General features: G+C 47.8%; 5 protein-coding genes across 7 annotated transcripts; 3 read left to right on the forward strand and 2 right to left on the reverse strand.

The window, feature by feature from the left end:
* The first annotated feature begins 15348 nt into the window (after window positions 1-15348).
* On the forward strand, window positions 15349-48799 carry FRMPD1 (FERM and PDZ domain containing 1). Its single transcript, XM_077816509.1, has 15 exons — window positions 15349-15449; window positions 21513-21670; window positions 23781-23883; window positions 25057-25102; window positions 28225-28332; window positions 30522-30617; window positions 31606-31731; window positions 33781-33900; window positions 34691-34827; window positions 35803-35929; window positions 36538-36633; window positions 40204-40386; window positions 41825-41972; window positions 43513-44322; window positions 46251-48799. Exons 1-15 carry the CDS (start codon window positions 15349-15351, stop codon window positions 48698-48700), a joined length of 4809 nt encoding a protein of 1602 aa, XP_077672635.1. The 3' UTR covers window positions 48701-48799.
* Window positions 48800-50863: 2064 nt separating this feature from the next.
* TRMT10B (tRNA methyltransferase 10B) lies at window positions 50864-66151 on the reverse strand. 3 transcript variants are annotated; one of them, XM_077817823.1, is made up of 10 exons: window positions 66051-66151; window positions 65389-65456; window positions 64107-64339; window positions 62970-63078; window positions 60389-60513; window positions 58364-58516; window positions 56628-56706; window positions 55503-55570; window positions 53429-53552; window positions 50864-51819 (listed from the first exon to the last, which is right to left on the reverse strand). In XM_077817823.1, the coding sequence occupies exons 2-10, from the start codon at window positions 65402-65404 to the stop codon at window positions 51713-51715; spliced, it is 1014 nt and encodes a 337-aa protein (XP_077673949.1). In that variant the 5' UTR covers window positions 65405-65456; window positions 66051-66151; the 3' UTR covers window positions 50864-51712. The 3 variants fall into 3 exon arrangements, with proteins under 3 accessions (XP_077673949.1, XP_077673950.1, XP_077673951.1); XM_077817824.1 differs by lacking the exon at window positions 65389-65456 and having other exon boundaries at window positions 66051-66149; XM_077817825.1 differs by lacking the exons at window positions 62970-63078; window positions 65389-65456; window positions 66051-66151 and having other exon boundaries at window positions 64107-64243.
* Window positions 66152-68804: 2653 nt separating this feature from the next.
* LOC144265412 (uncharacterized) lies at window positions 68805-88074 on the forward strand. The gene is made up of 6 exons (XM_077818053.1): window positions 68805-68890; window positions 70496-70670; window positions 77710-77886; window positions 79642-79741; window positions 82433-82563; window positions 85668-88074. The coding sequence occupies exons 1-6, from the start codon at window positions 68805-68807 to the stop codon at window positions 85944-85946; spliced, it is 948 nt and encodes a 315-aa protein (XP_077674179.1). The 3' UTR covers window positions 85947-88074.
* Window positions 88075-88759: 685 nt separating this feature from the next.
* Window positions 88760-114770, forward strand: DCAF10 (DDB1 and CUL4 associated factor 10). Its single transcript, XM_077817826.1, has 7 exons — window positions 88760-89112; window positions 94971-95084; window positions 101466-101663; window positions 102164-102366; window positions 103828-103938; window positions 107701-107846; window positions 111816-114770. Exons 1-7 carry the CDS (start codon window positions 88775-88777, stop codon window positions 112182-112184), a joined length of 1479 nt encoding a protein of 492 aa, XP_077673952.1. The 5' UTR covers window positions 88760-88774; the 3' UTR covers window positions 112185-114770.
* A 4880-nt stretch (window positions 114771-119650) lies between these two features.
* Window positions 119651-131601, reverse strand: SLC25A51 (solute carrier family 25 member 51). The gene is made up of 2 exons (XM_077817827.1): window positions 131487-131601; window positions 119651-122691 (listed from the first exon to the last, which is right to left on the reverse strand). Exon 2 carries the CDS (start codon window positions 122652-122654, stop codon window positions 121776-121778), a length of 879 nt encoding a protein of 292 aa, XP_077673953.1. The 5' UTR covers window positions 122655-122691; window positions 131487-131601; the 3' UTR covers window positions 119651-121775.
* Window positions 131602-142142: the final 10541 nt, after the last annotated feature.

Consider the following 142142-nt stretch of genomic DNA (forward strand, 5'->3'; position numbering starts at 1 on the left):
GGGAGCTAGCTCTAAGATGCGGCAGAATTGTTTGACAACCCTGATCTTTCGCCCTTGCGAGAGCAAGGGGACTGAGGAGAAGAGTCCTCCTCTCATGCTGTTTCTGTAGCAAGCATGGGGAGAGCTGCTGTGATTCTTGTGGCATCTTGCTATCGGATGAGACAGCAGAGGCTGCAGCAGTTATGGTCCCCCTCTGGTTCCTGAGCTTCAGTTGGACCACGTGAGGCAGAGAAGGTCCCTGTAGCATCTGTCCCAGGTTCTACACAGGTCACTGCATGTGGGGATAGAACAATCCAGAGGAAGACGGTTTGCTGAAAGTCACGGTGCCATCTATAACTCTATACACCTTGCCTTCTATACCTCAAGCCCACCCACCCACCAGGAGAGAACACACATAATAGGATTTGATTTATGCCACAGCACACAGGTCCCCTGTCGTGAAACTTGCACCACATTATGTACGTTAAAACGTTACTGCTAATTACTGAATGAGAGAGACAAGTCACAACATGCACCCTGAACTTCCGCTCGCTGCTGTTAGGTCGGAGATTGATAATCATGTATGAAAGCCCCGGAAGGGCAGATTAGAATCATAGAATATCAGGGTTGGAAGGGACCCCTGAAGGTCATCTAGTCCAACCCCCTGCTCGAAGCAGGACCAATTCCCAGTTAAATCATCCCAGCCAGGGCTTTGTCAAGCCTGACCTTAAAAACTTCCAAGGAAGGAGATTCCACCACCTCCCTAGGTAACGCATTCCAGTGTTTCACCACCCTCTTAGTGAAAAAGTTTTTCCTAATATCCAATCTAAACCTCCCCCACTGCAACTTGAGACCATTACTCCTCGTTCTGTCATCTGCTACCATTGAGAACAGTCTAGAGCCATCCTCTTTGGAACCCCCTTTCAGGTAGTTGAAAGCAGCTATCAAATCCCCCCTCATTCTTCTCTTCTGCAGACTAAACAATCCCAGCTCCCTCAGCCTCTCCTCATAAGTCATGTGTTCTAGACCCCTAATCATTTTTGTTGCCCTTCGCTGGACTCTCTCCAATTTATCCACATCCTTCTTGTAGTGTGGGGCCCAAAACTGGACACAGTACTCCAGATGAGGCCTCACCAATGTCGAATAGAGGGGGACGATCACGTCCCTCGATCTGCTCGCTATGCCCCTACTTATACATCCCAAAATGCCATTGGCCTTCTTGGCAACAAGGGCACACTGCTGACTCATATCCAGCTTCTCGTCCACTGTCACCCCAGGTCCTTTTCCGCAGAACTGCTGCCTAGCCATTCGGTCCCTAGTCTGTAGCGGTGCATTGGATTCTTCCGTCCTAAGTGCAGGACCCTGCACTTATCCTTATTGAACCTCATCAGATTTCTTTTGGCCCAATCCTCCAATTTGTCTAGGTCCTTCTGTATCCTATCCCTCCCCTCCAGCGTATTAAAAACTGGTCTCACGTTTGCATGAGCCCATCTCCAGTATGATGCTTGCTTTTAAGATGAGGTTGCTGTGATGACGTTTCAGTGTGTGGAAAATTTCCATTGAAGTGTGGTGATTCTCAAGGTTTTGCACAACCTCTGCTCTGGTGTTGCTCCCATCACAGGTGACTCCACACCCTGTAGGAGCTTGGTTCAGTTTTCTGGCCAGCAGCTGCGGATACGGGGTGCAATCAATAACTCTGTTAACCTTTATTTTGTTAATAGAGTCCCCAACTGTCCGTTATACGCCATGGGGGCTTTTTGCCTCTTAAATCTAAAAGTTTTCCCTATAATCTGGGATCTAACACGAGCCAGCTATTAAACTGCTGCAGTTCTCATTTCCAGGAAGGTGAATCTGGGTAAAGAGGGGGTTAATTTTGTGCTAATTTTAACCATTCAGAAGTTACCAAAAAGCTGCCATGGTCCCAGTTCTTCGTTCACTTCGCTGAACAAACGTAATCCAAGTAATAGAATGAGAACCCCAAGGAGTGACTATGTTAATTACACTGCTGCTCTTGAAAGGTTCCTAAGGCCCCCTCCCCCACTCTCACCTGCAACAAGGTTGGGGGGGTTAAATTGTTTTTAATTATTTGTCAAGGGTTTGTTATTTATAGGAAGGCAGGGAGAGCATAGTAGGAAGTGGCAGTAATAACAGCAGAAGGAAAACAGCCCAATATCGGTTGACCACATGGGCCTGTGACATTCTTTTGGGGACCAGGAAACCACAGTTCAGGCTTCAGCTAAGCAGGATTTCAGGCTGTGGCTAAACACAAGGAGTTTGGACACTACCCCTTGTGCACAGACAAGGAGTCCTGGGTAGGCAGGGGCAGAAATTAACAGCTATTATTTTATATGCCGAGGAAGTTATGCTGGACGATCTCCCATTAGAAGGTATCAGAGCAGGCTAGTCCTTCAAAAACAACATCCTAACAATCCCTCGCTCTCTTATAGCACTTTACATCAGTAGCTCTCAAAGAGCTTTACGAAGGAGGTCAGTATCATTATCCCCATTATACAGATGGGGGAAACTGAGGCACGGGACATGGCTTGCCCAAGGTCACCCAGCAGGCCAGTGGCAGCGTGAGGAGTAGAATCCAGGTTTCCCGAGTCCCAGGCCAGTGATCTATCCACTAGACCCCACTACCTCTGAAGAATGAGGAGGACAAACTTGGAGCTGGCTCCTCTTTCCATTGAAGTCAATGGCAAAAGCCTGTTGACTTCAGCGAGAACTGGACCAGCCCCTCAGCACTCTCTCCAAGAGAATGCAGGAAGCTGAATAGCCTCAAGAGCGTCTGTAAACTAAAGTAAAGAACATGAAGCCTACAGGATGGAAATGGAAAAATTCAAAGTTGCCTTGGGTGTGAACAAATTCTGCTGTGGGGAAAGAGAGCTTGGAATTCTAGGTGGTGGTCTGACAGCTCATTATGGGATGTAGACACAATTCCCTTATGTATGTCCAAATCCCCTAGTCAGCTTTGAACATCTTAGTGCTAGAAAATAAATCCAACTCCAAGGACTCCTAAAAGGGAATGGAAAGTTTGTATTCATTCAGCTTCAAACACTTCTAATAATCCTACGTCTATGCTAGCACCTTTCCTCAGCACCTGTCAAAATGCCTCACGAAGGAGGTTGGTGTCATTATCCCCATTTTACTGATGGGGAAACTGTGGCACATGGAAGTGACTTGCTGGAGGCCAGTAGCAGAGCCAGGATCGGAGGCCAGCTCTCTGGAGTGGCAGTCGAGCTCTATCCACTAGGCCATCTCCCTCCTTTAGCAACTATTGGCTTGATCCTGTAACAATGGGCCAGATAGGGTCCTAATCGAGAACCAACTGCTGATCTTAAATTTATACTTTGCAAAGTGTTTCAAGTAATAATACACAGCCCAAAATACTCCCCAGACTTATTCAAAACCCTTGTCTCCTGCGCACGTGGAAAGAATCTCACTTCACTGCAGCCATACATGACAACAAAATCTCACCCTGCAGTTCCATCTGACACAAGCTAGATGTGACTAAGGAATCTTCAGAGTCACAAGCTGCACGACATCTCCCAGAACCCTCCTGTATTTCATTCCTTCCTCCCATTCTCCAGAATATATGTTGCTGGAGTGTCGGGCGTCATTCTGCCTCTGCATGTCATTTCAAGTCATTAGGTACAAAAATATGTGGCGCTGAGCCTGCAAATACACACGTACTTTACTTTACCCATGTGTGTTAAGCTAGGCGTGTGCATATATTTTAATGCCTGGAGTCTATAGGAGCAACAGGAAGCCTGCAATTAACTTGGACTTATTTAAATACTTAGTATTTGTATATCCTATTGCAAAGGAGCCCCAGTCGTGGAGCAGGACCCCATTGTGGGAGCACTGTACAAACACAGATCAAAGACAGGTGACAAACTCTCAAAAGAGAGGTTTCAGAGTAGCAGCTGTGTTAGTCTGTATCCGCAAAACGAAAAGGAGGACTTGTGGCACTTTAGAGACTAACACATTTATTTGAGCATAAGCTTTCGTGGGCTACAGCTCACTTCATCGGATGCATGTAGTGGAAAATACAGTGGGGAGATTTTATATACACAGAGAACATGAAACAACGGGTGTTACCGTACACACTGTAACGAGAGTGATCAGGTAAGGTGAGCTATTACCAGCAGAAGGGGGGAAACCTTTTGTAGTGATAATCAAGGTGGGCCATTTCCAGCAGTTAACAAGAACATGTGAGGAACGGGGCGGGGGGAATAAACATGGGGATATAGTTTCTTTGTGTAATGACCCATCCACTCCCAGTCTTTATTCAAGCCTAAGTTAATTGTATCCAGTTTGCAAATTAATTCCAATTCAGCAGTCTCTCATTGGAGTCTGTTTCTGAAGTTTTTTGTTGAAGAATTGCCACTTTTAGGTCTGTAATCGAGTGACCAGAGAGATTGAAGTGTTCTCTGACTCGTTTTTGAATGTTATAATTCTTGATGTCTGATTTGTGTCCATTTATCTTTTATGTAGAGACTGTCCTGTTTGGCCAATGTACAGGGCAGAGGGGCATTGCTGGCACATGATGGCATATATCACATTGGTAGATGCGCAGGTGAACGAGCCTCTGATAGTGTGGCTGATGTGATTAGGCCCTATGATGGTGTCCCCTGAATAGATATGTGGACACAGTTGGCAACGGGCTTTGTTGCAAGGATAGGTTCCTGGGTTAGTGTGTGTGTTTGTGTGGTGGCTGGTGAGTATTTGCTTCAGGTTGGGGGGCTGTCTGTAAGCAAGGACTGGCCTGTCTCCCAAGATCTGTGAGAGTGATGGGTTGTCCTTCAGGATAGGTTGTAGATCCAGACAATCCTGCTGTCAGGGTGCCAATGCCTGAGATGAAGGGGCGTCCAGGATTTCCAGGTTTATGGATCTTGGGTATCAGATAGAATACCTCGTCTGGGTTTTAGGGGTGTGTCTGTGCAGATTTGTTCTTGTAGTTTTTTTGTTTGTTTGTTTGGCATGGTGACAGCAGGATTGTCTGGCTATGTAGACTCCCTCCTCAGGCCCTACGCTACCAGCCTCCCAGCTATCTTAGAGACACCACTGACTTCCTGAGGAAACTACAATCCATCGGTGATCTTCCTGAAAACACCATCCTAGCCACTATGGATGTAGAAGCCCTCTACACCAACATTCCACACAAAGATGGACTACAAGCCGTCAGGAACAGTATCCCCGATAATGTCACAGAAAACCTGGTGGCTGAACTTTGACTTTGTCCTCACCCATAACTCTTTCACATTTCGCATCCACTTCCTGGACACTACAGTGCTAATAAGCGATGGTCACATAAACCCCACCCTATACTGGAAACCTACTGACCGCTATTCCTACCTACGTGCCTCCAGCTTTCATCCAGACCACACCACACGATCCATCGTCTACAGCCAAGCTCTACGATACAACCGTATTTGCTCCAACCCCTCAGACAGAGACAAACACCTACAAGATCTCTATCAAGCGTTCTTACAACTACAATACCCACCTGCTGAAGTGAAGAAACAGATTGACAGAGCCAGAAGAGTACCCAGAAGTTACCTACTACAGGACAGGCCCAACAAAGAAAGTAACAGAACGCCACTAGCCATCACCTTCAGCCCCCAACTAAAACCTCTCCAACGCATCATCAAGGATCTACGACCTATCCTGAAGGACGAGCCATCACTCTCACAGATCTTGGGAGACAGGCCAGTCCTTGCTTACAGACAGCCCCCCAACCTGAAGCAAATACTCACCAGCAACCACACACCGCACAACAAAAACACTAACCCAGGAACTAACTTGGTTTCCCCTCCCCCCCCCGCTCTCCTGCTGGTAATAGCTCACCTTACCTGATCACTCTTGTTACGGTCTGTATGGTAACACCCATTGTTTCATGTTCTCTGTGTACATAAAATCTCCCCACAGTATTTTCCACTGAATGCATCTGATGAAGTGAGCTGCAGCCCATGAAAGCGTATGCTCAAATAAATTGGTTAGTCTCTAAGGTGCCACAAGTCCTCCTTTTCTCAAAAGAGAGCGGTTCTATTTTCTAGTTCTCAGGAATATTGAAAATGAATCAAAGAATTCCATCATGCAGTAGAAAATACACTGTAAGCCAGGGTTTGGAAATTCCACTCCCTCACTTGCCACTGGCAAGCAAAGACTGGTGCAGAATCCAAGCTCTTTTAAAAACTGCATCTAGCCCTTGTGGTTGTGCACAAAGCTGGCTGAAACACAGAATTTCCATCCGGTCGGAAATTCTGACATTTCAAAATGTATTTTCCCAATTGGAGCAAAAACAAAACAAAATCAACATTTCCCAGCAAATCAAATCTTCAGAAGAAGTCAGAATGGATACAAAATGTTTTGATATTACCAAAACATCAAATAAATGTTATCAACATGTTCCTTTAACCCTCTGAGGGGAAAAATGTTTGATCTGAAAAATTTTGGACCAGTTCCAGTTGTGAATATTCAGCTGTGCAGCGTTGTCTGAGTCTGCAGAAAGCACCAGTGCCTTTGCAGCTGCCCATAGCTTTCTCCACTTGCGGTGCAGGCACATGCTGACACTATTCAGTGGGGAGGAGAAAAAGGACTCAAAGCTGAAGTGAGGGAGACTCCCCCATTGAAGGAGCTGCTTGTGCTAGTGGTAGAGTATTTGAAACCTCCTTCGCCATCACAGCAACCAAGTGGCTGGAGTGGGTAGAATATTGAACATTTTTCTGATCCCCACCAGCAGCCAGAGAGGGGGATAGGATGCTCCTCATTGCCAATAGCCAGAAGGGGTCGGAGCACTTCAAACCTATCAGAGACCTGCCAGCCAGAAGCTGATAAAAACGTTCCACCCTGGCGGGCATCCTAGCGTTCTCCACTCCTGCACCACCATTTTGGAGGTTGAGGGCAATAGGGCTTCTCTCCAGGAAGTGCCTCTGGCCTGCAGATACCTGGCATTGTTTGATACAGCTCTCTGGCTGGCATTGCTCAAGCGCTGCTAGCTGATTCAACAGCAGCATTGCTTCGAAAGAGAATGAAGTCTCAGGGTTTCCCATGAGACATCTGTCACTTCTTACATTGGCTCTGTGTAGCCGCCCAGACACAGACACACCACGAGAGGTCAGGGTCCGTCCTCTTCACGGAGTTTAAGCCCCTCTTGAGTATTTGGCTCCTGGGAGAGCCACGGTTCCTTGGTGATGTGCTGGGCTATAAAATTAGATGCAACGGAGTAAATTCTGCTCCCAGTTACACCAGTGTGATGGGGTTGTGCTGGGGTAAGTGGGGCCCAAATCTGAAAACCTACTTTAGTCCAAGAAGAATGCAGGGCCAAGAGCTCTCGGGCTCCCTGGGCACCCCCCAGCAGCGTTTCGAGGCAGAAAGCCCGCTCTATCGTGTGCACTAGCTGTGTGTGTACTCTGGGAAGGAATACCTGCAGGCACGGCTAGACCGTGGCGTTCTGGCTGGGCTTGCGTATCTGCACAGGGCCCAGGTGCCTATTACACTCCCGCTGCAGCCAGCCCGTTCTGCAGCCTGGTGTGGAGGAGGATTTGGGCTATGACCCAGACTCCTTTGCGGTTGGTAGCAGTGCTGCCTAGGACCAGTCCTGGTGAGTCACTGTGTGGCTGGCCCCTGTGCTGGGGTCTCTCCTCGCCTTTTGGGCACCCCCTTAAGAGGCAGGACGCAATAAGAACATAAGAACGGCCGTACTGGGCCAAACCAATGGTCCATCTAGCCCAGTGTCTTGTCTTCCGCCAGTGGCCAGTGCCAAATGCTTAAAGGGGAAGAAACAGAACAGTCAATTATCGAGTGCGATCCATCTCTTGTCGTCCACTCCCGGGTTCTGGCAATCAGAGGCAATCTGGCCCTACCTTCCTATCTACCCTGCAACTTCAAGCCTTAAGCAGGGGAGACCAGCTCAAACTGCCCATCGCGGCCACGCCTGGTGTTACTGGGAGTTCAGCCACCGAGATCGGTGCCTCTGTGCAAACCCCAGTGTCAATGTGACTGTCACCCATGTGTCTGACCCTCGTTAACGCCCCGGAGAAGCTGCAGCAGTGCACATCGTGCTGCACTGATGCACACCACATCTGCCCTAGGGGCTAGCCCTGGCGCAATCAAGGGAAAGCGGGGGTGCAGACAGTGAGCTGTCCCCACTAGTCTGAGCTGGGCACATGGCCCCCTGTGCCTGGGGAGTGAGTAGAGCTCAGAGGTGAGCCTGGCATACAGGGATACTCTCCAGCCTCCTCTCCGCCTGCTTTGATCCCTTCACCCCGCTAGATCTGCCTCACAATTCCCCTGAGGGCCCTACTGGCCTGGGTATCTGTCTGTCTCCCACTGTCCCCCAGTCAAGTCTCTTTCAGTGTCAGGGATGGAATTATACAAGCCTTCAGAATCTGAGCTGACAGCTGGGTGCTCCAACCAGGAGGAAGTCCATTCTCCCTACCTCCTCCCTACCCATCTCTTGGGGGGGCTCCGTCCTTCGAACCTGGGCACCTACTTGCCAAGGATGGACGTGAAACCCCTCCCCGTCCCCTCTGGCTGCAGCATGCTCGTCAGTTCTCCGCGCCCCCCAGACCTCCCTGGCTGCTGCAGAGCAGGGGGGTGCGGTGGGGTGGGGCTCACTCTTCCAGGTCGGGGCCCCCTTAGAGCGCAGTGGTATGAGCAGTTCTGTGGCACATGCTAGCCCATGTGCCTGCTGGGAGGCGGGCAGCAATTTGGTTTGTAAGTATCACAGAGTCCTGTGTTGTGTGTTCTCTGTCCGTGACACCATGAGAGTCCACACCTCAGGCTGCTGTCTCCATCTGGGGGAGGGTCTTCTGCACCCTGTTTCTTGGTGGTGTAAGGTAACTTTCCTAATTAAGGAAGGAGAAACCTAGGATTTGCTCAAGTAGCCTCCTCGGAGAGGGCACGCGGGAATCCTGCAGCCCCATGTTATTGGACTAGAGGCAGGAATCCCTACACTACTGCCACTCTCTCAACTCGTGATTTTTGAACACCATCTTAAAATGCATGAGATTTCTTAAGTGTTTTTTTTATTTGCCGTTGGGTTCATGTGGTCAAGCTTTTCTGACTGCTGTAAAATGGGTTGTGCATCCATCAGGAGTGGAATTTAGGAACAGAACCTTGTTCCCATTAGCTGAACTATTGCATCAGTAGACAGGTTTCAAAAAGGCTGTTTTCTCTGCTGCTTCTATTACAGTATGGACCTGTGTGTCCCAGGAAAGCTAGAAATGGGGCTGTCGGAGCTAAACATGCATTTGCAGAACTTACCATATTATTATCCTTGTTTGTTTGTTTGTTTGCAATAGCACCCAGGAGACTCCGCCCTAAATCAGGGCCCCATTGTGCTAGGCGCTGTACAGACACGGAACACAGACAGCCCCTGCCCCAAAGAGCTGACCGTCTAAGACAAGAGACCACTGATGGATACAGACAGATGGGGCAGCATAAGGAAATATCGAGCCACTACTGGTCAGCCTGTTCTCAGCACGCCAGCAGCCTAACTGTTGTCGAGTGTTGTGAGGCATTGTGGCAGAGGGCTTTAAGGAGAGGTGTGAAAGGGACAATGAGGTGGCTTTGGAGGGGCTCACAGAAGATCCTCCCTAGTGTAAGGATCAGCATGAGAGAAAGTGCAAAGGTGTTTGTTGGGACATGTAACAAGCAGGCGATGGACCAGACGTCGTGGGCTGGGCAGCAGCAGGAGTTGACATCTCGGCAGTGCGTGAGAGATGATCCGTGGGGCGGGGACAGGCTAAGAAGGCAAGAAGTTTGCGTGGGACGTGATGGACAGAGAAGGGCAATGTGGTCAAAGCGACATGCTGGGAAAGCGGCTCTCGCAGTAGCAGGTCTATCTCACAAGGTATCTTGTGCAGGAAGTTTGTGGGCTGGGAGTGGGCCGACAGGAAGCGTAAAGTATTCACGTTGAAAGGGAATTAACTCTTCATATGCAGGGAACTGACGCACCATGTGCCGTAATCAACAGCACTGCTTCCTTGTTTTGAACTGCTCCCTAGGCATGTGGTTTTCTTAAATACCCACCTGCAGGGCACTGTAAGCATCCATTAACCTGCTCTGGCATAGCGCTGCAACCTTGTTTTCTTTTCAAGTTCCTGTTTGAGCTGAAATTTCTCCTCTTTCCTTTTGGAAAGTTCATAAGCGTCCATCCCATCAGTCCTAGTTTGTTTTCCAGGTGTCTGCATCATAAAGGTGGCTGCATTAGGAATGCCCTGTTCCTCTAGAGGATTCTTGGCCATCTTTCGGAGACAGATGCAACAACAACATGACTGGAGGAACTGCAGGATCTGGAATTTTATCAGACAGTCAGGCAGGCCTAGAGGCTTCACTGAGGTAGGGTGACCATACATCCCGTTTTGGCCGGGACAGTCCCTTTTTTAACCCTTGTCTCAGCCGTGCAGCCTCTTCTGGCAAAAGTGGGTGTTTGTCCCATTTGCTCTCGCCAACTGATCAAGTTGGAAAGAGCAAATGGGGCAAATGCCCATTTTGTCAAAGAGGAGGGTGAGCGGCGATGCCCGCCGCATGCAGGGCGGGAGGCACGGCTCAGGCGAAGGGCAGACAGGGCTCGAGCGAGCAGTGATGCCAACTCCAGCCTTGCATCTGGGAGGCAAGCAGGGCTTGGGAGGGCAGCCCGTGCGGGGAACGGGGGCAGGGCTTGGGCAGAGGGCTTTGGCCAGCCCCGTGTTGGGCAGGGGGGAGCCCTCAGGCTAGGCCCATGTAGTGTCCCATTTTCCCTTTGGGAAATATGGTCACCCTACACCAAGGATCTCCTGGGGAATGGATTCTACGCCTTTCCTTCTGTCCACCCCGAATGGAGCAGGAAGTGAAATAAATTACACAGCTGCTCCCTGAGGGCTGAAGAGAAGCTAAAGCAGATCACTGGGCCTCGCCCCTCTCCCCCAGAAGAAAACTTGAGCTAAAAGTGGTGGGGAGAGCTTTGGTCTGGTGCGGGGGAGGGGTTCTGTGGGGAGGGGTCCTGGGTCAGCCCCAGATTCACTAAACCTCCATGGATTTCATGTTTGGGTCTAAAAACCAGCTGAATTTGCATGGTTCCAGCACAGAAGTTTCATACATCTCTTCTGTAGCTGGAGTGATGCTAAATATTATTTATTATTTGTATTGCATAGCCCCTAGGTGCCCCAGTCACGGAGCCGGACCCTATTGCGCTAGGAGCTGTACAGACAGAACAAAAAGATGGCCCCACCCCACAAGGGCTTACAATCCGAGTATAAAATGAGACACAACAGGTGGATGCAACAGCTATATTCTGGTTCTTTCTATAGCTTAATACCAGTCTTCGGCTTTTTAGATTAAAATATTTTTACGGTGTCCCCTTTTATTTTTGTGTATTGTGGATTCAGTGGTAGCGTACAACTTTTTCTGATCTTCTAGTGTGTGAAAAGTGACTCTAAACATGGCATAGTGGTATGCTGGATTTCTCTTCGAAAAATGCATTTTTACCTGTAAATTAACTGACTATGGACGTTATGGTAACTGTAGACTTGTAAGTTCAACTTGGGATCTGAAAGTCAAGCTGAGCCCTTTCTGTCTCATCACTAGACAGAGATTTTGTAGCTGAAGTTCTGGCTAATAAAAGTAATTTACAGAATTCATCTAGCTCCTGCTCTCATAGCTAATTAGATCTGCAGGGCTAACTGGACTAAAAAAAAAATCTTATTTCTGCCTGTAAAAATCAGCCCCTGTAACTCTGAATAGACAAGAAAATGGATCTGTTAAGAAAGTAGCCATTTTGATGTAATCATATCTGACCAGAACCTTCAAAGGACATAAATGAAATTACAGTAAATGGAGCTGAAAAAGCATCTGTGGTATGTAGTCCTACTCTAGAGATGGGGACCGAAGCTCTTGGAAGGAATTATAATAATGTATATAAATATTGCTTAAATAACTGACAAATAAGAACGATCTGTGTGCAGGCAGCTTTCTGGAAGTCTTGTTTTTCTACACCAAAATCTCTACATCATCAAAAAGAAAACTCCAGAGAACTGATTTGGTAAGAATTGGAGCACAGTCCCCCTGACCCTTTCTAGGGCCATAGCAAAATCAATCTTCAAGGCACCAGTTCTTCAAACAAAAATATACATGTATGGATTATTCTTTTATTGCTTGAAATTGCTAATGCAGTCTGGCTGTTGATGCAATTTATTGTAGTTGTACGGTAAAATGATACAGCTGCATGGCTAGGTTGTATCATGGGCTCTCATGGCCATTTTTCAATACTGCCATAAACTATTAAGATCATAAAAGATCTTAATGTGAAGTGTTTGCCCAGAGACACAGGGTAATGAAATCCAGAGGGTTAGCATTGTCTTTAGAGGTTAGTCGTTCTTGTTCGAAAGCTTCTGCACCCAGAATACCAATGTTCAGTGATTTGACTCGAATGTTTTGGAGGAGAGTAAGAGTGTGTGGCTGTCCCTCCCTGTCAATCTTGGAGGGAGGCCACACCCCCTCGCTGTCTTGTTCCACAAAAGGCAGTCTGGAAAAGGGGGTGGGGATTAGCTATCTTTGGCGCCCAGGCCCTCTGAGCTGGGTTGGGCAATAAGCAGTCTCTGGGGCACAAGCCCTCAGGCACGATAGAGCCCCAAACAGTCTAGAGGTCTCTGGCTCTCAAGCAGGGAGGGCAGTAAACAGTCTAGGAGCTCAGGCCCTCAGGCAAGGCAGAGCACCCAATAGGCTAGGGGGCTCTGGCCTTCAGGCAGGGCAGAGCAGTGAATAGTCTAGGGCCCAGATCCTAGACCCTAGGCATGGCGGGGGCACCAAGCTCCAGCCCTCAGGCAGGGCAGCGCTGTACAGGATCTAGTGTCCTAGCTCTGGTGGACGGTAGATTAACACAGGCCTCCTGACCGAAGGTGGGGGAGGCTGCCACCCCGGGGATGGAGTGGTAGGGGGACCTGGGCCCATGCTGCTCCTCCACGTGCCAGCCCAGAGCCCTATCGGTGGCGGAGCATTCTGCCACTGGGTCAGCAGGGATCCAGCCGCAACGCGGCCAGACTACAGTCGGCTGTCCCTGGGCCACTTCCTCCCCTCCCCTCGGGAGGTGCCTGGATCCAGGGGTCATCCTCCATCTCCCCGGGGTACACCACCAATGGTAGTCCCAGCAGCTCCTCCGTGTCTGGAATGGCGGGACTCTCTGGAAGCTCAGGCAAGTCCTCGGAGGTCCTCCTCGGCGTCCCACTCCGGCCGCAGTGGAGAACTGTCTGTCTCCCTCAGCAGCTCCAGCAAAACTGAGCTGCCAGGCCTGCCTTTTGTACTTCCTATTCCTGTCCCGCCCCTCTGCTTCTGGCAGGGTGAGTGTGGCCTTCCTGGTTCTGCCCACCAGGCGGCGGGCGGTGGTCCCTCCCTGTGAGTCTCAAAGGGAAGCCACGCCCCTTCACTACAATGAGGTTCTACTTTAGTCGTTAAGAGAGATTAATCTAACCAAACACAGTTCTGTAGTCCAAGAATTAGCAACCTTGGTACAATTAATTATTAGTATAGCATTTAGTTTTCAGCCACTAGTTTTAACACAATTCCTCCCTGTGTGAATGAGCTTGCCAGTCCAGTTCCTTGTTTAGCTGTTAATCTCCATAGAATTTCTGTGGCTACCCAGCCGGTATACATATTTAAAATGAGACACAATTCTGTCAGACAGGGCATGGAACTGCTCTCTGCAGTGGACATTCCTCTCCCCAAGATATCTGGAACCTCCTCTTCCAGCCAGAAACATTCCTCCAGCCTGAAGAATGACTCCGTTCTCCTTAGCACTAGCTGAAGTCGATGGGGGTAATGACCAGCACAATCAGGTGGTCAAAGGCAAAAGCCCAGCCAACGATGAAGAATAACCAGAAGGGTGTTCCCCTGCACCTCTTGGCCAGGTGGGCTCATCCTCCCCAGTGTTGCTGCCTATGTATCAGGATTTCTTTGAACATCAACTGTTAAAACTGTCAGGTTGGACCTACATATTTCTGCAACTCACAGGAGCGCTGGCTGAACTTAACATTTAGAATGTGGATTTGCAGGTACCTCAGATGGTAATAATGTGGAGTCATTGCTACAGAGATGGGGGAGCGCTCTTCCAGAACTAGGCCATAGAGTTGCTTCAGTGCTCTGAAATAAGGATGCTCTTTTGCGCATCATGATTGTCTAAATCTTCTCTGGAATCAGCAGTGACTAGCCAGAATCAGTTTCTGTAACGAGGCACTTGTGCCGCAGGTGGCATCCAATAACTGTACTAATAACATTCACGCAAGGTGCAGGGGATAGAATGGTAGGGAGTTCTAGATGTATTAACTCTTTCTGTTGGTAACACTGTATGTTTTATCTGGCAGTTTTCAACCTGTGGCCAATGGACCCCCAGGGGTCCATAGACTATGCTTAAGATTTCCCAAGGGGTCCACACCTCCATTTGAAATTTTTTAGGGATCTGCAAATGAAAAAAGGGTTGAAAACCACTGGTCTACGGCACCAATTTGTGGGTTTATACAGAGTAATTGATCTCTTTCTACGTGTCCCGACATTATAAAGTAGATCACATTTTGAGCATAGACTGCATAATACCTCTGTTTAAAAATACATGAGCAGTATTATCAACCCCAAGCATTTGGAAAGTGAGTTGGGATCTCCCAAAATCATGAGCTTTAAAAAAATAATAATGAAGGCTGGGTCCTTTTTATTGTTACCTTCTGGTATTGCAGGCACTGGGGCTTTGTGTTTTCTAGTTTTTCTTTGCAACGAGGGCTAGAAACTTAATTTAAAACAAAATAAAAGTTGAGAGTCTCATGTATTCACACGAATCCAGGGGAGATGAGATTTGTGATTAAAACCATGGGATAGCGACTGCCTCAGGCCAAATCCTGCCTCCCAGAATACGTGACTCAAGAATGGTTGCACATGAGATGCGCTAGGCTAAGCTTCCTGCATTCAGACAGACCCTTGTGCAAATTGTTCCTGCTAGTAGCACACACTGTGCACAGGGTGACTTGGTCAGTGCCGAATATGGCCAAACATGCAGCCCCTGCCCCTGATTCTCATGCTGCTGGCTGGAACACCCCACCCCAGGTCCTGTGCAACTGTTCCCAGGTTCTGGCCCATTCAATGGAAATGCCTTGACAAGAAACTTCCCTACATTTTAGAAGGGATGTCGACACCCATGCTTCAGGGCTCCCCTAGCAGCCTGGGCCTAGGAATACACCTCCCTGTATGGGCAGGTAATCCCCTAACTGTCTACTGCAAGTTTGTTGCCCCTTGCATCTGGTACTGGCTTCTGTCTGAGACAGGCCCTGGACCCCTGGTCTGATCCAGTCTGATGATTCCCATGTCCCTAAGTTTGTAATAACCTCTGTCTTCTTCAGGTAAATGGAAGATCTGGAGACTAACTTATTCCAAGCACGCAAAGCCTGTAGAATAGAACAAATGGTAGCAAGATGGCTCCGTCGATCTCGGGATAGCATATCCAGGTAAATACATTTTCATGAACAGGATCTCTACTAGTTGGCTGCTGAACAAACTGGTTTCCAACAAGCTAGGGAAAGTCTGAGATCTCGGGTCTGACTCCTCCCTTCGTTCGTTTCAGGGAACATGAATTCCATATGTTCTAGAACGTAACATGCATTACATTTTTAAGCAGCCCAAAGCTATTTACTGTGGGCCAGATGCTGCTACATTTAAATGGTAGGCAGCGCCTTGCTACACAATCCATCTCACTGTAATCAGTAGGATTATGTGTGGAATAATGAGCTACCCAGCCTGGAATGAGGGTGGCCAGGTTTGGCCCTGTATCAACTGGTTTCTATTTCTCTTTGCCATGTGCCATTTCTGTGTCTATTTTAGGGTCCGATTATGGCACTCTTACTGGAGTAGCATTGTATGCAGTGAGCAGCCTGGCCTATAGCGTCTTTGATCTCACCTGAGTTTTCTTATACGTTCCCTAGCTGCTAACATGATGTGTCATATCTAACATGAGATTATTAATAGTGATGGGCCAATAATGGAATTTTTTGGTTCACTGAAAAATTGGGGGAGGTGGGGGAGGGAGAATTGTTTTGCATCAAACTGAAAATGAAAATGTTGCTCAGGGATTTTTGGTGACTCAAAAAGTTGAAAAACAAAGGAATTTAGGGGTCAAACTAAATGTTTGATTTGCTCTGAAACAAAATGCTTCATTTTGAAGTTTGAGCATTTTCAAATGTTTTTAATAAAATTGATGGAAATTTGAAAACCAAGTTATTTCAAACCAAACTGTTTTGATTTTTCAGAATTTGGGGGGCAGAGAGGATTTGACACAAACATTGGTGAAACAGACACATGTTCGCAAAACATTTCTGTGTCGATCCGTATTTTTCTCCAAAAAAAGTTTCCAGCAGAAAAATGTGCCCAGCTCTTTGGGTCTGGGGCCCTGTCTCTCCTTCTCTGTCTGTAAAGCGCCTGGCACATATGTTGAGTGCTATAAAATTCCAATAACGACGGATGTATTCTGCCTTTAAAGGAAGTTGTTTTCTAGATTAGTCATGCCATAATGTGTAACATACCCAGCATTTGACATAAGAGGTCATTCTGATGTGGGGTATACCCTATCAGACTGAATCCCAAAAACTTTACCATCAAGATAAGAAGAAATCTCTCAATCCCTTAGCAATACAGAACTGCTCCTTGCAGTACATTTTTTCCAGCTCTTTGGCCTGTCTAGTTTTAAATGCCGTAAACCTGAGGGGAGGAATCTTATCTTAAAATTTCCCACTTACCGTACTAATACAGCATGAAAACATAACAGAATTTGTTCTGTCTCCATATTCCCAAGCCTCATGGAATGTGCAGCAATGGACCAGTAAACCATGTGATGTCACTTAACACTATTATAGCTTGTCCATTAAGTATTATTTGTCAGTATCAGTATTAAGTATTATTATAAGTATCAGTGTGTCCTTTCTGTCTGGAAAATCTGCTCTAGCTCGCTGGGTTTCACTCTCTCCGCTGCTCCCACAACACTAGAAAGGGAGCCATCAGCAAAACTCTACCCGTTTGGTAGAGAACGAGGTTATCAGGAGGAGCATGCAGGTGAGAAGATGGCGTATTCTGGATCTCTCGGCTGTGCTGGGACGCAGCACTGCATGGGCTGTCCATTCACGCTGCGCAGAATGACTTCTGGAAGCTCTCCCCAGCGTGTATCCCTGCCACAGTTATGCCTGCGTGGGGATGCATTAGGGAATGTAGTAGAGTATTTAACTGAAGCTAACCTTCCAGACCATTTTGGCTAAGACCCCCTCTTCAGCCTGTGTTCAGGAGGCAGAACAGGACGGCTGCAGGGCCTGGGGCTGGGACCTCAAGTGTCTGTCTTCTAGGTCACTGCTTCCAGTCTGATCCACGTCACGAGTGGCCACGAGTAGTTTCCATCCAACAGCTGTTCAGCAGGTGGCCTGAACCTAGTGCCCCTTTGTTAATCTCATTCCCTCATCTGCCCCCAAGTCCCTCTTGAGTGTGGGTCCCCTTATTGCCTCCTCCCTTTCCCCACCACTGGGTGGATGGAGGGGATGTTCTGTGTCCGCTCTGGGGAAGGGGACTCTTTCACTCACTGGCCTAGAGCTGAGCCAACCACAGAGCGAACAGCTACAGCGGAGCGGGCCGGACTCTTCGTCCTCTAAGTTCCAGGCTATGAGGGTCTGGAGCTGGGGCAGAGCTGAGGCCCCCCTTAGCATGTCTGGTTCCTTCTGCCCCTGGCATGGAGCAGGATGTGAGTGGCTAGAGGCACTGGTCTGAAATGGCTCCCATTCGCCAGAGCTTTCTTTGGCTGGCCAGGCAGGGCCGAGCTAGGGCCTCTGCTCGCCAGGAGGCCCTTGCTCCCTGGATGGGATTCTCCTGCTAGGGGAGGAGGAGGAGAACCAGGAAAAGGGAGTGACTGAGATGCAGCTCCTGGACATAGATGACTGAGAAGGTTCCTCCCAAGCTTTCCCTTCCATCTGTATTGGTCGCTGCCACCCTCCAGACAAAGTATGCGCTCTCATGTGCATAGCAAACCTCTTTAGGACGTACCTCTTGTGATGCGTTGTCATCCCCGGGGTGCAGTCTGGGAGCCGTGAGAACTGCTTTGCCCCCTAACCATACAGCTGGGTTGGTCTGCCTCACACTGCTCTGCTGGTGATTCAGCCAGCCTCTCCAGGCCCTGTTTTCACCCCGCAGGACAGCAAGTGGCACCATACACTCAACTGAGCTACCTGAGTACTTTACCTTAGCCACTCAAGGACAGACGGAAGACAACAACCAATTTCCCAGCTCCCCAGCCTTGCTGAAGTATAAACCCAGTATTATACCGTCTTGCACTGCACAGGGATTTGTACAATGCAAGCTCATTAATACAGTTCACTTTTCCCTTGATGTGGGGAAGATCTGCAACAGCCTTTTGTTTTCAGAGCTGAGATTTTCCCAGACACTTCACTCAAAACACACTGGTTAATATAAAACATAAAACAAGTTTATTAACTACAGAAAGATAGATTTTAAGTGATAGAAAACAGATCAAAGCAGATTACCTCGCAAATAAACAAAAACGCAAACTAAGACTAACATACTAGATAGCGTTTGAATTAGCAATTTCTCACCCTAACTGATGATACAAGCAGCTCACCAGGTTTTCATACACAGGCTAGAAATCCCTTTAGCCTGGGACCAGCACTTCCCCCAATTCAGTCTTTGTGTATATATAAAGTCTGCTGCAGTTTCCACGGTATGCATCCGATGAAGTGAGCTGTAGCTCACGAAAGCTCATGCTCAAATAAATTGGTTAGTCTCTAAGGTGCCACAAGTACTCCTTTTCTTTTTGCGAATACAGACTATCACGGCTGTTACTCTGAAACCTGTTCCTCAAGTGTTTCCAGGAGTCGTCTTGTGTGGGGAGTGAGGCCAAGAGATGATGTCACTCCCCACCTTATATAGCTTTTCCATAGGGCGGGACCCCTTTGTTCCAAGCTCAGTTCCCAGTCCAGTTTGTGGGAAAAATACAGGTATCAAAATGGAGTTCAGTGTCATGTGGTCTGGTCACATGCCCTTGCATGCCTTGCTGAGTCATAGCAGTCATTACCCATAGGCTGGCTGAAACATTCACAGGAAGACAAATCTGTTCCATGGTCCATTGTCTTTGCTGATAGATAGGGCCCTACCAAATTCATGGTCCATTTGGGTCAGTTTCACAGCCATAGGATTTTAAAAATCGTAAATTTCATGATTTCAGATATTTAAATCTGAAATTTCACAGTGTTGTAATTGTGGGGGTCCTGACCCAACAAGGGGGGGGGCATGAGGTTATTGTAGGGGGGGATGCAGTTACGGCTACCCTTATTTCTACACTGCTGTCTGCAGAGCTGGGCCCTCAAGTCACCACTGTCCGGCTGCCCAGGTCGGAAGGCCACACCGCAGAAATAAGGGTGGTATGGTCTGGTATTGCCACCCTTGCTTCTGCGCTGCTGCTTGCAGGGCGCTGCCTTCAGACCTGGGCACCCGGCCAACAGCCACTGCTCTCCAGCCACCCAGCTCTGAAGGCAGCACAGAAGTAAGGGTGTCAATACCATGACCCCCCTAAAATAACCTGGTGACCCCCCTGCAACTCCCTTTTGGGTCAGGCCCCCCAGTTAGAAAAATACTGGTCTCCTCCATTAAATCTGTATAGCGTAGGGTAAAAGCAGACAAAAGACCAGATTTCACGGTAGAAGACCAGATTTCATGGTCTGTGACGTGTTTTTCATGGCTGTGAATTTGATAGGACCCTACTGATGGGCCATCAGCACGGTTCAGCTTCTTCATTGTTGTACTGGATAGGCTAGTTTTGGGTGTTACCTAGAGTAGGCACATTTGAAATACAGATACATAGACAATATTCATAACTTCAGATACCAAAATGATACATGCATACAAATAGGATAATCATATTCAGCAAATCATAACTTTTCCAGTGACACCTCACATGACACATCTTGTACAAAATGCATCATAATTATGTCATAATCGTACCACTATGATGAATATGGGGTGTAGTGTCAGACCTCTGATCTCCTGGCAATGGATGAAGAGCAGCTTTCCCAACAGACTGTCTGAGATCCATCAGTGCCTTCCAGGCATGAAGCTTCACTAGCACATCTGCAGTGCCAGCAGGGCTAGGAGGAGTCAGTCTTGAGTAGCCCCATTCCAATTTTGCAAGAGGTTCCAGAAGGTCGTTGGTTTGTCTTGAGGGCTCACTCCTCAACTCCATGCTCTGCATGTGCCTGTGGGTGCTAGGAAGGCTGGCGAGGTGATAGGAGCTGTGGTTTGATCGGTATGCTGATGTCAGCCCGTTCACTGTCTCCATCTCATCAGAGCCAGCTAGCGTGTAGAAACACCCTCGCCAGTGACGGAGCTGGGGGCTGGCCGGCTGGCCAGGGCTCATCCCAGATCAGACCAGCAACACTGGCAAAGTGGGCAAAGCTACCCCAGGAGAGGTCAGAGCACCTGTGGCATGTGACTCAGCTTTGCCCTTAACTCTGTGCTAGGTCCCTACTTACTCCTGGGTGCTTGGGTGGAGGCTGTGGCCAAGGCCGCATTGTTGTTTCCGTCTCTCCTTGGTGAGGAGTGTGCACCCTTTGGGTTTGGACGTGGACTTTGCTACCCGTATGCACACCTTGGTCACCCACAGACCAGGCTTTGGTGGTGCATCCTGCATGGGGCACCCCTCCAAGCCTTTTTAAGGTTGGGGCTTTGTCTACACAAGAGAGAGTTTGCCAGTGGAGCTGTACTCCCTAGCGGAGAAGCAGCTTATGCCAGCAAAGGTGTTCTTTTGCCAGTCTAGTTTATACCAGTTCCCTGAACAAAATAAGCTGTACCAGCAGGAGGACTCTCTTTATAACGGTGTGTACCCTGGGGCTCCTGCCAGCATAGCTCTGTCGGGCAGGCATCACACCAGACGCAGGTATGCTGGAGAAGTTTGTAGTGTTGACCTGGCCTAACACATCTTCGGAATGTGAATCCACTTAGTGTAAGCGATGCTTTGTGGCGAGAGCATGTCACACCAGCACTCAGTCTACACTGGCTCCAGCTGGATTCGGGGTGGTGGAGTTTCAGATGTTGTCTTTGTCCTGTATAGCCCTACGTGGTTTGAGACATGGTTGCCTCCCCTCTCTCTGTAGGACACTGCTGTGTGATCAGCCACAAAGCCTGATCTGACAGGGAGATGGATCTAGCAAGGGGTAGGATGGGCTACTGGGCAAGTCTGTTTTCTTGGGTTTTCCTTGGAGGAGAGATGTGAGCCAGTCTGAGACAGGGCTGCTTCTGCTTTGGTGGGGGGCCATTATTCTCAGTCTGGTTGATGATGTGTGGACAGAGCAACGCAGACTTTTATTTTCAATTCGTCTTGTACCGGTTCAATATTTGTGAAAGCCCCACCGCCCTTTAAAAAAGCTGCGGTAACCGCATGGACAGGGTTCCATGTCCTCATAGAAATCATCACTGCGTCAATGTCTGCTAATCCTCAGCCTTTTCTTTCCCCCTATCCAAATGCTCAGGGGCAGATCTTCAGTAGTGGACGTCCCATCTGACGGCCTTAATCAGCCAGTAACACGGGTGAAGCTCACAGTCACCGTACACAAGGATTTGCTTCTCGGTCACTATGGCTTTGAGATTTCACCAAACCCACCTCTTGCTATCACATCAGTTGCAGCAGGTAGGAATCGTCCTCTCCCCTTCCCCTCCTGGCCCCCCTGCATAAGTGCCTGGGGGAAGCTGCCTGGGGGCCATGAACAGCTGGCAGGATTCCACGCTGACGCACCCCCAAGTAAGGCTGATCGGGTTATGTCCATTTCTAGCAAGGAACCGGCCTGAGATGAGAAGCTTGGATCTGGATTGAATTTTTCCAGGACTTAGCGGGCTTTGGCTCGAGCCTTTCTCTCTTTATAATGGCGGTAGAAGCGGTGTTCCCAGGAGAGCTCCGGAATGTGTAGCCCCATGCTTCCTAGAGTCAGAGAGTTTAAGGCCAGGAGGGACAACCAGATTATCCAGTCTGACCCGTCTCTGAGACACCACTAATGCTACCCAGCACCCGCACACCAAACCCTCTGCCCCTTGGCAGAGCTTAGTGCGGAATGGTCTGCTGCTGTGAAGAGAGGCCTCTCCCCGCTTCAAACCAGCGACTCAGGAGCATGTTCTGCTAATCCGCTGCTTGGACTGGCTGAATTAGCAATTTCTCACCTTAAACCATCAGCACTTTAAAGCAGATTCATTGACAGGGTACTATAATTATCCTAAACCACAGGCATAATGAATTCAGAGTTAAAGGAAAACTTAAAAGAAATCTGTGCTTGTTAAGGGATGGAAGTACACAGTTGCGGCACCCCCATAGCTTTAATTTTGCCCTGGAGGGCCATCCTGAGGGGGAAACAAACAGTGTCTTTAAAACTGTTTCATCTAATATGGGCCCACAAACACACAAATGCTGTAGTCGTAATTCTGTGGCCCTTGTGTGGTGTCATCAGAGGGCAGAGTTAAGGTTATTTGGTGCACTGCAGACTTTAGCAAGCTTGGAGTTCTCCTAAGTTTAACTGTGAATCATGTACAATCGTAAGAAATACCTCTTAAAACTAAACAGACTGGGTCCTGCTGGGTTTGCTTTGAGGGTGAATCAGTGGAATGTCCCTCTTTGTCCTTTCTTTCACCTCTCCCACCTTTCCTGCTCTGGTCCGGTGTTCATGGGGAAGGGCCTTGTCGCGGCAACACCGCTTTTCACTAACGCTTCCCTCCGCCGTTTTCCCCAGCCCAGCCCTGCTCCTTCTCCTGCTGGCATTCATCCCAGGCACGGTCTCCCAGGGCTGGAAGGACCCATGGGTGCTGGATCAGCCTTTGTCAGGGGCTGGGTAGCTTGTCCAACTGAGCAAAGTCGGGTGTTGGAGTCACTGTCACCTTGAGTCCCCCTTCTCCAGAGGCCTCGGCCAGGAGCAGCCAAGGCTGGGAAGGGTGAGTGAGCCCCTACCCTTAGCATCCCCCCTGAAGCCAGAGGACGCCACACAGGGACATAGTCCCAGCTTTCATGGAGCCTGGTGTCCAACCGCCCTGGGCACAGAGCTGAGCTGGGTTTGGCACCAGTGGTACCAGGCTGGGTTTGTTCTAATAGCATTCGTTCCTTTCCACCTCGTTGATCATGCCCCAGGCTGTGTCGCTCCATGACACTTACCCCGCCTCATCTCCTCCCCCCTCCATCTGCATTCCCCTCCTCTGCCTGTGCCCCATCTCTGCCTCCCTGCCTTGCCCTCACAAATCCATGCCACACCTCCAATCCCTTCTTTGCCACCCATTTCCTTGGGTGACCTCTCTCCTGCCCCACCCACCCTTCCCTGCCAACAGCACCAACCCACGTTAGCTCCCTTCCCCTGGTTCCTGTACAATGCACACGCACGTTCTGGGCCTGAGCCAAAGCCCCCGGAAGTCACTGGGAGCTGTGCTGCTGACCTCAGTGGGCCTTGGATTCTGCCCTTTGATTTCAGCGACCAGTCATAGACTCTGAGACCAGAAGGGACCATTGTGAATTGTTTACTAGGGTTATTAACTCTGGCTGTTAACTGTAGTTGGGGCTACTGACTGGGTTGAGTGCCACTCAACCCAGTCAGGAGCATAAGTCTTCAGCTGTGGGAGGGATGGAGAGAGAGTTTGTTCTCACCATCTGGGGCTGGAAAACCAAATATAGATGTTTCACTGAGTAGCAGTGCCTACAGCTGTGATCTGCAAAAGCCATAGGGAAGCTGTTTTGAGCAAGTAGCTGACCTGCTGCTGATCTCCGCTAGGAAGCACAGCCGATGGGAAGCTGCTGCCCGGCGATCATATCCTCATGATAAACAACAAAGCTGTGGAGGACATTTCTATTGAGCAGGCAGCTGACCTGTTGAGGTAGGATCGTGTGGATGGTACTGGCCACTCCTGGAAACTAAAAGGGGGGATAAAGATTTAAGGGCAAAGTTCTAGAATTCCAATCCCGGGGCTGCCTGGCAATTGCAGTTGCAATCCTGGCTTTTCACAGTGGAAATTCCACTGGTTGTTTCATAGCGAGTGCATCAGACCCAAGTGTGGGCTGTTTTCTCTGAGAGTCTGAACACAGATGTGCAAGAGAAACTCTCTTGTTTCCTGCGAATCTCTCTCTCATGTTATGTGGGTTATGATAGTGCTGAGTGCCCCACCCGGTTACGTTAGCCAAGGCTGTAAAACAGGCTCATCAACCTTTCCCTGTGGCCCAGCCGCCACGAAGGGGGACAGGGCTCCACACTGAGCGGGCGTGGGTTACACGCTTGATTTTAAAAACCCCGTTAATGGTAAAAGTCCCTGGTATGCCAGCTAATGTTAACACAAACTCCTCAACAGAGCTGGTCGGAAAACAGAATTTCCATTCCCTGAGAAATCGACATTTGTGGGGAGGGGTGAAAAATAGTTCCAAATTGAAACAAAGAGCTGACCTTTCCCATGGAACAAAAATTCCCCAAAACATTGATTCCGGACCATAGAAATGTTTCATTTTGATAATGTCCAAACTTTATAATATGTAAAATATTAAATATAATTTACTATACTGAATGCATATGTGATAGATTCGATTTAATATAAATCAAAGTTCAAATGAAATTGATCAAAACAAAGTCGAGATGAAATGTTCTTACCTTCCTGAAACGGAATGTTTCTGAATTGTCACAAGGAAATGAGAAAGTTACAGGTTTGTCAAAGTTGACGCATTCCCAGGATTGCAAAGTTGATGCATTTCAGTTTTGGCGAAATTCCATCTTCTGATCCGACGGAAAAGTCTTCCACCCAACATTTGTCAACCAGCTCTACTCCTAGCAGCGAAAACATCTTTCTATTTAAGGTAGCTTGTGCTCGGTGGAACAGAGTGGAAACCCCATCAGCCTTCTCTGTGACCATTGCCAAGCCAGTGCTCCCCCCAAGAGCTGGTAAAACAGAAGCACCCCGGGGGGGGGGGGCAGCGTATGCTATACATTACTGGAATTGGTTCTTAGTCAGAAGGCAACATTGTGTTTACTGCTACGCTCGGCTAATTGTATTTGTCTGTTACAGGGAACCCGAAGACTCGCTCCTCCTTACTGTTCTGCGATGCACTTCGGTAAATTGCATTTCTCTAACCCTTTCGCTAGAACTGCTCCTTTGCAACAGGACATTAACCCTAGGATGGGTAACAGGGCTGGGCCCACAAGTGGGAGACTGTGCAGGGGCCCCTCGAGAATGACTGGCCCGTTTCAGAGCACAGCAAGGCTGGGTGTGTAATGTTGAGTGGTACATCAGAAGCTGTAAAGGAGCTGTTACTCATTCCAATGCACACAGTTGTACACGCATCTCTCTGGGGCCTGGCGCTGCCCTTGGTGAATTTTTCCAGCAGCATTGCCTCACAATTCTTCTGTTTGGAGGCAGTGTCGGGGGATCCTCCCCCATCCCTGAGGCCCCGCAGTCCGACTTCCTGGCTCCTTGGCAACGGGGCTGTGACGTCATGGGCTCTCTGCCTAGAGACTGCCCCAGAGCTCCCACGCAGGTGACGGGGGTCCCAGGGCAACGTTAACATGCACTGGGGAGTCGCATGGATTTGTGGGGGTGGGATGCTGCAGGCCTCCAAGAGCCACGGAGACGTGTGTTGGAGAGAGTTGGTGCAGGGGACGCGGGCGTGCCTTAGAACTGATGCTCCACGTGCTTGTCCTGGAGTTAGGAGCTGGGGCCGTGTTTGTTGTCTTGAATAGCAGGCCAGCACTTGTGCACTCACAATAATGTTCCTGAACCAGCAAAGGCTGCCGAGATCTCGAGATCTCCCTGCATCCAACGGGCAGAGAAAAACCTCTGTCTGAAGATCCTGGCACTTCTGAGAAGAGCCTGATTATTATTATTTTTTTTTTTTTAACACCTGGGATAAGCCTAAACTCAGATCTCCCTGGGACTTGATCGCTTCTTCTTGCTATGTCCCAGTCCCTGGTAGCCAGGGGAGGTCCTGCTGTCCTCTACAGCGAGTGCTCAGCTGTGCAATTAGGGAGCTCCATAGGGGGACCCTGTGGCCGGGTCACCGAATGCTACTTTAAAGCTCTTGCGGTGGTCAAGCTGCTTTTTTGAACCTATTGGTTCAATTTAAGGGTTCGTCCTTGCTGTCTGGGCTCTGTGTGATCGTCCATCGCCACCTAAGGAGACGTCTCCTTGGAAAGGTGAATTCCAGAAGTGTATGTTGCCGTTGGTTGTCTGGCCAATCTCAGATCTCGCTGCTTTCAGCTGCTAAACCTCCTGCCTTGTTTTCCCCTCCCACTGGGTGGTTCTGTGACTCACTCCTCCCCCCCGAATCAGGAAGTTAGCTCTCATTCACTGTGTCCTCCTTCCATTAAGGTTGAAGCTGTGTATGTACCGAGGCCTTAGGAAGAGACCTGAAGTGTTCTGTTAAAACCTTAGTGCTTTTTGCTGATTCGTTTATGATGAGGAAATCTGGAAAGGCCGGAATGCCTCCCAGGATGTGTTTATCCGAACGGATTGACAGGTGTGCTAAAGCAGAGCTGCAAAGCAAGGACAAAATTGGGATTGTGCCTTCTATGGCTTCCTGTGATGTATGAAGACTGCCTGAAGCGTTGGGGGAGGCGGGAGTTACGTTTTTAAAAAAAATCTTAGGAGTATAAAGAATGTCAGGTCTCCTTTTCCCCGGATTTGCTGGAGGAGTCACGAGAGTGCTCGGACTCAGAATGGGAGGTTTCTCAGGCCTCTCCTGAAGATGTGACGGGGACGGAGTCTTTTAACAGACTTTTTTCTCCCAAGTGTTTCTCAGGTGGTTGAATTACACAGGCATTAACACAGCTTTAAGCAGGTTGAGTACACAGTCACTCCCCTCTCCGTTAATCTGGCTTCCCCTGTGTGGGGTGTTAAAATCCTTCCAGGGCTTTGACTGGCCGTGACATCTTGCAAGAAAAGTGAGGCAGACAAGACCTTAGCGCTTAACTTGTGAAACCAAGCAAAGAGGAAAAAATGCCTTTTGAATGAGAGAGGTGCGGAGAAAGGGACAGGAAAGTCGCGCAGGCCTTCATGCATCATAAAGGCGCAACTCAGGCACAAACCTGTTTTTGTTTTTTCCTTTGTAGGTCACTTTAAGGACTCCTGCAAATACCCAAGATCAGCCTTGGCTAGTTGGGGCAGGCAGTTGCCCCTAAAAGCCCTGCCGCCTACTGAGCGGAGAGGTACTGCCCCCCATCACCAGCTACGTAACAGCTCTGCTGGGGCCTCGTCTTTCGCCTGCTCTAGGCATGCTAGAAGTGATGGCTCAGTGATGGGGCTCCACAAATGCACCCTGCAGTGTGTCTGTTCTCGTTCCCTGGCAGGGCGCTATAATTCTCTATCCCAATGGGACCTGTACTGTGTTCGCTTGGAGAAGAGACTTTTCTCCCCTAACTGTGAATAGCTTTTCTCCAATAAACAAGATCATTCTGTAAAGCGCTTCCATGTAGTGGGAGTCTCGCAGGAACACAGCAGCACCCTGAGAGAGTGCTGTGCCAGATCAGATCGGTTAGGGGGATGCTAACAGCCCCCCCCTGCCCTTCTACACACCCCAGTCTTCTTAGGAATTGTTACCATGTGAAAGCAAATAAGGTCAGTACTGGTGATTCAGCCTGCAAGTTAATTGTTTATCAGAGATCATATATGGCACCTAACAAGCTCTCTAGGCTTTCCATAAGCATAAACAATCGCCTCGCCCTGGGGTATCTTGAACATGGAAACGTAGGCACTGCTGGGGGCGTGTTCCTAAATGTATGCAAATATGTAAACACCCATGTAAATCTACAGTCTGCTGATTGGCTGTTGTCGAGTAACAGGACACCTTTGTGGTCATGTGACACCTTTGACAAAACCTTTCTAGATCAGTGGTGGCCAGTCACCTCTAAGTGTGCCAGTAACACTAGGCTTATAAAACCTCTCTTCCAGGCACCAGGGCTTTAAGGATGAGCCTCAGTGGGAGACACTGGATGCCCCGCAGGGTGAGCCTGGATTATGGGGCAGCCCAAAGTCAATTGCAGGGTGCAGCATGCCTAGTGACATGGGAGTCGGCGGGCAGTGGCTGGCACCCCTGGGTCTTTCCGCTGGTTAGTCTGGCCCGGGTTCCCCAAAGGACTGCGAACCGCCATTTCAGGTCATGGAGACCTCCCGCACATGTGTCTTGTTCTCCCGTTCAGCAGCGGCAGGTCACATTACAAATGCAGTGCTGGTGTTTTTCAGGGTGGCCCTAAATCGTCATTTCTTACGGCCGAGAAAAGGGCGCGGCTGAAAACCAACCCCGTCAAAGTGCGGTTTGCCGAGGAGGTGCTGGTGAATGGACACACTCAGGTCAGTGCGGTGCTGTATGAAATCGTTCACAAGAGCCTGCTCAGTGGCAATGCTGAACTATATTGAGCTAAATGAGCAATACCATTAAACGCAGTTAGGATGGCGCAGATGCTGCTGAATTACAGAATAGAGTGAGCTCGTTGGACCTGGCACTCCCTTTGTTGTGTTTGGTCGTTTGTCTACACAGCGAGTGGCCAAGGAAAGGCCCAGGATTCACGTGGCTATATGTTGCTACCTTGAATGCGCTGGAAACGGGTGCTTAGTCCTGTAGTTCTTCCATGCTGAGGAGGTAACCACGGTACCTCCTCCGGTTCCCATGGCAATCAAGTTTAATGAGTTGTGTTGTCTATTGAACTTGGCATCATATGTTTCCTTAAAGGTGTGTTAAGTGACCTGATGTAACTGAATTGTGCTTTGGTTCTCTGCTGTAACTTGCCTCAGGGCATGTTTATGTTTAGACTGCTACAGCAGCCTAGGGCTTCAGTGTCGATGCTACCTTCGCCTATAGGAGAGGGTCTCCCATTGACCTACGTGATCCACATCTCCCAGAGGCGGTAGGTCGGTCAGTGGAAGAATTCTTCCATCCACCTAGGGCTGTCTACACTGGGGTTAGGGCAGTATAGCTACATCTCTCAGGGGGGTGGATTTTTCACACCCCCCGAGGCACGTGTAGCTATGCTGAAGTAAGTTCCCAGTGTGGACCAGTCCTAAGATGTCTGCAGGACTCCGACGTCTGCCTTCCTGATCTCTCATTTACAGAAGTATCCAGTCGTCCTATCCTGGCTTGCAATATGAAATGCACTTGGGTAGCTCAGTCGTACAACGTACAGTAACTGTACAATTTCAGGCAACTTGATACATACAGAGTGTGCAGCATGTCTGTATCTCCGTCTGTCTGCAGCTCAGGCCAGGGAAATGTGGCAGAAAAGGATACCAAGCTGCAACACTTGGGGAGCCGTTCCTGGCTGTTAAAGGGAAATCATGTCATGTTTCCAAAAGCTGCTACCCCTTTCAGATAGAAACTGGGCTGAAAGAGCATAGCATCCATAATGGTTAGTGTAATTCCAACAACTGCATAGCCTTCTGCTTCAGGAACAGTACCGTTGTCCTCTTAATGGAACGTTGCTAACTGAGCTAAACCTCATTTGGAAATAGCCCAAACGCTCCCTCATGCCGCTGAAATCTGAAACTCCAGTTCTAGAGCAGGAATTATTGATGAGACCAAAAGCTTTCAAGCCTTCATTTTCCAGGGTAGATCTGGGTTATATCCTCAGAGCAGAGCTCTGTGTGGGGGACAGGTCATGCCAGGCTGAACATCATTAGATGTTTTAGATATACTTGGAAGCTGTAGACCAATCCTAATTTGCCGTGAATCGGTGTCGTGCCGTTGTAGTCAATGGAGCAATGTTTACGCCAACTGAGGAGCTGGGCCTACATTTTTAGAATTAATTTTTAAATAGTCTACAAGATCCTGCCAAGAAAGAGCAAAATTGTCAACTTGGCTGAACTAGCAGAAAGACAGCCTACAATAATTGTCGACTGGAACATAATCATTACCTATGTTGAATGTAGCATCAGCAACAATGTGTGGTTTTTAATTTGTCCCTAAGCTCTGTATAGAGATTCCAAGATGACTTTTGAGCTGATGTTACAAAACAACAGCAACATCTTATTTATGCCAGTAGCCTCACCGGACACATTGGGTTAGATCCTCATCTGGTATAAACTGGCATCGTTTCACTGAAATCAACGGAGAAATGTAACCCAGTGGGTCCGATTTACCCAGCTAAGGGTCTGGTCTCTTGAGGCTACTAATGTGAGACCAACAGAACTTGGCTCGATTACAACAGCATAAATGTGTTACCTTTCTCTGTAATAAATAATCATTCTTGGGTCCTCCAATAGGAACTGGACCAAATTCATTTTTGGTGGGACCTGCTGAGTTGAGTGGGATTTTTATCAGGGGTGAATTTGTCACTTGATGCCTCTTCTTTGTCCTCTGTCTCATAGCAGGACATAATGCTAATATGTCATGAATGGGGCTTTGTTTAAAGGCGGAGAAAGTTTTGCATTTAAATCTGTATGTGTTGCATTACTAAAGATGAGCCCTTGAGTCAGTCCCAGAATACCAAAAACCCTTGCCTTGCTGTGCTGTGACACTTGAGCTCCCAGCTTGTTTTGTTGTGCAGGGGAATGCTCTTCTGTGCGTGCCGAATGTTCTCAAGGTATACTTGGAAAATGGACAGACGAAGGCTTTCAAATTTGACACCACCACGACAGTGAAGGTATTGTGGCTTGTGTGGTTACCTTTATTCCGCCATTTAATCTCTGCTACTTCACAAAAGGTAGAAATATACCAGGAATTGATTGTCCGAGACGATCTAGTGAATGTGGACCCCAGATGGGTAGATACAAAGCTCACCGGATTTGGGGGGCAGGGAGTGGAGAACGGCAATAGGCTCTGGGCTTTTACAGCCCTCTATTTTTTTGGAGCAGCTCAACACCCAGATTGACATGGAGCTGCAGGTGCTCCACCGTTGGCAAATGAAGCCGTTACCTTTTAAAATTGCTTATGATAAGGTCTAGTGGTGCAGCGGGTATGGAAGATCTGCAGGCCTGGGAACACCCTGGGACTTCGCCTTCAGCGGGGCAATGGAGCGATAAGCAGGGGAGACCAACTGCAGTTCATCCCGTCCTCCACTGAGCAGCAGGGGTATTGCTCGCTCCCCTCAGCCGAAGGCGGGTTGGTGAACTCGGCCTGACTGGAAGGGCAGAGTCGAAGGGGTCTGGGAGGTATAGAGGGGTCAGGAAACGAGAAGTCCAGAAGGAACTAATGAGGAATCTTGGAGTGAGAGAAGAGACAGGGTTAATGGCCTGGATCGGGTACCACGAGAACTTAGACTTGAAGAGCTGGCGAAGATGCCAGGATCCCGAAGAGCCTGTCAAAGGAAGTATCCAAACAGTGGTAGTAAAATGAGCCTGTTGCCCCATCTTCTCTATAATGGGTTGTGGGAAAACCGTCACCACTGTGCCCAGGAAGGGGGAGGGAGTGTGCGGGAAGAGTGAGGGAGCTCCTGGGAAGAGTGTCTCTCTGATATCAAATGCAGCCCTTCCAGCTGAAAAGTCCATGATTACCTTGCAGAACTGTCGTTAGCATGCTGGAACCTAGAGCCTCTTTGTTAACATCCAATCTCGTTAAGCATCCTAGTGATGCCCGACCATTGTGTTCAAAACTCCTGAAATCAGATTGTCCCTTGTGTCTTTCATTGGCAGGACATAATCCTCACCTTGAAAGAGAAGCTCTCCATCCAGAGCATTGAGCACTTCGCCCTGGCCTTGGAAGAACAGTACAACATTTCTAAGCTCTACCTGCTGCATGAGGACGAGCTCATTGAGCAGGTCAGTGCTGCCTGCAGAGCTCCTGCCATGCCTGTCTGAGCAAGGCAGCGTTTGTCATGCAACCCGCTTAGAAAAGAGCCCTTGCCCAGCTGCTGGCGTTTTCCTGGGCGCATCTCCATGGACACCCAGAATAAAGGGGGATTGAGGAGGGAGTAAAGTGCAGAGTAAACGGGGATGTGCAGTGCAGTGCAGACTAAACAGGGATGGAGGAGGAAGTGTTGGGTGGCAGGATGGGGACTTGGTGGGAAGGGGGAGCTCAGTAGCTGAGTGCGAGACCCGATCACGAGCTCCCGCGTCAAAGGGGGGATTCTGAGCGGCGCTGCCTCCCCAGAGACGCCGCCGTCCTAGCTCTGCCTGTCCCACGTACACTGGCTAGTGACGGCACTGCAGCCTGGCCTTCCTGCTCTGGGACGGAACCGAGAGCATAAACGTTCGTAGCGCCTCGCTCCCTTCCTGCAGACGGTAGCGCTCGTGGCCGGCTTGTTTTGCCGACGCTTCTTCCTGCTGTCCTCGTTTCATAGCAATGAGGCCATCTAATCTGAACCCCTGCATATCACAGGCTGTTAAGTGTCACCAAGATCCCCCTAAATTGAGCCCAAAAGCTTCAGTTAGACTAAAGCATTTCAGGCTCCAGGTGACTAAACCATCACGTGCCCCAGGCAGAGAAGAGAAGAGGCCAAGCGCTAGCAATGGCAGGGAATGCATTGTGTGTGGCATGCCCAGCTGATCCCAGCAAGTGGCCCATGGTGCTTGCTGCAGAGGGAGGTGAAAAGCCCCCAAGGTCCCTGCTAATCTGACCTGGGGGAAAATTCCTCCTCGACCCCAGGCCCAGTGATCATCTTGACCCTGGGCATGTGAGCAAGACCCACCAGCTGGGCATCTAGAAAGAGGATTCCCTTGACCACCTCTGAGCGCTGGCCTGCCCTGTCCAGTGTCTCCTCTACAGCTGTGGCCAATTCCTGCTCCTTAAATGGTCCTCCAGAAAAGGGCACCTCTGATCTGGGACTATATAAAAAGAAATCAAGGCTGGGGTTTTCCAAAGCAGTCGGCGAGGGGCGGCCTGGCTGGGCTCCCCTTTGAAGTCCATGGGAGTTTTGCCTCAGCAGAGTTAGGCCAACCCTGAGTGCTATTTGCAAATCCCACCCCTAACATTTCTCATTCTTGTCTTTATTTCCTGGGTACTTTTATGTTCCTAACTTTGAGCTAAGACTCTGAGCAGCCCTTCCTCACTCCCTGACATCTCACCAGTCAGTGAGACAGGTGCAAGATGTTGAGGCTCACTCGTTAAAGTCCCATTATTAAATACCAGGCATGTGTCTCTTTGGGAACTTCTCTTTCCATCCAGTTGATGAGCCAGTTCTGGATTTATCCAAAATAAAATATGCTAGTATAATCCAGCGACTTTCAGAAGGTTTAACTGACATTTCGGTAGGACAAACAGCACTTCAATCTTCTGTCTTTTTTTTTTTTTTTTAAATGCTTTCCTCTGTTGCCCTAGTAGGGCCATGTGATCAGTCTCTGGTGTAGGGTTTGTAGCATTACGTATTCACAAAAGATTTATATTTATGACATTGAGACCGGGGTGCAGGTCCTTTGCCCCAACTTGTTGTTGTCATCCCAGCTAAAACAGTGTGACTGGATTTGGACTAGTTGTTGTACCCCTGTTGTACCTGGATCCCAATTACACTATAACCTCGATGGGGCAGAGCCTATCTCTGTGCAGCACCAGGCCCAATAGGGCCTCTGGGCATAGCCCAGTACAAATCAATCATCTTCCTGGCTTTTCTGGGAGATTGTGGAGTCTTTAATGAAGTTCTGCAAAGGAAGTAGCGTCCACTTCATCTGACTTTAATTCTCACATTGCTTCCCTCTCAAAGAGTCACTCATGCCTCCTTGTCACTAGAGAAAGTGGCCCACTTGCCCCCAAACCAGACGCCGCGTGATTTTTGTTCTGCAGGGTGTGAAGGGCTGCCCTGTGCAAATTCATTGCACCTGCTGGAATTCACAGAGCTTCTATTGTTTGACACTATTTTATTTTGTTCGTTCCAGGTGGTCCAAAGGAAAGATTCCCATGATTACCGGTGTCTCTTCAGAATCTGCTTTATCCCGAAGGATCCATTGGACCTCCTACAAGAAGATCCAGTTACCTTTGAATACCTTTATTTGCAGGTGAAAACAGAACATCTGATACTGTATTGATAACTCTTTCCGTCCTAAGGCCTTGCCTCCCATTTAGGATTAAAGTGTGATATTTAAATCAGTGTTGTTAAACTGGGGCCAAAAGCTGAGTGGATATTATCTGGCTCTGAGTGGCTTAGTGATTCCTAATCTGAGCCTTGATTTGTTAATTACTTATGCCCTTCATAGGTGCCGACTCCATGGGTGCTCCAGGGCTGGAGCACCCATGGGGAAAAATTTAGTGGGTGCTCTGCACCCACTGGCATCCAAGCTCCCCTCCCCCCCACTCCTCTTTTCCCCCCAACCCGAGCGCGCCATGTCCCCGCTCCTCCGCCTACCTTCCAGTGGTTCCCCCCCCCCAGCCGCTGCCAAACAGCTGTTTGGCAGCGCGCTGGGAGGGAGCAGGAGGAGCGGGAACCTGGCACGCTCAGGGGAGGAGGCGGGGCCGGGGCGGGGATTTGGGGAAGGAGTTGGAATAGGGGGCAGGGAGAGGGTGGCGTTGGGGCAGGGACTTTGGGGCAGGAGTGGGAAGGGGTGGAGTGGGGACGGGGCAGAGGGGGCATTGAGCACCCAGGGGAAAGCGGGGAAGTCGGCACCTGTGGCGCCTTTCACATATGGATCAAAAATGGTTGAGCCAGGCAAAAGGGGGTGCCCAAGCAAAGTCATTCCTTTGGCACGTGGCCCGTGCTGCTGAAGGTACTATAACAAATAGCAGGTCATTTGGGCTTCTTCCTCTCTGCCGTGCTGCCTGCATGTGTTAACCTGGCTGTGTCCCTTCCAGAGCTGCAGCGATGTGCTCCAGGAGCGATTTGCTGTCGAAATGAAGTGCAGCGTGGCCCTGCGCCTGGCCGCACTGCATATACAAGAGCGGATCTATGCTTGCGCCCAGCCGCAGAAAGTGTCTTTCAAATATATAGAGTAAGTGGAAAGTCCTCTGCCGTTCTAGCTGACCCAAGTCCCATATATCTTTTGTGCTGTGGCTGTGATAGGCACCAGAGAAATGGAAGATGGCTCGGTCAGGGCGGTGGTAGTAGATTGGATCGTGCTCTGTCCTTATCCATTAATGCTGAGTCTATATATTAGTTACGCGAATCCTTTTAGAGAGAGAGGAGCAGCAGGTTGAGACGGCTGCACAAAACCAGCCCTCTCCTATCTCCCTTCTAAACCGCCCGCATGGCATACTGGCTCGAAATGTCAGCCGGAGGCTGGGCTGAGCTCTGTCTCTACAGCAGCACCTGTAATGTGTTAGGTAGTTATTGTTGCACCGGGCAGGATTTTATTTAAATCAAGGCTGCCTGTTGCAGGCGTGTTTGTTGGGAGTTCTGAGTGCAGTGGCCGAAGGCCGTATCCTTTACAACTGCCCAGGAATGGCCCCAACAAATCTATAGCGCGCATCTCCCCTTCCTAGGCAGACACGCTGTGCGGCACTTTATTGCATGGGTTGTTCGGACGTTTGTAGCCTAATACCTGCAGCCCCAGCTGGGCTATGTGTTCACCTCTGCCACTGAATTAGTCTTTATAGTCAGATACGCCATGCCCCAACGAATAAAGGAATAGACAGACACGTCAACAGAAAGCTCCATGATGGGCTTAATTAGCAAGTAATACTTATTACATTGGAAAAATTCTCCATGGGAACAACTGGCCTATAATCTTAGACTGGCAGGAACCATTAACCCAAAAGTCACCAAAATATTATCCTCTTTTAAGCAAAGCCAAGCGCACTTTACAAACGGAATCCTCAGTCCATAGGTTGCGGCCAGAAGGGACCATTATAATCACCTAGTCTGACCTCCTGTATGACACAGGCCAGAGAAAACTCACCCAGGAATTTGTGCAACAAACCCGTAATTTCTCTTGGAGCTATACCCATCTGCTCTGTCTTCATGGCAGGAAGGACTGGGGAATAGAAAACTTTATATCTCCAACTTTACTCCGAAACATGAAAGGCAAAGACATCAAGAAAGCCATCAGCTTTCACATGAAGAGGAACCAAATCTTACTGGACCCAAGACAAAAGGTAGAACCTATGCATGTGTGTGAGATCGCTCAATGAAAGCCAGCCGGCTCGGCCACTGAGCCCAGCTCAGTGGGACTGAGCCGAGATGGTTTTAGCACCATGTTCTACACCAGCCTTCTCCAGCTGGGGTCCTCACAGCCTTGCTACTGCATTTTATTTTGTTTTCATGGGGGCTGCATTGCACCTCTCTTTACTCTTCTCTCTGTCCCCTCTCCTTTGGTACAGCTATTTCTCCCAGCATTAGCATTGCTTGTGCGCTGCTTCTGCAGGTATAGACAAGCCCTTGTCAAGAGGGCAGTCAGAGATGGGAGCCAGAAGTCACAAAGTTGGGTCGCCTCCTAAGCAGACTATTCCCAGTGACCCCCTGGGCTGCCACCTTTGCCTTAGTGGGCCCTGGAACTTACTTCTTGCCTGCTGTGTATAGGAGGAGGGCAGTCATCTAGTTAGAGGCGTGTGTTTGTGCGTGTGATCCATCCAGTCCTGTGAATTGTACACGGCTGCTTTCATCCAAATGAAAAATTTAGAAACCCCTTTACCCACACGCCCGACTTTTCCCAGTGGTTGGTTTGTAACTTTCTCAGAAATATTTCTTTTCTTTAAAATCCAAGCACGTCCTCTCGGCCACACAGGTGCGTCTGAGCTACCTGCAGATACTTGGAGACCTGAAAATGTACAGCGGGAAAATCTTTAATGCCACCCTAATGGTATGTGCATTTGTTTGTCTGTGATTTTAGCAAATCTTTGTGTTTTCTCTGGCCATCCTTTCTGTGTGTGTTGTGTTACCATGCTGTGGGAAACAAACGCGTGCAATGGGGGTCATTTTTAGCACTACGCTGAAACTGACCACGCCGTGCCTTGATTAAAGCGCACTTTCTGTGAAGCAGGATGTCTTTTTTTTTTTATTAACAGCTGAGAATCAAAAACAACCTGTTAACCTGCTGCTGGGGCATCTTCCCCCAGATTTGTTCTGCCAGCAACACCAGCTTCATCACCCATTAGTCGTAGTTGCCCTCAACCACCTTCACGCTTTCTCCCAGTTCTGCCTCAGATCAGCTCCCTGGAAAAATCCGAAAAGCTTTCCCATGTCTTCCTTCACATCCCTCCCCTACCCTCCCCTCTGCCATGCTGCCTACGGGACGCTCACCATCGGGTGTGTTGGCATTGCTGCGTCAGCTAAACGGGCACATATCTCTTGGCCCTTTCCAGCAGTCGCATTCTAAATCCTTAGCCAGTGCAAACCAGCATAGCTCCTTTGAAGTCAAGACCATAAAACCAGGTTTTGAGGATCCTTTTATTTATGTGTTGTTAAGAAGCGCAGGTGTGGCATTCAGTGTTGGTCTTGTGGATCTTCAGATGTGATTGGTCCATTGTTCCATGGGCAGGTTCTAATGCCCTTCAAAGATCTGAGAATATTTTAAATGCCATTAAAAAAATACCCTGACATTGATTTGGGTCAAGAGCCATCCATTTTCAGGGGAGGTTAAGTCAGCAGTGTGCCCTTGTTGCCAAGAAGGCTAACGGCATTTTGGGCTGCATTAGTAGGAGCATTGCCAGCAGATTGAGGGACGTGATTATTTCCCTCTATTCGGCACTGGTGAGGCCACACCTGGAGTATTGTGTCCAGTTTTGGGGCCCCCCCACTACAGAAAAGATGTGGACAAATTGGAGAGAGTCCAGCGGAGGGCAACAAAAATGATTAGGGGCTGGGGCACATTACTTATGAGGAGAGGCTGAGGGAACTGGGGTTATTTAGTCTGCAGAAGAGAAGAATGAGGGGGGATTTGATAGCAGTCTTCAATTGCCTGAAAGAGGGTTCCAAAGAGGATGGAGCTCAGCTGTTCTCAGTGGTGGCAGATGACAGAACGAGAAGCAATAGTCTCAAGTTGCATTGGGAGAGGTCTAGGTTGGATATTAGGAAAAACTCTTTCACTAGGAGGGTGGCGAAGCCCTGGAATGGGTTATCTAGGGAGGTGGTAGAATCTCCATCGTTAGAGGTTTTTAAGGCCCAACTTGACAAAGCCCTGGCTGGGATGATTTAGTTGGGGTTGGCCCTGCTTTGAGCAGGGGGTTGGACTAGATGACCTCCTAAGGTCTCTTCCAACCCTAATCTTCTATGATTCTATGATGTTTTCCCTTTGAAAGAAGGTCTCCTGACATAAGGCATGACACAATCTTGGCTGACACATAGGATTGAACCAAGGACCTCTGCAGCTAACAGCAGGAACTGTCACAGTTTATGCTAGAGAGTCAGGTTCTAGAGCTGGCAGCTGAGACGTTCACGTCCTCTGAGGACCAGGCAGAGACGGGGGCCTGGAATGCACACTCACCAGCAGGGCCATCCCTAGGGGTTTTGGTGACCCAGGACATAGGTGCCAAGTTTCTAATCTGCTCCTCCTCACCCCGCCTGCCCAACTGCTGCTTGCCTCCCTGTTCGCCTCCTCACCCGGCTTGCCCACCCACCTCACCTCCCCGCCTGCCTCTTGCAGGGCCCCCCAAAGCGCAGGGCCTGGGGCGGCTGCCCTGATCTGCTGTACCCAAGGGACAGCTCTGCTCACCAGTGGATTACTATTGCCTTAGCCTTATTCACACTGAGTAGTACTAGTTGAAAATTTTCCATCTCTAGGCTGTCAGGGGAAAATTGGGTTTTTGATTAAATTAATTTTTTTAAGAACAGTGTCTGTTTTCTGAGGGAAAGGTCAATATTTCATAATATATAGATATATTTTCCTGGGCAGTAGTGGGGCTAAAATGTTTCAGAGCACAGAACTCCTGTTCCCCTACCCCCCACGATGCCAGCCGAGGGAGAGCGGCGGGTGTGGCGATGTGCCTGGGCACTGATCACCCCAGCGTGTGCATCTGCCATGAGATTGACGGGGCAGCCACGCTGGGCGGAAGGGGGCTACGTCCTGGCTCTCGAGCAGTGGAATGTCTTACAAATGGATCATTTAGAATCTGGGGAGGTCACTTAAAAGGATGTAAATGCAGCCCCATCAGGGGGCACCCAGATGCCCATGGGAGGGAGATCCCATTAATCGTCTCTCCTCGGTGTGCCACCCTGGGGCCGGTGAGCCCTGGGTTCACAGCGCTGAGTGCCCATCCAGAGCAGCCCATCTGACAGCTAGGCTAGTGCAATTCACAGATACGGTAAATGAAGGACCTGCAGAAAGATGACCAGCATTTTAGACCCACGAGGGACAGGGGTAAATTAAAAGATGGGGACAGGAGCAGGCCAAGGAAGCAAGGGTGTTAAACACATGATCTTGCAACAACCCCTAACATCCCACCAACCCAATCAATATAATGAAAGAACCCCACACCTGCCAAAGCGTGGGCAGTGGGGCTGGAGCTCCATGTGACAGGCAGGTGTCCCTTCCTGGGAGACCAACAACTCTCCTTCAGCTCAATGGAGGCCCTGGCAACCCCGAGCCTTGGCCATCCCCCACCAGCTCCGTGTCTCTCTCAACCGCAGGGGGGCAGGCCTGGCACTGGCAGAGGGAGGGGCAGAAAAGGGGACATTCCCCCCCTTGCCCCCAAAACGATCTTTGGGAGGTCCCGAATTATTGTCAGGAAGGCCAAACTATGTGCAAAGGTGTCCAGAGTTAGCCGGTGGAACAGCAGCTTGGAGAGTCTTCGTCCGTTCTAGAAATTCTAAATCTCCACAAAATACTGACCCACCCGCCACATCTTACTGGTTTAAACTCTTAAAATCCCAGATTTTCCAGGAGTCGAACGAGCCTTCGGCCTCCTGGAAGGTGGCTTGTTGTTTGCAAAGCAACTGCCAGGAGCATGCAAACACCTACTCCCCTGGAACCTGAGAACCGGCCTGGCAGCTGGGAGGAGCCTCCCAGCACGGGTCGGCAGCCAGCGCACTAGAAATAGCAGCGTGGCCAGCTGCCCAGGTACAATGCTGCCTGATCCTGTGGGTACGTGCGTGGGCAGCTAGCCTGAGCCACCACAGCCACGCTGCCCTTTCTAGCACGCTAGCTCGCCTCTGTCCAGCTGTGCAGGGAAGCACCCTCCCAGCGACCGTGTAGATGTACCCGGTGAGGCAGGCAGCCTCCATCTCACTTTAATCTCTGCACTGCTGTCGCTGAAGTCCCCAAACTGGAGCTACCCACTATTCACATTTGGGGGCCAGTAGAAGTTGACTGCTTCCCCTAATTGAAACGTGCCAAGCCGTAATGCACAACTCTGGATTCTGCGTCCCGCTTTGTCACGAGGTTCCTGTTTAGATTTCTACGAAGGCTGGATTCTAACCCACCTTTCTCCGGTAGCTACAGGACAGGGAATCGTATGTCGCCTTGCTGGTCGGAGCGAAGTATGGGATCAGCCAGATTATCAATAACAAGCTCAACATCATAACACCCCTGGCGGAGTTTGCAAACATCAGCAGGCTAGAGCTTACCGAAGAGTCTGAGAAAGTGAGCATGGTAAAGATCTACCTTCAGGATGTGAAGGTAACTGCAGCTTCAGATGGTGCATGTGTTGGGAGAGTTGTTCCTCGATCTTCTCAGTGATCTAATCGTCTAATTGAATTCCTAATGCTAGTAAAGACAGCGATGTGTTTGTTTTGCTGTTTCTGTTATTTTAATAAATGCAGTGGTGGGACCTTTTTTCCTAGTTACTTTGTAGTATATCGCTGGCTATCATGACCAATGTGCATTAACACTGTGCTCAAAAGGCAGCATGTCTCCCTAGTGCCTAACCATTCGACACACTAGCAGACTGTATTTATCAGAGTTTCTATCACTTGACAATTCTTTTAAAGGAAAATATTTTGCATTGGATAAAATAGACTAAATTAGCTGTTACCACTCAAGGAAAAGATCTTGGAGTCATTGTGGATAGTTCTCTGAAAACATCCACTCAATGTGCAGTGGCGGTCAAAAAAACGAACAGAATGCTGGGAATCATTAAGAAAGGGATAGATAATAGGGGAGTAAATATCATGTTGCCTCTCTATAAATCCATAGTACGCCTGCACCTTGAATACTGCGTGCAGATGTGGTCGCCGCGTCTCAAAAAAGATATATTGGAATTGGAAAAGGTTCAGAAAAGGGCAACAAAAATTATTAGGGGGATGGAACGGCTTCCGTATGAGGAGAGATTAATAAGACTGAGACTTTTCAGCTTGGAAAAGAGACAGCTAAGGGGAGATATGATTGAGGTCTATAAAATCATGACTGATGTAGAGAAAGTAGATAAGGAAGTGTCATTTACTCCTTTTCGTAACAGGAGAACTATGGGTCACCAAATGAAATTAATAGGTAGCACATTTAAAACAAACAAAAGGAAGTATTTTTCACACAATGCACAATCAACCTGTGGAACTCCTTGCCAGAGGATGTTGTGAAGGCCAAGACTATAACAGGGTTCAAAAAAGAACTAGATAAATTCATGGAGGCTAGTTCCATCAATGGCTATTAGCCAGAATAGGCAGGAATAGTGTCCCTAGCCTCTGTTTGCCAGAAGCTGGGAATGGGTGATGGGATGGATCACTTGATGATTACCTGTTCTGTTCATTCCCTCTGGGGCACCTGGCACTGGCCACTGTCGGAAGACAGGACACTGGGCTAGATGGAGCCTTGATCTGACCCAGTAGGGCCATTCTTCTGTTATGTTAATGCAAAGACAGGAGAACCATTAGAAGAGATGCAACGCGGTCAAGGAAAATGAGATTCCTTTAAAAAATATTTGGCTGTCCTTCATCAGTAGGACACTGGGCATCAAAGAAAAATCTGTTTCCCTTTCCTCCTTGTGGCCCACTCTGTAATACGCCTCTCCATACCTGGGACAGGATGGGAGATCGGGAATGTCCTTTTATTAAGTGCACATCTCTTCCGGTCACTTCGGGGGCCAAGTGTGAATAGAGTAATGCATTTTTTTTCGTTACAGTTGCTGACGCTGATGCTAGAATCAAACAGTGCCAAAGATCTCGCCTGCCTCATTGCCGGTTACTACAGGCTGTGTGTAGACTCGGGCGTCTCCATATTCATCTGGGGTGAGACTAAGCAGCAGGCCCACCGCATCTCCATGGAAGAAGGTAAGAACTAGTCGCCTTTTTCAACAAAGGGTGGCGAGTGACGAACCACCTTGACTAATCACTTAGGAGCATCTGTTACCGCAGACGCATGTCAGGTGCAGAGTTTTCTGCTAGGAAGTTAGTGCCCTCTTGAGCCCCAGCTCATGGCTCACAACTCCTTGAAGCTATTGGAAAGACTGTTCTCTTTCCACTTACACTGGAAGCTACTTGGGGCAGGGGCTGTCCCTTTGTTTGGTGTCTGTACAGCACCTGGCATAGTGGGACCTGGTCCATGATGGGGGCTCAAGGAGGGCTCTTACCCGAGGCACTACTGCAATACAAAGAAATAATAGTAACTTTTATAATAATAACAACAATAATAATAATAAGCCACACACAGGAGAGGGTTCAAAGAATAGCCACGAGAATCATAGAATCATAGAAGATAAGGTTGGAAGGGACCTCAGGAGGTCATCTAGTCCAACCCCCTGCTCAAAGCAGGACCAACCCCAACTAAATCATCCAAGCCAGAGCTTTGTCAAGCCGGGCCTTAAAAACCTCTAAGGAAGGAGATTTCACCACCTCCCTAGATAACCCATTCCAGTGTTTCACCACCCTCCTAGTGAAAAGGTTTTTCCTAATATCCAATCTAAACCTCCCCCACTGCAACTTGAGACCATTGCTCCTTGTTCTGTCATCTGCCACCACTGAGAACAGCCTAGATCCATCCTCTTTGGAGTCCTCCTTCAGGTAGTTGAAGGCTACTATCAAATCCCACCTCGTTCTTCTCTTCTGCAGACTAAATAACCCTAGTTCCCTCAGCCTCTCCTCATAAGTCATGTTCCCCAGCCCCCTAATCATTTTTGTTGCCCTCCGCTGGACGCTTTCCAATTTTTCTAGAATGATTAAAGGATTAGAAGACCTGCCTTATAGTGATAGACTCAAGGAGCTCAATTTATTTAGCTTAACAAAGAGGTTAAGTTAGGGTGACCTGATCAGTCAATAGTACCTACCTGGAGAACTAATATTTCAGAATGGGCTCTTCGATCTAGCAGAGAAAGGTCTAACACGACCCAAAGGCAGGAAGTTGAAGCCAGACAAATTCAGACTGGAAATAGAGTGTAACGTTTTAACAGTGAGAGTAATTAACCACTGGACCAACTCGCCGAGAGTGGTCCGTGATGGGGAATCCACCACAACTTGTAAATCAAGGCCAGAATTCCTGTCGGAAAGCTCTGTGTTACCAGGCAGGTCAGACTAGGTGGGCCCCGTGGGCCCTTCGGCCTGGGAATCTAGACATTAGACTGTATTAGTGACCAGCTCCAGCACTGGCTTCTGCTTTCAGCCGCAGGGTAGGACCTGGCACTAGCTTGCAGGTCGTGGCCCTGTGGGACAGACTGTGTGCCGTGCTCGTTTGTTCAGAATCCGAGCAGCAGTCACAGGAGTGGGTCTCTCTCTAAGAGTGCAAGGGGACTGAATTGCTGCTTGTTCTGGGCTTACTGGGCTGCTGTACCCAGCTGTTTGCATTGGCCTGTGCTCACCCGGTGTCTTTACATTGCAGGGTACGAGTCGAGAACCTGCAGCGACTCCGAAGACTCTTGGGAACTGGATTCCTCTGTGGAGCGCTTTTCGGACCCCCCCTGGCTGAACCCCGGCAGCGTCCAACCTCTGTGTGAGGAGGAGGCAGGGCACGAGGAGCTGCCTGAGCTGGAGCCAGAGAGCAGAAACCCTGGAGGGAGGAGCGACGGGACGGACAGTGCGTCCGAAGCCTCTGACTTGGCCAATACCGAGAGCAGAGACTGCAAGACCAGTGGCTCGAGTGACTCAATGGACGCTCTGGAGGAGGACGACTTGGAGGCCTGCTCCTCCAGCAGGCCAGAGTTCCTCCAGTTTTTCACACCCACTGTTCAGGAACTCAGCTGCCAAGACAAGAGCGTCTTCGCTCTGGCCAGCAAGGAGGGGAGCGGTGGGGCAGAGTCTGAAGATTTCCTTTGTTTCTTGCAGTTCTCTCAAGGAAGCCACCCTGGGCCTGAGCAGACAAGCCTCAAGCAAAGAGGGGAGAATGAGGCGGATGCTTCGGCTCTCAAGACCAAGCTGTCGGAGGAGAACGTGATGGAGTATTACAGTCTCTGCTCCAGCATATCCCCAGCCAGCAATGGAGAGAGAAGCGTCCTCAATCATAGCCCAGGGAACGGCTCTGTGAAGGACCTGCCGGCCGAGTCGGGCCAGCAGGAGGGACTCTACAAGGTCAATCCAACAGCGGAGGAGAATGACCTCATCCTGCACCCGCCTCCGGGCTACGGGGACACCAGCTCCGAGGATGAATTCTACGATGCTGCAGACAGGCTGACCCCAACAGACGTCCTGACAGGTGTGCTCAGAGAAGAGGTTATGTAGTAAATCAGCTCAGTAGGGCAGGGACGCTCTCTTACCCAGCACACTTAGTATGGCAGGACCTAATCATTCCTGGGGTGCTCTGGTGGTACGGCTGGACGAGTGATGAATAATGAACCTAGGGGTGGTCATGTGTCAGATCCACAATGCTGAGAACATGTCCCCCTTGTTCAATTTCCCAAGGTTTTCCTGAAGCTCTTTTGACTCGCAAACAAGCTTTGTACACAAACTTTAAACGTCCCTTCTCCAAGAATGAATCCCTCGCAGGCAGAAATGCTGTGCAGAGAGCACATCGAATATCGTAGCTATAGGGTTGGGTGGGATTTTTCGGTAGCACCCAGGTGAGTTCAGAGCAGCAGTCCCAGTGAAAGTCATGGGATCTGTGCCCCTCAGACCATTCAGCATTCTCGAAACCCCACCTGCTATCACAAGCACAGTAGAGTACGGACATATATGGAACATGCATGTTATTTAAAGGTCTTTAAGCCTCAGTAGTACCCATGTGAGTTTGTTGTGTTCGCTGCGTACATGATGCACTTTGCGAAGTGTGTGTGGTCCTCACAAATGCCGTGGGGGGTGCAGCTGGCCCAGAGGCTGACCGCTGTGCTCGGGGGTGGCATGGGCTGGCAGGAATCCTGGGGGGTGTAGATACAGGAGCAGGCCAGAAGAAAAGGAAGCGGGAAAGCTGTGTAGGGACTAAGTGGTTCAGTCCAGAGAATGGGAGGGAGGGAGGGGACGCTGTGTAATGGTGGGAGGCTGCTAGGAAGGAGATAGGGACCCATTCCTGCCAGGCTTGCCTGACCCCTGACACCGAGCGATGATTCTTAGCCATTCTTAAAACCTAAAGAAATCCCCAGACTAAAAGTTGAAAAACTCTTATCACTTAAACTGAGCCCCAAAGCCCCAGGAGAGCACACTGCAGCTTCCTCTCTCTTCCCCTCGGACAGATCACAAATTACCATTCCATTTTACAACCCACCAGCCCAAGTCTGGACAATACAGAAATGCATAGCTAGGGGCACGCTATCCATCCATCAGCCCTGCCAATTAAGGCCTAGAGTAAGTCAAGAAGAAGAAAAGTTTTCAAAAGAAAAATGATTCGTTACGCAAACAGGCATGCAATTAGCACTTACGCTGCGCTGCGATTATACTCACGCTCAGAGATGAAATGGTGTAAGTCACTGGACCACAGAGTGAGCTACAGCCTTACAATCCTGGAACCTGACCCTACGCTCTTCATGCTCATTTAGAAAATCAGCTCCTTTTATAATTAACATGAAACTGCCCTTTCCCAGGATTCTAGTTCTACCACCGCCTTATGGGCTCTTTACATTACACACTATTTAAGTTAACAGCTGTCCCTCCCACGCTATCAATGTAGAGCGCATTTTAACAACCCATTCTCAAAAACACTCGCTTAAAAACCCTGCAAAAACCAGTTACCACGACCAGCAGCTTGTAACGAAGCTAAACTAGCCCCTGGTCAGCAGTTAGTGTAACTTAACCCTGGGTCGCGTCCTTGCTAATTCTTTCTTTCCCATAACGCTCTCTGTCTCCTGTACTCTTGTATGCTGAGGCCCCAAACCTAACTTCTGCTCGGTTCTTAACCTAAACCATCCTATAAGCTGCACCCTCTGTGCTGAGCCACGTAGGACACAGGTTTGTCACAGCCCCCCATTTACAGAGCTTTAGCTCAAGCTAGAGCAGCTCATGCTTTTAGTGCTCAAGGTTCCCCAGTTCAATCCCTGGTATCTCAGCCAAGATGGCAGACGTTCCCGATGCATGGTTATCATCAGTCCAGGAGACCCCGTGAACAACCCATGGCTCTCTGTGTGTAGCCAGTTATGCACACGTGTGGGGAACACTACCATCTCCTTACCCTTGTATTCTCTTCTTTCCTGGCAGGCTCTAAGGCACTGTCCCATGAGGGGAAGGGCGATTCCTGCTTCCTGAAGAAGTCGAGGTGCTACAACCTGGGGGAAAGCTGCATGTCGAGACAAGCTACCAGGGAGAAGTACAGAAAGGAGAAGGAGCTGAAGCATGCGAAGAGCCTGAGAAAGAGGAGATCTTTCCTACAGACGGATTACACGTCGCAGGTTACCTTCCCGGTGGCTCCATCCCCCTCCCTGGAGAGCACTGATCCTGCATGCTGCTATGAACAGGAGTCCCAGCTGCCCTCCGTCTCTCTCACTCACATGACATCCTCCTTGGACAACACTACCGGGGAACCCGCGCTGCTGGAAGCCAGGACCTTTGCCCAGCTAGAGCCTCAGAGCGAAGCCAAGAGTAAAAACCCTTCATCTAGCTTCATGGAAATAGAGCCGGACGCCACAGAAACCAACTCAGTAACCGCCTCAGTCATCCCTTCCATTTCAGCCAGTCAGCTCCAGGGTGACCAGGAAGGGAAAGAAAATTCGGACCTAACCCCGTTGCCCAGCTGCGCGGAGAACAGCCTGGGGCCTCTTGATTCTGCATGCACATGTGACAGTGGCTGCATAAGTCCTTCTGAAATATCTTCCCATGTGGGAGACATCAAAGACCCAGAACAAGCAGGAGGCGCCTGGAACAGCCCCGGTGGCTGTGGTCGCCCGTTTTCTGAAACCGAGGATGGATGTATAACCCGCACGGTGCCGCAAGAGCAGCCAATGCCACAGAGTGCCGCGGAGGCTCTGGAAGGCCGCCGTGAACTCAATACGGCTGCACATCAGGGCAAAGGAGGGATCCCTGCTTGTGCTGAGCCCGGGCCTTCTCCATTGGGGTGCTACAGAGGCCAGCCGTTGCCCCAGGCTGCAGCTTCAGACCTGGATTCTCCGTCCACTGCTGATAAAGGAGAAGCACGTGAACAGCTTGTGCCATCATCTCCCTTTGCAAGGGGAACAGCTGATCCCACTAGCTGGGCAGTGAAGCAAGATGCTGAAGTGGTATCTGGAGAGAGACCCAGCAAGAACCTGAATGGAGAACCCTTAAGAAGAGTGGAAGATAAAAACCATTTGGGTTTCTCTAATGCCACGGAGCTGCTTTCAGGCTTTAACAGAGCATCGGGAATAATCACTCGCCTCTCCTGGCTTTCGTTTGGAACCAGGACAGACCAAGCAATGCCCTGCCAGCAGGGGGGCGTGGAGGATGCCCCCCCAGCAGAGACTGTGCAAGCTGTTGGCCCAAGTCCCTGGACAGCAGGGCATTCCAACTCAGGTGCCCTCGGGAAGGAAATGCGTTTTTCCTCCGCTTCTCCAAAATTGCACCCTCCTCCGCAGCTGCTTAGTGGCCAGCGCCCAGAGGAGAGAGAACCCAGAGAAGATGCACTAAATGCGGATGGTCGCCACGAACAGCCCCAGCCCGCTCTGACTCCTCTCCTCACAGAGGAGACCTCGGAGCAAAGAAAGGGCTGCCACATAATCACATCACCGGGGCTATGTTCTCCTTCCCCCAAAGATAGTGATGGCGTCTCAGCCCACAGAGAGGGAAACTCTGGTGCAGATCAGTCGCTGCTTTGTGTGACCCATGAAAAAGATGCCCCAGTGTCTACGAGCTACAACACAACGCGTCCTTTGGGTTTGACTAGTGTTAAGGGGACCCTCTTCCTCAAAGCTGGCATGGACAAGTGCAGCTGTCACTTGCCTTATGCCAGCTGCTTCCGCGGGCTAGACAATGACCTAGATCATGAGTGTGTTGATTCTGCACATAGCACTTCCTCCAGGCCTTTAACAACCCCACCGGCTGCTGGGAGCTTGTCGTTCCTAGGCCAGCCCCCTCCCAGGACCACGGACGAGAGTAACTGTGTGGCTGCTGAGCCTAGTGGGAGTGAAAACGGCCCATGGCCAGAATCTCACCCAGAAGCTCTGGGTCAGTTGCAAGAGAGAGCAGGGAAGTCACCGGCTGACTTCTCTCAGTTCCTGGCGAATGTGGCAGAGCTCCAGGCCCTTGTGAGGCAGTTCTCGGGAAACCGAACGAAACACCCTCGAGACACGTGCACAGAACATTACTCTGAACACAAGCACGTGCTCTGCGCGGAGTCCCGCAAGCTGATGGCCAGCTGCCAGAAGGTCCTACAACCAGACAGGCCTTCTGAAGAGCTGCCAGGTGCATTGCAGGAGACCTTCCGGGACCTCATGCGACTGACGGCGCTGTGTTTCCAGTTCACAGCCTGTGGGCTGTGCGGGAGACGTCACAAGGAGCTCACAGTCAATCTGAAGGACGTGGTTTGCACCTACCATGAGTTTGTCCGCGCTGCTCTCCAGACCGAGGGGAAGGGCGGTCACAATCTAAGTGCGACGCTGCTCGCACGCCAGGGCACGGCCCTCACGGCAGCAGTGTTCTGTCTAACCCAGCAGTTCAGGGCAGCGCCGGCGGTGTGAAGACGGCCGCTCCGCTGGACAGACTCTCATACTCGTGTACCGCTGACAGGAAAGTACCCAACAAATGTTTACTGTATAACCCATTAACCCAATAAAATATCTCCCACAGAAAAGCGACGTGAGTCATTCAGCAGTCTGGCCGCACACCTCAAGGCATGATCATAATGAAGCTAGACTAGCCCCCGTTCAGCAGTGAGTGTAACGCAGCGGCTGCCTTGAACCCCCTGAAGGCAGCAACTTACTAAGTAGAAGGCAGGACATTTTCCAGAAAATCCCCTCCCCTTCTCCCTGTAGCCATGCCTCCTGGGGCTAGGCGGGGGTGGAATGGGAGTGTGACCACAGGGCATTCGGCACTGCGTCATATGGACCAGCTCAGCGTAGGGTTAGACAACATTTAACACGGCTGTGGCCTCTGCTTGAAAGGCTGCCCGCCGTTAGATGACTCAGGCCCTTAAACATTGCAGCAAAAGCCTCTAACAGCAACCCCACCGTCCAGATTCCACACAGCAGTGACACCTCCAGCGGGGCTGGAAGCTAAGCCACGAGACCACTTCAAAAAGCAAAGCCTCCCCCTGGATTAATAATCTACCTACAAACCACCCCAAGGGTGCAGGGGCCCAGGAGCGTGTCCTGGGGGAATTCTGCACCAAAAAATTTAAAAATTCTGCACACAGTACTTTAAAAATCTGCAAAATTCTGCATATTTTATTTGTCAAAATAACACACACACACACCAGTTTCAATTATTTTGGTAATTTATTTCAAAATACTTGTCAGGGAGAATGTCCGTAACAATACGGACAATAAAAAAGATTCAGGAAATGTTTTTTGACAAATAGGTGCCTTACTAGGCATATAAATACAGAACTCTGAGTAAAAATTCATTTAAACTGCAATACAGAACCATATTCCCACCCTCCCCCCGCCCCCGCTTCCAGAAACAGTGCAAAGGCTTGGGGGCGTTAGGGGTAACAGAGGAGCTGAGGGAAGTAATTGCCAGGAAAGAGCCTGAGTGGGAACTTGGAGGGTTGTTGGATGTGGGGGGGGAATGTATGGAACATGTTTTTTTTTTTTTTAGAGGGGTGGGGATTGTTAGGAAGCCTCCCCCATGCAGACCCTGGCTGATCCCTAGCTGCTCCCATTCAATCAGGCACATCTGTCTGTCCCTATATGGCCATGCACCCCCCATTCCCATGTGTCCTTCCACCCTCTCTCAGACACCTCCATGTCTCCCTGCACCCCCATTCCCATGTCTCTGTGTCCCCACTCAGCTAACCCCTTCCCCCATGTGTCCCTACCCCCCTCCCTCATTCCCATGTGTCCCTATGCACCCACTCAGCCACACACACACCCTGCTTCCCCCATGTGTCTCTGCCCCCTCTCCCGTGTCCCCACAGGGCCCTGCACCTCCATTCCCATTCAGCCCCTGCCCCAGTCTGTCCTCCCTCAGTATCCCTTATGAACCTGTCTGTGACACCCCCCAGCAGACCCCTATGTCCCACACTGTCTGTCCCTCCGTATCCCCTGTCTCCAGACCTGGCCCCACCGGCAGGGTGCTGCCTTCTCTGCCCTAGCAGCAGCTGGGGCTGGAGCAGCTGTCCTATTCTAGTGCCACAGTGGCCCCTGGTGGGCAAAAGGCATAACTTCAGCAACTTTCCCGCAGAAGTTATTTTCTGCAGGGAAAAAGAAAATTCTTCTTGGCCCATAAATGCAGCGTCTGTGCAGAATTCCCCGGGGCGTAAACATTGCAGCCCAGCCACAGCACCTGCAGCAGGTCCGTACTGTTTGTTAGCTAGGTCTCCAAACACGTTGGGCCCAACTCTCAGGTACATTAAGGCCCCATCCACAACTCTGGCTGCATAAAGGAGTCCTAGGGTGTGGCTGCAGAGCAGCTGTGGGTGCCATTTGCCATACCTGCACTTCAGAAAAATAGCAGCGAGAGGATGCCACAGGGTGGGTTTCAGAAGCATGCCAGCCTGTCCACCCCCCTGCCCAGGTCTACACACACACGGGGCCTGCCCAGCCGCTCATGCTGGAGCATCCTCACTTTTCATTTTAGGAGCTAGGTCGAGTACAGCTCATGCTGGTACATTGCCACAAGCTGCAAACCACGCCACCAGCTGCAGCACGCACAGCCCCCCCCCCCCCCCAATGAGACTCAAGCCTTCGAAATCCAGTTTGGGTGGGTTTTTTTCCCCCATTTAAATGGGGGGAAAAGTGTGTTCAACAAAGGTAGGTGGCAACAGCACTGGGTGAGCTAATGAACTTCCCTTGATGCGCACTTTATACTTAGAAACATTTATGCTTTGTTCCTGGAATATATCCTGGCAGTATAGGGGGAATAGGTAACGTGGGGTGACAGTATCAGTTTGGGGTATCTTCCCTGCAAGAACTGTTTTCATCCTGTTGCTTGTTTCAAGAGGGCAGACATCAGGGGTTAGTGGTGGGGTGGGGGAAATCAAGAGTAAATATTCTATTATAACATTAATTAGATACTAAGTAGCAGAAATATGGGTACAGCATTACAAGAGAAACTTTACTAGATAAGAGCGGTGTGTTTTACCTGTGAAAAGACTGTTAGCAGTTAACTGCTACACTGGTGTAATTAACTACTATAAACCCACATTGCTTACTTGTAATTAACATGACAGTAAAAACCTTAAAGAGATTTTTGTACATCTTCTCCCCCGCCCCAAAGAGGAACTGGTAGTACAGGGGTGCAGACATTTCCAAAACACTAACAAAAACATCAGCAAGAAGTGACAAATTCCAGTTGGTCTGTATTTGAATCCCAGGGATGACCCTTGTTTTCCAGCAATACACCAATGAGGTAGAATGTATGAAACCGATGAGCTCATTATGCCACTTGAGCCACATTTCACTGTACACAAGCTACGCTGATGCCTCTGCTTGAAATAATGAGGGAGGAGTTTGCTTCCTTTGGCCGTACAGCCCATTAACATCACAGAATAAAGAGTCTTCTTGCGTGTTGCTAAGCAGATGCATTTTCCATCATATAGCTGTTTCCTGGAGAACGTAGCCTTTTCCAGGAGGAACTCCAGCTTTCAACGCTTCTGGCCAGCTCTGGGTCTCATAGTAAGTTGATAAGGCATCAAAGACTGTCAAGAAGAGTGATCAAGATCAGTATAAATACAGCGATCACTGGAAATCTGGGCTCATTAGAACAACACAGTCTGGAAGATTTGACAGCTGACATCAGCCAGGCATCGTTGCTGTTGGTTACAATCTGATGGGCAGGCAACCTAGGAAACTCGTTTGTGACCAGAGGTTATGTATTGGTAGCTAAAGATCAATGGCATGAGGAAATTCTGCCTTCTAGCTGACAGCCATGTTGACCTCTTGACAAGCCACCGTGGAACAACTACAGCTTCCCGGAAAAGCAGAACATACCCAGGGCCTCTCCACTAAGAACAGCTTCTCCAGTCACACTTCTGTGTTTCCTAACGCTGCTCTTCATGTTTTGTAACTTTAAGGTGAACACTTTCACGTTTATTAAACTTGGGCCAACTTTTCACACAGGGGTGCCTCAAGATAGCTGCGTACTCCAGAGCATTAGGAAAAACAATCAGGCCCCCTTCAGCAGGTGCCTACAGTGGGCGTAGCTTCTGGCACTCATGTTTGAGAACCTTGGCATTCCCATTTAAGGCAAGCTGATCTGAGTACTACTTCCCGTTCCTGGGTCTACTCCTCACTGCTTAGAGCAGCTTAGACTTGATTCTTCTGATACATGAAAGTGGCTAGAGTCTGCATGTATTTGCTGAATGTAACTACTCCCTGCCACACACACACCTATCCTAGGCAGTATTTTGAATGCTCCTCTTCATTATCCTTTCCTCCTCACACCACACCTTCATTAAGACCTCTATGGACAGCACCAGCAGGGTTCCCCAATACAGCAGCCCTACTGCGATGCGCAAGGCAGCTCTGAACCCACCCGCTCATCTGAACAGTAGCAATTCATGTGTTTTGGTAAGATGGGGAGTGGAGTTTCAGTCGCAAGGGATAATGATAACTCATTTTCCCACCCCGCTGCAATTACTGTCCTCAGTCCTTAAGAGGATGTTCATGAGTCAGGGAGCAGTTCTCCAGCCAGAATACTGCATGGATTGGCAGCAACCAGTGTGTAGACACAAGCTGGCCCAGGTCTAACAGAGCTTGTCCTCGGACTAGTTCTTAGCAAACAGGCGGTTGCTTTGCCGAGCTATGGCACCTCCACAATCGGTGGCTCCTCTGCTGGCAATGTTAACGTGAATGGGCATCGCCTACTGAGCTAGCCTTCCAGCAGAGTGAGGGGCCACGTGCCCATGTTAAGGCAGAGGTTCGGGAAAGCGTCATAGATTACCAGGGTTGGAAGGGACCTCAGGAGGTCATCTAGTCCAACCCCCTGCTCAAAGCAGGATCAACCCCCAATTTTTGCCCCAGATCCCTAAACAACGCCCTCGAGGATTGAACTCACAACCCTGGGTTTAGCAGGCCAATGCTCAAACCACTGAGCTATCCCTCCCCCCCGCTATACATGTGCGGAAGACAAACTGGTATCTAGGCCCTACCACACACGCTGCCATATCCCCCCTTCTTTTGGTGTTCTAGTCCAATTAACTCTGGTGCCTGAACTTTCCTCCCCAGCCCCTGGCCCATGATTGATACCAAGGTGTAGAGCTCTGGCCTGTAGCTGCATTCTGGCAACAACCAGCCTGGGAGCCATACCTTGATTGATTGCTAACGTCTCTGAATGATAGTTCTTCACGTTGGTGTTCCTCACCATGTACTCTGCAATGGGCAGACGAGCTGTCTGCAAGGAGTGCTCCTGTGCCTTCTGCAAGGTCAGTTTCTGTAAGTCAAAGTAAGAGATTATGCACGCACATGCCAGCACCCTGACCTTTTCCAGTCTGATGACCTTGTAACACACACACACACACACACCCCTTTGCTTAGGAGGGGCTAGGAGTGTGGGAGACAGACCCACGCCCTCCATGGCTGGGTAAAGCCAATTAAGACAGACTGGAGCTGTCCCTGTCCCTGTCCCTGTCCCTCCATTCCCCATTGAAACTGCCACCCCAGAACAGACCGGGGCACCAGCTGCCTGCAGCAGGTAGTTCTGGAAAAACATGCCCCCCGGGGAAGTTCCTTCCCAGACCCCAAGGGGCAGAGGTTAGCTCATCCCTGAAGCATGAACACTGATCTCCCTCCCAGAATGTTGTGAGGAAGCTGCCAGCCACACTTAGTAACAAGCAATGGGCAGGCTGCTGCCCAGAAGGCCATTCGAGACATAGTCTCCTGCCAGTTCCCAGCCCGTTTCTACCCTCCCTTCCGCACCTGGCAGAAGGTGAATGAGTGGAAACAGATGGACACTGGAGTCCAGACTTCTTTGATCTGTTTCCAGCTGAGGCTAGACCTGGGTTTGGCGTGGGGGGGACAAGTTCCGTTGCCTTGTTTGTGGTACCTACTGGGAATGGATTGAGTGGCTCTCAGTTTGGCTCCTTCCTCTCAGGGAAATCCCCTCAGCCAGTTCATTCCCTCCCTGAGGGCCAGCCATGCACGGCCTCGGGCAGGGTCCCAACCTGCCAGCCCTCCTGCTCAAGGCCTGTACGAAGCCAGGAGTGCAGCCCGAGTCAGTCTGCGCAGCCACGTGCTGGGGGATTCACCTCGGTCCCCCTGGAATCGGCAGCCTCCTGGCACTCCCAGTGCCTCGCAGACAGGAAAGGAAGGCAGTCGGCCAGAAGCGCTGCTTGTCGGCAGCGGAGGAATGGACAGCGCGGACGTCTGCACCAGCTAGTGAGGGTGTATTTTCCACTGACACATGAGCCGAGGGGATCCCTCGTTGCTCCTGGATTCCCAGACAGCAGCAGTAGCTGGCAGTTCCTGTCTCCATCTACCACAGGCCAGGAGCCTGTAGACGTTCCTCCCAAGCCTGGCTCCTGCATCTGCGTGTTTGTCGCCTCCAGGCTAGACCACTGCATGCACTCCACACAGGGCTTGGCCCTCAAAAATAGTTAAGTCCCTAATGCCCACAGCCTTCAATGGGAGTTAGGTGCCTCCATACTCTGAGGGCATGGGCCTCACTGACGATCTTTAAATTGTGACTTGTCTGGGCCGTGCTTAGTCAAGAGCTTGCCCGTCGCCTACACCCCGAGTATCTGTCACCCAGACCCTGGCCCAAGGGTGGCCCAAGGGTGCCCCTCAGCTGGGGGACTCATGCTGTCAGAACCTGGGGTTAGCGCCTCCAGGTCAGCAGCAATGCTTTCCCTGCCTATGGCCTCCACGCCCCTTGGAAGGTGCCGCGTCTAACAATCTCCAGGGCACAAGGTGAGACATCTATTCGGGTCTGGTGCCAGATGCTATGGAGCTTACAGCATCACACACTTGAAACGCTTTGATTAACACTGCGAGCCAACGGCTTTCTAAGACACTGACTTAACTGCCCTCTGGTAATTTGCGTCTCCAAACATGTCCGACGGCGGGCCGTGTGTGGCCCCAAACCCACAGAGGGATGGCGCCGTTCCCCACTGGGACTCTTTGCAGTGCAGGGGTCCATGCTAGAGCATCCGACTCAGGAGGGGGGCCTCAGCGATCAGGAGAGATGGCAGGGTTGGAAGTCACCAAACTTATATTCACGACATAGTTTTGTGACCATCCAATAGGAATAGTTTGCAATAACCTGATCGCACTGCTAGCGAAGAGGAGAAAACTGCACGACGGCCGGCATCATTTCCTGCCGGGGGCTCCGCTCGTGCTGGCTGAAGGGGCCGTGTGTTTGGTGCAGCTTCCACCGAGCGCTCACCTTCTGAATGCTTTCATCCACGAGCCCGCCGAGGACATACACTCTGTGGGGGTCGATGTCCTGCAGAGCTAGAAAGGAAACAGAGCGCACACGTGGCCACGCTGGTGCCATGGTTAAACAGAACACTAGGCCGCTTAGCAGTAGCCGATCTGCTGCAGAGGAGGGGTTGGCTCAAACTGTTCTCTCTGCCCAAGCCGGGCCCCGTGTGCTCCAGGAAGCTGGGGCCATGCAGTGTGCTGCAGAAGCCACCCCGTGCCCCAGAATTGTGCTGCATACCCTAAGTTTGTATTGGAGGACGGGGTCTAACCCTAATGGTTACAAAGGAAACCGTCAAAACTTGAACATCTGCCTGAGCCTGCAGAGAGCCTGAAACAACCGCTCCGAGGTGGGCCGAAAACTGCGGAATCGGAAGATGCAAACTGCAATGGCAACACGTGTTAACTCTTTCACTGCTGATCATTTTGACATGCGGCTTGTGTGCTTACCCTACAACCCCAGAGAGCCAGGCCTCCCCACATGCCAAAGGCTCCAACTGTATCTACAAAGCTTGCCGCGCACACCTCTGAACAGCTTCCATAGGCCCGCTGCACCTTTCCACTACGAAATTCTGCAGCAGACTGTCACTTCAAAATAGAGGAGCAGCATACAATACATTCACTAGCAAGCCACAAGAGGGACCATTTTATTTTCATGTTTACTTCAGTAAAAACCTCTTTTTTTAAGATAGATCTGAAACAGCCACTGAATTTCCAGCCTGCTGCCCTGGAGTACTGCAACGTGCAGGGTTCTAACCACACAGCACCTGGGTCAAGACATTCAAAGGCACTGAAATGCCAAATTCCCATTGATATTAATGGGAGTTAGGCATCTAAATACCTTCAAGGATCTGGGGCTAAACCTTCATTCGTTGCTGGGACATCTTGAGCATTGATTAGTGTAGATCAGATCCAGATAGAGATCCCAGCTACACCAGTTCGGAACTGATCTGTCTGAAGTAGTTTTAAACACGGTTTAAGAAAGGCTTTCAAACCAATCTTGGATCAATTGTTTTTTAAAATAAATTCTAGATTTTAACAACATGAGTTCTCTCCCGCCACAGCTCCCCCAAACAAGCAAAGGGCTCACCATTCTCTGAGTCAGGAGTGAGGTAGACAATTGTCTCTAAAGGAAATAGGTCAAGATAACTTTCTGGAGTGGTATCCATCTGAAAAATGCAAAGGGAACACGCATGTGAAGTAGACAAGAAGTGTCTTCAGCTAGAGTCCATCTGCCGGAGTGGAATACCCTTGTCAGACATGAAGCATATCAGAATTGGTAAGGTTGCTGGGTCATTCAGACCCACAAGGGCATGATATTTTTCAGAAGAAACTAACACACATTCGGTATCTATAAAGGCCACTGGTAATTTTCAAGTTTTGTTAAATTATTTCCTGAGCAAAATTAGGAGATATATTGAGGGAAAGAGATTAGCAATAATCCTAACTAATTTCACTGCCTCTGTTGAGAATTAGAATGTTCTCCATGATTAGTTATCACAAAGTCATGCATTTTCCCCCTTTAACTGCCCAGCTCGTGAAGTTTATTGGAGGGAATAGAGCTCAATAGTATCCAGGGGTCAGGACTCCATGGTGCCAGGTGCTGTACAACGCACAAGACAAAAAGATGGGCGCTTCCCCAAAGAGCTTAGTGGGCTTGATTCATTCCTCGGTTGCTCTGTTTTTTTCCCATGGAGATGCTGGCTGGGGGAATCTGAGTTTTATTCCCACAGATTGGCTGTGCGACCACTTGTAGGGCAAGCCATGTGGGCCAAAATTTCTCATCAACTGCTCCTCTGCAATTTCACTGATAGCAACAGAGTTTCCCCGGTGCCACTGAAGACAGCGTTACACAGGTTTAGCTTAGGTCATAGTTTGGCCTACAAAGCCTTAACTATGGCTGACCCATGGGCGCGGAGGAAAAAACCCAGCTTGACTCAGCCATTCTAGGCTGAGGTTGCAGGGCTGGCGGTTAGGAAAAGCATCTTTTTAATTTGTAAACTGGACAAGTCTGATGTGAAGTCCGAGATCCAACAATCACGGAACACCCCTCCTCCCGGAGCCAAACCTCAGTTAGCAATGAAAACGGAACATGTGAATTGACGCAGTGGGTCAGACCCAGGGTCCATCTCACTCAGTATCTTGTCTCTACTAGTGGCCAGCACTAGATGCATCAAATCCCACACATCTGCCCAAAAAACAGTGTCCCTCCACTGCACCAGGGGCTGTTTTTTTGTTCTGTGTTTACACAGCATCAAGCACAATAGGGCCCTGGTCAAGTCCTAGGCACTTCAACAATGCAAAGAATTAATAATAAGAATTTCCCGTTCATCTGCAGCAGTTCTACACTCAATTTTATGATCCCACTGGGTGTCATTCACTCTTGTTTCATTGACTTTGAATAAGACACTTGTCTCGAAGATCAAGCTAAGATACATATTTCAGAGTAGCAGCCGTGTTAGTCTGTATTCGCAAAAAGAAAAGGAGGACTTGTGGCACCTTAGAGACTAACCAGTTTATTTGAGCACAAGCTTTCGTGAGCTGTAGCTCACGAAAGCTTATGCTCAAATAAACTGGTTAGTCTCTAAGGTGCCACAAGTCCTCCTTTTCTTTCTAAGATACATAGCGGCTGTGTTCACAGGAGGAGCATACGAAAAGGTACAATGAAGATGGGAAAGATTCTAGCTTGTGTTACTGCGTTTTAAAAACAGTCTTCTAGATTATATTGATATGAGTCACAGGAGCAATGTGTTTTGCTGTGTAAAAAAGGGTAATAGCCACTGTCTTGTAGAATTCGCTCACCTCAGTTACTTTTACGATACTTACGAGGTAATTGGAAAACCCATCATTCATTCGGAAGCACTCTTCAGAAATAGGACTGCCTGCCACAAATCCAGTAAGGCAAATCCAAAACGGCTTTCCAGCTTTCTTGTTGGAACCATACAGCCTCCTTATCTGAGCAGCAAGGCGACTTATTTCCTTCCAAGAGATGACAAACATCTTCACACAACTGGCCCGGATGGGTATGGGCTCAGAGTTAAGGGCACCACTTCCTCCCACCTCAGGCCCAGCTTGGAGATCTCCCATCACAGCCCAGCTTAGCATGCACAAGCCAAGGAGGTGGCTGAGCTCCTACCTTATACACATGGACTAGCAGGTGTTTTAAAGGCCATTCATGAGGGACAGTGGAGATTTATGCTGGCCAGGGAGAGTGGGGTAACTAAGGCTCTGTTCTGCCCTTGGCCTTTGGGTTCCCATCCTGTGCGCTGCGTTTTGGAGAGACAGCATGCCAAGGGCAGGGGCACGCTGCCTGGGTACAAAGCAGGCCGAGGACAGAAAGGCCAATCAAATACATGCAGCTATTGGAGAGCAAGCTCTCTTGGGAAGCAGAGCTCTATGCCTAGTGGTTGAGGGCTGGGATTTTCCCCCATGTAAAAGCCTTTGTTTTTTTACAGTAGCCCCTGACATTCCAGCCTTGGGATAAAGCTTTGCAGAGCAACCCTGCTTGCTGAGGGATATTGTTGGCATTGCTGGACCAACCAGCCACCCCTACCCCCAGCTCCCATCCCCCATCCAATCTAGCTCTGACCTCATTGGTTATTTAAAAGGAAACACGCTGTTTGTGCAGCAGACGAGCTTCAATAGCAGAAACAAAAAAGAATCACCCGTCAAAAAATGGATGCCTAGACAGTAACTCCTCGCTTAACGGTGTAGTTCTGTTCCTGAAATATGCGACTTTAAGCGAAATGATGTTCAGCAAATGCAATTTCCCCATAAGAATGAATGTAAATGGGGGGGGTTAGGTTCCAGGGAAATTTTTTTCACCAGACAATAGTCATATACACACACATTTTAAACAAACAATTTAATACTGGTACACAGCAACGATGATTGTGAAGCTTGGTTGAGGTGGTGAAGTCAGAGGGTGGGATATTTCCCAGGGAATGCCTTACTGCTAAATGATGACCTAGCACTTGGCTGAGCCCTCAAGGGCTAACTCATTGTTGTTGATATAGCCTCACACTCTACAAGGCAGCACGAATGGAGGGAGGGGAGACAGCATGGCAGACAGAGACACACACCCTGTGTGTGAGAGAGAGATGCGCATTGCCCCTTTAAGTACACTGACCCCACTCTGAGTACACTGCCTTGTTAAGTTAATCAGCAAGCTGAGATGGTAGCTGCTGCCAGGAAGCTCCCTCCGTCTGGAGCCCTGTTGTGTGTCCCTTCCTGCTCTATGGAAGATGGGGTAAGTGGAGCAGGGGGGAGGGGGACAGCCTGACATTAGCCTCCCTCTTTCCCCGCCCCCGCAGCAAGCAGGAGGCTCCTGGGAGCAGCTCCAAGGCAGAGGGCAGGAGCAGCACATGGCCATGTGGGGAGGGACAGCTGAACTGACAGCAATTGGTAGCCTGCTGCCGCACAGGGAACTTAGGGGAGCGGGGAGCTGATGGGGGGCTGCTGGCCCACCCTGGTTCCAAGCCCCCCACTAGCTTGCTGCAACGGGCTGCTCTTCCTGCAAGCAGTGGACAAAGCAAGTGGCTGCCAAATGACACGTTATAAGGGAGCATTGCGGAACGAGCATGTTCCCTAATTGATCAGCAATGTAACAAGGTTAACCGGGACGACTTTAAGTGAGGAGTTACTGTAAATGAATCTTTCTTACCAGCCAGGCCCCAATCCTGCAATGGGACCCAGTGGCTCAGACCGGTGCAATGGGACCCACTGGCACGGATCTCTGCTAAATACCTCCCACCGACCTCAGGGAGATGCCTCTGCTGGCAGACCTCATTGTAAGATTCCTCCCCAAGAGGCTCCCAAGCACTCGGGACAGTTAGCGGTTGCAGAGCATACCTTCTTCGTCATGCGGCTGGTCAGACTCAGATCTACACACAGCCAAGGCGCTGCCTGTTTGGCCGCCAGAAGCCGCTCCTTGGCAATCTCTTTTAAAACACGTTTGCTGTGCTGGTGAGCAGCACCTGGAATGCAGAGCAGAGAGAGAGATGGGAGGGGAAGAGAGGGAATTTAATCGCTGAAATTATGCAGGCACCTGTAACATTGCCCTAAATCCTAGGCCCCAGCATTCTTGTTGGGGTCCTCAGTGGCAGATGAGCTTCCCCTCCCCGCCCCGCCCCATTTCCCTGCTTGGGTTCCCCACCCCCTCACTCCCCAGTGGCCCCTCCCCCACAGATCTATGTTGGTGTGGGGGCGGCAGGGTCTCCCGTTGGTCACATCCCCTGGTGAGGTATTTGCAGTAGAGAGAGGGACACATTAATGCCGTTGCCCAAGGCACTGGCAAGGCCTCTTGTAGAACACTGAATTCTGCTCACCGTGGTCCAGGGAGAGGAATTCAGCCTGGAAGAGGTAGCGAGAAGGGCTGCTAGGGTGATCAGGGGAACGGAGGGCCGATCTCATGAGAGGAGGCTCACAGAGTTTGGCTTGCTCCGTCCAGCGAAAGGAAGGCCGGGAGGGGATCTGACTAAACACACCAGGGAGGAAGAAGAGCTATTGAAGCCGAAGGACAAGGCTGGCACAAGAGCCAATGGGGATAAACTGGTCAGGAGTAAATTCAGGCTGGAAATGAGAAGAAGGTTTCTAGCCACCAGTGGGGCGAGGGTCTGGAAAAGCCTCCTAGCAGAAGCCAGGGGGGCAGACAGCCTGACTGCTTTCAAAATGGGCCTTGACAAGTCCATGAACAAGATTATCTCGTGGGGTTGCCTGCGAGAGCAGGGGCCTGGACTCTCTGACTCAGAAGGGCCTTTGCAGTCCTTGTGTTCTCAGGGCTGAGCCCCGTGCCATGGAAACGGAAGAGAAGCTTGGTCTGGCAAGCGGCTGCCTCAGCACGTGATCTCCTCCCACTGAGGGCCACGGAAGGAGCAGAAAAGGGCGGTGGTGGCTGCAGTTACAGAGAGGACCCAGGGATACGCAGCAGCTTTCCTTATCCTCACTGCCTCTCATGTCTGCTCCACACCCCCAAACTACTGTGACCCCCCACGAACAGGCCGGGAAACGCTGCCTTAAAGAAACACAAAGGGGATGGTTTGTTGGTTTCAATACGGACATGCTCGGTCTTTGATCTCAGGGATTGAAACAGATTTAGGTCATTGGCTGGTAAATTTTCACACCAATTTCACTCTAAATGATTGTAAGTTTCAGATTTTCCATGAGGAGCTGCTGGCCTCACAGAGGATTCTTGCTGCAGTAACTGCATGGAAAGAAGCCTCTGAAGAAGGACCACATACAGATTCCTCCCAAGGAGGAATTTCTCAGATGGGAAAGGCATGACGAGGTGTCCCATTCCTAGACACTTATACCTGAAGATATTAAAGGTGTTACCCTGCACTCACTCACACGTGGGAGTAACTTCACGCAGATAAGGATTCCCACGGATGTACATGGGAACGCAGCAACGTGAAGTACCTGCCTGCACAACATTAAAAATGTGTGTGTATAAGTCTTTGTAGGCCTTAACTGGCAGGACGTTTCATTCTGACGTTGAACAAACAACTCCAGGTAAAATTTACGTTTTAATAAAGCACGAGCCTCAAAAATCAAACCAGCTAATGTTCTAGCAGCTCATATAAGATGGGTTTGTAAAAAGGCAATATCATTGTCTTGTGTAGATTGCTCACTTTTGTATTGTTGGATTTAATTCTATATTACAAGGGGGTTGGGCTCTTTATGAATATGCCAAACTCCAGAGGTATTTCTGGACACCGTGTTTGGTGGCTGCTTATTTTGAAGCAGTTTTAAAATGGATTCCCCCACCCCCCGTATTAAAAGCTTGATACTCTGTTGTCAATAAGCAGCAGAATCTTGGAGGAGGACTCTCTGTGAGCGTCGATGGGCTTGTCTTCACCGCAGGGCTATCTCAAGTCTCAGCCACACACACAAATCTGTGAGCATGGTGGTGCTTTCATTTGCAATGGCCAGCAGGACCAGAGGGATAGGCAACAAGTCAAGTTAACACAGTCACTCTGTGCAGCTCCAGTGTTATTCTGCAGTGTAGCCGCTTTCACTAGAGCTAGGCTAACTGGAGAGGACTGAACTCAAGTGTAGATCGTTTGACTTAACTCCACAGTAAAAATAAAACATTGCCCTGGTCTACACTTGAAATTTAGGTTGACATAGCTACATCCCTCAGGGGTGTGAAAAATCCACACCCCTGAGCGGCAGAGCTCTGCGACCTCACCCCCGGTGTCCTTGGGAAGGTGGTGTTCCTATAGTGGTGGAAAAACCCCTTCCATCGGTGTATGCTGCATCTACACCACAACAGTACAGTGCTGTTGCTATGCCCACAGTCCCTGTAGCGTAGGCCATGCCATAGGCTAAGAATCAAAGTCATTAAACCACAGAGCCAGATTCACAGGTGCTGTAAGATGGCCATTGTCCACCAACTGAAGAGCTAACCCCATACTTTTCAGTTTGCTTGTACCTTTATCTTCAGCATGTTTAGCTTTTCTCCTCTCTTTTTCCTGTTTTCTCTTCTTCTTCTTTGCCGTAACTATTTTCTCCCAATGCCTCTGTTTCCTCAAAACATTCCTCTTTTAACACAAAGAGAGCAAAAGGATCTGAGAAGCTCATAAAGATGCAAAAGATTTTAAGTGCTGACCTAACCAGGTTTTCTAAAACCCAGACGTAAGTTTGAGTCACCTTTCACAAAAGGACACCAAGTTTTCGGCTGCAGCTTTGTGCAGCCATAGCCCTGAACGTGTGCACACAAGTTGAGCAGATCCCTACCTACCCAACTTGTGTGCACAAATTTAGTTTTTGCTTGTGCAAAATCATGGGGGCAAATCAATAGGCTGGACTGAAGCGCCATTAAACGTTTGGGCCTAAACAACAAAATTTAGGGGTGGACTTAAAAAAAAAATTGTTTTGAAAAGCATTTTTGTCTTTCAAACTACGCAATAAAAGTCAAGGAAACAAAGCCACCAATCAAGTCTATTTCTCTTGATAAGAGCCCGTTTCAACTAAACTCACTTGACTTCCAGGCTGCAAGATCAAGCCTCTACAAATATTTTCTTTTTCCAAGATTGCTGCTGAGTGACAGTTCTTGTTTACATCTAGCTCTGTCATGAATTTACCAAAGGAACACTGTCAAAATAAACACCATACAGCTAAAAAACCACCTTCCTTACCTGAGTCACTAATGGCTCAGATCATTAAAACAGAGCTTTAAAAGATCCACTATGCTTGCCCACTCTCCCACATTTGTGCTATTTCTCCCCTAGTTTGTATGTGTCTCTCAGCCTGGATGATGCAAACAGACTGGTCAGTTTCACGGCCTGGGGACCAGTCTCTAGCAGGATGCAGCTGTGTTTGGGTTCCCAGTTCCACTAGCAGGGAATGTTTACATGGGTCTGTTAAAGAATATAATTTCTAGTTTTAGTCATTACTTTTAATAGATCCAGCATCTAGCTCTGACCTTGTGTGGAATGCTGTTAGGCCCTGATCCTGCCACTGGATCTTTATGGGCAGTGCTGTGTGCCCATGCAAACCCCCTGGCTGCAAGGGGCTGCCCATACGGACCCACTGGCAGGATCGGGGCCTTACCTTATACTGTACGTACCGAGTACCATTTCTCGCTTCCCACAGGAAGGTCCTTTGGGCTGTCACAGCCCGTGTCAATCTGCAGGAGCTGGAAGCTTTCACAGATGCTTTCCCTGTCCCCTCCATCATCCTGCCAGGCGACGTCGCATTCCCATTGTCGATCTGCTCCCCCCACAGGGTCACTCTCCTCTGTGTCATGCTCTGCATGTTTCATCATTGCCCTGTGCTCCGGCACGGTGCGGAGTTGTGGAACTGCATAGAACGGGAAGGTGATCAGAGTCTAATGGAGACTTTGCACATTTAATTCAACGGACCAGATCGATACTTCCTAGGCGCAACTCACACCTGCTTGGCTCACGGCACCCGGCACCAGGAGGCAGAGAATATCAAGCAGCATTTCCACTGCTGCCCTCCTCCAGGGCTTCTACTGGGGGAAAGCAGCTTTGGTTTGACCCCCAGGAGCCTGCCAGGGAAGGCTGCAACAGGGTATGGGGCTGCAGCCCATTTAGGCTGCACCAGCTCTCAAAGGCTCCTCCAGAAAAAGGGAGGTTGTAGGAACCTTGAACCACCTGTGGCCCGGTGTACACAGTTCCTGGAGCAAATCTGGCCCCATACATCTTTAAACCCTGCTAGGTGAAAGTGCAGGCAGTGACATAAATACCCACTGAGCCGGGAAGAAAGCAAGAAGAGGTTTTGTACACTTCGTGATTAATGAGCCTGCTGAGTCACTAACAATATGGGGCTCTCCCAAGGGACAGAGTCAGATGCAGACAGGCTGCAGCAGGATGGGATTATTAGAATGTATGCGTGGAAGGAATCAGCCTTCTGGCACTGGGACATTTCTCTTTGGAGAGGAAGTGAGTAAGCAGGGCAGCAGATTGCAATTGACTAGCAGATAAAATATAGCACCCCGTAATCCAGAGGGACAAACTCATGACACACACAACCCTTCTCAGCTACATCTTCATCTTCCACATTTTTATAATAAAGCATAAAAAATATTAAAAATAAAGTTCTGACATTTTTTACCCCAAAGCTTTTTCAAAACTGAACCGACCCTTCTTTGGAAGGGTGATGGTACTTGATTGTTCCCTAGTGCTTAGGTATATCTTATCCCTTTTGGGCAGGACTGTGACAGAAATCAAAGTGAAGATGGCTTAATTACACTTGTCTCTATTTGGCAAAAGAACTCCAAACTCTCCATGCTACAAACTGCACCTGAAAAAGAGCTCTGTGTAGCTCAAAAGATTTTCTTTTCCACCAACAGAAGTTACCTTTTATTGGACTATTAACTCACTCACCTTGTCTCGCTAACATCCTGGGACCAACACGGCTACAACTACACTGCAAACTACAAACAGCACACACTCTGTAGGCCAAAAAGAAGAAAAAAAAAACACACAACAACCCATATTATGCTTATGCGCTAATAAATTTGTTAGTCTCTAAGGTGCCACAAGTACTCCTGTTCTTTTTAACCCATATTACTGTTACCCCATCCACCCTTCCCTGTTCTCTTGGTTCAACCATCTATTGCTATCCTAAAACTAAGCTTTTGAAGGCAAGCATTGTCTTTTATTGTATGTCTATACAGTGCCTAGGGCTGTGATCTGGGTGTGACCTCTAGGCACTGCTGTAATAATAATGCCTGCTGAACATAGACAAGCCCATAAAATTCCCAGCATTCCCTTCTCTATTACATATAGATTTTGCAGTCTCAGCTAAACTGGTTTAAATCCAGAGTAACACCACCACAGCCAAAGGAGTAAGGGAGTTACTGGACATATTCACTGGTGTAGGAAACCAGAATTTGGCCCCATGGCTTTAAAATAAAAATACACATCTGGCCTTCAGCAATTCCTTCGTTCTAGTAACAGGCTATCCAGAACCAGCCATGTGGAGGCAGGGACACCAATATTTCATACGATTTCATTCTTTACAAGTCTGCATGTTTGCTACTCACCAGGCACGCTTGGTCCCCTAGTGACAATGGCCAGCGCCCAGGACACGGCCAGGCTGCAACAGCACCTGCAGCTTTAAGAAGCTTGCAGGCGCCAAACTTCCCAAGTGATGACTAGACACAGTCATGTGGCTCACCCTCAAGGTCACTTCCTCTGCTGAGCCAATTGCATTCTAGGAGTTGTAGTCCTACTACTCTGAATAGCTAAGAGAATGAGCACCTTGGACATCTAACATTGCTGGTTTTAAGCCATGTGAAAGAAGACAGAAAGAGCTGCTCTTGCTCCTCTCTGGCTTCTTTTTTAACCTGAAAGCAAACCTTTCTCCCCTTTAGTAATGGTCTAAACCCTCTTTTCCTTTGGGAAACGAGGGCTTTTGCTTACATTTTATTTCCATAGTTCATATTTCTTGGTATCTATCCTTAGTTCAGGTTGTCTGACGCTTCCCACTGTAAGCCCCTGTTCTCAGTTGCCTATAACTTTGCCAAACTTTAAATGTTTGTGCTGAAATCTTCCATGCCAGGTGTCTGCCTCATGCTGAATTTTTTGGAAAGTTTCAGCTAAACTGATTCAATTGTTTCCAAGAATGAGATTAAAGACATTGTTTAGCCCATATTAAAATAATTCTTAGAGTTGTTTCTCTGAGAAGCTCTAGTGCATCCATGTTTTGGAGCAAGGACTTGAAATCTAGCAGGGAAATTTTGCCCTATAGTGTCAGAGAGTTGCCATTTGTTGTCACTATGAAAATCCGCCCAAATTTTGCCAAATTATAAGCTTCTGAAAAATTGCAGTTCACACATGCTCAATATAGACTTGTTTGAGTTTGGCAGCTAAATTTTCCAAAGATTCCATTTGGACCGAACATGCTCCATCCCCACAGAATTCGCACCTGTGACTCACACCATGTGCCATCCCGACAGAGCAACTGAGCACGTTCCATCCTGGGCCTGCAGGGGCTGAGCAGGACTTTTCCTGGAACTATATGGGCAAAACTTAATTCTGGCATTTCTTAGCTTTTGAGCATTTGACTTTGTAACCTAAGTGTTCTTTTAACATAGACGGTCATTTAAATGTAACTGTGTCATCTTTGTATTATGGTGGTTCATAGAGGCTTAAACTGAGATCAGGACCATGTTGCACTAGATATTATACAAACACATCGTGAGACTGTCCATGTCACTGAAGAGCCTACAGGCTAAGGGGACAAAACAAAAGCAGCATTATTATCCCCATTTTACAGATGGGGAAACTGAGGCACAGAGCAAATAAGGGCTTGTCTACATGAACAACTAGAACACAGCAGCTAACTGTCCATGTACACGCTGCTGACACATGTTAAGAAATTTTTCTGAGGGCTTTGAGCTAGTTCTGTTTCAAAGAGGAGCATATCTTTTAAGTTAATATGTGTTAAGTTATCTTCACAGCAGGGAAATGTACCCATTTTACAGCGAGTAAGCTGAAGGCAGACAGCAGTTAAGTGACAAGGCAGTTAGGTTCTCCACAGGTGCAGCTGACTGACTGACTGACTGACTCCCACCAAGTCCCACCAAGGAATGCTTTTCATGCAAGCTCAGAAGAACAGCTTGACAGTCTGCAGAGTAGGAGCCACATAGCAACTCCAAGCACAGGCCTAGCGGGACCTGAGATGACAGGTGGTTACTATCCTGATTTTGCTAAGCAGTTTAGGATGTTGCCCTACCTAAGAATAGATCTCACAACAATCATTCGATTGATTTAGCTGTAATGAGCTGATATATGCATGCATACAAGTCAGCATAACTGTCTTTAGAGTCCTGACACACATTATGTCATGAAGTCATACAGGTTCCTTCTCATTCTTGTCATAAATCAATTGTTTTCTGGGTGATTCCTTCCTCTGAAATGTTATTAAGGTAGCTCTGCGAATCCTCATCAGCATTCTTTGATGAGTGAACTGCAGGTCGACGCAGCAAGCAAATAGGGGGGAAAATACAGAGAAACAGTAAACTAAAAAGCTTACACCATGCAGCGGTGAAATGGCAGTTACTGGTATTGCTGGCTCCTTGGAGGATCTGGGCCCAAGGCACCATGTTACATAAAACCCCCAAACGAATGATACGCCTACCTTTTCTGTACATTTGAACAGGAGCTCTGGAGAGGACAGGCAAGCATTGATCTAGCTGGTCACACTGAACTACTCCTTCTGTTTAATTAATGTATTTGACTAAGATAAAAGCCTACAGGTCATGGTACATTTTCTTTGATGTCCATAACAGAAGCAAAAACAGTCGTTGCCCATTAACTACCCGGCACACATTATAACAAGCCAATACACAATGATTTTCCCATACACCATTAGAAACTCTTTAGTGTACACTTATCTACCCATAACTCACTCCTCTTGACAAACTCACATCAAACGGGGTTATCTCAAAGGATGTATCTGGATTTGTAGGGTATGTTACCAGGAATGGATTTAACTGGATTAGCACACAGTGTAAACAGATGTTATCCTGGGTGTTTTCTCTCCAAAGGCTTGGAAATGATGCATCTAAAATTGTCTGTGTCAGGGTAAGGAAGCGATCATCAGGATTTCTTGAGATTCTTTAAAATGCTCCTGGGAAACTCATCCAAACTATTTGCTGGGCTTGGCTTCTCAATCTGACAAGAGAGTGCGTGGGCTAATTCTGGAGTTTTGAAACAGTGAGGAGAGAGGGTTGGTCAAAAATAGGCACCGAGGCGGGGGGGTTTCCAATCACTCCGCCTGTCCCTGGTGCTAAATGGATATGACCAGGATACGACTGGCCTACTGGACTGGCCATGAGACGGGAAGCAGGAACGCTTGCGTTCTAATCATGATCTGTTAGTGAGTCGCTGCATGGCCTCAGGAAAGTCACTGAGCCACTAAACCATCTTATTATTTTACTTATTTATTTATTTAATAAAGTGATCTCTTCTGAAGGGCCTCAAAGAATCAGTGAGATTTCAACTGTGCCCTGGGGCCTCTTTGGCCTCTGGTTTCTGAGCCCTGGGTGCTGACTCCAATCACATTCTCAACGAGCAGGGCTAGCAACTGAGCGGTTTGAATTGAAAGCTGAATTTTCCCCTAATCCCAAGACTCCAGGAGCTGAGCCACTCCAGGCTGATTGTGGTTTCTGGCACTCTGGGCCTTAGAGGGGGATGGAGGGGAGATTCCTTAGGCCCTGGCTGCCCCCAGACTCTCCTGCTGTCCCACTATCTTGTCAACTTTCAGGAAAGAGGCAGTGATAAGTATTTCTAATATGCTGTTCTCTTGTTTAGTCTTGCACAAAAGAAGGCCGAGGGGGATATGATGCTCTCTAAATACACTGGGGGAAGGGAGGTAAATACCAGTGAGGATGAAGAGCTATTGAAGCTAAAGGACAAGGCTGACACAAGAACAAATAAACTGCCCATGAACAAATTCAGGCTGGAAATTAAAAGGTATCTAACCATCAGAGGAGTGAGGTTCTAAAACAGCCTCCCAATAGGAGCCAATGGAGCAAATGACTTAACTAGTTTTAAGAGAGAGTTGGACAATTTGAGTGAGATTATATGACATGGTTGCTCATGATGATGATGGGGCTCACTGTGAGTTTACATCTTATGTTCCTAAAGTTCATGCTTCAGGGTTTCAGCCAGCCACTGGCAAGGGTCAGGAAGGAATCCCCCCCCCTTGTATTCTGGGAGGGTTTATATGCTTCCTTTGAAGCATCAGGATGGTCAAGGCTGAAGATGGGATACTGGACAGGGGGGCCAGGGCTCTGAGGTGGCACTGAGTATTCTCTCTCTCTTAGGCGTTGGCTGGCTGCTTCTTCCTCACATGCTCAGGGTCTAACTGACCACCATTTTCACCCAGGTCAGACTGGCAGTGACGGGGTCGGGAGGGGGGGAAGGGGTGGTCATCTTCCTCTGCAGGGTATGGGTGACTGGCAGAATTATCTGGGTATATCTTATATAATCATTTCCCTGCCATTGCAGGAGCCTCTGGCACTGTGCACCTCGGGCCCTCCTCTTCTCTGCCTGTGACAGGTCATAGCCTCCTGGGGCTCTCACTGACTTTGGTCTCACTTCCGTTGTTGGGTTTAGTGTGCGGTGCCGGGTGGTGTTGGTGGCCTGTGATATATGGGCAGAGGGGTCAGATTAGATGATCTAGTGATCCCCTCTGGCCTTAAACTCCATGAGACTAAAGCCCCGATTCATTCACCCTGCCCGGGGCAGGGCCGTTTACCACTCACTGATTTCTTCTGCAGAGATTCCAGGGTGCTTGGAGATCCTGCCAGCCACCTTGGGACCCAGCTACGACTAGCCCCTCGTCCTGTGGCTCCAGCCAGGAAAAGCAGGGCAAGAAGAGTCCCTTGTCCTTGGGCTGGGCACCCTGGGGGACTACTCCTGGCTCTGGGTGACTGACGGCAGGCAAGTCTCCGTGCCTCAGTTTCCCCCCTCCGTGCAGCGCGGATGAAGACACGGGCCTCCTGTGTGCGGCGCTGTCACACCCCCCGGGCGCGGCGGGGCAGGCCGGGCCGGCCCCCGCCGCCCAGCGCCGCTGCCGGCAGCCCGGCCACTTCCCGCCCGCCCGCGCCATGAAGGGGCCGCTCCTGCGCCTGCTGCTGCCGCGCCGCGCCTCGGTGAGTGCGGCCCCGGGCACCCGCCTTGCCCGGGCCGAGCCGGGGAGCCGGGCCCGGGGGCCCGCGGCGCTGCGCTGGTCGCGGCCGGGGCCCGCGGGGGGCTGGAGCCGGGTCTGCCCAGCTCCGCCGCAGGCCCGGTCTCCCCGCGGGGCCGCATCCCCCCTCTCCCGCTGCCGGATCCCCTCCGCCCCGCGGGGCCCGACCCCCCCCCCTCCTCCCGCTGCCGGATCCCCTCCGCCCCGCGGGGCCCGACCCCCCCCCTCCTCCCGCTGCCGGATCCCCTCCGCCCCGCGGGGCCCGACCCCCCCCTCCTCCCGCTGCCGGATCCCCTCCGCCCCGCGGGGCCCGACCCCCCCCCCTCCTCCCGCTGCCGGATCCCCTCCGCCCCGCGGGGCCCGACCCCCCCCCCCTCCTCCCGCTGCCGGATCCCCTCCGCCCCGCGGGGCCCGACCCCCCCCCTCCTCCCGCTGCCGGATCCCCTCCGCCCCGCGGGGCCTGACCCCCCCTCCTCCCGCTGCCGGATCCCCTCCGCCCCGCGGGGCCCGACCCCCCCCTCCTCCCGCTGCCGGATCCCCTCCGCCCCGCGGGGCCTGACCCCCCCCCTCCTCCCGCTGCCGGATCCCCTCCGCCCCGCGGGGCCTGACCCCCCCCCTCCTCCCGCTGCCGGATCCCCTCCGCCCCGCGGGGCCTGACCCCCCCCCTCCTCCCGCTGCCGGATCCCCTCCGCCCCGCGGGGCCTGACCCCCCCCCTCCTCCCGCTGCCGGATCCCCTCCGCCCCGCGGGGCCTGACCCCCCCCTCCTCCCGCTGCCGGATCCCCTCCGCCCCGCGGGGCCGCATCCCCCCCCCTCCTCCCGCTGCCGGATCCCCTCCGCCCCGCAGGGCCCGACCCCCCCCCTCCTCCCGCTGCCGGATCCCCTCCGCCCCGCGGGGTCCGACCCCCCGCCTCCTCCCGCTGCCGGATCCCCTCCGCCCCGCGGCGCCCGACCCCCCCCCTCCTCCCGCTGCCGGATCCCCTCCGCCCCTCGGGGCCCGACCCCCCCCCTCCTCCCGCTGCCGGATCCCCTCCGCCCCTCGGGGCCCGACCCCCCCCCTCCTCCCGCTGCCGGATCCCCTCCGCCCCTCGGGGCCCGACCCCCCCCCTCCTCCCGCTGCCGGATCCCCTCCGCCCCTCGGGGCCCGACCCCCCCCCTCCTCCCGCTGCCGGATCCCCTCCGCCCCGCGGGGCCCGACCCCCCCCCCCTCCCGCTGCCGGATCCCCTCGGCCCGGCGGGGCCCGACCCCCCCCCCTCCCGCTGCCGGATCCCCTCGGCCCCGCGGGGCCCGACCCCCCTCCTCCCGCTGCCGGATCCCCTCCGCCCCGCGGGGCCCGACCCCCCCCCTCCTCCCGCTGCCGGATCCCCTCCGCCCCGCGGGGCCCGACCCCCCCCCTCCTCCCGCTGCCGGATCCCCTCCGCCCCGCGGGGCCCGGCCCCCCCCCCCCTCCTCCCGCTGCCGGATCCCCTCCGCCCCGCGGGGCCCGACCCCCCACCCTCCTCCCGCTGCCGGATCCCCTCCGCCCCGCGGGGCCCGACCCCCCCCCCTCCTCCCGCTGCCGGATCCCCTCCGCCCCGCGGGGCCCGACCCCCCCCCCTCCTCCCGCTGCCGGATCCCCTCCGCCCCGCGGGGCCCGACCCCCCTCCCGCTGCCGGATCCCCTCCGCCCCGCGGGGCCAGATCCCCCCCTCCGCCCCGCGGGGCCAGATCCCCCCCTCCGCCCCGCGGGGCCAGATCCCCTCCGCCCCGCGGGGCCAGATCCCCCCCTCCTCCCGCTGTCGGATCCCCTCAACCCCGTGGGGCCAGATCCCCCCTCTCCTGCTGCTGGATCCCCTCCGTGCCGCGGGGCCAGATCCCCCCCTCCTCCCGCTGCCGGATCCCCTCCGCCCCGCGGGGCCAGGCCCCCCCCCTCCCGCTGCTGGATCCCCTCCGCCCCACGGGGCCAGACCCCCCCCTCCTCCCGCTGCTGGATCCCCTCTGCCCCATGGGGCTGGATTCCCCTCCCGCTGCCGGATCCCCTCCGCCCCGTGGGGCCAGACTCACCCCCCAGACTCGCTCGGGGCTGCCCTATGCATCCAGCCTTTAGCGGCTGGCACAACACCGGTCAGGGATGGTCGACGCTTCGTCCTGCCATGAGTGCAGGAAACAGAACTAGATGGCCTGTCCAGGTCCCTTCCAGTCCTACGATGCTATCAGGGCCTCAGACTTCACAGGGTGTGCTCTGGGCCTTTGGTCAGCAGTCTGCAGTTCCCTGAGAGCATACTTGTCAGGTGCCAGTGTGAGCCACAGCTGTGGGGCACCTGTGCCTTCGGGCATTGCGCACTGCTCAGAGTTGTGGTGTATACAGCTGTTTTTAAGGATTTCGTCTTCACGGTGTGACTCAAAGAAACCGCTCTTGCAATCTGCGTCTGGGAATGGGAACCTTTCCCCAGCTGCCAGAGTTAGGCATCGTTGAGGGTACAAGCAAGACCCTAGCCCTGCCTGCCCCACTGTTTGCTGGAATGGCTGCTTTGCTGGGTTTCCGTAACTTCACTTCTTTGCAAGGCAGGGCTGGGCTATTGCTGAGCCCCACCACGCTGGCAAAGCAGTGGGCTGTTTGGCTAGTCCCCATCCTTTGACCTGGCCAGCAGGAACGGCTCTACCAGGAGTTCAGCCTCCTGCTGGCCTAACCCTCAGGCTCACTGGAACACGCATCTTCCAACCGGGCCAAGGTACAGTGTGCGGGCAAGGTCTCTTGCAATCAGTGCCAGGCTAATTGCATGCGCGGTGGGCTCCATGCCACACCACCAGTGGATTTGATTTAGTCGGTAGGAAAAACTGCTAACTCCAGGTAGTATACTTAATACCATTCTAAGCAGCGATGAGCTGCCAAAATCTTAACAACCGGTTCCCTTCTCACTCCATGAGGGGGTCGTTGCCCCCCCCCGCCCCCCCCGGGACTCCTTCCCCATCCAACCCCCTCCCCTGTCCCCTGACTGCCCCCAGAACCGGGCAGGAGGGTCTCGTGGGCCACCGTAGTGGGTGCCCAGCCCGCCTCTAAGAGCCAGAGGCACCTGCCAGGGGGCGAGGTGGGGAGTCCCGGCGGTGCTTACCTGGGCCAGCTCCCAGGAAGCATCCGGCAGGTCCCTCTGGCTCCTAGGGGCGGGGGAGCGTAGCTGAGGGGGAGCGGCCGCTCCCCCCACTGATCACATCAAAAGTGGCGCCTTAGGCAGACGCCATGGGTGCGCCAGGGCTGGAGCACCCACGGGGAAAATTTGTGGGTGCAGAGCTCCCACCAGCAGCTCCCCGCCCAGCCCCAGCTCACCTCACCTCCGCTCCACCTCCTCTCCTGAACTCACCGCCCTGCCCTGCTTCTCTGCGCTCCCGCCCCCCGCTTCCCGCGAATCAGCTGTTCGGCAGGAAGCCGGGGCGGGCTGAGAAGCGGGTGGCGGCTTCCCGCTCAGGCCCAGGGTGGCGGAGGTGAGCTGGGGCGGGGAGCGGTTCCCCTGTCCCCCCCCGGGTTACCTGCTGGGGCGCGGGCGGCCCTCCTTGCACCCGCCCCAGCTCACCTCCGCCTCCCTGGGCCTGAGTGCGAAGCCGCCACCTGCTTCTCAGCCCGCCCCGGCTTCCCGCGCGAACAGCTGATTCGCGGGAAGCCTGGAGGGGGCGGAGAAGCAGGGTGGGACCGCGTGTTCAGGGGAGGAGGCGGAGCGGAGGTCAGCTGGGGCCGGGGGTGGGGTGAGGAGCTACCGAAGTTTTCAGTCAGTGCCTAAGTCAGTGCCTAAGGTGCCACTTTTGGCCGGTTGTTAAATTTAGAAGCCCTTTTAGAACCGGTTGTCCCTCATGGAACAGCCGGCTCTAAAAGGGCTTCTAAATTTAACAACCGGTTCTCGCGAACCGGCTCCAGCTCACCACTGAGTCTAAGTGTGTTGATTATAGCATGACACACAATGACACATTTGAGTCATTTGAGGCCTATGTGTGGTGGCACCAAATTCAGTTAATGCTGCCCAACTTCCAACAATTAATACTACCCCGATGCCATGGTGCCCCCCCCATTCAGCTCCCTACTCTTCCCGTGCCTCCAGTAACCCCCTCTCCTCCAGGGACTTCAGCAGTGGAGGGGTGAGGAAGGTGGGAGCAGCTGATAGTGTTCATCAGAGGGCAGTGGGAAGGAGGGAGCAGAAAGAGCCCATCAACTTTGTGTCAGGCCTGCTCCCTCCTTCACCCACCTGCCCCTCCCCTACTTGAAATCCCATTTAGCTATTGTGCAGCTTCCCCCCGCCCCAAGCCTCTTCCTGCTCCTGCGGGATGGGAGCAGGGGGCCCACAGCTGCTGGCTGGCAGACACTGCCTGAGACTGAGATGAGCACGTTGGACTAACACAAGACGGGTATATTGTCCGACACCATGAGAAATTTAGATTTTAAAGGACTTTGTTCAATTTATGCTTTATTTTCCATTCAGTTTCTTACCCTTTCCAATATGGCAGGGATATTACAGTAACTCCTCACTTAACGTTCCTGAAAAATGCTACTTTAAGCGAAACGATGTTAAGTGAATCCAGTTTCTCCATCAGAATTAATGTAAATGGGGGGGTTTCATACCGCCACTTGCGTCAGCAAAACTTTTGTCTTTTTGTCACTGGTCATCGGTGCTGGAACTAGCGGTATGGGGGGGTGTTGCTGCACTCCTGGCTTGAAATAGTAATAGCAGCCCAAATACGTGGTTTCTGCCTTCAGCACCTCCACTGTTAAAACAGCTGTAGTGTCCCCATCACCAGTGTCCAAGTTTACAAGTCTGGGCCCAGTAACTCACATGGTTTAGTTTGGCTTTATTCTGTAAGGTGAAATGGTTGAAGGCAAGTTCAGTTACAGATTATTTAAGTGATTTAAAAAAAACCCCATACCTTTAGAGAATTACACAACTTGTTCAGATAGCAATTCTCTCTCTTCCTTGTTTGCTTTTTCCCTCACCAGAAGAATACAAAAATCTGGTGAACAAAGGGCACGTTTATTTTACTAACTGTTACTTCCTTTCACTCAGGACAAGTCAAGGATGTTTCTTAGATTTTCATCTCTTCAGATTTTTGAATTTTCCTTTTAGAATGAGCAATTAGACCCATAAATCTTATTATTTTTATTGCCTCAGATGTGCTTATTCCATTTTTTTAATATATGTGCAGTTGGACTTGGTGATAATACTCATGTTTGGTTGACTACGGTATTTGTCTAACAACGATACTACTGCAGATATTGTTAGAATAAAAAGAAAAGGAGTACTTGTGGCACCTTAGAGACTAACCAATTTATTTAACACGGCTGTTACTCTGAATCCTGTCATTGTTAGAATAGGTTTTTCTTAGATACTTTGTGATTTACATATACTGCAGTATCTTTTAAAATCACTTTAGAGCATGGTTTCTAACTGCACATCAGGATCTGGCTGCCGGAGATAGCTGTGTTACCATTTCAAGAAATTCGGACAGACTTCTTTCCCTGATTAATAACAATAATTTGTACGGCAGTGTCTAAGCAGCTCACTCATAGACCAGGACTGCATTGTGCTAGGTGCGGTACAAACAGCGAACAAAGAGATCCCTGGTGCTTACAATCTAAGCAGTACAATTTCCATTTAAAAGTGGCAGTAAGATGACAGCCAATGCATTTCCACAAGTGATTCTGAGTTCTGGGATGGTAATATGTGAAGTTCTAGGCTGCAGGGTATGTGTGGATTATTACACCTTTCTGGGAGAAAGAAGGAACAGAGTAAATGATGTTTGGTGGTAAGAGTCGGGGGACCTAAATTCTATTCCTAGCTCTGCTACTGACTTACTATCTGACCTTAGCCAAGTTTCCTTCCACCCCGTGCTTCAGTTTCCCCATTTGTAGAATGGGGAACTGATACTGACCTTCCTGTGTAAAACACTTTCAGATGTACAGATGAAGAGTGCTACATAACAGCTAAGCATATTAGGCTAACCCAATGACAGCAGAGTTCTGAAGTAAGGGATGTGATCCAGTTAACTAAACCCATGCCAGTGGGCTAGGAATTGCTCAGGTTTCAGCAATTGATTGTACTTTGGATGGTGGTGCCGCTTTACAGTACTTAGAATTAGGATGGATTTTGTTAAAAATACTGAATCCAGGAGTCCCTAGTATCATTCTTTACTGAGGGAGGTGTTTCTGGACAATTCATTGCACAAACATTTATAAAGCAAGCCTCTAGAAATAATGCTGTTTTTTTCATCATGTCAGTTAAATGCCCATACACTAACTATGTCAAAGGCATGAGTGGGCATGGTTCTACTGATTTTTGTTGATGCACATCTCAGGGGCAGGGTATGACCAGTATTTGAACCCACAAGCACTGGCATCCAAAGCTGAGGTGCTAAACCTATGCCCCAGAGCAATTCAGCAGAGGTTGGTGCATTTATACCAGTGGTAAGTTTAGCCCTTTGTTGATACCATTAATTTTGGTTAATTGATTTGATGTATTTTTTCTTGTAGGGTACTGCAGCGATGGGCTTGTGTTGCATTAGTTCTGAGAAACAGCTTTGTGGCTTTAAGAGGATACCATGTAGAAGTGGAGAGGGTGAAGATAATACACCAGCATGGTCATTGCAGCATTATTGCAACAGTGCCTGGAGGTCCCAACTGAGATCAGGGCTCCATTGTGCTAGGAGCTCTACAAACACATCCTGAGAGACAGTCCTTGCCCTGAGCTGCTTACAGTTGAATTAGGGTGGAAGGGGAAACTGAGGCATAAAGTGAGGCCCTGAAGAGCATGCAGCAGGTCAGTGGCAGAGTCAGGAATAGAAGCCAGGTCATTTGGCCCAGTGCCCTGCACACTAGACCATGCTGTCTCCCAATGGTCAGTTGTGTAGGTTGTCATGGTGAAGTGAGATCTAGCAGTGCCTGTGGTTTACATGAATTCTGAAGTAGTATCAGAGCAGCTAAGCAGAGAAGGGAGCTAATAACCATCCTGCTGGCTAAACAAGCCTTTCCCCCTCTCTCTCTCTCTTTAGCCTCGGCCTCTCCTTGTGTCAGGGAGCCTGTGGGGAAGAGCGCAAACGGCAGCCATAAGCCATGCATACAGTACGCAGGCAGGGAGCACCAGGAGGCCTACTGGGCGCTATCCAATACCCAACCAGAAGGACCTGCCGTACGATATAGTGGAGCTCATGGAAGAAGTCGAGATGAAGGTAAGTAGAGTCTGCTGAGAAAAACTCTTCCCAGAGGACACAACCCAGCCTCTGAGTTTCGCCAATACCAAGAGACAGTTTGTGGATCAGCATTAGGGATGGCCCCGGCACCCTTGGAGTTCTATGCAGGCCAACCACATGGAACAGCTTGCAGGATCAGGCCCTTTGTTGGAAATACTTGGGTAACTCAGCATGGTTATTATTTGCCTTGTTTGTTCCAGGAGGTTACTGTTGGTTCCAAATGGCTTCTAGCTCAAAAGGGCAGCAAGCGCCATTCCCCCACCTTCCCTGTTCGTTTTACTGAGGGAAAAGGGGATGAAGTTAAACCTGATCCAAAACATTCTTTTCATTACTGATGATGCATTGAAAAGGCCGACAAGATTTTTCTGCTGCTTGTTTTTCTCCTTTTCCCAAAGCTAAAGAGCGAGAGTGCGTGTGAGATGCTTTTGCATCCAAATGGGTGTACGTATTCTAAGGAACACCACAAGGTGCAAGGCCATGGAGAATCAGGCTCCTTTTCTCCTTTTTCTCTTCCCCCGAATGTCTTTCTGCTCCTTTCTGTCCCACTCCCCAGAACCCCCCTCCGGGCACTATTTCCTGCTTCCCTGCCCTGTTCCTCTCTGCGCTGCCTCCTAGCCCTGAGCCCCCCTTCTCTGCTCTCTTCATCCTGAACAACCTCACCGAGGAGGATCTTGGCTAGGCTTTCCTGGGAGCTTTGGTCCATCAGTTCCTACCTTTTTCCTGTTGGGCTAAAATCTCTGCTCCCTGATCCTGTTATATGGCAGTGGCCCCTTGTGGAGTCTGCCAGCCTTGTTCCTCTTTTCCAGGCATCACAACTTTCTGTTGAGCCTGGTGGTTTGTAGAGTCTTCCCCTGCAATATCCCTCTATCCCTCCCCCAAGTTCCTTCTGCCTCAGGCCCATGGTGTACCTTTTTATTCCCCTGTATTGGAGCTAACAAGACCCACTGGGTCTGACTGCCAGGAGGAATCAGCAGCAATAACTCCGCCTCTGTGCACCTGACTGGCTATTAGTTATCTGTATTACAGTAGTGCTGGAAGTCCCAACTGAAGTCATTATATCAGTAAAACATGGCATAGGCCAAAGTGTATTGTAACTGGGCTGTCTAAGCAGTACCCCCTTGTGGCCCATCAAAGCACAGCCCACCCAGCTGTGGGTCTCTGACAGTCAGCTGACGCCCTTGCTCCAATCCAGTGTAGCATGCCTGGGCACACTGCAGTCCAACCCTTTCCAAGGTATTAGAGTCCAAGAAAACAAAGGCCAACTGTGACCTCAAAACTCAGGGTCATGCTAGGGATCTCAGCAGGACCCTGCCCTTCCGCTCAGGGTTTGTGTTGCCAGTTTCTTCCGACAGTCTCCGTAGGCCCCATTCTCACCTCCACCAGGTAGGACTTTGCCTCAAGTTTGGGCTGGAACCCAGCATCCCTCTTTGAAAGAGATGAACTCTGCACTCGTCCCTGGCCAGCCCTGAGCTGGCCAAGGCCTCCTCCTTTTATCACCCCACTCCATGACTGACATTGGCTGTAGGCGTAGTGGGCAGGATCAGCTGGGTCCATGGGCTTTCCTCAATCCTCCAGTCCCCGATGTGGAGCATACCTGCCTCATTAACTACATCACTACCAACATAGGGCCAGTCAGCCACATCGTATGTATTTTCCACCTTGAGCTTTTGTAGCATGTGCTCTCTGGAGTCAGGTTACAGCCATTGACTTCTCTTCTCTTTACTCCTTGAACAGAGTGGATTTTTGCCCAATGTGTTCAGTGTGATGTCTCATCGGCCTGCGGAGTTCAGAGCGTTTTTCGCATATTACAATGCCATCATGAACAAAGAGAGAGGTAAATGATGCAGCCGCCTTGAAACTGCCTTTAGCTTTGTAGGTCAAAAGTTGCTAAAATGTGGCACTTGGCTCTGAGTTCTGTATGTCCTGCAGCCAGCCTCATCTTCACCTAGAGAGTTACGGCCAGCAGAGACAACAAGCTCCAGCATGCAATGGTAATCCACACTCAGTGAAGTCTGGCTGGTCCACATAAGAGGCTTGAGTCTGCTGCTGCTTCCAGCTGAAATAATATTTGAGGCTCATGCATTTAGCGCTGACAGTCCTGGGTTCAAAACCAGCTGTCAGGCGAAGCAGGGCTGCACAGTTGCTCAGTGTTCTGCTTTGTGGATTTCTAAGCCAGCAAAGTTATTCATATCCTGTGGGAGCAGTAATAATGTGATATGCTTTTTGCAACAGTCACTGGAAGCAGTAAGGTTGCAGGATATGCTCTGAGTGTTTCTGTAATGAAAATAGAGGTGCCCGTTGGCTCTTTCAGTACTGAAGAGCTGTTTTGACCAAGTGTGGTGTGCATAAAGAACTGCTCAAATCACATGGAAATCTTTAGAAAACATTGTATTAGGAACATTTCTGTATGCGTCACATTTTCAATAGGGGAGAGGTCCCCTCATTTATTTTACCTTGGAGGACATTTCCATAAAGTCGGAATCTCTTAAGACGCCTTGAAAATTTTGACCTAACCTCTATTGGCTTGAAAAAAACGATCCAACCCCCTGTTAGCTAGAGGCAGATGCAGAAGAGTTGTGTCTTCAGAGGAGGGGATGTCACTAAGATACAAGAGCAATGCCCTGGAGTGTGACCACACCTTTCAGAGGGCGCTGCATCTCCTACCATGGTGTTCTCCCTGGTCTTTGCTTGTGGCTTCATATTTTGAAAAGTGGCTGGCTAGTAGCTGCCTAGTAAGCTTGAGCCCTGCCCCTCTCCCCTCGATTCTAGAAGGATTTTTCCTTTTCTTTCTTCTCTACCCTCCACCCCCAAGTCTCCTGTCAGCAGCTCCAGTGACTACTGTAAAAAAAAAAAAAAAAAAAAAAAATCACAAAAAGAGTTTCTTCTTCTAACACTGAACTTAAGGTTCTCTCTTTTCTCTGTTTCACTGTAGAGCTTCTACCTAGAGCCTTACCTAGGCCTGCCTGCCTGCTACTGATTTAAAAGAAAGTAAACCAGTAGCCTCACACCTACCTCTGCTGCTTGGCACAGTAGCCAGAAGCCTGCAATGTGAAATTGACATGATTTTCATCAGTGTCACAGCTGCCTACAGAATTCTGAAAGCAGCAGTGAAAATGAAACTGACCAGAGTTTTATTTCATCTGGCTCAGGCTTGGAAAGCTAGCAGCAGCAACAGAAGTGGGCTCAGAAACACAGCATAGTATAGGTTTTCATGGGGAAGGCTGTCTTCCCAACCATAAGGGCAAGAAACATAAGTTAAAAAAATGAAATGCTGCGAAAATCAATGGCTTGTCTTGAGAACCTGACTGTGTTTGATGTTGCATATGTAAATCCCTAGATTTATATTTAACTCTATCACAGCTCAAGTCACATTCCTAGGACTTCTTTGTAGAATGATGGGCTTTAGTCTGCTCAGGGTATTCAAACACCTACCAACAATTATTGAGAAATTCAAACTCTCTGGAAGCTTGGTCTAGGTGACCTTGCCCATCCTGATGGTTATAAAACATGATCTCAAGCTCATCAACTTAAGGAGAACCTCATTATTTCTATTTTGTCTCCTGCACAAAAGTGAACCTCCCCCAATCCCCTTGGTGAATAGGGCCTGCAACATTGCATTTGCTTATAAGAACAAAATTCCAATTGAAAATTAAGGGTTCAAGAATCAAGTAACAAGATGCAAACTTATTAATCATTTGACTCTGAAATAGGCGCAGAAAAGTACTGATTAAGGATCTGTATACTGCAAACATTTAGGCACATTAGTATTTTTACTTATGTGAGAAGTTGATAGGACTAATTAGCAGCTCCACTAACTACTTACATGAGTAAAATTACTTTTGTTTGAAAGTTAGGGCCCTAATTATCTATGGATCAAATGTGGAGTCTTTATTTCATCAAAACTTAAATAGGAATTTTGCCTGATAGAGGGTTGAATCCTGCAGTTCTCAATCTATTAAATTACTGGCATAACTGTACTGGTCAACCATAGGTGCTGGAACTAGGGGTGCGGTAGCACCCCCTGGCTTGAAGCAGTTTCCATCATAAACAGGCTTTACAGTTTGGTTCAGTGGCTCTCAGCCCCCCGCTATACAAACTGTTCCAGTACCCCTGTAGTCACGATGTCCCTCTGTATGCTTTCCTATGTACTTTCTTGCATGCTTCAGTACATGCCGACTACTGACTCTACAGCAGGGGTTCTCAAACTAGGGGTCGGGACCCCTCAGAGAGTCGTGAGGTTATTACATGGGGGGTCGCGAGCTGCCAGCCTCCACCCCAAACCCCACTTTGCCTCCAGCATTTATAATGGTGTTAAATATATAAAAAAAGTGTTTTTAATTTATAAGGGGGGGGTCACACTCAGGGACTTGCTCTGTGAAAGAGGTCACCAGGACAACGGTTTGAGAACCATTGCTCTACAGCATCTGTTATTTCCCAGTACCATTGATCCTTGTGTATTTTTTTGTAATAAAATGAAAAGCTTCAATAAGAAATCCCCCTTAGATTATTTATTTTTCCCCCATAGGAAGACTCAGCAAGGCTGACAAAGAACTTATTGTTGTGGCTACAAGCGTTGTTAACAGATGTCCCTACTGTGTAATTGCACACGGTGCTTTACATCGGATATATTCTAAAAAGCCAGCTTTGGCTGATCAGGTTAGTGGGATTGTTTGTTTTTAAACTAAGTAATGAAAATATCAGAACAAAAGGGCATACTCTGTGCCTGCTTTGTAGGCTGTCTTGAGATGGGGAAAAAATATAATCAAAATAAAGTCTCTTCTTTTCCTGACTGCTGAAGATGTCTAAGGTTCCAATCCTACAATCTGTTCCATGCAGATGGACCCCACTGGGACTGCGTGAAACAGTTTGCAGGATTGGGGCCTAATGCAATAGCTCTCTTTCTCCAAGCTCGTCCATTTGTTTCTCTGCCCATGACTGGGTTGTCCTCTGTTAACAGCCAGCACAATAAGCTAATGCAGAATTTAGTAGAAAGCTTTAGTGGGGACTGTTTAATCCATCCTTGATGTCTGAGGAGCATTGAAGCACTCCTCAAATTGATAGTGCACCACTTTATTTGCACTCATATTTTTAGTGGCAGGAAGGTCTGAAAATTGCTTTGTGAGGACCAAATCCTGATTACCTCTGCATAGCCCAGGTAAACAGGCTGGGTGCATGGCATCTCTGGTAGGGGTTCAGAGGAAACTAAATCTTCCTCTTCCCACCCTGCGTGGGGGTTTCCATCAGATGATTTGTGTAGGAAATGGCCAATAACATCACTAACTTGCTCCCACCTCTGCTCTGGAGAGACCTGTGACAAAGCAGTGATCTCCAGCGTGCTGGCTGTGTCTGGCCCCCTCTGCATAGCCTCTGTGTGGCTTTTCCCTTCTTCCCATATGCTCAGCAGTACTGCTACAGGCCCAGTGCATCTAGGGCCTGCCAGATGCAGGGGGAGGCACTGAATTTGAAAGAAAAAGAGATACTTCTCTACCACAACAGCCAAGGGCAGTCACACAGAAATTGACCAGCCCAGCTACCAGGGGTGAATTCTCCATTCTGTCAGAACTCCAGCTGGTGCCAGAATGGAGGGGCAGGGGGCAAAGCCACATTGCACTACCCCAAAATCTGATACTGGCTGAGGGCATGCCTGATCTAGGCCAGGCCAGATTTTTCAGATATGCTGAGCAACCTACAGCTTCCATGGACTTCAACTGGAATTGTGACACTGCACTGCTGACAGTCAGCTGCCCCTGGTCTCTCAAGTTGGGGTACCCAGAATTGGTGGCCAGTCTGGGAAAATGCTGGCCTCGATTTCTCCTTTGCTGCCATTGCATATGTCTTTTCAGTACTTGTCTCTCTCCTAGGAGGTAAAATTTTCTAGTGAACATCTCTCGGTTCTTCCATGAAACAAAACAGCCATCTACCCAGGTGCCAGTTCAGGACAGGGCTGCAGGCTAATTCACTCAGATGCTAATAGAAATTAAAGGAGTGTCAAAAGATATTGTAGTGTAATCAGACTGTGACGGGGTGTACCTACCCCGTGCTGGGGTGGAGGGGATTAACCCCATGCTATAGGCTGAGGAAGCCACACCCCCTCACCCCAGCTGAGCACAGTGTAAGAGGGAGCAGCTCAGTCTGGGTGGGCTACCGATGGGAGCAGATATGTGCAGAAGGCTTCTGCTGGGAGACTGTTGGATCCACCAGATGCTGATGCCAGCCAGGTTGATGCCTCTACCAAACTCCAGCAAACCACTGACGCTGACAGAGGCAAGGCAGCGACTGTCGGGGGCCCCCTGCATTGGAAGAAGGGGTAGGTTGCAACCCAGGGAATGGGATGGTAGAGGCAGGTGACTGAAACTGAGCAGCGAGGTATTGGTTCCCTAGGGCCTTGGGTCAGGACCCGGTGGAGAAGGGTGGGCCTGGGTCCCCCATCCCATCTGACCTTCTGTGGACACTGCCAATGGGCAGGGAGGTGAATTGGGCTGCCAAATGCCATTACATAGACTCTGGCTATTGCGCCATACTATCCTGGGAAGAAAGGTTGCTACTTAGACTTTGGCTACTAGATCTTACTGCCCTGAAGCCCAGGTCTGCCTTAGTTGACTTGGGCTGCGAAGCCATATTGCCCTAAGGGGCTGACAGGATGTACCTTCCCCGCAACACAGGCCAATTCACTTGTATTGGTTTGGTTCAAAGGAAATGTTAATGGTATTGTCTTCACTTATCTATAACCTGTTGATTTTTATTGCATTACATTATGCATATCCCTGTAACTTCTTAACCCGAGGTCAAAAGTGTGTGTTAATGTTAAGATGAGAATGTACTTGATGTGTAAACTTCATGAAAACTAATGAAGGATTGTTTACTCTTCCATTACCTTTTACATTGTGTATATCCCTGTAATTAAATTACCCATCAAATGCGATTGGAGACTTGGCAATGTAAATTAAGAAGAGTGCTACCTTCAAAGCAAGGGCCATTTTATTCAATAATGGAAATTCACTGGCCTTTGTGGGTGAAGACATTAATCAAATTGTCTTTTGTGAGCATGAACTATAAATAACTGATTCAAAAGAATAATCCTGCATCTCTGGACAGTTTGAATTCTAATAGGGTGGTATTTCTGGACAAGGAGACGGTGATCCCAGAGTTATTCTGGGTAACCCTGAAAGACTTTTGGGAAACTAGCAGACTACTACATCTCTGCTATCATTTTGGATTACAAACTTTGACTCACCTGTTAACATATTTTACCTGTTTTAACCTCTCATTAATGGATCTCTTTTCTTAGCTAATAAATCTTTAGTTAGTTTACTAGAGAATTGGCTGTCAGTGTTGTCTTTGGTGTGAGATCCAGAGTACCAAATTGATCCGGGGTAAGTGACTGATCCTTTGGGATTGGGAGTAACCTAATGTAATGTGGTTTTTGGTTTACATAACCTTTTATCACGAAATCCAGTTTGTCTAGGTGGCAAGATAGACTGGAGAGTTGACTGTGACTCCATAGTGAGACTGGTTCAATGACCAGGAGGGCACATTTGTTACTGGCTTGGTGAAATCTAATTTTAGAACATACCATCAATTTGGGGTATCTGCCCTGCTTTCTGACAGTCTGACCTGAGATTGGCACTCACAGTTGTAAGCCACTCCAGACAGCTTGACAATAGCCTTGATGAATGAAAGGTTTTTAAGTTTTTGACCCAGCTGCATTGTTTTATAGGCGCGGAATACATTTTTCTGTAGCTTTTTTTTCTTTCTTGCAGGTTGTTGTCAATTGGAAACTGGCTGATCTAAGTGATCGGGAGCAGGCAATGCTGGAGTTTGCTCTTGCAGTCAGTCACAGTGATAACATAACTGAAGAGCACTTCCAAAAGCTGGAGGCGCAGGGTTTTGACCGGGAAGATGCCTGGGACATAGGCATGATTGCCTCCTTTTTTGCCATGTCTAATCGTATAGCTCACTTTACCGACCTGCATCCAAACGAAGAATTCTACACCATGGGCAGAATACCTCGGGACAAGGAAAAGGCAGAAACTCCCTAATGCTGCCCACAATTTTGTGAAGACATATCAAGCACTTAATGCTGTGGCTAATGTTGCTAGTTGCTGAATATATAAAAGGCACAAGCTAATAGCAGATTGTTACCAGAAGAGATCAGATGGGGAAATGGGTTACACTTTCCTCCAGCACGCAAAAAGCTGGAAAGGGTTTTCAGCTATGGGCCAGTGTCATAACGCTTTTAATTCCTAAAGTAGCTGCAGGATCAAAACTTTTGTCTTAAACCTTGTTTAGATTGGGATAAATTTGCTGGGTAACATATAGTGATTGATAAACAAGCTGATAGCAACTTTGTCATCACATCTGTAACAGAGTAAATACCAGATGAGCTTTTGTATGTATAGTATTGTACCATTGTCAGACAGGGAAGGGCTGTAATAATTTCTCATCGCACTTTTGCTAATTATCAGAGATTAATGTATAAATAAGGGTTGGGAGAAGGCTTTCTCAGCCCTATTAATTACTCTTATGTGATCCTGAAGTGAAGGCATAATGCGGCTGGTGTAATAGGATGATCATTCCAAAACATCCCACTGGTATCAGTGGAAAGTCTCTGCTTGGCTTCATTGGAAGTCAGATCAGGTCCTTAGTGCCAGAGTGAGCAGAGCTGTGCAGTGCAGGTGTGACAGTGGGAAGTTTTTACTCAGTCACGGTACCGTATCAGTAATAACGGCCCATTGAAAGTCCCTGACAGTGAAATATTGGTTTTTTTCTTCAAATGCTCAGATGAAGAAATTCTCTTGACTAATGCTGCTGGGCTGAGTGGTGAAGGAATGAAGCGTTTGTGTGCATGATACAGTGTGGCCAACTCTTGCAGTTTTATCAAGGTCTTGTGATATATGGTGTTCTGCTTGCAGCCCTAGCTGCTGGAGTGAGGTGATTTGGGTGAAAATCTCATAGTCCATTGTTTAAAAAAGAAAGTTTCTAGCCCTCATGATTGCAGGGAAAAGCTTGAAAACATGACTCATGTGCATCCTAAAGGCTTAAAAACCTCCTGACAAAGAACCCCCCAGTTTATTTTGTCAAATCTCTTGATTTCTATGTTTTACTGCCTGACCTATGATTTTTGAACACTTTGGATTGGCAACATTGCAACTTTCCTCTATCCAGTCCAGGGCCGGCTCTAGGATTTTTGCTGCCCCAAGCAAAAAAAATGTTGGCCTTCCCTGCCACTTTTTTTTTCATGCCCCTTCCCCGGCTCTACCCCTTCCCAACCCCTTCTCCAAATCCCCGGCCCCGCCTTCTCCCCCAGGCGTGCTGCATTCCCCCCCCCATTGCTTCCTGTGCCTCCCCCCCCCAACCCCCCATCCTCGCTCACCTCCGCTCCGCCTGCTCCCCTGAACACGCCGCTGCTCCACTTCTCCCCCCTCCCTCTCAGGTGAGGGAGAGGCAGGGCGTTCAGGGGAGCAGGCAGAGTGGAGGTGAGCGAGGGTGGGGGGAGCTCAGGAAGTAACGGGGGGGGTAGAGAAACTGTTCCCCGCCCCAGCTCATCTCCACTCCACCACCACCACCTCCCCCTAACGCTGCTGCCCCTCGGCTTCTCCCCCCTCCTTCCCAGGCTTGCCATGCGAAACAGCTGTTTCGTGCGGCAAGCCTGGGAGGGAGAGGGGAAAAGCGGAGCGGCGGCGGCCTGCGCAGGGGAGCAGGCGGAGGCGAGCTGGGGCGCCGGGGGCACATTTCTAGGGGCGGCATGGCCAGTGCCGGAATCCCACCCCTAGAAATGTGCCACCCCAAACACCTGCTTGTTTGGCTGGTGCCCAGAGCTGGCCCTGAGCCAATCTGTTTCTCACAACTTTTCTAAAAAAGACAAGGAGTACTTTTTGCGAATACCTACTCCTTTTCTTTTTGCGAATACAGACTAACACGGCTGTTACTCTGAAACTTTTCTAAAATGTCTCTACCGTAAATGGATCATAGACAAACTCCATCCACTCACTCCCCAGTAGTTAGGAAATGTGATTTTCTTGCTTGAGTTGTTTCCAACACAAAACCATGTCTGTGAAATGCAATTGTCTTGCCTTATGTGTATTTTAAAGTAAATTGTAACATTAAGGTTCTTGACTCAACTTTTACTCACAGAGGTCAAAAAATATAAGCCCTTTTTGAAAATGGTTGGACTGTGTGAAATGTGATCTTTTCTCCTTTCTCGGTGCCTAGCTGAACCCCCCCCCCCCCCCATTTTAGTGATAAAAGGTTTGTAAGGGAGAAGCCTCCGGCTGGATCCAAAATTCACGGAAGCCAGGGAGTGCCAAAGGAGCAGCAGCTCTTCCCGCCGGTACTGCCCTGCCCTGCCCCCCACGCCCCTCTCCCCAGCTGACAGCAGGCGGGGAGCTTCCGGGGGGCAGCCGTGCAGGGGTTGTGCACACGCGCGTGCATTTCTCGGCGTGCCCCCCCCGCCCCCGGCAGGATGTGCTCAGGGATTGAGGAAGAAGGGGTGAAAGGGGCGGTGACGCGGCAAGATCCCTGACTTCCCTCCCTAGCCCCACCCCATTCACACCCTCTTCCCCTCCCCCAGCTTCACGCCAGTGTGTGTGTAGACAGGACTCCCCCATGCCGGGGAGTGGGGGGGGGCTGGGCTGATCCCGCGCGCGGGCTGGGTCCGGCCCCGGGGGCACGTGGGCGGGGCGATGGCGGGGGACAGGAAGGGGCGGGGCCTGTGGGTGGCCCCGCCTCCGGCGGGGGCGGGGCCCGGGCGCGCGCGGGCGGTTTCCGGCCGGCGGCGCGGGCAGCAGCGGAAGCGGCGCTCGGGGGCCGGGCCCCGCTGCCGACGCGTCCCGCGCGCTGTGATGCGAGCGGCCGGGCGCGGCGCGGGATGAGCTCTGCGCGCGGGGAGGCGGACGGCCCCTCGGGCCCGCCCCGCCGCCCGTCCCCCGCCCCGCCGCCGCCCGGCATGGAGCCGCCCAGCGCCAAGGAGCCGCCGGGGGAGCCGCCGCCCGCCTCCCCCCAGGCCCCGGGGGGGGCGGCGGCGGGCGGGGGCCTGTTCGGGTGGCTGCGGGGCCGCTGCCTGGGCCGGGGGCTCTTCGTGGACCCGGCCCGCGACAATTTCCGGGCCATGACCGGGCTGTACAGCTCCATCCAGCCCGCCGACTCCGTGTACCTCAGCACCCGCACGCACGGCGCCGTCTTCAACCTGGAGTACTCGCCGGACGGGTAAGGCCCGGCCCGGCCCCGGCCCCCACCCCCCTCGGCGGCCCCGGCCCGGTACCCCCCGCAGTTCCCCCCCCCCACCCCCCGCGCCTCCCGGCCCACGGCCCTTACCCCCGCCGCCTCGATCCTCCCGTCCCCAGATACCCCCTCCCCACAGCGATCCTCCTGGTCCCATCCCTACCCCCATCTCCTCCATACACACACGGATTGCAGCTCTTCCTCCTCCACACGCACACACGCTGCTTTTCCTCCCTCCTGGCCCGGACCCACGTCCAGCCCAATCCTCAAATCCCCTGCCCAGAACCACCCCCCGCTTCCCCCCCCCACACACACACACCTGTGCCTGGCCCCATCCCTCCCCCACCCCTGGTCTGGACCCCCCCACACACCCCAATCCTTCCCTGCACCTCCCTATGCTGAGCCCCCACTCTTTCCAGCCTGGACCTCCACCACGACAGGGACCCTGTCACCTCCCCTCTCTGGGGAGCCCCCACCTCCAGATCAATAAGAGACTGTGACCCATCTGGATATGTACCCTTCTGCAGAAAGACTCCTTCCCATTCAGGTGGGGGACTGAGGGGTGGCCCTGCTGGGACATAGTCCAGTATCTTCCCACCCCCTCACCTGGACAGGTAGGAGACTGCTGGGACCCACCTGAGATACTCCCACCCTGACATTCCCTGGGGGAGGGACCCCCTGAAATCCCTAGGGGTACAACAGAGCTTTCTACCCACCATGGGAAACCAGTGGAGATGATCTGCTCCCTGGCGAAGCCCAAAGAGACACTCTCATTCCTGGTTTCAGAGTAGCAGCCGTGTTAGTCTGTATTCGCAAAAAGAAAAGGAGTACTTGTGGCACCTTAGAGACAAACAAATTTATTTGAGCATGAGCTTTCGTGAGCTACAGCTCACTTCATCGGATGCAACTCTCATTCCTGGGACAGAGGGATTTTGGCTCTGATGGGGATGGAGGGTGTCTGCCATGTGGGGAATCGGGTGCTGATGGGCCTGTCTCTGCACCTCCATGTGGGTCTGATTGGGTTTGGGATGATGTTTAGGTCACACTATATGGCAGAGGACTGAAGGGTGGGTAACACTGTTGTACTCAGCTGCAACAGTAGGTATCATGATCACAGGATGGACATTAATTGCCTTGAGGGGGGGAAATAGAGGGCCAAAATCCACTCATTAAACAGCACTTAGATGACTAGAATGTTTTTCAAAGGTTGAACTGTCTCTCTAACTAGTTGGAGGCTTAATACAATTACAATTAATAGTCTGTGGATCTCAAGGAAATTGACTGAGGTCAGTAACTATCCCTAGCCCTGCTGGGGAAATTGAAGGAGAGTGAATTGCACAAGATCACACAATAAAGCTGTGAAAAGAACTTGAGTTTTCCACCTCCTAATCCTCTGTCCCATCTGCTGGACTTATATGATAACGGAGGATAAAGGTGCTGATAGATGCAACTTACGATCCTTGGGGAAAGTCTCTAACAAGAAGCTGCGAAAACTGGCAACTGCAAGATGACAGGAGATATCCTGTGAATGGGTAAACTGGTTAACAGGCTGCAAAAAGTAGGAATAAACAACCAGTTCTCTGTAAACAAAATGTTTAGTAATGGGGTGTGCCTCAGGGACGAGCACCAGTGGTCAATACCTGGACCTTAAAGAGGAGTAGATGATGATTTGACAAAAGTTGCTGACACATGATTTGTTAGTCAAGATTTAGGAAGGAGTTGTGAAAAATTCCTACCCAACCTAGCAGCACAGAGTAACTGGGCAGCATGATGGCAGATGCAAGTCATAGAAAACAGTTCAGTGTTCAGTGGTGGGTAAAAAAGTGGCTTAGATGTTAGGCTGTATTTAGGAGAAAATAAAGAATAATACGGAAAACATTATGTAAACTTGATGGTATGTCCTCACCTTGAATAGTGCATTCAGTCTCTCTGCTAAACCTCTCGAAAGCAATGAATGGGAAAGGCCAATTGGATAATAAGGGAACCAAGAGGGTGCCCATTAAAACTATGAAATCAACTACTGAAACCAATATATTTAAAATATATCTAATTCTGTGGAACTTCCTATGTTAGGTTATTAGACTGAACAGTGATTAGACATGTATATAAACAATAGCATTTCTGGATATGCTATTTTAAAAGAAAGCACAAAGTATCCTTTCAGGGCCTATATAATCTAATAACAATTTTGGATAGGAAAAAAGTCTTCCTCATAGACCGGGGGGGTAGTAAAGTAGATACTGGGACAAGACTGACTCTTGACCTGTCTCGGAATAACAATAGCTATATTCCTACTCCTAGGCAGGTGTTAAAAGTTAAACCAAGTTTCCTGATTTGACAAACCCATTCCAGTTTCATTTGCTGTTCTGAAAGTTTAACCAGTACAAATCCAATGTTGGTGTGTGAGTGCATTATTAAAGTGTATGCTTTGTTATTTGGCTGAAGAGAGAATGAATCTATAGGTCTCCTGCCCATTGATGTGTGTGTGAGAATAAGGAACCGAGCAGATGCCGTAAGAGACGCTGTCGAGATTTGTAGGCCAAAACGTTTTGATCACTTCTTGCTTGCAAAGTCTTTGTCGTTCAGTGTGGTAATTTCACCAAATCTTTTAAAAAGATTTTTACACTAATAAAGTGGAGTGTATTCATGTTGCGGGTAGGGAAATTCAGTAAAGAAATAAATCTGTCTAATGCTTTCAAGAGTTGATTTAAAAAAAAGCTACACTGCCAAGGCTTAACTATACAATGACACCGTGTATTGGGACCAAAGATTTTGTGTTAAGGCTGAATTCTGTTTGCCTTACATATGCAAATAGTACCACTGAAGTCAATGGGACTTGAGAATAAGTAAGATGAGCACAGCTTGGCCCAGGGAGTGGCATGGTATGTAAATGGTTACAATTCTGTTGTAAAACAGCTGGTCACAAGCTACTGGAGACAACTTTGAACCTCTTCGACTGAACCATCGCTTTAATGACTACCTGCGCCATGTTTGAGCCAATGGGCCTCTGGGTTACAAAAACTAGTTCAAGGTCTGGGACTTGCTGTATTCACTTTTATGCCAAAAAGACAGTGCTAGGCTGGGGGAGACCAATGTCAGTTCTAAGGTCTTACCTTGGGAGACCCACTTGGACTACAAACAAATGACTTGAGCCATTGGAAAGCTGTGGATCTCCACTGTCCAGCAATATAAAGTATTTGCTTATAACTGCAGCAGGTCCTATAACGGGATTACGTAGTCGAGATCTGATTACTATCTTGTTGCTTTTTCCACTTCCATTGACTCTAGTAGAAGATATATTACCAACAGTGAGCACGCAGTAACAATAGTAGGAAGCATTTATAGAGGATTAAGCAAGTGCTGTTTTGTGTGATGAGAAGTTTTCTTACACTGGGACTCTTGCACTGGCATAGCTACAGTGAAGCATCACTTCAGACCCCTAGTGTACATGTGCTGCACGGATGTAAAAAGTCACTTGCAGTGGTGCCAGCGTAGCTACCTCACTACAAAAGTACTCATTGTAGACAAGGCCTAAGCTGCCTTTACACATCCGATGATCCTGGGCGGATTTGGGAACCAAATTGACACTTGGCGCAAGTTAGCAGGCACAGGCCTACTGTAACTTATGCTAGCTAGAACATTCCCCATGGGATCATTCTACTGGTTGAGGATTTGGTGGAGCACATTTTCTTCTTGGCTGAAATACCCCATTGCATCACTCTACACTACTCAAGAATCCTCTTATGCTGGGGAAATCCTTAGCTTCCCATTTAAGGCAGCTCTAACATCAGTTTGTGTAGCTCTAGGGATGCAAAGTGAGCTTAGTAATGCTGCTCATCTGGCTCAGTGATACTCAGCTAATTTTAAAAACATAAATGTTGTGTGGTAGTGAAATGGGATACCCTTGATTAATGCAGAACCAGACTTCCCCAAAAAATTACTGCTATCTTATACCTATGTGCCTCTCTGGGATTTTTGTAAATTGTCTTGCTGCCATTTGCTTTCCTAGTATTATCTGTGAACATGCCCCGAAAAGGATCTTAGGTTCTCAGATTCTGCGAACAACTTTTGACAACTGTTAACATCAGTGAACAGGTACACCTAGGCCAGTCTTCACTGCATTTATAGCAGGATAATTAACACCTGCTAGCTATTGCTCTGTAAAACCCTCGTGGAGTCAAGGCTTTGTAGTTTTTATCGCAAGGTGGGGCTCAGTGAGGTGAACGGGATGTTGATCTTGCTTACGTACATTGTGGTAAAAGCTACCTGTGTCTTACCTCCTCTAGGATTGTACAGTGAGATAGCTAACCCACATTTAGTTTTATCCTGCTGTAAATAACTACCTTTCGGTTGTGAAGACACCCTTAGCCACAGCTAGTGACAAATGACACATTTGCAAATCTTTCCTATGACTTCTACCTGTGTTTTAAATCTTTAAGATTTAGTAACGCACATCAGCTTTATTTTCTTCTAAAGTTTTAACAATAAATGGTTGAGTCCTAAAATAGCCAAGTATTTTAAAGTTCTAAATGATTGCCAAATTCTGCTCCAAAAGCGTGGGTTTTTTTTTCACATGCAGAATAATTGAGAAGTTTAACAGAGCTCCTCGAATGGTCAGATTATCCTTAAATGGCACTCTATTTGAATTTTTTTTTAAAATTAGTCAGTTTAAAGGAATTCTGCTTTCTGACAGAGCACTCTTTAAATAGTGTATCCTGAATGTTTTCTTTCCACTGACTTCAGTAGGCTTTGGATCAGGACCCAAGTGAGCAGCTACCTAACTCAAAATTATTATAAAGAAAGGGATAAGCTATTATGACTGAGTGCAAACTAATCTGACTTTCAGAAACAGCTGCCTGAAATGAAGTAATTATCTGGTTTGGTTAGTATTGGTAAACATCAAATAGTTTTAAATTGCAAATTTTTTTGTTTATATTTACTGGTCAGTTGCTGATTACAGAATACCTGCATGTGTATTAGTTTGAAATGATCCAAACACATACATTACAACTGGCAGGGTGGTGAGACATGACCCAGATTCTAGAGTTCTCATGTGTGTTCCAAATGTACTTAAGTACTGCTACTGTCCATTGCGTGTATATTAGAGGTTTCTATCTGAGGATCTCAACACATGAATTAATATAGCTTCACAGTACCCTTCTGAGAGGCATGTATTCCCATCGTATAGCTAGAGGAAGATGGTTAAATGCCCAAGGTCGCATGGGAAATCCGTGATAGAGGTGGGGATAGAACCCACATCTTCACTACTACTCTTCATCCTTCTTTTCCTGTCCTTATTACAGACAATAATCCTTAACCAATCAGTGCACACTTTCCCACCTAGGAACCCCTAGGTTAGAATATAAAGTACTGCACTGATAGGGCAAAGTGTCCTTAAAGATCACTGTAAAAACTGTACTAAAATATACCTAATTGTGTCATCAAATGTTATGAAGTAACACATCCGTTCAATAGCTATAAAACAACCATACTATATATAAAACACTCTGAATAAAAAGATCATGTGATCACACCAGCTGTGCATCAATGTATGCCAACAGCCAGGCTGTTGAGGAGATGGAATCTTTCTGAAAAGGTAGTAGAGGAATTGACTTGGTAAGGGAGTAAGCAGTAGATCAGTTTCCACTGTACAATCATGAAGTAGGAAGGGTTTGAGAAAAGGTAACTGTACAAAGCCCATCAGAACAGTATCCATCTGTAAAATGTGCACATTAGCAATAAAACAGAGATGAATCAATGACAACAGCTGTAAGGGTTACTTGTCAGTGTTTGCAGCCTTCATTTCTCTTTACTAACTGCAAGATACCTCTCTCCCTTTTCAGGTCAGTGCTGACTGTTGCTTGTGAACAGACTGAGGTCCTGCTTTTTGACCCCATATCTTCAAAGCACATCAAAACTCTCTCTGAAGCTCATGAGGACTGTGTGAATAATATCAGGTTAGTATCATGGGAAACAAAACCAAATTTTCAGTAAATAGAACTCCAACATTTTTCCTAACTGTAGGTGTTAACATGTTCATGATGCTGTAGTGATATACAGATCAGTCCTGTGCTTTTTGTCTTGTCGGCAGACAATGTGGTATAACTCTACCAGTTCACAAACTGCAGTATGGGTGTGGGGAGAAAGTTGATGGAAAATCTTACAAATAAGAAGGCGCACAATGCAATATTGAACGTATACATACAACGCACCTTTGTCCCTTTAAGTCTCAGGCTGGAGCAAGTATAGCTAGAAGAAGGAATGTTACTGGAGGCAATGTAGTATAGTGGATAAGGGCCTGCACTGTGCATTAGGAGATGTGGGTTCTAGTCCCAGCTCTGCCACTGCTTCACTATGTGATCTTGAGCAAGTCACTTCACCTCTTTGTGCCTTTTTCCCCTTCAACACTTTGTCTGTTTTTACTGTGAGTAAGCACCTTCTTCCATCCTTCCTAGAGGTGGGGATGGGACAACTCCCACCCAGAGGTGGCTGTAAAAGATAGGCCAGCATGACATATGGTGGGAAGAGTGCAGGGACTGAGTTTCTCAACATGGCATTGACCTTCCTGCTAGAGCCCTTTACTCTTGTCTTTTTATTTGCCTCTAGTTTATAGATATTTGGTGTATTGTCAACTCCGCTTTTGCTTTTAGAGATCCCACTCGCTGTAAATGCTCATTCTGATACCCTGCCCTCTTTTATATTGTAAATTTCCAAACCTGGGATTCTTAAAATATTCTACTCCTGAAAAGTGAAAGAGTAAAGATGGCTGATGGGGTTCTGGGTTCTGTATCACAATGTTTTTCTTATCAAATGTGCTCAGTTTACAACTAAACCTGCGGTGATTTAACCTGCAAGCCCTACAAATGCAACATGAGCTCGGAGTCGAGCTGACTTCTTTCCTCTTCACGCAGCATCACCAACAATAAACCAGACCAAGTACGCCCTCAGTGTACAACCCAGATACCTAAGAGATCTATGGATGACAATGTTACAGAAGTAATTTTTTTAATGTGTAAAGATAACTGACTGGAACTGAGTTGATCTGCAAGGAAGGGTAGAATTAAGCTCTCACCCATAGCTATGTTGGCCCGATAGAGCTAACCAGGGTCCTCTCCAGTGTATTTGGTCATGTCCACCTTGAGTGAAAAGGTGCCATTTTTACATAGTTACTGAGCAATGTAGAACTGGTTTCTATTTTGAAAAATACAACGTCTCTGGTGTGTTTATCACCATTCTTTTTCCGTGGTTTGAGGTTCTTGCCTTGCTGCAACCTCTCCCCTTAAAGCCAATCCCTGCTGCACTGTCTTTATTTATTCTGGATCTGTTTAATCATTTCAAGCACCTCCCTTACAACGCTTTCATCTGCACAAACAGTCTTGTCATTTTCCTCTGTGCTGAAGCAAAGCAAGCTCATAGATTTTAATGCCAGAAGGGATCGCTGTGATCATCTAAGTGGACTTGCATTGTGTAGGTCATAGAACGTCACCCAGTGATTCTCCCATTGAGCCCAACGAACTTGTGGTTGAAGCAGAGTGGATATTTTTAGGAAGAATCTTGATTTAAAGACTTTCAGTGATGGAGAATCTGCTAGTTCCCTTTTTAAGCTGTCCCATTGGCTAATTACTCTCACTGTTCGGTTTTTTTTAATCACACCTTATTTCCAGTTTGAATTTTTCTAGCTTCAGCTTCCAACCCCGGGCTCTTGTTCTGCTAGATTAAAGAACCTTCTAGTATTGGCTGTCTTCTCCCTGTGTATACTTGTAGACTGTGATCTAGTCAAGTCATGGGTCTGAACCAGGGTTTTTGTCTGAAGCCCAGAGATTATCAGTATAAAGAATGCTATCAGGTGATACCGAAGTGCTTCATTTGATGACTGTAATAATCTGACTAGACCATCCATAGTCTTGCACCATTCCCGTTTCAAAGTCTTCTTACTTGGCAGAAGGTAAAGAGCCTGACTTCTGTTTTTCCCAGTGTGTCTCCTCACTAAATAGTGGAGAGCCAGTATGCACATTTGCGGCAGACGTTGGGTGGTGTGTACAGACTGATGCAAGTGTGTAGTACATCTGCCTCGTTTCATGCATAGGTTAGTCGGTGTGGAGTGAATGAAGTCAGGGGACAGCATATTGAACCGTCAGAATACTCAGGGTGGATAAAGATCATGGTTTTCTTAAAGATTTTGTTAATCATTTCTTTTTTAAATATATGTTTACATTAGTTTTTTTTATTTACATGTTAGTTCTTTACTTCCTGTTTTGTAGTCTTAAATTACTGAAGCTGGTATACTCATTTTAGTGAGCATCCTTTCAGACTTTTTTTTCTTCTAAGAACTTTTGCACTTAAAATCCATGTCCGTGCTGAAAAAGAAAAATCGGGGGCGTCAATGATATATTTACTGTCAGACATAAAACTGATATGCAAATGGCTGTAAATATAGCACAGCCTAACACCACGTTCCTATAGATTGAAATTCCATAAACCAAGAAAGCTGAAATGCTTTCATCAGGGTTTGCAACCTGAAGTCAATGGGATTTAGGATTTTTGGAAAAATCCCACTTTTACGTGCCTAAATATAGGTTTAGGAGCCTAGGCCCTGCTTTTGGAAACTTTGGCCTGTGTATTAGTTAATAACTTTTTCACTGTTAACGAGGAGCAATTTTTGTTTTCAAGTGACAGATTTTGACACTAATGCTTTCAGTAATGATATCCCTGATGCTGCGGGCACTTATGGGCATGCTTAACTTTAACTACATTGATAGTCCCACTGAAGCCATTGGGACAAATCATGTGGGTAAAGTTGTTATCTTAAGCATTTGCAGGATCCAGACCTTCACTTCCAATATTCTGTGTTTTTTGCCTCTAGCAGTTTTGCAACATTGCGGTGATACTGTACCAACAGTGGCATTTAGAAAAACAGCACTTATAAATTAGGTTTCAGAGTAGCAGCCGTGTTAGTCTGTATTCGTAAAAAGAAAAGGAGTACTTGTGGCACCTTAGAGACTAACAAATGTATTTGAGCATAAGCTTTTGTGAGCTACAGCTCACTTCATCGATGTGACATTTCTTAGTCTCTAAGGTGCCCCAAGAACTCCTTTACTTATAAATTAGTTCATTTTAAATTTTAATCTAAAGTTGCAGTATCATACATTTTTAAATTAGTTTTACAAAGCCTCAACCTGATCTAAATCAGTGACTTCTTAGAAAAAATCCAGTGGCTTAAGTCACCTTGACTTTATATCATTCCACCCTGAGAATAACTAAATTATTGAATTGCCATGTTCACTGTTCAGTCCAGCGTGTGCACTGAGTAAGGCAGAGGTCCTGTATAGGAAAAGTGTGTGGTTGTCATTAAAAGCGGTATCATAATCCAGATGCACAAAGGGGTGGAGTTCCAGCTATGCAGGCATTCCATGGCTCTTGAGTGCGTGACTACACAACTCGATCTTTTAGTGCAGACTTTTTAGTATGGAATTCTTTAAGATTTTAAATTTATTTTTGTAGAGGGAAGTGATTGGGGTGGGGGGGGGGAATAAAACTGTAGGACTAAGTAAGGAGAGGTTGGAGGAAGATGAGGAGAAAGGCCAAGAAACTAGAAGAATGAGGTCTGGCAGGAGAAGTTAGTGATTGGAGAAAGGTGGGGAGAAGGTATACCTGACCTCCTATGATGGCAAATCCTAGGAGAAAATTGCACAGGTCTGTCTTACTCCTGTTACCGCTTTTTTAGATATGTGTTCAATCCTGTACAGAGCTCCCTCTGCTGGCTCTTGTCGCCACAGCAAGCAATATTCCCAGAGTTTTACTGTCTTCATGCTGGTGCCTACAATAGGCAGTGAAGGAAACTACAGACGAAACCAGTAGGGACTGAAGTGTTTGCATTTGAGATTCTGGAGATATTACGAACGCTCTGGATAAATAAAAAGAAACAACGCCAAAACATCAGTAGTGTCTTTAAACATTTTCATGAGTCGCAGTAAAAAGGCAAATACTAAGCTAGGAGGATAAAAATGCATATTTCACTATGTCCTGGTCAGTTCTTTGTTGGACTAACTCTCCTGTATTGTTGAAGGGCGTCTTTATACACTTCTCAGTCAGTTTGCGGCCAGATTTTCAGAAATTCTTGTACTCAAGGTAGTAATGCAATTACCCTGGGTGGTGGAGTACAAACATGGCCCAGCCCAGATTTAGTTAGTTGTGTGGCAGCACGTCTGAAAATTTGACTACCGTTAACTTTCTTCAGTCACCAAAACTTTGAAACAATCTGCTTTGTCAATAATATTAATAGGTCACAATGAGTTGAGGTCTCCTTGTGCTCGGGTCAAAATCCCTTACTAATTTCCTTGGATATTTAAGTGACAGTGGTGTGCTGTATAAAACCCCAAGGAGTTTGTGACTTAGCCAGAAAATATTTCAGGCATAAAATGCACTGGCTAACCCAGCTAGGTGAGTGCTTTTTACAGTGGGACAGGGTTTAATAATGGGCTAATATTGGTAGGCTTCACAGAAAATGTGTTCTGTTTTTCTTAAAGGAGGGATTTGAATGGAGAGAAGCTAGTGATTTTGTCCAGCAGGGATGGAAGGGACAGCATGGGAGGAAGAGTCAAAGGATGTGGTAAGGAGGGAGGGGAAAAAAGAGTAAAGAACAGTACCATGTCATCTTAATTCAGTGAAACCTACTAGAACCTTGTGCTATCTAAAGTGTGGAGATGAGGATTCCTGTATCTTTCAGCACTCTGCCTATTGACAAGAGTGGAGTGATTCTGAAACCAAAGTGAAGGCTGCAGGTCTAAATGAAGTCTGACAGCCTTGAGAATATCCCTCTAATAAAGAGGCTCCCCAAAGGGAGTCTTCTGCTAACGGTGGTCTGAAAGCTGGCTGGTCACGTGATGCTAATTTCTAGCGTCCAGCTGCTAAACTGTACTAAAAGGCAGTTAAAAATACAGTCAATCCTTCCCTAGTATCTTCCGCATGAGCAATTGCTTTAGTTGCCACAGGGATGACAGGCTATATATAGTACAGTGTTGGGTGCCTATATAGATCTGTAGAGAAATAAATGACTAATTTACTAATATTTGCTTGATTCTCCATCAGTTAAGAAATGTGTTTTATTCCCCTGCCCAAAAAGTATTTGTGGGGGAGATCAGTGTCACTAGTGCTACCTAAGACACATTTGGGCCTCTTTTCTATTTTAGTGGCAAGCCTTATAAATCCAATAAACACTTACCGCACATCTTCCATGGCAGTTTGGCTTTCAGGGGCGTCATTCCATACATCTATTAAAAGGCCAGCCATTATTCTACAATCTGCTAAAGATGTGGTAGCAGGTAGTGGGACGTGGAGGGACTTGGGGGGGTCATTGCATTCAAAGCACATGTACAGCGCTATGGCCACAAGTGCTAATGGATGGATAAACCGATCAATCTCAAATAGGAGTAGGGGGTGGCAATACATCTGTGTTTGGCATTGGTGTGACCATTACTGGAATGCTGTATCCTGGTCTGGTGCCCACAATTCAAGAAGGCTGTTGATAAATTGGAGAGGTTTCAAAGAAGAGCCACGAGTGATTAACAGAATGGAAAACATCTTGTAGTGAGAGACTCAAAAAGCTCCATCTATTTTGCTTAATAAAGAGTAGGTTAAGGGGTGACTTGATTAGTCTGTAAGTATCTACATGGGTAACAGAAATTTGATAATGGGCTCTTCAGTTTAGCACACAAAGGTGTATAACAAGATCCAATGGCTGGAAGTTGAAGCTAAACAACTTCAGACTAGATATAAGGCATACATTTTTAACAATAAGGGCAATTAAAAATTGGAACAACTTATCAAGCGTTGTGGTGGATTCTCCATCACTGGAAATCTCTAAAATCAAGTCTGGATGCTTTTCTAAAATATATGGCAGGTTCAAACAGGAATTAATTCAGGAAAGGCTTGTGTCCTGTACAGGAGGTCAGACTAGGTGATCACAATGGTCCCTTCTGGCCTCATAATCTATGAAAACCACCAATGGGACATCCCTGAGACAGTTTTTAAGATGTGTCCATGCTATGAAAAAATATTGCCCTCCCCTGCTCTATTTCCATAGATCTTGTTAGCTGCTTTCTTTAGTTTGTCCCTGGAGATGAAATATGAAACTGATACTTATGTTTTTGCCTCAAAAAGAGTGGTAAGATTCACATCACTAAACTGTCTGCTACTGCAAACTATCCATCCTTTGTGTGTGGCTTTATTTTTATAAATCATAATTCCCAGTTCAGGAGTAAGTCTGAAACATCTTAGACACACAAGGCAGACAAGACTGTGCTTGCTTTACAATATTTAACTGTCTGTCAACTTCACAGGTTTCTAGATAATCGACTGTTTGCAACTTGCTCTGATGACACTACGATAGCACTTTGGGATCTGAGAAAGCTAAACACAAAAGTGTGCACTTTACATGGTCACACAAGCTGGGTGAAGAACATTGAATATGACACCAATACCAGACTACTAGTAACATCAGGGTTTGATGGCAATGTGATCATTTGGGACACCAACAGGTATGTGAATATGGGTTATGTATGGTCATTAAATATATGAAATGTGATAGGGACAGGGCTCTTTTAAAATAGATACATTCATCTTGGATGAAACTCTATTGCTCTGAATGGAAACTTAATACATTCTTAAATTTTGTCACTGATTGCTCATCAGCCAATGGTGATGATCAAGAATTAGGATTGCCTTATTGCGATGAAGATCTAGCAACTCAAAGGAGGCTACGTAGGTCAGATTGAAACAAAGCTGAAAATGTGCTGTCAATCTAGAAATACAAGTGTGCACATTGAGGATCCCCACCCCCCTATTTAAAGTCCAGTTTAAATGAGATCCATAAGAGTGTACAAATGGTGAATGAGTCAGTGGGGGACACAGAGTGCTCTGCACTTTGAAAATCAGCTCATGTGTTTCTGAATTGACCTGTGGATTTCAGAATCTAACTTTGGCAAAAACAGGAGCCTAATCTTGGCCCTAATCATCTCTCTCATTTTGCACTATCCAGGTGCACCGAAGAAGGATGTCCTCACAAGAAGTTTTTTCACACCCGTTTTCTCATGCGGATGAGACTGACACCAGACTGTTCAAAAATGTTGATCTCCACCTCCTCTGGGTATCTTCTGATTTTGCACGACCTTGATTTAACCAAGTCATTAGAGGTTGGCAGCTATCCAATATTAAGAGCCAGAAGAACTGCATCAAGTTCAGGTGAATTCTTGTTAGTAAAAATCTGTACATTGTGATCCATTTGATAGAGGTATATGTATACTGTTCCCTTAGAGAGTGGCTAAGAAGATTCTAGCAGGAAAGTGGCACTATGATAGCTATTTTACCTTGTTCAGGAGTGATTCTGGCCTGTAGTTAAGCTGACCTAAGTCCCCATATAGACAGCGCTAGATGAGTCAAACAACAAAATTCTTCCATTGACCTAGCTACTGCCTCTTGCGGAGGTGGCCTACCAGTGCTGACGGGGGAATCCCTCCCGTTGGTGTAGGTAGTGTCTACTCTGAAGCTTTGCTAGCATTTTAAGTGTAGATAAGCCTTAATAGGATACCACCAGAGAGTGATCAAATATAAAATAACTAATGTGGGAGACTGTTTCCTGTTGGCCTGTCACATGGATGCTGTGAGATACTTAGTAGCAGGGGGAGGGATAGCTCAGTGGTTTGAGCATTGGCCTGCTAAACCCAGGGTTGTGAGTTCAATCCTTGAGGGGGCCATTTAGGGATCTGGGGCAAAAATTGGGGATTGGTCCCCCTTTGAGCAGGGGGTTGGACTAGATGCTCTCCTGAGGTCCCTTCCAACCCTGATATTCTATGATCCAGAGAACTCAGCAGCAGGATATTCTGTGGTTCGTGGTTCATTTTGCCACATTGCAAGAACTTAACAAAATAGTCCCCCAAATTAACAATGTACTCTGTGCCTCCCTTACTGTTTGGTGTCAGTCACTTTTGTCTTAGCAGAGCTACTATAGGCTGCCCAGTGGTCAATACAAGGTAACCTACTAAACATGCAGTGCTGCTCTGAAAAGGGACTTTATAAATGGCATAATGGGGCTTCATGTTATTTCCTAGCAAATTCTCTGTAGTTACTAGTGAATGGAGCAGATTTTTTCTAATTGCCGTCTGCCGTTCATACAGACCCTGAATCCAAGTTGAAGTTTGTTGTTTGACTCATCAGCACCCGTGGCAAAGATGCTGCAGGTCAGACCCTGACCCAAGTTACCCCTGTGCAGCCTCGGTCTAAATGGAGTTGCACAGGTGTGAATGAGAGACCGTTTTACCTTTCGACATCCGTTACTGCAGAAGCATGAGCAGGAGAGAACCCAACTCCTGACTCTTAGACCCTAGGTTGAGTTTGTAGTGCTGGCAGTTTACTTGTAGCAGATGCAAACATGGATCCATAATGGTACTTCTAGGGTTGTTTTTCAGAGCAGAGCCACACTTTAAATTGAAAAGAGTGCACTGAACACTAGCTTATTTGGGGTTAGAAGGAGTGGTTTGGTGCTCAATTGTTTGTGGTTTAAGGCACTTCTTGGGAAAGCACTGTCTTCATTAGTGAGCCACATTTGATTAGGGCTGTGCTGGTTTACGTTCACAGGAGGTTATGTACAAAGCAAAAGAGCTTATCCCATCTGTCAGATTTACATGGCTGCTACTCTGGTTTCAGACACGACAGCTACCAGTTCATCTGGTCCTAGAGCTGTGGGTTCACCATGTCACCAAAATGATTCCGGTCCGTTGTCTGAGAAACACATGTCGCGACCCTCCCAACGAGAAGGTATGTTAAGACTAGAATAAAATGCATAGGTTCTTATGTGTAAGTGGGTCCAGTGAGTAGCCAAAATGTAAACGTGAATAAATAGTGTGTACTTTAAGTTTTATATACTTTCCTACCTCTTATTGCTTAGGCTATTTTAAAAATCTCACTAGGCTTTACACAAATTCCATACTATATATCATCACAGTGTATAGAATGGTGATGTCCGGAGTTCTAATGTTGTTGCTTTCAGAATTCAAGAAACAAGACACTTGTTTTACATTATACATTAATGTATAATATGTGGACAAATGGATGAGTCCAGAGGGGAGAGACGGGAAAAAAAAACGGGGTTTAGAAAACATGATGTATGAGGAAAGGTTGAAAGAATTGGTATGTTTAGCCTAGAGAAGAAAAGGCTGAGGGAGAACATAAGTCTTCAAGTATGTAAAAGGTTGTTATAAAGATCAGTTGTTCTCCACTGAAGGAAACACAAGAAGTAATCGATTTAATCTGCAGCAAGGAAGATTTAGGAAAAACTTCCTAACTCTAAGGATATGTAAACACTGGAACCAAGGGAGGTTGTCGAATTCAGGTCCTTGGGGATTTTTAAGAACAGGTTAGCAAAAACCTGTCAGGGATGATCTGCCTCCATGCAGGGGACTGGACTGGACTAGATCAAGGTCCCTTCCAGCTCTACACTTCTATGATTCTATGACATAAGCACCTTTATGCACATGAGGAAATCAGTTATTTTTTTGTGTAGTATTTCTCAGTGCAGCTTATTCATTTGAGTACACCTCTATCCCAATATAATGCAGTCTGAGATAACACGCATTCGGATATAACACAATAAAGCAGTGCTCTGGGGAGCGGGGCTGTTTTATCTTGTTATATCCGAATTCATGTTACCGCAAGTGGTTCCTCTGCACCCTCCCCCTTACTTGCTGCCCCCCCACCCCAGCTCATCTCTGCTCTGCCTTCTCCCACGAGCGAGCGTGCTGCAGCTCCGCTTCTCTCCCCTCCCAGGCTTGTCAGGCCAATCAGCTGATTGGTGTGGCAAGCCTGGGAGGGGAGAGAAGCAGTGCGCTCGTAGCGGAGGTGAGGTGGGGCAGGGGGGCCGCAGCAAGTATGGGGGTGGTGCACAGGAACCGCTCCCTGCCCCAGCTCACCTGGTGTGGGAAGCCTGGAAGGGAGGGGGAGAAGTGGAGCAGAGGAAGCAGAGGTGAGCTGGAGCGGGGAGTGGTTCCTCTCCCTACCCCGATATAATGCATTCTCACTTACCAGATAGTAAGATTTTTTGGTTCCCGAGGACCGCATTATATCGGGATAGAGCTGTAGTTGGGGCATTTATGCCACCATTGCTAGAGGAAGACATACAGCTTCTTTTAGTAAATGGAAGCAGTTTTGAAAGAGTTTACACTTGGAAAAGTGATTTTGTAAAAATAACACCTTCTTACTCAGTAGAACTACTCCCCGCTGCTTATATGTTCAGTTTCTTCTGTTTGCTAGGGACAGAAAAAAACATTTTACTGCTTCTCTGAGCCAACCCAGTAGAGAGTGAGACGGATTCTATTCGTCCTTGGGCATCAACAGAATTGACCATGAAATTCCAGTTACAGGGCAAGTTGTAGACCTCTAAAAACCTATTAAAGTGAGAGAGACGGAGGGTGGCTTCATAGACTGGACTGGGACTCAGGAGAGTCACTGCTCTGCCAGAGACATTGTGTGACCTTGGGCAAGTCACTAAATCTTTGTGTGTAGGGCTGGAGGGGCTTTGAGTGGTCATCTAGTCCAACCTCCTTTCCCAACTCCCATCCCACACTGAGGCAGAACCAAGTATATCTAGACCATCCCTGACAGGTGTTTGTCCAGCCTGCTCTTAACCTCCCATGACGGGGATTCCACAGCTTCCCTTGGTAACCTATGCCAATGCTTAACTATCCTTAGTATTAGGAGAAATTTTCTAACTGTGTCTAACCTAAATCATCTTTGCTGTGGGTTAAACCCATTACTTCTTGTCCGACCTTTAGTGGACATGGAGAACAATTGACGCTGCTCTCTCTATAATAGCCCTTAATGTGTTTGAAGAATGTTATCAGGTCACCCTTCAGTCGTCTTGACTCAAGACTAAACATGCCCTGTTTTTTACTCTTTCCTCATAGGTCAGGTTTTCTAAACCTTTGATCATTTCTGTTGCTCTCTTCTGAACTATCTCCACTTTGCCTATATCTTTCCTAACGGGTGGTGCCCAGAATTGGACGCATTACTCTGACTGAGGCATCCCCAGTGCCAGGGAGAGTGGGACATCTCCTGTGTCTTACAAAACTCCTGTTTTTGCACCCCAGAATGATAGTAGCCTTTTTCACAACTGTATCAATTGTTTACTGATGTTCACTTTCTGATCCACTGTAACCCCTGATCCCTTTCAGTGATACTGCCATCTAGCCAGTTATTCCCCATTTTATATTCATGCATTTGATTTTTTTTCTTCATTGAATTTCATCTTGTTGATTTCAGACCAATTCTCGAATTTGTCAAGGTCGTTTTGGATTCTAATCCTGTCCTCCAAAGTTCTTACAACCCCTTCCAGCTCGGCGTTATCTGCAAATTTTATAGGCATACTCTCCACTCCGTTATCCAAGTCATTAATGAAAATGTTGAATAGTACCAGGCCTAGGACTGACCTCTCTGGAACCCCATTAGAGTTACAGATAACTGCTCTGTCAAGTTGGGGGGTATCAGTGGCTCATGTCAAGTATGGTCTTTCAAGCAGTTATGCATGCACCTTATAAAGTCATCTAGACCACATTTCCCTGTTTTGCTTATGAAAATGTCATGTGGGATGGTATCAAAAGTCTTGCTGAAATCAAGATATACCATGTCTACTGCTTATCCCTATCTACTATGCCAGTTACCCTATTGTAAAAGGAAATTAGATTGGTGTGGCATGATTTGTTTTTGATAAATTCATATTGGCTATTACTTATTACCCTGTTATCCTTTAGGCGTTTACGAATGGATTGTTTTAATAATTTGTTCCATTATCTTTCCATATATCAGTTCACCTGTAAAATAGGGATAGCGTTGAGCATAAAGTCACTAATGACTGTGCAGTGCTCAGATGTTGTGGTGATGTGAGGGTTGGTTATAGGAGTACCTAAATGTGAGGGCAGAATCTGCCTGCAGAACCTTTTAGTGGTGATCAACAAAAAGGAAAGAACCCAGCTTGAGATTCAGATCCCAGGGTGAGTTTGCACAGCTCGCAATAATATAAACATTGTTTACTTGTGAACTGAGCAAGGCTGAAACAGGAAGGCACTCCTTCCAACGCCCATTTTAGTGTTACTGTGGAACTGTGCTCTTTAAAAATATCTTGCAATGATGTTGAAAAGCTGAACGTTTGTGTGATATCCTCTATCTTTGCACATGCGTATTAATGTCATCTGAGATGGGTTCACACAGACTTCTTAAAAGATAAGTTGTCAGAGCAGAATCAGGACTCTGGTGGTCTCTTGCTGCTCTGCTACTGACTAATTGTACCCTTCAGCAAGTTACATAATCTCTGCCTCAGTTTACTTATCTGTGGAACTGGTATAAATGCTTTTTAGGGTGGTTAAGTTTGTGTTAATCCAGTTAGTCTCTCTTACAATGTGATGTAAGTTTCAAAAATTTATTTTTCATTTGATTGCGTTTTGCTATGTAGCGTTGGTCAATAGTGAAAAGAGATGAACTGTTGTGTAGTGATACTGTGTGACTTGTGGGTTGGTATCTCCCTCCTAGGTGGATCTCCACGAAATAGCCTTGAGGTTTTAACACCAGAAGTTCCTGGAGAAAGGGACCGTGGTAATTGCATTACATCGCTGCAGCTCCATCCCAAAGGATGGGCTACTCTTCTTCGGTGCTCAAGTAATACAGATGACCAGGAGGTAAAACAAACAAACAAAAAAACCATGGCACATACTTAAAAACTTAGCACTTAGAATTAGAAGTGTCAAATCCTAGAACTGCATATCAAATTCCTTAATTGTAGGTGAACGTGGATTTTGCATCTCCATGATTGAGTGCGGATTAACTTTTTCTGGTTACAATACACTGTTTTGGATTGAATTAGGAACGGGGTGACTAGTTGGTATTCAATTTATGCCATTTTCCTAATCTTTGCATTCCTATATTTAGGAATGATAAGAAGCGAACAGTAATGTGGGGAATCACCTGCTTTTCCTGACCACCATAGCATGCCTCTCTCTGGGAGATTTGCAGTGTGAATGTTTGTCCCATTCCATTTGTCGCATGGCATGCAGGTGAGAGCAGGGATTGGGTAGGCAGCCTGCATTTCAGTCTGAATGTGACCAGTAAGGACACAATCAAGGAAGAGGCGTTTGAGCTGAGAATTTGTCACTCTGACAATCTGGCAGAAGGAGCGTACAGTTTCTCACGGTAACAAGGACTTCAGGCTGCGCTGTCATCCGTCTGACTCGCCTGCCGTGGTGCGCAGTAGGTAAACAGAAGCTGCACCTGAGCGCTCCAGAGGGCTTCAGCGGAGCTCCTTAAAGACAGGCAAACGTGAACTATGGAAACACTTGCAGCCAGGGGAAAATGTGTGGCCCTTGGCAAGAGAGCAAGGGTGCAGATCCAGAATTATCGAGTGTTCTTAGTCAGAGAATAGCATACCACCTCTTTTGCCATTCCTGGTGTTTTGCAGGGAAGAAGCATGTGCTAGCAAGTTGAATCACTGACCCTACATTACCTGTGTGCTTCACGCAGGACCCCAGGAACTCAACACCAAAGACCAGGAGGACCAAGTTGTTGCGTTTTTTGGTTTTTTTTTAAATGCAAGTTTTGCCTTCAGGCTTTTGGTGGAGAAAACCACTCCTGCAAATCCAGAAGCTTGTCTACAGATAATGAGAGGCATCAGATTACACCATTGTTCTGAATAACTGTGCAGACATTAAAGCCTCAAGGAGTGTTCATAATAGCGTGTGGCGTTTATGTATGTGATACAACTTTGTATTCACAATACTTGGCTAAGCCAACAGTCTGCAGCAAATGTGATTCTTTACCAGTAGAGAATTTGTTGGCTGCCCTAAGCGTTTGATAACAGCAGTTCCTAAATATCATAGTATATGCCTGTTGGAGGTTATCAAGATATCTTGTTTAATTATCTGCTTATAAAAGAGAGGCTTGTGTGCGCTGCTCTAAGAAATCTGATGTTACACTGCTGGCTCCTTAGCAGAATATCTGTGGATCAATGAATACCCTTCTGGAGAGACTTTGGTGGTAGAAGTTAGCATCTTGGTTTAAAACCACTGTCATATAGTTTAGGGCCAGAAAGGCAGCATTAGATAATCTTGTCTGATCTCTATTATATCACAGGCCATTAAACTTTTATCCAGTTACCCCTGTGTTGAGCCTGATCACTTGTCTTTAGCTAAAGCAGATCTTCCAGAAATGCATCCAGTGTTTATAATCAGCTGCAGAACATGCCGAGCTATCATTTGTGAGCCACCGATTCCATCCTCTAGCAACCTTCTCCATCTTTGAAATGGTGAAAATAAAATTGTCCCTGAAATCTCATTGCCATTGCGAGTTGTGCTGGAGCTCGCCTGAGTAGTGCGCTAGGAGACCGAGGGCATATATTCAGGTCACTTTCTAAGAGCAAAAAGGCTTATTTTTAATAACACGTGCCAGTGATAAACCACATTGTTTAGCTCCATCTGACACGTTTTGCATTGGAATGGCTTTGTTCCATACCAAAGCAACTTCCACGTTCTGCAAGTGTCTTGCAAAGTAATTACTGGAAGCTTGACAGACTTGCACTGAGATGGATAATGACTAGTCTATGAATTGACAATCAAACCATTGTAAGATGCATTGTGTTACTTCGCACTAAAAAGTACTTTCCGAAAATGCAGATAACTGAGTTTCCTTGGCTAATTCAATGTGAGTGGCCTAAATGTTTCTCTTCTAAGAAACCAGTTTCTAACTAGGACACGTGGCTGCCTCATTCTTTCCGTGCACATTTACATAAAGCATTAGACTCCAGTCCATACATTATGACTTAGATCGAAAAATTGTTACAGGTTGCTTTCCCAGCTTTGCTCCACACATCTCATTACGGTTGGAAATCATGAAAATTCGTCCAAGCTCAAGTCACAGTGGTGTAAACTCCAACTTGTCATAAGCTTAAAACAAAAAACCTCACCACCCTTAGGTGCTTATGCTGCAAATTAAAATTCTCTACTGGTGGCTAGTCAGGACAAGCAGAACACAGAGCTGCCCATAATGGACAAGCATTAGTAACTTCAAGAGTGAGCTCTGTTACAATGCAGTCAGAGGTGCCTAGATACAGGATTGCCTTTCCCTATCTATATAGGGGCAAAGAAACATCCAAAATAAATGGATGATTATTGGATAAGCATAAAGGATGGAAAGGCTTTTATAAAAGGTTTTGATGATGCAGGAGGTAGCTTAGTTACAAAAGAAGCTGGTAATGATACAACTCAAATGAGACTGCATGGACAGATTCATGACTCGGGTCAGTTCAGTATAGTGAATTGTTCCTCTTATCTGTTGGCTACATAACTAAAGGCAGTTTCTACACTCTCTGCAAGGGTACAACCAGCTTCCTTTGTGAATGGTCTTGTGAGTGCTTCAGTAGATTAGTCTTGAGGATAATGAATGGAGTACCCTTCTTGTTGTTTTCAGAGGGATACTGAGTTCTGACCTTCTGTTAAAGCCAAACCTTTTCCTCACAGTTTCATGAGTAGGATACAAAACTTTGCCAGATTAAGACATAATAATGTTGCTATATAGTTGGTTTTTTACAAATATTGGAGTCTCTAAAGCTAGCGTCTTGCATTGTGTTTTCCAGTCATACAGCACTTCAATGAATTGTTGCAAAAAGTGAAATTCACATTTTAGATGTAAAGACTTCTGTGTTGTGTGCTACAAATTTGCATTTGAATAGTGATTTCAGAGCACTGGTAAAATTCAGTGTTTTGCATTAATATCTGATTTACATTCACAATTTAAACCCCAATCCTGCAAAAATGTAAGTACATGCTTCACTTTAACCACAAGTAGTGCCATTGAGTTCAGTGAGATTGCTCATGTGAGTAAAGTCACGTGTGCACCTCTTTTCAGAATCAGTGCCTTAAATGTGAATTGCAGTGACCTGTTTAGTAGGCCAACAAATACAAAAGGTACGACCTTGTCCTCTCCCTAACTTTAACCCCAAAGTGTCAGAGTGGTTTTCTCTCTAGTTATTTGTTCAGCAGTACTTTGAGAAGCACTCAGTATGAATGAGTGCCTTTTCCTAGGATACAGTTTCTAGATTGCCAACATTTGGATTAATGTTGGCTGGGACTAATGTACATATTGACATACTGCCAGTGATCTTCCTACAAAAGGTTTTTCTGTTTTCTTCTAAATGTTTTTTCTAATTTGTGTTGCGGTTCAAAGGGTGCAGAAATTGCAGTGTCTAATCATGAGTCACTGTATCGCAGTTCCAGTTGAGCCTCTTATTTCCTTGAGTGTTTCCTATGCTGCAGTAGGTGCATCTTCTCTTCTGTTGAGCAGCCCTGCATTTTACTTCCTCCAGCTAAATCAGATGTTGTATTTTGAATGATTTATTTTAGCAACGACATACCTGCTTCTGCACTGAGAGAAATCCTGTGTCAGTTTTACCTATTCGGTTTAAAGGGGGGAAATGGCCTAAGGGCTGTTCTGTTTTAAAAAGCTCACAGCCATCAGTGGTATCAAAGGAGAGAGAAGTAAAGTGTTGGCTTTAGTTCCTGTGTCTCATTCCCTTCACCTACAAGGTGGGGTGAATGAATAACTGGGTTGCTCCTCGTGTATGTGGACAAATATAACTTTCCTCTCTCTCCCCTGTCTAGTGGACCTGTGTGTACGAATTCCAAGAAGGAGCCCCAGTGCGCCCCGTCTCACCTCGTTGTTCTCTCCGCTTGACTCACTGCATCGAAGAAGCCAATGTAGGCCGGGGTTACATCAAAGAACTTTGTTTCAGCCCTGATGGTCGAATGATTTCCTCCCCACATGGCTACGGGATCCGCTTGTTGGGATTTGACACGCAGTGCAGTGAACTTGTCGACTGTTTGCCCAAAGAAGCCGGTCCCTTGCAGGAAATTCGCTCTCTGTATTCACACAACGATGTGGTACTGACGACCAAGTTTTCTCCAACACATTGTCAGATTGCCTCAGGGTGCCTTAGTGGACGTGTTTCTTTGTATCAGCCAAAGTTCTAGGCACATCTTGCATCAACAGGAACTTCACAGATGTTTGTTTTTATAATTACTTCAGTTTGGTTGAAGTGTGTTCTTTTAACAAAAATCTTGTAAATGTGGACAAGATCATAATTACTATGGTCTGTGAACATAGCGATGAAATGAGTACTCAGTCCAGCACTGTGTGTGTTCTGACACTACAAGTCAGGCTCTGTGCATTCTGTTTTCAGCCTTCCATGCAAACCTTTGCTTCTGATGATCCAGTGCCACTGATTTCCAGGCTTTCTGGTTTCACAGTAGCACTTGTTGGTCTTTCAGCGTGACTTAGGGTGGACTATCTGCAAGATGTCTGGCTAGGGCTGAGGGAATTGTTACACCAAACAATGCCCACACATTTCCTGCTGGTACGATCTTTCCTTGCCACAAAGGAGCTGGACTTCCTGACATACTCTCACTTGGCCTCCGATTGCTGTAACTTTTCTCTACAACAATTAGGTAATGGAGCTGTTCTCCTGCACACTAGATTAGTTTAGCCACAAAGAAACACTTTCCTTTCACAATATAATGATTGACTAGAAAAATGTTTTCACCTTTCTGTAATGTTTTGCTATAGTTAAATCTCTTAGCTTGTTTTCCTTAATGTGCATATATTGTGTTTTATTATAAGATGGTAGAAGGTCAGGGTGGAGATGCATTTCCTCCGTGAATTCAGTAGGAAGACATTGCCATATTGAGCAGGGAAGCCAGAGTTGATCATTGCAAAGTTGTTGTTTGGAATGTTTTGACATAAAATGACAAGTTAAAAATGCCCCCGGCGGAGTAAGTTGTGCCCCAGACACTAAGGTTTCTAATTGCTGCCCTTGTTGTAGGAAGCTTTCCACATTAATAAAAAATCGTAATCACATTTTGTTTTGAAACGTAAGAAATGCTACACTCTAAGTTTCCCTTTGTGTTACCAAGGCTGAGCTGCATAATAAAATACCCTTTTGTAACATGCCCAGATCTTAGCCACCACCTTTGCAAAAGAATTAGCCTGCAGAGAGCCTGTTGTCATTCTGCCAAACGAAGCAGCCCTTCAGATTCCACAGTCAGTCTGGAACAGAGCACAGTATATACAGGCTAAATATATAATTATCTGGATTCAACTGGATTTTTCAGCAGCAAGAATGCACGGATATAATTACTCAGTTTCACTTATCCTCAGTGCTGTTTACCCTTCTGAACATACAGTTGCTTCACTAGTAATCACAAGAACATAATGTTCTGAATATCATTTTTATCTGCAGAAAAAAATTGTCCTCTAGTGGCTCAAAACCCAACAGTGTGCAAGTGGATGTAGGTATAATTTCATAGTATGGGTAGAAAGCAAATGATTTTAATCATATTTAAAATTTGGAATTCCTATTGCATGAAACTAGGAACTAAACTTCTCCAGACTTGACAAGTGCACAGACTATCGTTAAGGAGGAGATGAACGTGGCTTCCTCCTAGTCCCCTTCTGGAGGCAGCAAACCTTTCTACATGCTCTTAGTAGGGACACTTGCTCAGCTACAGTACTAACTAGGTTAAAAAGCTTTTTTAAAACCCACAGTCAATTTAAATATATAGGAATGAGACTTTATACTAGAAATTGCCAGTAAAAGACTTCCTAACCTAAATTGTACTTAGCTTATCCCTGAGGCTTTAGTAAGCGAAACACTCCTGGGGACTTGACCTGATTTGGACCCAGTGAAATGGGAGAATTTTGCCTGAAAGAATATAGATTTTAGTCCGCAGTGGTATCTGAAGGGATTTTAAACAAAATATACTTTAATGTAGATTGACTCTTGAACAAAAAACAGTCTGCAGAAGGCACTACAGGTCCAGGGTGGAAAATTAAATGCTGATTAGGTCCAGTAGATGAAGATCTGGAATCCTGCCAATGGACTGGATCACTCCATGAGTCATGCCCTGTGTGTGTGTACCAGAATGGATCAGTGGAACTCACTCTGAGTGGCTGGTGCCTCATGGGAAAGCTTTGGAGAAACTGATTTAGGAACCCAGCTGCTTTTTGCTACTGAGGGTATTTGCATGAAGATTGGATTGTTGTTGCTTTTGGAGGAAGGTTAATCTACTCCTGTGTCATCTCCTGTTTGAAATTATATTTAACTCCATAGCAACTAATTGTTTGAGGATTGAGTTCAAGTGACTGAACATGCAGCAACTGAGAAACGAAATTCCCTATTTCCACACAAAATAAGCTGGAGTTGTTGAATCCTTCCCTACCCACCCCCATTTCTCCTGTATTAAATGAACTCTCTGTATAATAGCCTTGCGTTTTGAGGGGGCAGTGGCTCTTAACCTAGTCATACTTTTACGTTTAATGGAGCAAAGTCTAGGGCTATCCCTTCGTCGTCTTACAGCAACTGATGTACACAGGTACTTATGCCCAAAATGAAAGGACATGCCTTAGATTCAGTGTGTTATTGAAGTGAAAACTGGGTACTACATGAGCTCTTTTATCACTGGCGCTACTACCAGGAGCTCAGAACAGCAGTGATGGGAGATGTACAAGTAAGTGATCAAATTATGTATTCTCTTGGCATTAAAAGCTTGTTTTAAAACAAATATACTAGGCTGTGGGAGCAAAATCATTCACTTTGACACCACTCAGAAGAATATGCACTAGAAATAAACCATTTTCAGCATAAAGCAGAATGATCAAGTCAAATAAGTTTACTCGTTTTTTCTCAAAGAAAAATAAAGGGGATTGAGTGGCTGTAGTGGGACACATGGTCCTACATGCCAGTTTTACTCATCCTATAAAATGGCTTGTCCAAAATGCAAATTATTGAAATGAAAAATCCCTTCAGTCTTCACCCGCCTTTGTTATGTATCCATTTTGTACTGTTCAATAGTCTGAAAATTTAATTCTCAGTCAATTTGGATTTGTTGAATGAGGGTAGGTCTGCTTTCAAGGTATTTTCCTTCTTTATGATGTAAGGGACTACAAATTACATTAAATACCCAATGTACTACTCTGCATGACTAGGATGCAAGCTTCTGATCTGCAAAGAAGTTAAACTCCTGTGGAGAATGTCTCTCTAATTTGGAAACAGTTTTTAGATTAGGCTTTATATTTAAAAAAACAGTTTACAGAGGAACAGGAATCTGCTGTTATCTGTGTTTGGGTGGCAGAACTCCTAGATATAAATTGTGCTCTTCAAATGAACCGTAGTGGAAGATTTACAGCTCACAGACCAAAGGATGGCAAACCGGGTTAAGTTTGTGTAGCCTTTTAGTACTAAGTTAATTTTAAAAACCAGAATGAAGAGTATTTTCTCAGCCAGCATGCACATATGCAACTATCATACCCATTAAGAATAATATATCCCTACAGAATTATGTAGGACCCTAATTCTCCAGCTTTTCTTTCTGTGGACCACTTGATAAGGAAAAGTTCTTTCCAGGGACCATCTCGTCTCAGAATACCCCAGTCTGCTTCTCCTTGGCTTGCTAAATAATTTGCTGAAAAGATCAACGGTCAATCCTTTCGAATTGCTCTAAAGTACTGTCTGCCCAGGTGTATTGATTCGAAATGCAGAAAAGCACCCTGACATAATTGCAGCTTTTTGTAATTTCTATTCAGACTATCGGAATTCCTTGAAATGAAATGCTCATTTCGCATTTTTTTTTTTTAAATCTATGCCTGTCGACATGCACTGAGTATTATTTTTAATTCTACCTCATGACATGCTTTTTTTAAAAAGGTTATTGCTCTGAAACATTTGACACGAATTTTTCTGTATAAATAGAAAATTGTTACTGTGTTAAATAGATGACATATAGCGACTATTGAAAATGCACAGCACCGGGAGCGACCATCTAAAACAGCTCATCACTTTGAAGCGAGACCATTGAAAAGTGCAAGGCTGATGATAGAGGTTGCCCTGTTTTTGGGGGGGTTGATTGTGTTTTGTGGTGCTTTGTAGTGTATGTATAGTGTGTTGTAGGAGCAGATACATTTTTATATTAAGACCAATTCCGTCCATGTATGCTGTAAGAATGTTGCCTAACTTTTCTGATTACATTTTGCAATAAGTTGAATTAGAATGAAATAATTTTCGGTTGTGATTATTTAACTACTCCTTTCAATAATAGCTGGAAGTTTTCAGTGAAAGCAAATAGATTTTACTTCAGTATAATTAACGGTACCTTGAAACACTTTGTGCAATGATGCATAACGGACTAGTTAGATGCCTTGCAGTTATAGCTCCAAAAAATTCTCACCATTTTTCATCTTTCTAAATCACATTATCTTGCCTTATGGAATTAACAAAGTGACTTGGGGTGAGCTTTGGCATTTTTTTTCTAGGTAGCAGAAAAGTTATACACTTGCTTTGCATTAAATTCTGAAAGACTAACCCTCTTCCATCCCAATACTATATAAGGAGCAAAATGGGTTAAATAGATAACTCCAGAATTAAGGTAGTAGTTTATACCAATCATTTTTTATCATTGTTTTGTATTGGTATATTTTATACCACTCAACTATTAAACCTATTGCTAAATTTTAAAGTATTTCTCTGCGTTAGTGATCTTAGCTGGACTGTGAAGTGTGCAATATACTTTCTACATGCATGGTTCATATTCATTAGTTACTGTAGTAAAGTGTAATTCTTCTATCTTCAGCATGACTGATAAGCAGACGCAGATCTCCATAGGAATGTTTACTTTTTAGAAGTGTTTATGAAAACCACGCCTAGTGTGTTTGAAGCCAGTAACTCTTGTATTTGTCCAGTGACCATACTGTTGAAGTGAAGTGCATTTTTCACATATTCCTCTAGAGGTCAGATTTAAATCACCAGAGCACTGTCAACTTTTTTGGCAAGGGAAGAGGTAACTGAGTAAAAATGAAAGTTTAAAAAAAAGTTTGTAGCTCAGTGAAAAGATCTAGCTGGCATGTCTCTATTTTGAGGTGGGGAGAATGGGGAAAAGCAAAATATATCTAGACACACACTAAAGGACTGAAGCCCAAAACTTGGCTTGCTTTATTGTTAATCTGAAATCTCCTAGACAAGATTCTAACTGTTTACATGGAAAATGTACTAGTGAAAACTAACATTTTTTCATTGATCCTACAATATTTAGGAGGAGTGCAAACACTGTTCCTTGAGGATGCCACAAATAATGCTAGTACAGAAAAGTTTAGGTATTGCAAAATAAAACTGAAGTCTTAACTAAACAGAAGAGCTCTGAAATTCAGGCTCTTCATAATGCAACAAATACATTTGCTGCATGGAAACTTAAAAAAAATCCCTAGTTTCCAAGATTATGATAAAGAAAAATGCCTGCCTCTTTTCCCCTTATAGCTTGATTGCTCTGTTGGAAGGGGGGGAAAGCATGATCTTAGTCAATGGTGCATTCTCTGCTACAATGATATTAGTATTCAACAGGGTCTCCAACCAACTGTAGAAGTCTTTTTTAATACAAGAGTAAGTTATGCGTGTAGAATATTTTGAAATAATCAAAGTTTCATAGTCAGAGGGGGTAGACTTTTAATACAATACATACCAAGTAGCAGAGCTGTTCTGAATATACTGTACTTGCTCCTATTCAGTAACTTGTACTGTTTGTGAACAGTTTCTCTTGCTTGCAAAATAAATTAAACATTTAATAAAGCAATTCAGTGCATTTTTTGAAAGGTGATAGGGTGCATTTTTCCCAATGTTAAGATATATTCCATACTTCTAACAGAACCACATAGGCTGGAGAGCTATTTACTGCACTATTTGCTTCCAGTCCTAGCCACTCCTTCAACTTGAATCTTTATTTCACTAAATAGTATATCCCTTTCAAGGGGTGAAAAAGAACCAGTCATTGACTGACTGTTTATTTTTGTGAATCTTTTTGTACACTGTCAGTGTTTGCTATTATCACAGCTTTTGCCTTTGCTAGAGAAGGCTCTGGAGATCAGATGTAGCATCTGGTACAAAAGAGCAATCTACATTACTGTATCTCCACTTTTATTAGATTTACTCACCTGGTGCAAGAGACTGGTACATCAAACCACCTATCTACATCTCAGACAATGCTGGCAGTTAGGAAATTATGTATTTGAGTCTTGCCATGGAATATGAAATATGGGAAATGCATGTAACCCCAGGAAAGGCAACCAAAAAAAAACCTGCCCACATTTATTCAGATTAATCTAATAGCAAGAATAGGTACAAACATTTAAGTTGTTCACCAAGATGGGGGTAATAAGTCAAAAGTTAGCTTAATAAAATTTAAGCAGAGATATTTTGTAACAATCTTCCACAATGCCAACTTGTGTCCATCAGTATGTTTTCTAATACCCCATGTGTCTGAATCAGTACCCTAATAGCTTGGTACTCTGCTTTTACTGATTTTCCTACTTCATTTTGATACTGAGCACAGACATGAATAATGTTCCAGCTAGCCTGACTGGAGTCAGATGGACTTCCCTGCTCCAGCACATCTCTGTAAATGCAGCTTACAGTCTAATTCCCATGCTTTCATGTATTTATACCTGCTCCTGTATTTTCCACTCCATGTATCTGATGAAGTGAGTTCTTGCCCATGAAAGCTTATGCCCAAATAAATCTGTTAGTCTCTAAGGTGCCACAAGGATGCCTCGTTGTTTCAGTCTAATAAGGGTTCTCTTCTCCCATTCCCATCAGTGCTCCTTAATCCATGCTTCTGGTTTGGGTCACTTGACACAAACACTTATTCCTAGAACAATCTAGCCTCTGTAGTAACTAGACTGAACTCCTTGGGAGCAGGGACCATACTTGTATTAGCACACTCTCCCACCTCAATCATTCTTTCCCATGCCTGCATCCAATTCGTTTTTGTCCATTTTAACACTGTAGCTCCCTTGGTACTATTTATCTTACTGATAGTGGCTACCCATCCCAGTTTACTAAACTGCACAGTACATGTTCCTCCAGCTCAGATACTAATTTGTTGCATTCTGCCACAACCTACCTGTCTCTAACTTGACACATTGTTTATCATTAACCTTTGCCTACAGACTTAAGGCCATCCAATAATCCTCATATCAAATCACTGGAATATAATTTCTGATACTATCAAATCTTTATTAAACCCAAGAGATCTCATCTTTTGCATTCCCATTAACTTCACTGACAACTCTCCTGTACACAGAATATAACCAAGTTGTATAATTCTGTTAAGAGACATTTAGCCATGCCTGACATCCTCTTTAAACTCCTGATAACCATGACCTAAAAGTTGAAAATGGAGTTGGAAGAGGTTCTTGGCTCTTCCCTTGTGAAGTGGTGTATAGTAACAAACCAGCATGAGGCCAAGCCTCAACAAATGTTCTGTTTTATTGAACTATAATTGCTAACACTCGCTTTGTTTGCTCCAACTTATGTTCTTTTCTCAAGTGCCAGTAACACACTATTAGGAAAAAAATAAAAGTATAAAATATGTGCTACAAAAAACTAAGGCCAGGGAAACAGATTTTCTTTTGTTTTATTCCATCAAGGAAAGGTTACAAAAACAATACACTGGTAAAATCAGATTCCACCAGTAACATCCAACAGACAGTATATTTAAATCCATAGAATCACAACATTCAAAATATCAATGTGCTTTATTTGTGTTTGGCCATCTTTGACTGTGAAGCTTAGTAGTATAGAGCTATATTATAAAGAAATAGGACATACTGTTTGGGAGTAATTATTTAGGGGCAGTTATGTCAAGTGAACAACTGAAATGGGATAAGAAAGTAAAAACCATAAGCATTTGAAAACTTAAGGATACATAAAAAAGTAATGTTCACTCTAAAATTAAAAAAAATCCAAAATTTCTGAAAGCTTTCCTGGTCACCACAAAATATGAAAATACTTTATGAACCATTTTTGCATAAAAATATACAAAAAAATTAGTCATTTTTTTATATGAAGACCACTAGTTTGGTAATCACACCTGTGTTCCTGCCCTCTCTTCTCCAAGGCCTTAAAGCACATCCACCTGAATACCAAGTACATTACTTTTGTTTAATATTTATGAGAGTGTTTATCAACATGATTAAATGATCACAGAGAAACCCCCAAGCCCAGCGCTTATATGGTCCTCCTCGCCATAGTATTGGAGTGCCTTTTCCACTACAGTGATATACCCTGAACAAGGCATAAAATGGAGGGTAGAGCAAGTTTCAGCTAAAAATACTGACTGAACTGATCAGTTATGCTACCACCTCACATGAAGGAAGTAAAAATAGTTGCAAAAGGACATATGTTACCTTAATACAACAAAAGATGTCTACAAAGTACTTTGACTCCCGTCAGTTTTCATACGACTTCTGTACGTGTTAATGTTGCAGAAATCACGTTATCTTTCTGGCGCCATGCCTGTTTGCAACGGAAACTAAGCAGCACAAAAGACAAAATAAAAGACTCTACATTCACAAATAGGTGATACTGTAACTTGAAGGACACTTTAAAGCTTTTTAGATAAAATTTGTTTCATTTCCCCGCCACCGCCCCCCCTCACCCGCTACTCCCTTTTCACATAAGTACACATACCCCTACTTTGCACTAGATCAGCTTATGCTGAAGTTGAAAATGCAGGCTATGTCTACGCTGCATACCTTACAGCAGCACAGCTGTGCCGCTGTAAGGTCCCCGGTGTAGCCACTCTTTGATGGCAGGAGAGAGCTCGCCTGCTGGCAAAATAAAGTCACCTCCAATGAGGGGCAGTTGCTTTGTGGGCAGGAGAGCATCTCCTGCCGATAAAGCACTGTCCACACCAGTGCTTTTTGTCGTAAAAAAATGGTTTAAAAAGTGCATTGTAGACATAGCCTTAGTAGCTACCTTATGTTGCTTGACAAGATGGCATTCATATTAGGAGACTAGCAAAAACCAGCTGGCAAAAATAATTCATGTAGGCTTTGTTGAATCTTAAGGCTTAGTTGAGAAGTAACACCATCCTCATTAAAAGTTGGCAGTCTGGTTTCAAACAGTAAAGATACCTGGGAAACCTGAAACATTATGGGAGTTCAGAGTACTCTTACAACAACTGCATCAGCTACATCATACCTTCCAAGTTTACCAAGTAGGGAAACTAAATAGCTTTTGTCAGCCTCCCTCACTTTCATATTCCACAAAGTGCACAATCAAGCATAGTTTTGATCACCAGGAGTGTTGGGAAAGGTTGAGGGTGACCTGGAGTAAGTTTCTAGGCCAAGGCCAATATTTAAAGAGAAAGTAAGTTTCAATTAGTTTATTCAGGTATGGGTGAATTCACCTTCCAGCATCTAAATACTTTAATAAAGAGCGCACTTTTGAGCAAACTGATTTCTCTTAAATTAAGATCTAGACACAATGCCAACATTCACCCCATAAAGATTGAAGACCATTAATGAAGACGGACTGTAATTACCTTTCAGACTAAGCAGGCATTGGTAAAAATTACTTCTCTCCCTGCTGAAATGTAACCACCGTTTTGCAATTAAGCTCTCCAAATTTCAGTGTTATTCATGAACAGGTCTGATTATGACAAATTTGATCCTAGGAAATAAGTAACCTCAATGTGCCACTACCCAGCTGAGCCAAGGGACTTCATAGAAGGTAACATTTTTCATAATAACTTAAGCAAGAATTCATATGTTGCATTGATTATGCCCCAGGATATAATAGAGCGATGGTAATTCAGATGAGCTCCTCTGAAAAGACGTGTCAGTTTTCTATCACGTTCCAGCCAAATCTTCATGAAAACTTTTGGAAAAGACTGAAATTCCCCACCAATTTGAGATTGCATGCGAGCTTTTACAACATTCATTGGGAAAAACAAGAATCCCAACATGGCACCCAACAGCCCTCCACAGATAAAGTCATTGACCAAATGAGCACTATAAGAAGTTGCTTCGGGCAGACACTGCTTGATGGGTCCTCGCAGACCAAAAAAGAGTACATTACTCGGTCCATTTCGGATCAGAATAGGTACCAAACCCCGATAATATTCTTTAATTCCATAGTCTTTTAGCACCTTGAAAGCCTGGTAAGTGTTTGTAAATCTGTCATGATGTTTGTAGTCCTGAAGCAAAGTCTGGACCCGCTCAAAAGGTGTAAGAAGAGCTTCTGTGGTTCCTGCAAGCACTGCTGCCACACTGCAAGTCACAAGTTCAGGTGCATTTGTGTGCCTCTGGAGCAGGGAGGAGAAATCCTGATACAAGCCAAACATCAGGGCAAGAGTTGTAGTTTTCTGCATTAATGGAGGGAGGAGACCACGGTACAGGTTTCGGATTCCATCGTTCTGTAACTGACACACTGCATCCCTTACTCTCACTCCATACAGTTGTTGTCGAAAGAGGACCTTCTGGATGGGAAAGGTGATTGCTATATTGGTGAAAGCTGCACAATATCCACAAAAATAATGTTTACCCGAGCTAACTTTTACAATGTGATGAGCAATATCTTGCTTTGAACTTGTTAGGACAAGATCTTCTGAATCCATCATACTGCTCTTTCTTTCGTCATACGGGTGTTGTCCTCTCCTACATCGAGAAGGCAAAGGAGAACGTGAACACAGCTGCACAGAACCCCACTTTCTTTTTTTTATTCATGTATATAAATCCTTTGCATGCATAAAGTCTTCAGGCAATTTCATGAAAATTCAGAGGAACAGAATGATAAATGCCACATTTGATTGCTCACACATGTACAAGTGGTTTCAGTGGCTGCATTACAGCTCTCAAAGAACTGAAAGATTTATACATTGTTCAGCTAACTGACACAAGGTAGGGTAAAAAAGCAAGGAACTTTTTTGTTGATTAAATGCAAAAAGTTATACACAGAAATAAATTTTAAAACAAAGTGGCACATTTAGTGCCATGTGAAAGCTGAAAATGTATGTGGAAGTTAGGAAATTCAGAAGTTAAGGTTCCTACACTACACATTAGTAATTTTGACAATTGTTAATACAAAACAAAATCAATGTATGTTTTTGTTTTTTTAAACTTGCTATTACAAGTCATCTTGACTATTCAGACTCATATTTTACATGACCCTGTAACAGACCAAACCTTATCTGTAAAGAACACATTTGCTATGGAGTAGAAATTACAGATCACAAACTACAGAAAATATGGGTATAGTCTCTAAAGAACTGTCTACACTATAACAACTTAGCTCAGGGAAAGTAAGCAGTTGGACAGATGTCAATTAGCAACCTACATGGTTTTATCCAAAGGCAGACCACCACAAAAATATAATGGGGATGGGTCGGAAGGAATCCGAATCGGTGCTGAGTGTACAATTTTGAAAGATCTTTTGGGTAAGTGTGAGATGCATTAAGGCAGGGGTCCCCAGCACGGTGCCCGCAGGCATAATGACGCCTGCCGGGGCAGTTGTGTGCACCTGCAGGATACCGCACCACCAAAATGCAACCGAGAAGCGTTGCCGTTTCTTGGCGGCTTTTCAGAGGCGGGGCTTCTTTCCGCTGCCGCTTCTCGGCGGTGGGGTGTTTGGCGCCCGCCACACTCTGTTGGGAATAAGAATGTGCTATTCCCACAGAAAGGTTGGGGACCACTGCATTAAGGGATGGAAAATAAAAACCCACACAACCTGATTACATAGAGAAACAGCATTCCATAAAATACTGAATGTAACCTGAACATACAGTGGGTTTGGGGATGGGAGGAGAGAAGTTACCCCACTTAAGCAAGCCATAAATTCAAATGTGGCTTGTCAAAATGGTAAGGTAATTTAAATAACTATGTCTGCATACTTGGCTATGCTATAATACCAAGTAAGTATAAAAAGCTGACTCCAGAATTATAATTAATCAATCCTAGGTGCACATATTGTCCTGTTAAAGGTCAGAGAAGAACTGGGACAACAAGTGAGTTCTTAATACAAGTATTATCTACAGAGAGTTCTAAATATTTGCAATTTCAAAGTTTTGTGACCTACCCGAGAAAAGCTAGGGTGTCTTAGACCCAAGTATATTATTTGTGTTTGGTTTTAATATAATTTTTTCCTTTCTTTAACATCTGATTTTAGGCTATATTGTTTGGAAATTTCATTCAGTTCCAGAATAGTTAAATATAGCTCAGACTTCTAAAAGAGATATTTAAAGGTGTCTAAACTCTAAAGCCTACTCTGCTTTGCATTCTCCATCAGAAGGCATGAGCATATGGCAGAGGTGGGCAAACTACGGCCTGCGAGACCCTCCTGTCCGGCTCCTGAGCTCCAGCCGGGAGGCTCGCCCCTGGGCCCTCCCCTGCCATCCACCCGCCCCTGCAGCCTGAGCGCGCCGCATTGCCAGCGCTCTGGCCCGCCGCTCTCGCAGGGCAGCACGGCTGGCCTCAGTATGGTAAGGGAGCAGGGGGTCCCGGGGAGGCAGTTAGGGGACAGGGAGCAGTTGGATGGGTCAGAGGTTCGGAGGGGGCCAGTCAGGGAGCAGGGGGCGGTTCAATGGGTCAGGAGTTCTTGGGGGGGGCAGTCATGGGACAGGGAGCAGGGGGGCTTGGATTGGTCGGGGGTTCTTGGGTGGGCAGTAAGGGGACAGGGAGCAGTTGGACAGGGCAAAGGTTCGGGGGAGGCGGTCAGGGGATGGGGAACGGGGGGGTTGGATAGGGTGTGGAAGTCCCAGGGGGCCTGTCAGGGGTCAGGGGGTGTGGATAGGGGTTGGGACAGTCAGGGACAGGTACGGTTGGATGGGGGTGGAGTCCCAGGGGGGCGGTTAGGGTCTGGGGTTTGGGGGGGGGCAGTCAGGGGACAGGGAGCAGGGGATGGTTGGATGGGTTGGGAGTTCCGGGGAGGGAGGGGGGCAGTCAGGGTACAAGGAGCGGGGGGGGGGGTTGGATGGGTCTGGGGTTTTGAGGGGGGGCAGTCAGGGGGCGGGAAGTGGGAAGGGGCCAGGCTGTTTGGGGAGGCACAGCCTTCCCTACCCGGCCCTCCATATAGTTTTGCAACCCCAATGTGGCCCTCAGGCCAAAAAGTTTACCCACCCCTGGTATATGGGGTCATTTCGACAAGTGCAGTCACTGCCAGCCTGTGGTAGGCAGGATGCATGGGAAACCCTGAATAACCACAGCCAAGAACTGATCTGAACCCGATTTACCTTTAAAAGTTTTACTAGTGTAACTGTTTTGATTAGGGGTGTGATTTTTTACAGTACAATTATACCAGTAAAAGCCCTACTGTGGATGCAGTTATACAGTATAGTTTACTCCCCTTCCTATACAGAAATACTAATATCTAGCTCTTATATAAGCACTTTGCATCAGTAAATCTCAAAGCACTTTACAATGGAGGTAAGTATCATACTACTATGTACGCACTTTAATACCAGTATAACTACATCTATACTAGGGGGCTGAACGGCTTTAACTATCTTGGTATAGTGTCTGTAGGTCAATGTAGTTAAATCCACATAAAGGTGCCTTAGACCAATGTAGCTATTCCCAAAAAGAAAGGGAATAAGCTATAACAGATACAACTGCATCCATACTAGGGTTATACCAATTTAACTATTTTAGTAGAAAAATTATACCCCTTCCTGAAATAATTAAACTGGAATAAAACTGTGTGTAGACAAGGCCTTAGGCAGCTTAACACCAAATGCACCATCAGTATAGCAGTCTGTGGTCCAACAGTCATTTCAACCCCCATTTTCTATTGAAAAAAATCTAAACAAACAGCCAAATTTATATAGGCCACAAATTACTGCCTGCAAAGCAGCTGAATTCATGAAGTAAGGAGCAGTGTAGAACTACTACTTTACCCTCACCCTTGTTAAGTTTAACCAAAAAGCATCCCAGCTGTCTCTCAAGCACTTGTTATTACCAAAGGCAGGCCTCATGGGAAGAGGAGAGTTTCCTTAAGCCTTTATAATAATCTCTGCCTGCAGCAGTACTTATAAGGAACCTGCCACTTTCTCCAATGGTGCTCAGAAGTACCTAGGCTACTTTTCAGTTAAACTTTATTGCCAGCAATATAGTCCTCGAGCATTATGAAGAAATATAAGTCTTGGTTTGCGCCTTTGTTGCCAATGCCTGTAAATCCCTACAGCTGTTCTAACACCACCCAACTCTTATAGAAAGCTTTTCTCACCAATAGATATTAAAGCACTTTAAAAAGGAGCTAAGCATCATTATCATCCCCATTTTACAGATGGGGAAACAAGGTCACCCAGCAGGCCAGACCCCAGAATGTCAGCTCAGTGCTCTACCCACTGGGCTACACAAACAACAGTAGGGTGAGAGAACTGTGCGAAGGGGATACTTTGCATCCCATTGCCTTTTACCTTTTGTACCCATTTAACATGACAATGATGAAAGATTAGGAATCTTCCTGACTTTTGGCAACGAGGTCCCTGCTGTGCACTACGGAAAGTTAGTAAGTGAACATGACATCACCAATTAGAAAGTGGGTTTTGATGACCTGTACCTAAAACATCCAATTAACAACCTGGGTACCAGTACTGCAGACTTCCATGCACACCACCATGCCTCATTTCTAGAGGTGAAAATGTAGTTCAGTCTCCATGTCTTTAGTCTTAGGCTATGTCTACACAGGAAGCACATTACCAGGACTGTACAGGAATACCTGTCAACTGTACATGCAAAGTACTCCTATTGTGAACACATCTTTACTGGCAGAGCGGCAACTTGTACCAGTATAGTAAAAACACCCCTCTGAACAAAACAAGCTGTACCAATAAAAGTGCCGTTTTGATGGTATAACTGCATCCTCACTAGGCGTGTCTGCCAGCACAACTGTGTTGTCAGGGGTCACAGCTCTGACCAATTATAGCTATGCCAGCAGAAGTCTTTACTGGAGATCTGGCCTTGGTCTCTGCTAAAACAAACTAGAAGAGTTCCAATTATAAAGACAAGGGCTTTTTAATGTTTGTTTGTTTAAATTTGGCTACATGTTCATTAGGAATTTGACTGAGACCACCAAATCATTCCATATAGGTCACTCAGAAGCCACCTTTGGTAACTTTAGACTAATACTAGTTTGGGACATATCTGAACTAGTTGGCCTACAAGTAACATGCTCCCTAATTCCCTGCATCACCCACTTCCCCAGGTCTGAGGTCTTCAGGGACTTGTCCATAAAAGCAAAAAGGGTGCCTCCTTCAATTATTTTAGCTCAACGTGACTGAAAAGCCCTAGTAACATACATGTAGATGCAGGCTAAGACCTCTGAATTTGTGTTAGCTGGTCATATTTTAGCCTTTTTTACTCGGGTAGTCGAGACCCTTGTGAGAAAATATATAGTCTATTACGTTTATTATTTTGGTGCAAAGAGGACTAAAACCATGTAAAGGCAGGAAAGGCAGAGGTGGGTAACACTGGGATTTGTTAGTTCAAAGCCATATCAGGAGATAAAAATGCATAAATGTAAACAAGCAATCATACACTGAGGACAGTCTAATGCAGGCCACTCCCGGTAGACAGGATACTGGGCTGGACAGACCTTTGGTCTGACCCAGTATGGCCATTCTTATGATACTGCTGCAAACCGCTGACAAGACAAACTCAACTAGTACATGACAAGCCTTACATGAACGTTTAAGCTTGGTTCTACTCCAAAAACTGACTCTAAAAATGGCATTGTCTCACTGGTTTTTGTATCAAATTGCCCAAATTTGCAAATAACAGAATTTTTTTCTAAATGCCAACTGGATGTTTAATTGGGGGAGAGGGGGTGGAATAAATGGTGATACTCTCTGAAAATCTTCTCATAACCAAAATTCCACCCACTAAAGATGCTAAAATGGGATGCCACTCAGATTGGCTAGATCCTCATAAGAATGTCCCTTTACTTATCACATTCTTTGATTAAAGTTAAATACTTAACTATGATGACATTTAAGTTATTACGCTTCAGAGTTAAATCTCCCTTTAAATGAATAGGGACAATTCAGACTTCCCTTATAACTGTTTCTGATCAGGCAGACTTAACTATACATTGGTTTACATTTGAAGATTACCTTCACAGCTACTAAAGGCTAAAGATTTTATTTTTAAAATAAATTTTACATTCTGGAGCAAGAGGTAGTCACCAAAGAAAATCACTGGCTAACCTAAATCAGGCGTGGGCAAACTTTTTGGCCCGAGGGCCACATCTGGGTGGGGAAATTGCTTGCAGGGCCAGGGCAGGGGGTTGGGGTGCGGGGACGGAGTGTGGGAGGGGGTGCGGTGTGCAGGAAGGGGCTCAGGGCAAGGGGTTGTTGCAGAGGAGGGGTGCAGGCTGAATGGGGGGGCTCATGGAAGGATGTTAAGGTGTAGGAGGGGGCTCAGGGCAGGGAGTTGGGGTGCAGAAGGGGTGCAAGGTGCAGGCAGGGGGCTTAGGGCAAGGAGTTGAGGGGCAGGGTGCAAGAGGGGTTCAGGCTCTGGCCCGGCGCCACTTACCTAGAGCGGCTCTGGGTTGGCAGCGGCGCGCACCAGAGCCAGGGCAGGCTCCCTGCATGCCTGCCCTGGCCCCATGCTGCGCCGCTCCAGGAAGCGGCTGGAACCACGTCCCTACGGGGAGAGGGCCCACAGGGTTCTGCGTCTTTCCCTCGCCTATGGGTTCCTCCCCCGAAGCTCCCATTGGCCGTGGTAACCCGTTTCTGGCCAATGGGAGCTTTGGGGGAAGTACGCACAGGCAAGAGCAGTGTGCGGATCTCTCTGCCGCTCCCCTCCACCCCCCGGGGCTGCCAGGACATGGAGTAGCTGCTTCCCAGAGCAGCGCAGCGCCACTGGGGTGGCAATCCTGCGGGCCGGATCCAAAGCCCTGAGAGGCCGGACCCTGCCCGCAGGCCATAGTTTGCCCACCCCGTCCTAAGTGCCGGTAGAAGGTGGAACACAGAAAGATGTCCTCCAATCCCACAACACCGCAGTGCAATTTCTTGCAGTTACTATCATCCTTTACAGCCTTTCAGTAGGTGTTACAAGAAACAGATGGTTTTAGGGTCCCCATGCAAAAAAAAAAAAAAAAAAAGTTGGAGCACCACTGGAGCCCAGAAGCAGCTTAGAATAGGATCTAAATTTAGAACAGAAGGTCCCTCCCCGGGAAAAAAAGGTTGAGCCAATTTCTAAGCAGGTTTTTCTTGTGCTTATAATTTTCCTTTGCATTCACTCCCAGCTGAGAGCTTTTTAACGTTCTCTACTTTCCCCAAGCTATAAGGACAGTTTCTTTTAATTACCTAGTTTTCTTTATTCTTTATTCTTTAAAGGGGCACAATCAACATAAAACTTGTTTTAAAAGGTTGCATTAACATTGCAGATTAAGTCATCAAAGAACTGTAAAAGTCTAATTTATTTTTCTCCTGGTATGCTGTTTGCTTTGTTACAGTTCAATCAGCTAGAACACTAAAAAGAGACCCATTCAGTTTCAGCTTTGTTCCCAAGGCATTTTCACTTTCTATGGGTATGTCTACACTGCCCATGTTACAGCGCAGCTGTGATGTGGACAGCGTAGACACGCTTTATCACCCGGGCGGGGGGGGGCGGGTTTCTCACGGCAATAAAAAAACCCACCCTGCATGAGCAGTGGTAGCTTTATCTCTGGGATGAAGCGCTGTCTATGCTGGCGCTTTTCAGCACTAAAACTTTTGTCACTCGGGGGTGGGGGGTGTTTTCACCTCTGAATGACTAAAGTTTTAGCGCTGAAAGTGGCAGTGTAGACACAACCTGAGTCTCTTCATACATAGAGTTGAAAAGCAAGAAGAGACCATCAGATCACCTTGTCTGGCCTCCTGTATATCACAGGCCACCCGCACACGATACCTAACAACCAAAATGAGATCAAACCAGGGTAGATAAAAATTTGATTTTAAATTTATATTATGAGGAGTTTTTATTTTTAAAAATAAAGCTGCTTAAAATGAAATATGAAGTTACCATAAGTCACTCAAAACATTTAAATAAAACTGAGCCTCTATCAAAAACGGAGTTAAAAGCTGTTTCTCTATATAAAGGAAGATGTTTTTCCCCATTCTAACTTTTGAGGTCAAGCTTTATAAATATGGCACAATTGGTTAGTAGGAGATGGTCTCATTTTCAAGAGACCAAAGCTATGTCTACACTAGCATTTTGGTGAGTAAAATTTATGTCACTCAGGGGTGTGAAAAAAACACCCCTCGGACTGACCTAAGCTGTGGACTGCACTATGTCCGCAGGAGACACTCTCCCATAGCCTTAGGCTGGAAGGAACTTAAGCTCCTTCACTTAAGCATATTTGAAAGTTTTTGAAGGTTGGCCTGAAATGATCAGTTTAGTTCACTGACTACAGTTAATCCCTCTGTCTAATAAATCATTTAGTTGTAAATGTGAAATATGTTTTGATGAGAAGTGTATGTATCCAAACATTTAAGGGGTTTTTTTTAAATAAAAAATAAGTTTTATATATGCTTTTTGTGTATTTAAATGCCAGTTACCCTTCTGCTTCAGCTTGACACAAATCATGGGGGGAAAGTTAATTGTCCAGAAAATAAGCAATATATCATTCACCATTTTCTACTATACTAAAAACGTACAACAAATAAGACTGAAAATACTAAGCTATATAATAGCTTAAATAAGTGGACCATTATCGTGTGCCCTCCTACGTGCACAGATGTAACAAATCCCGTGTAAAGCCTCTGTTTAGCTGCGTGGACCATTAAAGCAGCTGACCAACCAGTGAGAACATTTTCTTCCCAAAATAAACTTCTCCATTTGTTCTTCAGTTATTTAAAAAAAAACTGAAATAAAAAAAGCGCTTTCAACGGAGCTTTCCCCGGGCTCCGCGCACCCCGAAGCGGAGCCACACAGCCCAGGGGAGAGCGGACTGTGACACGCCGACCCGGAGCGCGGGAGAGGGAGGCGCGCCGCTGCCCCGGCACAGCCACGGGAAGGCGGGAGCTGCAGCCACGCAGCCCGGGCAAGTGACCGGCAGCCGCTCGCTGGGGACGAAGGTGACCCCCCCCCCGCCACAGGGCCACCGGGGAGAAGACCCCTGCCCGCCCCGCACGGCCCCGGGGCGCACGCCGAGCGCGCGAGGAAGACCCCGCCGGAAGCACAGGGCGCGGCCCACACGTCACTGACATTACGGCGGGACCCTCGGATCGGGCTGCTCCCGCTGGGGCCCCGAAGCCCGACCCCGGCCGGCCCGGCGGCGCGGCCCCAAGCGCCCGAGCAGCGGCTTGAGCCAGCGGGAGGGCGGGCCCCGCGCGGCCGCCAACGCTCCGCCCCGCGCCCGTGCCAGGAACGGCGGCCGCGGCGAGCGGGGGCGGGTCGCACCCAGCCCCCACAGGCGCTAACCTGTCCCCTCAGGGCAGGCCCCGCGCGCGCGGGGAGGGGCGGCGACTCACCCGCGCCGGCTCCATGGCCGCTCGCGCGCGCTGACAGGAGCCGGGCCCGGCACCCTCCTCCTCGGCCACCGCCGGCCCAGCCCGACAGCCCCCACTCTGCGCGTGCGCGTGTGCCGACCAGCAGCGGCATGTGACCTGGACGCCCGGACCCGCCCCCCTCCCAGGGCGGTGGCGAGGCAGAAACGCGCCACGTGACCAGCGAATGTGGCATGGCCCCGCCCGCCTCACCGGCTCTCGAGCCCCCAGTTCCGACCCAATCAGCTGCAGAGCCGGCCCCTGCGTCGACACGGTCTCGCGCCGGGCCTGTGTGCGCGCGCGCGGAGCACGGGGTCAAGGGAGGCGAGGCAAGGGCGGCCGGGGGCAAAGGGAACGCGTGAGCGGGGGGCGGGGCTCCGCAGGGGCGGGGGGTGAGAGGCCCTGCGAGGAGCGGGCGGGCCCGGCCTGTGCCAGGCGCTCCCAGCCCGGACCCCTCCCCCCCCGTGATAGTCCAGCAGAGCCCCCAGGCCCCCTCGCCTGCACCGGGGGGACTCCTGCGCCCCCCTCGCCCTGCACAGCGCCCCAGCTCGGCCCCCCTCCTCTGCTGCCTCGCCGATCGCTGGGCGCTCACCTCCCAGGGCCAGGGCTGGACCCCGCTTCCCGCAGGGCTGGTGCAGCTGTGCCCTGTGGCACTTGGCGAAGATGCCACTACAGGCAGGACAGAGCCGCTCCCAGGGGCGTGGGTCCTCCCCTCCCCCCCGGGGGGGCCCTATCCCCCGCCCTCCCCTCCCCTCCCTTCCCTTCCCCCCTGGGGGGGCCGTAGCCCCCGTCCTCCCCTCCCCCGCCGGGGGGGCCCTATCTCCCGTCCTCCCCTCCCCCCTGGGGGCCCGTAGTTTCTGTTGACCGAAGACTTTCTACTCTGGGGGTTAGGTTGGTGTCATAGAATATCAGGGTTGGAAGAGACCGAGTCCAGCCCCCTCCTCAGAGCAGGACCAACCCCAACTAAATCACCCCAGCCAGGCCTTAAAAACCTCTAAGGAAGGAGATTCCACCATCTCCCTAGGGAAACCATTCCAGTGCTTCACCACCCTCCTAGTGAAATAGTGTTTCCTAATATCCAACCTAGACCTCCCCCACGGCAACTTGAGACCATTGCTCACTGTGTCACTCAGAGGTGTGAGGTTTGTAGGATAGAGGAGGGCAAAGTAGATGTGAAGTGTTGCAATTGACAGTGGAATAGAATCATAGAATATCAGGGTTGGAAGGGACCTCAGGAGGTCATCTAGTCCAACCCCCTGCTCAAAGCAGGACCAATCCCCAACTAAACCTAACTTGTGGCTGAGAGAAAGCTTTGCCTTGAGCACAGATTCACTGCCCTATAACTTCCTTTCCGTGGAGTTAAGGTTGACTGGCAGTGCCTTGTGCCCTTCTAGAATATTCAGGGCACCTATACTGAAAAGCACTATGTAAGTGTTGATATTATACTTAAACCTCTGAGTTAAGCAGTGGTGAGCTGGAGCCGGTTCTCGAGAACCGGTTGTTAAATTTAGAAGCCCTTTTAGAACCGGTTGTTCTGCGAGGGACAACCGGTTTTAAAAGGGCTTCTAAATTTAACCGGCCAAAAGTGGTGCCTTAGGCACCGACTCCATGGGTGCTCCAGCCCTGGAGCACCCAAGGGGAAAATTTGGTGGGTGCAGAGCACCCACTGGCAGCTCCCCGCCCCACCCCCAGCCCACCTCCGCTCTGCCTCCTCCCCTGAACGCGCCACCCAGCTCTGCTTCTCCGCCCCTGCCAGGCTTCCTGTGAATCACTTCAGGAACAGAACGCTTGAGCACTGTTGGACAGAATCTAGCACCGTTTTGCTAAAGAAAATTCGGGTTTAGGCAAGGCATAGCAAATAGGAGCTGTCGCACACCTGGCCTACACTTAAACACTGAGCCTACTCCACACAAGCCACCCTTGTCCGAAGGATTCTGTATGAGACGTTGCCTTTGCTTACTCCTTACTAAGCCTCAGCAGAGAGTCATATGCCAGCAGACTGCTGACAATCCCCGTAGCAAGAGGACCTTGTTCATCTCAGCTGACACAACCTGCAGAACTTAGTGCTGGAATGAATCGTACCTGATCCCTGAGGGTACACATGCACCGATCCTCATATCACAGCAACAGGTCTGCCAACCCCTTCCAGCTAATCCCTCCACCATTCAATATACACCGAACTGTGAGTGGCAGTTGCATGCACATGAATGTTGGATTTCAACTCTGTGTAACACTGTACAAACAATGGCATCTTCTTTTAGTCTTTAATCATATCTGCTTATTTTGGCAGCACGTCTACTGCAGATTTCCCACTGGCTCTTGCCAGCTCCAGTGGCACAGTTAGCGCTGTGGGAGTGGCACATACTTTTACTCTTCATAGGCTTGTTTTCAGAGGCTGAAGTGTAGCTGCGCTCGACGTTCTGGAAGAGTATGAGGCAATGCCACACAACTTGAACTTGGCATCAGTGAAGTTTAAGAGCAGTGAATTCTCCCCATCAGGCTGGAGGGGCTACTGGTAGGAAGAAATGTGGTAACCAAAGGACTGTGAGGGGCACATCTGCCACCAGGAGGCGCCGATAGGGAGTGGGGTGGACTCTATACTCCATTTAGGATCTAGTGTAGGGGAAAGGGACTCTGCACAACCCTCTGCAAATTTGCTCTAAGTAGTACACTGCTGCCCCTGTTGGACAGTTTTCAAGACAATATGGCTATGTTTGTGGATTATAGGGCATGCTGATTATTAAAATAATCTCCTTAGTGGAGGATCTGTATCTGGAGAACCCAAACGTCCTCAGCTTGTGCCATTAATCTACCCTAATATGGCACAGCTGTAGTATAAAAAGGGCTAAAAAGTGACAAATATTTCTGTGGTGAATTCAGTGGAAAATGCATCCGATGAAGTGGGCTGTAGCTCACGAAAGCTTACGCTCAAATAAATTTGTTAGCCTCTAAGGTGCCCCAAGTCCTCCTTTTCTTTTTGCGGATACAGACTAACACGGCTGCTACTCTGAAACCTGTCTTTTGCCTGAGGATACCATGCTGGCATCATATTAGTCGGTGTTGCCCTTATGGCAGTCATTAGAATAGGGTTCTCTGTTACTGGTCTTTCACGTTGCTCAGCCACTCCTTTGATCATGCTGACATTGATGAGAGTTGGAGCTACTTGCTTTTCCCATTGTTCAGGAAACAGGTGAGGTGTATGCAGCATGGTTAAATTACCCGAATGCTGCTGCTTACAAGAGTCTTTCCCTTTCCCTCTATTGAATTAATGCTATTTTCTTTGACAATACCTCTCCAATAAAAATCTGAGTTTGCAAGAGGATTGTTGAGCACTCTGAAATATTGCCTCTTAAACCCGAAGCTTTACGCTCACAGCAGAGCTTCCAGAGGCAGACCCTGCAGAACGCAACTAATTTGCACAACACACGAATCTGAGCTGCCAACAGCAGGACTTGACTTGACAGTGCATGGGAGCTGTGGAGGTTCAATGCCTGTAGCATGTCACCTAGATGGAGCCACATTTACTCTGCCATCAACCTGCCTGCAAATGCTCTGATTTGTGACAGAGCCCCAGTCTTGCTTTCAGAGTAGCAGCCGTGTTAGTCTGTATCTGTAAAAGGAAAAGGAGGACTTGTGGCACCTTAGAGACTAACAAATTTATTTGAGCATAAGCTTTCATGAGCTACAGCTCACTTCATCAGATGCATACAGTGGAAAATATAGTGGGGAGGTTTTATATACACAGAGAACATGAAACAATGGGTGTTACCATACCGACTGTAACAAGAGTGATCAAGAAAGGTGAGCTATTACCGGGGGCAAGGGGGTTGGGGGGCCTTTTGTAGTGATAATCAAGGTGGGCCATTTCCAGCACTTTACAAGAACAGTAGGAGGGGAAATAAACATGGGGAAATCGTTTTACTTTGTGTAATGACCCATCCACGCCCAGTCTTTATTCAAGCCTAAGTTAATTGTATCCAGTTTGCAAATTAATTCCAATTCAGCAGTCTCTCGTTGGAGTCTGTTTCTGAAGTTTTTTTGTTGAAGAATTGCCACTTTTAGGTCTGTAATAGAGTGACCAAAGAGACTGAACTGTTCTCCGACTGGTTTTTGAATGTTATAATTCTTGAATGTTAATTATTCAAGCGAAGATAATCCCTGATTGGGTGAGATCAGTTTGGGGAGGACAAGAGCCATAGTTTGAGCCCCAGCTGCACCCATCAAAAGCTGTAAGAACCGTAAAAAGTTGATGTCATTATTTTTGTAAGTGTGTGTAGGTATCTCAGGAGTCTCTAGCTTAAACTAACTCCAGTTTGAACCACTAACCCTCCATCAGAGCTCCATGAGGCACAGCAGTTTTCAAGGAACCTGAAAGTAAGCATATGGATTTTAGAACACTTGGAAAAATCAGCTGTTAAACATTAAGCTTATCTCAACCTTAACTACAGTGGGCGTGACTACCCCACCATCATTTCCTTCATGCTCAGCAGATCTGACGTCCACTGAACTGCACTAACACAAGGCAGGAATTTCATTACCCTTCCCTGTAAGCAGAGTTTCAATATCTCTGAGTTCACCATATATCTGCTGGATCTTGTTGCTTCAGACGTCTTTTTTGATGGATCTCAGAGAGGCCTGTTTCCAAATGAAGGAAAAAAGCCATGTGATCTTAGGACATAAATCTTGATATGCGCCACTGCAGTGTTCTGCCTAGTGGCAATAACAACTAACTTGCTTTTGTGTTTGACTGCTGCTGAACATACCTCAAGCACAGCATTGTGTTCTTGTAATGTCTATCTCATCTTTCCTTAGATAGTGACAAGGTGCTTACAAACTGGATATCAACATACTTCATCTACTGATTTGGGATGGTTATAATGACATTACTATTCTCCCTGACAGAATGAAAGTTCTAGGATTTTCATGATTAAAATGTATGAGTCAGTGGTTTATTTCCCCTCTAAATTCATCGTAACTGGAGATTGGCCATACAAAATTTTAACCAGGCGATTGAACAAAGTTTTTTAATTTTTTTAAATTTCTGCTCCAACCTGTGGCACGGTGAACACCTGTGATCCTTGAGGGCAGCTGTTAAGAAAATGTGTATTTGATTATGAATTGAAGTTGCCCTGTGATCTGAATCAGCCCTCTCACTAAGGAGTGGGTAGGATGTGCCTTCTCCCCAGCGGTCTTGCACCATTTCCCTGCAACCTCAGGGGTAGTTCTCATAGGACAAAGGGTTGTGACCTGAGTAAAAATGTGTTTATTTTGTTTAGTCTTGGACTCTTTATTATACTCTGGAAGGGGACTGATTACTTAGCCAGAGGGCCAAATCAAATCCAATCCCCAGAGCTCTGCCAAGACACTAAATTGCCTAGCCAGCCAAGGGGCACATTTAAGCTTTGATGGGGTAGAGGAACATAGGACTGGAAAGGACCTCCTGGGTCATCGAGTCCAGTTCACTCCAGGCAGTCCTGTCATATTATCCCATTCCTTGGGCAGTGATGCTAGGTTTGAAGGCTTTCCCATACAGGAGCTGGGATGTTGGGGATGGGGATCTCAGCACATACATTTTGGTGCAAACAGGATGTAAAATTTTATTTTGAATTTTTTTTAAAAAGTATTTCTTACTCATCTGAGCTACCATATTTTTGGCTACTGGATCTGGTAGTGCTAGCAACTTCCAGAGTTTCTCTCAGTGATGTCAGTAGCTGGTAGAGATGGCATATTTGGATAAAAGTAGAAACACACAAGGAAGAGATCACTGTCATAAGATGGAATTTACAGAGATTTACAGAATTTACAGAAGAGGACAGGAGAAGGAGTAATGGTCTCAAGTTGCAGTGGGGGAGGTTTAGGTTGGATATTAGGAAAAACTGTTTCACTAGGAGGGTAGTGAAACACTGGAATGCGTTACCTAGGGAGGTGGTAGAATCTCCTTCCTTAGAAGTTTTTAAGGTCAGGCTTGACAAAGCTCTGGTTGGGATGATTTAATTGGGGATTGGTCCTGCTTTGAGCAGGGGGTTGGACTAGATGACCTCCTGCGGTCCCTTCCAACCCTGATATTCTATGATTCTGTGAGATGGGAATCTACGAGGGCAGAACTCACTGGTCAAAGTATTTACAAAGCAGTCACTCCATGCCATTCCAGGTTTAAGTACTTGAAGAAGAAATGACAATTTCAAAGAAGGAAAGAGGGTGCCATTCATAGTGTCTTATCAAAGCGGCAGCAGACCCTACCAGAACAACAGATGCAAAACCTGCAACCATATCTCCACTGCTAAAATGATCAATGCCACCCACAACACACCTTTCGAGATCTATGGGTCCCATGCAAGCCTGTCACAACGTGTGGTGTATGTCATTCAGTGCACTAAATGCCCCAATAACACCTATGTGGGTGAAACCAGACTATCACTATGCTCTCAAATGAACTTACACAGAAAAATTATAAAAGACAAAAGCACCATCTTACCCGTGGGCAAACACTTTTCACAAAACGATCACTCCTTTATCTGGCCACTCAGTCCTCATCGTCCCAGGAAGCCTGCACACCACTTTCAAACCATGAGCCTGGGAGCTTAGATTCATAACTCTGCTAGACACTAAAACAGGGACGGGCAAACTACTTGGCCTGAGGGCCGCATTGGGGTTCGGAAATTGTATGGAGGGCCGATTAGGGGAGGCTGTGCCTCCCCAAGCAGCCAGGTGTGGCCCGGCCCCCGGCCCTAATCCCCCACCCTGCTTTTCGAACCCCCAATGCCCCCCCTGTCCCAGGACCCCTGCCCCTGTCCGCCCGCCCTGTCCCCTGACCGCCCCTGGAGCCCCCACCCCTGAGTGCCCCCTGCTGCCCCATCAACCCCTTCTCTCATTCCTGACTGCCCCCCAGGACCTCTGTCCCATCCAACCATCCCTTCTTCCTGTCCCTTGACTGCCCCCCGCCACCCCATCCAACCCCCCCTCCTTCCTGATTGCCCCCCTGGGACCCCTGCCCCATCCAACCACCCCTTCTCCCTGACTGCCCCTGGAAGCCCTGCCCCTGACTGCCCCCCGCTGCCCCATCCAACCCCCCTGCCCTTCCTGACTGCCCCCCGGGACCCCTGCCCCCATTCAACCCCCCTGTTCTCCGCCCTCTGACTGCCCCGTCCCCTATCCACACCCGTGCCCCCTGATCTCCCCTCATGAATTCCCCTGCCCTCTATCCAACCCCCCGCTCCCTGCCTCTTTACCGCGCTGCCTGGAGCACTGGTGGCTGGCAGTGCTACATCCACGCCGCCCGGCTGGAGCCAGCCACGCCACCATGCAGCACAGAGCACCGGGTCAGGGGATGGGCCGGGGGCTAGCCTCCCCAACCAGGAGCTCAGGGGCCGGGCAGAACAGTCCCATGGGCTGTAGTTTGCCCACTTCTGCACTAAAATCATGGTCTTAATAAAGACACTGGATTTATGGCTTATTACAACAGTCTGTAACCCACTAACCCCTTTTTTCTCCTATGACTGCAGCAGTGTTAATGGGCCACTTCATCATGAGTGGACCCTTACGATATGTGTTAACTCCTTACGCTAAACAATCTGTTGCATTTTGCATTTAGCTGTGACATTCTCCGTACCTTCTGCAGATCTGGAGGGTCCGTCTACAGTGCAATAAAACACCCACGGCTGGCCCTTGCCAGCTGACCTAGGCTTGCGGGGCTCAAGCTGCGGATTTATCAAATTGCAGTGTAGATGTTCAGATCCTCCATCCCAGAGTCTAGACTCCAGCCCGAGCCTGGATGTCTACACTGCAATTTTATAAGCCCGCAGCCCAAGTCCCATGAGCCTGAGTCAGCTGATATGGGCCAGCCACAGGTGTTTTACTGCAGTGTAGACATACCTGAAGAAGAGCTCTGTGTGGCTTGAAAGCTTGTCTCTCTCTCCAACAGAAGTTGGTCCAATAAAAGAGATCACCTCCTGCACCTTGCCTCGGGAACAACTGGTCATTTTCTAAAATTGTGTAGCAGTTATGAGCAAATTGCTGCAAAGCAGCTTTTAGAATAAGCCAGCAGTAAAGAGCCAAGCCTGGAACACAATCTGGGGGATATTTTAGCAGGTCTGTGTGGAACAAAGGAGTGTCAGAGGTATAAACAGAGGCTTAATTCAGAGCTACATTGCATGTTGAAGAGTGTGGGCCTCCTACATAGATTCTTACTCTTAGTTGTGCACAGTATAATTGGCAGGAATAGTGTAAATTGCTATTGTGGGCTAAACCAGATAGTCATGATGTAGGTAATTGTATGCTTCACAGCTAATTACTGTGTTAGGCATTTTCATCACAGGTTTCATGCCATGCTGCACTTTTGTTAGGTGAAAAGAATGCTCCATCAGAGGAAGTGGAGCATTAATTTTGGAGGGTGGAAAATGCCATTCAGTCATATGTGATTTACCTTCTTCCTAGCAAGATTAAAAATCCGTGTCTCAGAAAGCAGCTGCATTATTGTCTGGGTCACTATCAGACTGTGCAGTTCTGGGGGGACAAGACTAGAACCCAGATCTGTGTGATGGCAGAGAGCATCCCACTATACCAGTCATGGTAGGGCTGTGTGCATTACCCACAGACGCTGTGGAGATCAATACTACAGGAAGTGCTACCTGGGGAAGCTGGACTGATAGCTTCCTCGTGGCCCCCAATTGAGCCAGACACCCTGGGCCCAAGAGAAGTTCCAGGAAGCCTCTATGCAATGAGGTGGACTCTGATGGGAGCAGTAGTGATGGACCTGCCTCTTAGCTTGCTCTCTGACTCCCAGCCCTGGCTCAGACCCTCAGCTTCCACCCTTGAACTCTGACCCCTTTGGGACCTGGACTCTGGCTTTGCTCCCTAGCTTCGGTATTGGGACTCCTACTTTTGATATCTGGACTCCGACTTTGACCCTGGACTTCAGCACTTGAACTCCTACTCTGGCTATGGACCCTGGCTTTGCCCCTGGAACCCTGGCTCTGTTCTGGTTCCCAGCATCAGTACTAGGACCCCAACCCAGTCCCACACTCAGGCAACCACTGTTGGGCTCCAACCCTGGTTCTGGCCCCCAACCTAGGCTCCTAGACGTTGGCATTGGCCCTGACCAGTAAGTCTCTCTGTCCAAGATTTGCTTTCCCTCCAAGTGTCTGTACAGTGCCTAGCACAATGGGATCCTGGTCCATGAGTGGTCTCCTTCATGCCACCACAACTGTACAAATAAATAACAAGTATGCTTGTTTGAATTATCTTTTCTCTACAGTTAGACGCCACCATTTGAAGGCCACATCTATGAAGCAGATGCATAACCTCCATGCAGGTGGAAGGAGAGATGTACTAACGATTTGAATTGCTCCATTGTTTGGCTTGACAAGCAAATGTGGTTGTGCAGTTTTTGGCACACAGTTTTGTAGTTTTAGCTACGTCTATCACGGGGTGAGCAAACTACGGCCCGGGGCCCACATCCAGCCCTCCAAATGTTTTAATACAGCCCTCGAGCTCCAGCCAGGGAGCGGGGTTGGGGTCCTGCCCCACTCTGCACGGCTCCCAGAAGCAGCGGCATGTCCCCCTACAGTTCCTATGCGTAGGGGCAGCCAGGGGGCTCCGCATGCTGCCCCCGCCCCAAGCGCCGCCCCCGCAGCTCCCATTGGCTGGGAACCACACTGCAGACAAGGCAGTGCACAGAGCCACCTGGCCATGCCTCCATATAGGGGCCGGAGGCAGGACATGTCACTGTTTCTGGGAGCTGCTTGAGGTAAGTGCTGCCAGGAGCCTGCCCCCCTGACCTCTTCCCACGCCCCAGCCCTGATACCCCTCCCACCCTCCAAACCCCTCAGTCCCAGCCCAGAGCACCCTCCTGAACCCCCCAACCCCACCCCAGAGCCTGCACTCCCAGCCAAAGCCCTCCCGCAACCTAACTCCCAATTTTGTGAGCATTCATGGCCCGCCATACAATTTCTCATATGTGGCCCTCGGGCCAAAAAGTTTGCCCACCCCTGCTCTATCACCATGCACATCACCACGTGCGAGAGGGCAGCCCTTCATCTCTTTGGGCAAGAGATTTATGCTAATCAAGACATTGTCAAAGAAATCACCAAGTGCTGGAAGGAGGACCCATTGGGAGTGAGGTATAGGAGGCAGCTGAGAGTGTCGACTCATTTTAGGAAATGTGTTGGAAGGGAGTTTTTGAATTTGAAGTAAGAGCATCACCAGTGAAGAGCATTAAAGTGCTATCAGGATCTCCAGCCAATTACAGAGAAGCAGCCTCATAATCCTGATTTATTAAAGTCTAATTTTGCTGTTACTTGTTATTCCTCAGTGAAGTTTGCAGTTTGGAAGCCTGGTGTTTGTGGGAGTTGGCTCAGTGGTTTGATAATCAAGCAGAAGCTAGTGATGCTGAACAGAATTCTGAAGACTTTGTGCGGTGCTGTTCTGGGTAGGCGGTTTTGGGACCCATGTGGATCCTTACACTCAAGTGCTCAGGTACTACAGTGATGAGCAGTGTAAGAACCTATATAGAACACAATGACCTATCCAGAGAAGTACAAAATTAGTATCAATGCACCACTGTACAATAAGACTTTGTTATTTGAGTGACATTATTTCTTGAAAAATGTTAATATCCTATGTTACATTTCTTCATTTAATATC

The sequence above is a fragment of the Eretmochelys imbricata genome, chromosome 5 (genome assembly GCF_965152235.1).
Source record: "Eretmochelys imbricata isolate rEreImb1 chromosome 5, rEreImb1.hap1, whole genome shotgun sequence".
Classification (NCBI taxonomy): Eukaryota; Metazoa; Chordata; order Testudines; family Cheloniidae; genus Eretmochelys; species Eretmochelys imbricata.

Coding starts and splice junctions, on each gene's coding strand:
- SLC25A51 (XM_077817827.1), bottom strand. CDS start 122,654: ATGATGGATTCAGAAGATCTTGTCCTAACAAGTTCAAAGCAAGATATT.
- FRMPD1 (XM_077816509.1), top strand. CDS start 15,349: ATGGAAGATCTGGAGACTAACTTATTCCAAGCACGCAAAGCCTGTAGA. Junction 30,618..31,605: donor ACACCACCACGACAGTGAAG/GTATTGTGGCTT, acceptor TTTCATTGGCAG/GACATAATCCTCACCTTGAA. Junction 36,634..40,203: donor TCTTTAATGCCACCCTAATG/GTATGTGCATTT, acceptor TTTCTCCGGTAG/CTACAGGACAGGGAATCGTA.
- TRMT10B (XM_077817823.1), bottom strand. Junction 63,079..64,106: donor GAAGCGAGAAATGGTACTCG/GTACGTACAGTA, acceptor TTGTGTTAAAAG/AGGAATGTTTTGAGGAAACA. Junction 60,514..62,969: donor TAAACATGCTGAAGATAAAG/GTACAAGCAAAC, acceptor TCTGCATTCCAG/GTGCTGCTCACCAGCACAGC.
- DCAF10 (XM_077817826.1), top strand. CDS start 88,775: ATGAGCTCTGCGCGCGGGGAGGCGGACGGCCCCTCGGGCCCGCCCCGC. Junction 102,367..103,827: donor AAGAACTGCATCAAGTTCAG/GTGAATTCTTGT, acceptor CTCTGGTTTCAG/ACACGACAGCTACCAGTTCA. Junction 107,847..111,815: donor GTAATACAGATGACCAGGAG/GTAAAACAAACA, acceptor TCCCCTGTCTAG/TGGACCTGTGTGTACGAATT.
- LOC144265412 (XM_077818053.1), top strand. CDS start 68,805: ATGGATATGACCAGGATACGACTGGCCTACTGGACTGGCCATGAGACG. Junction 70,671..77,709: donor TGCTGCCGCGCCGCGCCTCG/GTGAGTGCGGCC, acceptor CTCTCTCTTTAG/CCTCGGCCTCTCCTTGTGTC. Junction 77,887..79,641: donor TGGAAGAAGTCGAGATGAAG/GTAAGTAGAGTC, acceptor CTCCTTGAACAG/AGTGGATTTTTGCCCAATGT.